Here is a 114709-nt window from a genome sequence, read left to right as displayed (position 1 = left end):
GTCGGGAATGTCGGGATTTTAACACTTTCTCTAAGTCAGAACCAGGAAATGCTGTCCCAGCACCAACCTATATTCCCTAGGCTTCCTCCCACACTACAGCTTAAGGTGACTGCTGCCTCATGGGCAGAGACCCTCGCTTTCCAATCCCTACAAGGGGCTGTGCAGGGGGGAGGATGAAGCCCCTCCTCTGACTGTCTCCTCTAAGATCCTGTTTTCTGAGGAAAGTCACTCTGGGAACTGTCGGCCTCTGCAAATGGGAGCCCGGACCTCATGGAAAGAAGATGTGAAGGTCACACCTGGAAGGGACCAGCGCTGGAGAGCAAACCTCACCTTTTAAAATTCCCAACTTGCATGTCCTCTTGCCACTGCATTGGTGCTGACTTCTAAAGGAGCAGCGGACGTGAAAAAGTTGACTTTCTTCTAGGTTAACTTCATGAAGATTGCTAAAGTGATGAAAATATTTATCCTATTCTCTATAAAGCTCCAGCGAATACAGTTTTCTGCACATGCTTATCAAGGTATCTTTCAGCCAGGAGCCCTCTGCTGAGGAACAGCAGAAGGCCCGGGAGGGGTGCTGGACCTGCTGGGGTGGGAGCAGGGGGAGAGCTGACTGTTTTGTCCCGTCCTGAGTGCAAGAGTCATCTGTAACCCTTCCACAGCCTGTGATGCGGGCCTGGAGCTCTGCACTGAGCAGCACGTTCTCTGTGCCCAGTTGGTCTCATCTGGGACGCACATGTCGCTTCTGGAAACAGTTGAACACAATCTGATCAGAGTCTTTCATGGGTCAGCGTTGCTCCAGGCCAGCCCAGCACAGTCAGGAGCCTCGGCCCAGGCACGCCCAAGAAGGGAGGGTGGCTAGTGCCCAGGTGCTGGGGACCTGCTCTTTTTGGGTGCTCTTAATTCTGTTAAGAAGCCAGTCCATGGCCCCGATGTCGTGGTGTTTGGGGCTTTACCCTGGCATCCTGAACACACCCAGGTAGCTGGGTGTGAGCACTGGAGAGAAGCCCCGGTCCCCACTCTACCTCCTGCCCTGCCCAAGCTGCTCCCCTGGACTGATAGTGTTCTAGTCTCTCCTGAGCATTCTCATTCGTGGGGCCCCTGGGGTCCAATGGTCAATTTAGGAGCCCATCTAAAGAGACTAGGGGCTGGCTTTAGGGTTCCCTTACAGATGAATTGGTAAATATGGATGGCAGTGGATGCAGTTGCATGACAGAAAGCACATCCCAACCCCACACAAAATAATGAGAAATGGAACCAAAGTCCCAGGGCTCTCCAAGCACAGAAGAAGCCACCAAATATTCTGCATCTCCATCATCTGAAGTGAGCTGACACCTCGGCAGCTGGGCACAGAGAACGTGCAGCTCAGTGCAGAGCTCCAGGCCCGCATCACAGGCTGTGGAAGGGTTACAGATTACTCTCGCACTCAGGAGGGGACAAAACAATCAGCTCTCCCCCTGCTCCCATCCCAGCAGGTCCAGCACCCCTCCCAGCTTCCAGGCCCCATCACCCTGCTGCCACTACCTATTTTCTGTCTCCAAATTTACATTACTGTAAGTTCCTTTTCACTCTGTCCATGATCCAGACATTAACAGGGATCCCCTCAGAGAAACAGACTTGGATCCCAGCTTTGGAGGTCTGAAGATCTCTAGGATTTTTTTTCTAATTCTCAGGCACTAAAACAAATTTTTTTGAAAGTATAACACACAGATGGAAAGCACAAATATCTTAAGCGTACAATGCAATGGATTCTCACAAACAGTACACTACGAGAGTTGAACTCATGCCAGAAAATGGGCTCACCCCAGGACCTGGAAGCCTCTCTAGGGCCCCTTTCAAGACGTCACCTATGCCACACCTCCCCTCCACCACGCTCTCCTGACTTATGATTTTTCCAGGCACAATTTTATAGTTTTCCTGTGTTTTCACTCAACTAACATTTACAGTAATCTTCTGAGATAAACACTGCACTATCCCCCGTTGCAGATGGGAAGCTGGAAGCACAGACGCTGGTTATCTGTCAGGTGCCCACTGCTAAGGGCGGAGCCAGGGTCCCATGCGGAAGCTCCCTGCAGAGCCACATTCTTGAACCATTGAACTGCTCTGTGAAAAGCGCTTTGGCTGCCTGGGTGCGGTGGCTCACACCTGTAATCTCAGCGCTTTGAGAGGCCAAGGTGGGATGGTTGCTTGAGTCCAAGAGCTCAAGACCATCCTGAGCAACACACCAAGACCCTGTCTGTTAAAAAATAATAATAAAAATAAATTAATTAATTAAATTAGTGGGTGTGGTGGTGCATGCCTGTGGTCCCAGCTACTGGATTAGCTGAGATGAGAGGAAAAAAAGAAAAAGCTCTTGGCAAGCAGGAAAAACAGCCCAGTTCAATACAATTGGGTATGTGGAAAAGTCACCAGCAGCCTCTGGGTAGGCTAGGCAGAGGGTTTTGCACACACTCTGGGAGTCCTGTCCTCTGCACTGTGGTTGGAACCTGAGAGGGGCTGTGAGGCTCTGAGCAGGAGAGAGACTTGCCCAAAGGCCACAGACAGGGAGGAGTAGAGTCTAACGTGAGTACAAGATAGACTAGGACCATCGTTTATCTCTTTACACAGGAACAGGAGGAACTTGAGGCAAGGAGGGGCTATATGAGATGCAGTCCTCTCCCCACAGAGGCCAGCTTGGCACTGGATGCGTGGTTGGTTTTACAGTGACTTGAACTCTGGGACTGCGGCAGGAGGGGCCAGCTCCCTGACTGTGCGGGAATAGATCTCTTCCCTGAACCAACAGACGCTGTATGAGGAGGGGAGGAGGGCTGGGAGGCCAGCCAGGCTGGAGTGGGTGGGCAGAGAGTGATGGGGTTTCTCACCTGTCCTAACAACCACAATCACCTTTCTGGCCTTAGAAATAGGCAACAGGGAGTGCATGCTCTGTAGAGTTCTTCAGGGCTGGGCAGATCCCCTGGGGAGATTTGTCGAGGGTGGGGGAACAGAATTCAGATGAAAGAGACTTGGAAAAATGAGTTTCAAGAAGTTTTACTGTGGGTTATGATTTTGAAAATGATTAGAATTTCATTTCAGGATGGGCATGGTGGCTGATGCCTGTAATCCCAAAACTTGGGGAGGCAAAGGCAGGAGGATCTCTTGAGACCAGGGGACTGAGACCAGCCTGCACAACATAGCAAGACCTCATCTCTGAAAAAAAAAAAAATTAAAAATTAGCCAGGCATGGTGACACACATCTATAGTCCCAACTAGTTGAGAGGCTGAGGCAGGAGGATCACTTAAGCTCAAGAGTTCAAGGCTGCAGTGAGCTATGATCACACCACTGCACTGCAACCTGTTTCTGAAAAAAGAGAAGAATTGCATTTCAGTATATTGAAATCATAATTTTTTAAGGTAAATGCTATAACCTTTTATTGAGAGAGGAAAAGAGTTTGACAGTTTCAAACTTGATACCGGCATAAAAATAAACAAAATAGCCCAAAGGTCCTTGCCAAATATTCATGTATGTATAGGAACTGATAACAGAACAAAGGTTGTTTTCAAAAGAAATGATGGATGGCTCACAGATTCATTGAGTATTGTTGAGGAAATAGGCTATCCATCTTTGCAAATGCTCAGATTATTCCTACCACACAATATACAGAAACTAGTTGCTGTATAAGGAAGAAGAGGGTGGCTCTGGGCAGACACCTGTGTTTCAATCCCAGTTTTGCTCTATGCAGCTCTATGGCCTAGAGAAAGTTACCCTACATCTCTAGGTATATGTTATCCAGATATTAAGTGGGTTTAAGAAAATAGCTAGGCTGGGCATGGTGGCTCACGCCTGTAATCCCAGCACTTTGGGAGGCAGAGGTGGGAGAATTGCTTGATGCTAGGAGTTCAAGACCAGTCTGAGCAACATAGTGAGTCCCTGTCTCTACAAAAATAAAAACTAAAAATTAGCTGGGCATGGTGGTGCACAACTGTAGTCCCAGTGACTTGGGAGTCTGAGGCAGGAGGATTGCTTGAGCCCGGGAGTTCAAGGCCGCAGTGAGCTATGATTGCACCACTGCACTCCAGCCTGGGCAACAGAGCAAGACCCTGTCTCAAAGGAAAAAGAAAGAAAGAAAGAAGGGTAGCTAAATCATAGAATGGTTCTGATAAACTGGGATCTAGTTATGAAGACCTTAGAACAATGCCTGGCATGTTCAGTAAATACAGTCTCCCCACATCCGTCTATTAATAGCACGCTAAACACAGGAGGAGAAGGCCACACAAGCAAGTGGGTTACAAACTTCTGGTTCTGGATAGGACTCAGGAGCAGAGAGAGATAGACAAGGGATGATGGGGGATAGCTGTGGACTCACTAACCCCTCCCTGGCTCAAATCTTGGAGGGGAAAAGGGAAAATCCCAAAGGACTTTGGCCATGGGAGTTTTGCTGCTAGAATTCCAGGGCATGTCCTGGGATTCATGCTCTCTAAGACAAATCATTTTATAGCAGTTGCTATCCCAGAAAATTCCTATTCCAGCTTCCCTGGGCCACAGGTGAGACAGAGCCTCTCTAAAGTCAACCTGCAGTTTGGCTTATTTCATTTAGCGGTGCCCTTTCTTTCAACAAGGGGCCTCCAAGGCTGCCACGACGGAGAAAAGAAATGGGGATTACACAGGAGATGGTTCTGTGAGCCAAGACCCAAAGCAGCAGCCTTAGCTTCTGCCCACATCATACTGAAAAGGACTCAGTCCTGTGGCTTCTGCTACATGCAGGGAGGTGAAGTTTACCTGATCTGCAAGAGGAACATGAATGGGTTAGGTGAGCAATGGCACTGACTGCACCAGCATGCCTTCAGGTTGGCAGATCATCATGTTTCTGTTGCCCCTTCACACAAAGAAAACAGAAACTCACTCTGTCTCCAAGGTGGCCATGCAAAGGATTCTCTAGTAATTCCATCCTGCTCCAAGCTCAGGACCATTGGCTCACACGGAGTCCTCTCCAAAGCAGCAAGATGTGGCCCTGTGCAGCCAGGAGGCAGAATGATAACTTTAAGGTTCCCATTCAGAACATGCAGAACATGGACCAAGGAGAAACACACAATAATTTGTGTAGCCTACAGGGCTGGCGATGGGAAGTTAGTAAAAATGTTTTCCTTGATTGGACATCAAGTCTGCTCTCTGGAATTAAGTCCATTTCCATTTTGTTTTCTCTTCTTGTCCCTGGCTCTCCTCTCCAAGGAATTCATCATTGTCTGTCACCATCTTGGGTGACTTCTGAAGTGGGTTTGGGGGAAAAAGTCTCCATGGGAGCTGCAAGTTTAGCAGCCTACTTCCTTACAAAGATGGTACCAAGACTTGCCTATGGGTCCGAGCATTTTAGATCCTGCTCTGCATTTAGACCAGGCTCATAGCTGTTTTGCAAGCCACCCCAAATCTTGGTTAATTCACATCCCTGTGTTTCCAGTCAGTTCCATGAGCCAATTACCACATCCCAAAGGCCTTTCTTGGACATAATTCTCAAGACTAAGCCTTGGTAGATCGGACTTCTAAAATACCCTCTTACTACTTGGGGTCCAGAAGCAGCAAGGTTTTTCCACCTCACAAAGTCTGATGTTTCAGGATTCTCTTGATTTCCTTTTTAGTTCTACTTCCATACTGGGAAAATTATTGAACTCATCTTTCTCCAATTACTTGCCAAATGCACTTATCAATATAGAACACACACTACTTACATTGTTTATCAAACTCTTCCCTTATAGTCACAAGTTCAGCAGGCGCATAATCTGCCATCTAAGTAACTGCAAGTGATGACGTTACCAAAGGCTTTGTTATCACTTAAGATGGATTCAGTTTTCATTAGAATTATTCTTCAAAATAATATAATACAAAAACCAAATAAAACATGGCTACACCATAAATTTTGGTAAATGATTAGCAAATATAAAAATTAAAAATTAAAAATTGTTGGAATGTTTCTCTTAATGAGACAGATGGACTTCTGTCCCAGCTTTGCCATGAATCTGTGAATGAACAGTTACCTGCCAGAATGTGACAGAGTTCAACATCAGTCATACACCTATTTTTTCACTTGTTCAGTTGGAAGCCTTGAGAAACCTTGCTTACATAAATAAGTAGATAGGAATGGAAAGAGTCTTTACACAATTATTTGAACTCCTTCAAAGTTATAGACCAAAAAGCACAGTTATATATAATAAAAATTATAGTAAATAACCCATCTGCTGACAACTGGATTCGTTCCACCTTCAACTTGTTTAAAAGAATTGAAAGTTACATGACTTGTAGTGGGATTTGATACCCAGGAATTAAAGACAGTCTCACCCGAAATACCTACTTCAGTATTTTAAATTATCCCCTTGTTCATCCCTGGAGATATGGATCTACGGTCTATAGTAAGATGCAAGGTTGTTGAAAAGGAACCTTTTGTGATGTGGGAGAAGGGCTATTCTAAACAGGGACTCTTTGATCTCATGCTAGTTCTTAGGAAGGTCATGTTTTGGAAACAGCCCATGTAGAAGTTAAAGATCTGAAAACTAATTTATTTAAAACCATCCATGGGAAAGTTCTGAGTTAGGAATTCCAAAGGCCTGCCTTCCACCAAAACAGTGAAACCACTGGCAAAAAATGGTCAAAATCACTCTTTATAGAGCTCTGGAAACTAATAAAAAGTTTGCAGCAACCAGTAGAGCACATATCCAAGAAAAACTGATGACACCAATAAGAAAAGCTTGCTCTGGGGTCTTTAGCTTATCCTGGTTCCATCTCCTGCTTCCCTTGAAAACTCACAGCTGCTGTTCCCAGTGCGGTACTGCAGAGATCAGAAATGAAGATATTCTCAGAGAGTTGGAACTGCTCATTTTGATCTGTCAGATTGCTTCCCAGAAGGCTGGCTCCAAAGGATTGCCATTCTCTCATCCACCTTGGAACTCACCCCAAACTGAAGCACCCACCTCAGGGCAATTGTTGACAACATGTACAGCAAATGTTCCAGGCTCAACTGCCAAACAGAATGGACGATTGCTGGGGCAAACAATAGGTTAACCAAAACCTACTGGGAGAAAAATCTGGGAATAAGATGTTTTAGGCAACAAGGGCTTTGGAAAATTGTTACAAATTCCTGGGAATCTTGAAGGCCGCACACATGCCCAGGGCTCTGTGCACCCTCAGAGAAGAGCTCAGACAGCTCTAAGCTCACCCTTGGCTGATCATGAGGTTCAACACAGGCAGGAAGTGATGGTTAAGGCCAGGTTGGAAACCACCTGGCTGAGCATTGAAGGAATGACCTCAAAATGCAAAGACTCCCTCTGCAAAGATTAGATTTTTATTTTATTTTATTTTATTTATTTATTTTTTTAGAAGAGTCTCGCTCTGTCACCGAGGCTGGAGTACAGTAACATGATTATAGCTCACTGCAGCCTCAAACTCTTGGGCTCAAGTGATTCTCCCACCTCAGCAGCTGGGAATACAGTTGTGTGCCACCATACTCAGCTAATTTTTGAATTTTTTGTAGAGACAGGGTTTCACCATGTTGCCCAGCTGGTCATGAACTCCTGACCTCAAGTGATCCACCCGCCTCAGCCTCCCAAAGTGCTGGCATTACAGACAAAAGCCACTGCGCCTGGCCAAGATTAGATTTTTTTGAATCCCAGTATTTAAGGAAATATCTGTCTAGCTGTTAGCTGACCACTAAACTAATGGAACAGAGACTTCAAAGAATATAAACTTTAAAATTAGTTCAGAAAATATACTAAACAAACAACTACAATAAGCACAACAACAAACCCCCGGGAGAGCAGAGAATTTTGAGTTTCCATGTTATAATATGCAAAATGTCCACTGTTCAACAAAAATGTAGGAGGAATGCCAAAGAAAAGAGAGAATGGCCCTCACACAGGAGAAAGAAGCGATCAATAGAAACTGCCTCTGAGAAAGCCAGACATTTGGAATCACTAAGCAAAGGTTTAAAATCAGCTTATTTTTTGAGACAGTCTCACTCTGTCACTCAGGCTGGAGTGCTGTGGCACACTCTCGGCTCACTGCAACCTCTACCTCCCAAGTTCAAGCAATTCTCATGCCTCAGCCTCCCAAGTGGCCGGAACTACAGGTGCCCACCACCATGCCCAGCTAATTTTTTTGTATTTTAGTAAAGACGGGGTTTCACCATGTTGCCCAGGATGATCTCGAACTCCTAAGCTCTGGCATTCTGCCTGCCTTGGCCTCCCAAAGTGCTAGGATTACAGGCATGAACCACCATGCCTGGCCTAAAATCAGCTCTTTTAAGTATGTCCAAAGAGCTACAAGAAACCATGTTCTAAAGAACTACGGTGAGGACAAAAACAGTATCTCACCAAATAGAGAATATTAACAAAGAGACAGGAATTATAAAAAGAAATTCAGAAGTTGAAAAGTACAATAATGCAATCAAAATTCATTGGAAGGCTCACCACTGCATTTGATCAGGCAGAAGAAAAGAATTGACACCTTGGTTTAGGTCACAGCATCCCAATTGCTGCAACTAGATTTTTCCTTTTTTAGGAACCTCAGGGTCCAAGGGTTGTAGTCCCACTGACGTTCAACAACACATGATCAATGTGTGTCCATGCAGTGCATTTAATTCTGAACCCCCATTTAGGGGGTGCTGTCGGGCTCACAGATGCCTTCATATACATACATTATGAGATGCTAGGATGTTCTTGCTGCTCCTTACTAGGACAGAGCTCCAGCTGCCCTTTCAACAAAAAATCCCAAAAAGTCAACTAAATTCAACTCCTTCATCTGCACTCAGTGAGCCTGTCTGCCCAGTGGGGATTGTGGACAGAGCAGAAGCATTATGACACATTATGTGTTGGGGTTTTTAGTGCTAAGTTTGTGTGATGAGAATCGCTGAACCCTCCTGCTGGGACCAGCTCGGTCGGGGAGACCCTAACCCAGTGGCGCTAGAGGAATTAGAGACACACACACAGAAACATAGAGGTGTGAAGTGGGAAATCAGGGGTCTCACAGCCTTCAGAGCCGAGAGCCCTGAACAGAGATTTACCCATGTATTTATTAACAGCAAACCAGTCATTAGCATTCTCTATAGACATTAAATTAACTAAAAGTATCCCTTATGAGAAATGAAGGGATGGGCCGAATTAAAGGAATAGATTGGGCTAGTTAACTGCAGCAGGAGCATGTCCTTAAGGCACAGATCGCTCAGGCTATTGTTTGTGGCTTAAGAATGCCTTTAAGCGGTTTTCCCACCCTGGTCAGGCCAGGTGTTCCTTGCCCTCATTCCCGTAAACCCACAACCTTCCAGTGTGGGCATCAGGGCCATTATGAACATGTTACAGTGCTGCAGAGATTTTGTTTATGGCCAGTTTTGGGGCCAATTTATGGCCAGATTTTGGGAGGGCTTGCTCCCAACACCTCCAATGTGGGGTGAGTCATTAAATTGTCTCCCCTGCCACTGAATAGATTCCAACATAGCGCGGCCACACGTCCAAGGGCATGGGGGACAGAGGGGGAGCTGAAGAGCTGATGCTCCCTGATCCCTCAGGTGGAGGGGTCAAGATGACTGAGGTGGGTGCATGCAGAGGGCGGGGGCAGGAAAGTGCTGGGGCGGATGTTGGAGAACCGACACTAGTGCAGCTAACCCAAAATAACTACATCGGGGATTTCAGATGGCGTCTTTTGATAGGGAGACAAGAATCCTCATGCGAGATGAGTCAGGTTCTCCTGGGAATTGCCCTCGGTGGGGGGAATTAAATGGCACTCCTGAACACTAGGGCTAATTAATAATAAAACCCTATATTTCCATTTTACTGCCGATCACATGGAGACATAAACGTCTTCCTGATGGGAGCCATAGCCAAAGCCTTTCCACTTGCAAGAGCTTGGACCTCCCTGCAGTGCATGCAGGTTGACCAGGGAGACCACAAGAGGGGGCAGGGGCAGGATTCATGGCAGGTGAGCCTGGGAGCAGAGCAGAGAGAAGCACTGTTGTCCTGTGGCTTCTTTGTCTCTGCTCCACTTTGCCTGCATCATTATGGACTATCCCAGGGGGAGAATCTGGATGAACGCAGGTGGTGGTTGAGTTCTCCACAGCCCACCTGCAGTGAGTAAGGACCTGCCTCTTCTCCTGAATGGTACCTCTTTAGCCAGCAGATGGGCACATTGTTCCTCATCCTGGATCTTCTAAATGTGTCCAAGAAGTCTTAGTGCCAGTTGTTTCTCCAGGACTCTGGGAGGCTGTGGCAGCTCAGGGGCTGATTGGGAGATCATCTCCTTTCCAACCTTTCCCTCTATGAGTTCCAACTTCCATGAAGCCTGTGTCTTCTCAGAAGAGATGGGAGAGGTTTCTTTTTCTCATCTAGCCCACAGCCCCAGCAAGGGATCGCCCATATCAGTGGCTATCATGGGCCTGAGCATGAAGTGACCACGGGAATTGGGGCTGTGTGAAACGCTCACCTTGCAGTTGGCGGCAGGTGTGTCCTCAGGGGAGTCCTGTCAGCCTGCACTCCAGATGCGTGGAGGAGGGCAGGGCAGCCTTCAGGGACAGCAGAAGAGCGGGTTGGGTGAGAGAGGGCTAGGAGGAATCACTGACGTATGCTCCCCAGTGTTAAACCTACAAAAATGTTGATAGGATAGAACTAACAGTCTGATCATTTCAAAAGGTAAATAAAACTCTCCTTACAATCCTTGCCCTTCAAACTCAATTCTTTCTTGGTAATTATCCTTTGATCAAATTTGAAAACTGAAAATGATGTATGGAGAGCTTTATTTCCTTAATTTTGACGTTTCTAGAGGAGAAGGAGTGTAGTAGATGGAGCAAAATGTAGCGTTCTGTGGCAATTTTGAAGGACTGGAGAGACCAGATTTGGTAGTGAGGCTTCTATCTCACCCATTAGCAGATACACAGGACAAAGACGCAAGAGCAGCAATGGTGACTGATGCTTCGAGGTCCCACAGGACACTGAGAACGGAGGCCCCATTGCAGGAGGGGTCTGCATGAGCCGCCCTGCAGTGCAGCCTGGGCTTCTGCTCTGAACTCTGTCCTTAGCCCCGCACACACAGGATTGTGTGGGATGAGGGAAGCTGCACCTGCCAGCCCAGGCCTGTGGAGCGCTGGGCGTTGCTTCATCGCTCTGTGTCACTCCATAAGGGACTGTTCACATGGATTTGTTCAGCTTCGCTCTCCAGCAGGCCCCTCACGCATTAGTCCATTGGATCTCTCAACTCTCCCAACAGGTTGTTGAACCATTTCACGGAGGAGGAACCTGAGGTTCTTATGAGGGAATAGTTCACCCAGAGTCACAGCTGATAGGCCACAGGTTGTGGAGATGGCTTGCCTTGGGATGAGTGTGTAGATTGACTTTAAATTGTTAAGGAGGGGAGTTTAGATATGTATTCCCAAAACTTACCATCGCCATCTGGTAGTCTGAATTACCATCTTACTGGGAACTGTCCAGGTGACCTCACACCAGAGCTCATGTGATATCCATTTATGATAAGGTGGTTGTGTGCTCAGCGTGCGCACATATCTCTGAGTGGATGTGAGGCACATGCCAGATGGGCACAGAGACATCCACCTGGAATCCCAGCATGGTTTGAGCCCCTCTACACATAGACCTTTCCTTGGTGCTGGGAAGTCAATTGTCCTCCCCTGACCCTTGGAAGGGAAGGTCCTGGCTGGCCCAGAATGTTTCAGATGTTTTAGGTATCAGTAACCTTTGAGGACATTACTGTGGATGCCACCCAGGAACAGTGGGCCCTGTGAGGCCCAGCCCAGAGATGCCATCCTGGAGAACAATGGTCCCCTGGGCCTAGTGGGTGAGTCTGTCAGCACTGATTGATTTATTCATTTATCTTTAATAATTTCAACTTTTCTTTTCGATTCAGGGGGTCCATGTGCAGGTTTGTTACATGGGCATATCGTGTGATGCTGAGGTTTGGGGTACGATTGATATAGTCATTCAAGTAACGAGTGTGCATGGTACCCAATGTTTAGTTTTTTAACCCTTCCCCGCTTCTTCTCTTCCTTCCCCCTCTTGAATTCCCCAGTGTCTATTGTTCCCATCTTTATGCCCATGTGTACTCAACATTTACCTCCCACTTGTAAGTGAGAACATGCGGTATTTGGTTTTCTGTTCCTGCGTTAATTCACTTAGGATAATGGACTGCAGCTGCATCCATGTTGCTGCAAAGCACGTGATCTCGTTCTTTTTATGACTGTATGGTATTCCATGGTGTATATGTACACATTTTCCGTAGCCAGTTCACCATTGAAGGGCAGCTAGGTTGGTTCCCTGTCTTTGTTATCGTGAATAACGATGATTTATTTTTTGAACATGTGTCCAGGACAGCCTGGCCACACCCCTCCTCTCAGCCCTCAGTCACACTGGTTCTTTCACAGCACGAAGGACTACCTGAAGGAAGCTTGTTAATGTCTCTACATCTGGCTTGTCACCGACCAGAGCATCATCTTCCCATTGCAATGTCCTGCCTTTCTGGCTGCTAGATCTCCAACACCCAGAACACTGTGGCTATCTTAAAAAAATAAATCACTAGATTAAATTTTTACCAAGCAACAACTCTGTTCTGAGCACGAAGCTAGCGTTTGAGAGCATAGCAGGAAAAATAACTGGCCCTTGCCTTTTCCATGCAAGACTGACATTGTGCTGGTAGAGCTTTCATTGATTGGATTATTATGAAAATAAAGGTCAGCCAGCTGTGGAATCTTCCTTCACTCTGCTCTGAGCCTGGCCATGCAAACCAGCAACATGAGCTCCCACTGCCTGGGGATCCGAAGCAGGACTCCCTTCTGTCCTGTGAGGGACGCTGGTGTCCTTGGGGTCAGGGCTCCCTCCTGTCCTGTGAGGGACACTGGCGTCCTCAGGGTCAGGGTGCTCTACCCCGGCAGCCCTTGGAGACCCACCTCATTCTTCCTCAGGAGCCTGCCCTGAACCTGAGGCCTATGCTTGGTTCTCAGCATAGGATTCAAATCCCTGTAGTTTCACTGCAGAGCAGGAACTCTGCCAGTCAGAGATGATTTCCCAGCAGGAGCAAGGGCCGGGCTGTGGAGGGCAGGGAAGGTCCTCCCTGGGGCCTGAGTCCAGGTGAGCGGCAGACCGGTGTGCTCCTGGGAGGACCCTGCCATGGAGGGAGCAGGGTCTTAGTGAGCGCGGTGCGGAGTTCCAGGAACGGTGTTTTCAGGTAGCATGGGGGCTGCTGGTGACCGGTTCCTTCGAGGTCATATTCCTCACACATATCAGTCTCCCTTCCTATATGTTCCTGCCCTCCTGGGCGTCAGAGTTTCCCGTTGCAGCCTCTGCCCTGACCCTTGCCCTTGGACCGTTTCCCTCCGCTTTCCTCCCTGATATCCCAGATCTACTCTATTTTTCCTCTTATTTCAACCTTGAAAATGTTGTCTGTCAGTTTCCTAAGTCGTGTTTCCACTCGCTGGTGTACGGAGTGTCAGGTTCTACCCCGTGCAGCCGGGTGGGCCCCTCCTGCTCCTTCCTGCTCCTGGAGGTTTCATCCCCCACCTCCCCCCACAGTGGCTTTTAGCTGCCTGGAGCGGGGTGAAGCGGCTGGAATCCCCAGCCGCCCGCCGGCCCCTGGGGCGAGTGCGGAACGACCCTCTCTCCACGCGGAGCCCTGAGCGGGAGGAGGCAGGGGCCCGGGCAGCGGGAACTGGGAACAAGCCGCCCGGCAGGAAATTTCGCGTGGCTGGAATTTAGGAAGAAGCTCGCGGGAGCTCAAAACCTCCTGCTAAACGGACAACTGTTAAGGCGCGCATCCGGTTCTGTTTCCCACCTGCAGGCTCGGCGTTCCTCAGTCTGGCAGGCGGGGAGGCGGGTACGCGCTCGGAGAAGTGGTGGAAGGCTGGGGTTGCGGGGTGCAGAGAGTGCTGAGCCACGAAGACTTGGGGCAGCGAGGCCGCCGAGCGATGGCAGAGCCTGGGGAGGCGTCCAGGCTGCGGGGGAGCGGGGACTTGGGAGCAGGGACCCTGGGAGACGCTGAGCGCAGGGCCAGGGCCGCGTCCAGAGGTCTCGGGTAGGCCTTGACTAAAGAGGGGGCTGGGAAGAGAGACGTGGAGAGGTCAAAGGGCCCTGGTGAGTCTGGGTGAGGAGCAGGGGATCTAGTCCCCCCAGAACTGAGTCCAACGTTTTGGGGGGTAGGGACAAGGAAACAGTGAGGGGGTGGGGGCCATGGGCCACCGTTCAAGGGACAAACCCCGTTCAGAGGAAATAAGGCACGGAAGTGAGGTGACAAGGGACATGGGCGTGACAGGGCCATGAGATAAGGGGTGTCGAGGTCGGGCCAGGAAAAGATCAACTAAACAGCTGGGGGAAGTGGGGGCCGGGGGAAGCAAGACATGGAGGCATGAGGGAGAAAAAGGGAGGAGGGGAAGCTCAGCAAATCAGTCACTGCCGGGCGCCTCTAGGAGCCTGATTTTGTGGCACCTTAGTCATGTTTTCAGAGAAGAGGTTCATAGTCTAGAGGATCCCATGGCCACATGGCCAACGCAGGGAGGAAGTGGGGTGAAGAGCTGGGGTGCCCATCTGTGGCCCCACTTCCTTGTGAGGTTCTCACAGGCCCTGTGGGCACACAGCCCAGCCCTGCCCTGAACTCGGGGCCTGCCTGGATCTTGTCTCTTCCCTCCTGTGCTTTCTGTCTCAGCTGAGCTGTTCTTACCTGCACCTTAGCACCTCAGGCTGAGTGGGAGGGAGAATCTTAAACTGGCCCTCAAGATTCTGCCCCCTGGGGAACAGCCCTGTATATAGAATCCACTTTGCCAGGGTGGCCTGGACCTCTGAATACTTTGGGATCTCACTCCCCAAGTTACATGACTTTACGTTGCAGTTAGTGGGGTTTGAAGATGTAATTACAACCCCTAATCAGTCTACTGTAAGGTCATCAAAAAGGAGATTTTCCTGGAGAGGCCTGGCCTAATCAGGTGAGCCCTTTCAAAGAAGGGCTGGAGGCTGGGTGTGGTGGCTCACGCCTGTAATCTTAGCACTTTGAGAGGCCAAGGCAGGAGGTTCACTTGTGCCCAGGATCACTTGACCCCATCTCTACAAAAAATACAAAAATTAGACGGGAGTGGTGGTTGCACGCCTATAGTCCCAGCTACATGGGAGGCTGACGTGGGAGAATCACCTGAGCTCAGGGAGGTTGAGGCTGCAGTGAGCTGTGATTGCACCACTGCACTCCAGCCCGGGCAACAGAGCAAGACCCTGTCTCAAAAAAAATAAAAGAAAAGAAAAAAGAAAAAAAAAGTGGGCTGGAGGTCAGAAGCAGAGGGGGTCAGCGTGATGCAAGGCAGACAGTCTCCTGCAGGCCCTGAAGAGGCCTCCTCCTGTGCTGTGCCGCTGTGCCGCGGTGCCGCTGTGCGGAGGGCCTCCAGGAAGGTTTCTGAAGCTGCTGCTTGTGTGGCAATTGGTTACATAGCAGCAGAAAACAAATGCAGCCATCTGTTCCTCCCTCTCTTACCCCAGCCCTGGATCTAACCAGTTCCTGATATTCTCTAACCAATGACCACCCTGCACGTTCCTGGACAGCCCTGGTGTGAACCTTCACTCACCCTGGGTGGCTGAAGATGGTTTGGGATAATAATGATAATAGTGGCTCCTGATATCTGTTGGGCACTAACTACTGTGCAAAGTGTTTTACGCCCATGAAGCCATCCCATTTTCACAACAGCTGCATAAGGAGGCATAGCTAGAAGAGGATCTAGCAGCCTTCCAGTTCAACTTCATTTAGACGTCAGGATCCCAGGCCCAGAGGCGCAGCTCATAGTTTCCAAGCCCCACACGGCGCTGTTTCCAACTGTTAGGACAATCCTGAACACCTAGAAGGCGCTCCTATGTGCTATGGGTGTAGCAAAAACATCCTTCATTCACAGACTCTCCCCAGGCTGAGCCTGCAGACCCCCTCTTGTGATAGAGTCGGAACTCAGTTTTTAAAGAGCTTAGTGTGTAGATACTATTGACGATCACTGGGAGCTGAAGTGTTCTGGAACTCCAGGCATAGTAACATGTTTTAGGTTCATTGATTTGAAGTATTATGAAAGGAAAACAAATGTTACACCTCAAAAGGAGTTTAGATTCTCTGTAGTGATAACTACAGTATAGTCACTTATGACTATTTTCTAAATTTTAAGCTAAATATTCAGTGTGATAAGATACTCATTTTTGTACATGTTACATCCACTTAACTATTGAAGCTGGTCATTTATTACCTCACATGCAGTGTTAAGATAATGAGTAAATTGTTCATAAATTTTCACTACTATTATTGGGAAGCATCATGGCATGTAATAAATCATCTTTTTTTATACATAGAATGAAATCAAGGCTAGGGAAGGTACATACTACTCCATTCGTGCTGTGTGGCTAAGCATGGATCTCATCGATTGTGTATAATGGCAAGATGAGTACTAAAAATATTTGTGGGACCAATACTTGAATGTTCATAGGCAAGATGTCAAAAATATCCCATCATTCTACAAATTAAAATAATTTTAGTATAATGTTGAGACAGCACATTTATAAACATGTGCCAAATAGAACGTAGCCACCTAGCACAGTGACTGGATTGGATGTAGTGCGTCTCTGGATTCCTCCTATGTGTTTACTGGAGATGTTTGGGAAGTCACCCAGTCCTTTCCTTGTTCATATTCTTTATCCGTGTATTGGAATTTCATAGTAACTGCTTAGCTGATGTGTTTAATGTAAGTTACAGAATTGTCTGTTAAACATGCTGTGCTCATTACCTATTATAGGATATTGATTTTTTTCTGTATCTTTGCCCTTCTTTAAAACATTCTAGTGCTTTTACTGTTTAGAACATGCATGAGAAGACATAGCAGGAGGAGAGCAAACATGACACCAACTTTTTTCATTTCTTAGCCCTTTTGATCTATGTTACAGCTGAAGATACAGATGAAAATTAAGGCTGAGCTATCTGATATCCTGGTATCTGTTGGGCACTTTTAATCTGTTGGGAATTTTAATCGTTAGATATTTTACTTCTGATTATGTGAACATATACAATTTAATGATTAAAATATTATAAATTTCATGCTTAATAATAAATGTCTTTCATATATGGCTCCATCAACTCTTTAAACTTTGCATATTTATACTGTGAAAAAAATGAATTAACTAAGCCTCCGGCTTTCTAAAATGGAAGCAGGAGAGGCACTCACATCCGCTAAAGGTCAAGCCACAGAATGTTCCAGTAGACTTGGATAAACAACTGAAGCCAGTGTCCACCAGCCTTCAGCATCTTTCAGCTGGGAGTAGCCTCGTTAACTGACGAATCAGAACGAGTTTGCAACTTAGGATTCCTGCCCAACAAATCAACTGCCTTTAAAAATAACTTTTTGTGGAAATCCTCGATTCAAAAATGTTTCCTGTGCTTGCCTTACAGGACACTCTTCAGGGCTGCCCTGACTCACTGTACCTGAGTTGCAATTCTTTGTTTCCCAGACAAATGCTATTTCCTTTGACCTCCATGCCCATCTTTTTTAGTGAACAGCACAGTATCTTAACTGTTATTGGTATCTATTATTAACACTGTTGGATCTTTCATTGCTTCATAGAATTATCTTTATCTTGGGCAAGAAAGTGAAAATTATCCATAGTTTCTTTAAAATAGTAATATTTTAAGCCACTCAAAATAAGAAAAAGTCAAAGTTCACAATAAAAAGATCCTGATATACCTGAATAAGATTTGAAAAGTGAAGAACAATTCCTTCCACCTGAAAAGGGTGTTGACCCAGAATCCACCTCTGACGACCCTCTAGAGCTGGCAAGTCAGCATCATTCCCAGTGCACCTGTGACTGATGACACATCTCACCCAGCTGCCATAGGGATGTCAAAGACACGGGATACAGTGCTGGAAAGGGAAAAAGCATCAGTGCAAAAGTAGATTTCAGGATTTGGAGCACGGAGGCAAGTGCCCTCTCCTGGCATCCCCGCATGGGGCCATGGTGAGGAGGCTCTGCAGTCTTCCAGGACGACTGGACCATGGATAGGAAATACCCAAGACATGGATTCTCTGGGGACATGGGCGATTCCAAAAGCACCGAGGAGTGTGCCCCTAGAGAAGCAGTCCATTGGGTCCATAGTAAAATCTCATAGCATAACCAACAGTGGAGACCAGAGACTAAAAATCTGTAACATCCTTGGAGTCCATGGACCTCGAAGCCAAACACAACAGCCCCACGAGCATCTGCCATCCAGGCATGGAGAGCTAGGGGTGAGCTTCTTAGAGTAAAGGAGGCTTCTTCCCTGTTCAGATGTGTGAACGGTTGGGTTTACAGATAATGGAGGTGTCTGTGTATGTTGTCATGAAAATATAAGGCAAGTGGCACCAAATGTGATTTAGCGGTCCCAGAAATTCAGTGCTGCGTGCTTTCTACATGACATTAATTTTAATTATATGTACACAGGAGAAAATTTAAAATTGAAATGTCTTATCATTGCTAGAAAAACAGAAGTTTTTTCCCTACGAGTTAGAAATCTTGATCTCTGCGTTTTTCTATGGATCGATTCTCAAAGTTTGTGCAAATACAGTCGGTGTTTCTCTCTAAGTGTCTTTGGTTATGAACTAAGGATGTAACCAACTCCTGCTTATTAGGTAAAGGGATGAGGCAAGAGAGATCCAGCAACAGGGTATGGTTATTTTTCAGTCTTTGGCAACATTTTTCTTCGTGATGTCAAAAGTAGTGAACTCCCTGACTAGGGTTTCAGACATGGGCTGTTCTAATCCACCAAACACCAAACGGCTGGGGAAGAAGAGATTTGGACATGGATAACCAGTGTCACCTACAACATGGAATGGAGGGTCGTCAAAATGGTCTGAGTCACTTTAATATGTGGCTGGAGAGATGCGAGAACAACAGAAAGAGCCCTCAGGAGGCATCCCCACCCAAGGTCAGTGAAGCTCAGTGCAGCTGCAGGGTGTGGGGTCATAGGGTGACCAGGTGACCGGGCTGATGGGGAGGAAAAATGCTCTGTTAAGGGTGTTGTCTCTGTCACCTCTTCAAGAAGCAGCACAGTCTCAGGCACATGTTCCCTCCTGCTCCCCGCCACACACACACACAGACCCACTGCAGCTCTTCCAAGATTCTTCCCTCCATTCTGGGACCTCCCCTTCCTCCTGAGCCCCTGTGGCCTCTATCTTACTCCCTTTCCCCAGTTCTTTGTACCTCCCTCCTCTCCCTCACTCATGTCCCCTCCCATGCAAAGCCCCTACTGGTTCCCCCTTCCCCACTTCACCTCCACTCACACTCCATCTTCACCCTCCATTCCAGTCCTTCCCTTCCTCTCCTCACTCTGACTCCCCTGATAAACTCACTTCCCATCCCCTCTGTCCATGTCCCTGCCTCAGTTTACCTCCCTTCCCCTCTCCTCACCTCCCTTGGATGCACCTGACCTCTCCCGCCTCCCTCCCCTTCATTCATGCCCTTCCCTTCTTCGCTCTCCAGTTCCATCTCCTCCAACATGCTCCCCTCCCCCTTTCCTTCAGCCTCTGTTGACCTCTCCACCCTCCCGCAGTCCCCTGCCCTCTCCTGCTAAGGCCATCCCTCCCAGCCATCCCCGCCCTCCCTACGTCATCTCAGTTGGCTCCATGTCCCTCAGCTCCCATCCCCTCCTTCTTCCCTGCCCTGAGAGCCATCCGGGTTTCCTTTCCAGTCTCCCTCTGCTCCTGTGCTTTCTTCCCCTTCCCTCACTTCCCCTGCTCTGTCTTCTCCTCAGTTCCCCGCCCTCCCTCTCTGCACCTGCCCAGTTTCCCCCATCTCCCCTCCATGCTCCCTTCCTCCCCAGCTCCTGAGTTGGACCACCTCAGCTCAGCGCCCTACTTCCTGTGCCTGCCCCTGCCTGCTGCCCACCATCCCTGCACACAGCTCACTCCTCCCTCTGGCCCTCCTGCTGAGCAGGCGGCTCCCCCACTGCCCTGGGCCTGCCCACCTTCCCCAGCCCCCGCAGTCAAGGCTCTCCAACTCCACACCACCGGGGTGAGGGCAGAGAGGCACCCTCTCCAGGGCTGCGCTTCCTCCAGCAGGTACCAGCTCCTCCCCCTCAACTAAGCTCCATGGCCCATCCCTGCCCTGGGGGCGACACCACAGGGACCTTCCGCTCACCTTGCCAGGCTTTTCAGAGGCCTCGGAGCTGTGGTCAGGCAGGCGAATGGGGAGCAAGCCAGGGGTTACAGATCCAGAGCCTAGGGCAGTCCAGGCAGGGGGGGCTGTGGTCCCCTGTGACCACTTCTGTGACCTTGCCACTTGAATCCTCCAGGGCCTGTGTCCTCACCTCCAACGTGAAGATCAGGCTGGGCCATTATTGCAGAGCTGTGCTGAGTGTTGAAGAAGGTGCGTGTCACGCGTTATTATAGGTAGCTGGTGTTTCCTGAGCGTTTGGAAACGACGCTTTGTAAAATACTGTGAACTAACCGCAGAGCTGGGCACAGCATGCTTCATGATCTCATTTTATACTGACGTGTTTAGTCATCGTGCTGTCAAGTATTCTCCAGCCACATCATTTGTTAGTAGTTTGACCTGCATAGGAGGGCACTGTCACCCTCCCTCCTGCTGTGCTGATTTCAGCTGGAGCCGCCAGGCCAGGCCGCCTCACGCGCCCCCTGCTGACTAACCCGGGAACTGCCCGCAGCCTGCTCTGAGCTTTCTGATGTGGGCGGGACCGGGCCGGGCAGGGCCAGGCGCCTGCGGGGAGGGGCGGGGCCCGGCGACTGAGGGGAGGGGCGGGGCCAGGCGCCTGCGGGAGGAGACCTGGTCCAGGATCAAGGAGTCGCTCAGTGCAGGACCGGCCCAGAGTTCACATCCCTGGCTTGATCTACAGGTAAATTTTTTTTGTATACTTTAAGTTCTAGGGTACAGGTGCACAACGTGCAGGTTTGTTACATAGGTATACATGTGCCATGTTGGCTTGCTGCACCCATAAACTCGTCATTTACATTAGGTATTTCTCCTAATGCTTTCCCTCCCCCACTCCCCCACCTCCCCTACTGGCCCTGGTGTGTGATGTTCCCCGCCCTGTGTCCAAGTGTTCTCATTGTTCAGTTCCCACTTATGAGTGAGAACATGCGGTGTTTGGTTTTCTGTCCTTGTGATAGTTTGCTGAGAAAGATGGTTTCCAGTTTAATCCATGTCCCTGCAATGGACATGAATTCATCTTTTTTATGGCTGCATAGTATTCCGTGGTGTATATATGCCACATTTTCTTAATCTACTCTGTTATTGATGGACATTTGGGTTGGTTCCAAGTCTTTGCTATTGTGAATAGTGCCGCAATAAACATATGGACCTACACGTAAACTAACTGGTGTGTGTCAGACATAGATACAGGCCAAGAAGAAAAGTCAAAGTAGGCAGGGGCAGCTCCAGGACAGTGATGACCTGGGTCGCTTCATTCTGTGCCTGGGGAAGAACCAAAGCCACTTGGAGATTAACGCCATGACAAAAACGAGGGACGACGTGTGTGCAGTTGTGGGTTTCATGTTTACTTTCCACGACTCTAGAGGACTTGCCCACCTGTTCATACATAAACCAGTGCCCAGGGCCCCGCTGCCCCGTGAGGGCTCCATCTCCCCCATCACCCCACCCCCTGCTTAGCTCCTGGCCCACCCCAACCATCCCTTAGTTGATGAGTTGGTGAAGCTGCCCCCTTTTTCCTCCCTATACCCTCTCTTCTCTACCCCAGGTCCTGCTGGGCCTCAGTCTTTGGTCTCTCTGCCCCACCTGCCCCAGCACCCCCCGGTCTCTTGGGTCCTCACCTGCATGCTCCCGAGCTCACCTCCAAGTTGATCTGCATTTCACAAGGCTGGCCCCCTGCAGCCCGCCCCCTCACCTGAGGCACCAGGACCATCCACTTCCTCCACTCTCCTCACACCCCCAAAGTGACTCAGGGCTCCCCTGAACAGCTGGGCTGGAGTCCTCCCACCAGCTCCCTCGGTTATACCTGCTCCCGTTCCCTCAGACCCAGCCCCCCAGGTCTCCAGACCCATTCATGGACGTGGCCTCCTAGGCCTCTCAACACTCACCTCCCAGCAACCCCTCAGCCCTGCCCTCCCCAGGCACCAACTTGGGACTCCCACAGCGGCAGAGACACCTATTCCCACTTGGGCTCATGTCACCACAGCTCCCTGGGGATGCTGAGCCTATGAGCCCAATCTTGCTCCATCCCTCCAGTTCCTTTCTCCAATCCAAGTTCTCTCAGACCTGCAGTGTCACCCCTGGAAGCCATCTGGACACCCAAGGCACTGCCTAATGGAGATGGCCATACTCTTCCCTGTAGGGATGGACAAGGGACACCTGCAGTGTGCAGGTCACAATCTGAACCTTTGGAATGGTGTGGCAGGCCGTGCCCTGCCAGGGCCCCCACCAGGGCCCCTGAATGGCTGCTCCCCATCAGTCACAAGGAAGACCCTTGATGATCATCCCCACTGCCTCTGAGATGGGCCCGGAAAGGCATGAGCTTCTCAAGCACCTGGGTCACCATCTGGGGAATGGCAGTCATGATCAAGTCAATCCCTTGTGCCCCAGAGACACTGTAACTCCCCAGTAGCATCCCAGAGGGACTGAGGCCACCCTGGGCAACAGAGCAAGGTTCCATCTCTACAAAAAATAAAAATGTAGCCGGGAGTGGTGGCGCACACCTGTAGTCACAGCTACTCATGAGGCTGAGGCGGGTGGATTACTTGAGGCCAGGAGTTCAAGGCTGCAGTGAGCTGTCATTTCGCTACTTCAGCCTGGGTGACAAATAGGAAGGGGAGGGGGAGGGGAAGAGAGGGAGAGGGGAGGGAAGGGAGAGAGAGAAGGAGAAGAGGGGAGGGGAGGGAGGGAGAAGGAGAGGAGGGGAGGGAGAAGAGGAGGAAGAAGAAGAAAGAAGGAAGAATCCCGGAGGGGAAAGAGCCACCAAGGGTATCCCCACACTCTGTGCAAGCGTCTCTCTGCCTGAAACATACATGTGTGAAACTCACTGTTGGCACAATCAAGATGGAAAATTAGACCTGAGAGCAGCTTCTGTGGTCTTTGAGAGGGACCCAGGTGATGAACAGAAGCAGGGAGGCTCCATGGAAGGGAGAAACCCAAGTAGATGGCCTTCTCTGTGGCTTCCAGCCTGGGGCAAAGGGTGGTCAGTCTCAAGATACCCAGTAGGGGAAGGGCTCATGTGGGAAAAGGGAAATGGAAAATCCTGCCGCCTGCACAGAATGGGGAAATCACCCGAGACTCCAAAGTGTCATTACTGTGATGTCTGTAGCATAACATCCACATCGCTGTAACATCCACAGGGGCCTCCTTAACACCATCAGGCTCTGGAATCGGAGAGCAGAAGAAGCTTCACAGCTGGAGCTGAAGTGGGTCTGAGTACAGACTAATCTCTATTGTGAGGCTTACTATTATCCCTCCTTTAGGGACATGGTCATTTTAAAATATTTTATTTTGAAATAATTATAGAACTTATAGAAAACTGCAACGGCAGCATAATGGGTGCCTGCTCCCTTCCCCCAGCTCCCCCAGGGCTTCTAGTTTTGCCATGTGTCCCCACCACCATGATGGACTCGGCCTCACTGACCAGCCCCAGTGGACGGCACCAAGGGCAGGCAGGATCACACACTCTTTGCTCGAAACACTCAGGGATCCTTCCTGCCCCACACACCCTCTCCATGCACCCACATTCTCTGCCCAAGGGTGGCCTGGCCCCCTATCCCCTGCATGTGGCTCCTTCCACTCAGGCTGTGGATCGATCTCATGTATTGCAAATGTGGTTTAAACTTTGAGAACAGCAATTCTGGTTTGTAGGAAAAAGTGAGGATCTAGGCCTTTGCAGTCATGCACATGTTCATATTTTAAATACAGGCCAATGAGCCGCTGCCTAGTGTGCCTACCAGAGACACACCTGTTGTTAAACTACAGCTGGATTTACTGTTCCATTCTGCAAGAATATGCCATGGCGCTGTGGAGGGTGCAGTGAGAGGCTTGGAAGAGCCTTGCCGCAGGCTGTGTGTGTGTGCCAGCTGGCCAGGGGTGGACTAACGGGAGAGGGGGCTGGCTCTGAGTTGAGCACTGTCAGGAAGCAGGAGGAGGTAGGTATACACTGGAAGCTTCATAAACCTCATCCCCCGGGAGGCCTGACAAGGGCAGGACAGGCTGTCACCAAGGCCAAAGCAGCAGTCACCATGTGGGCTGGGAGGGGACACGGCTGGCACTCCTGGCCTGAGAGATGCTCCCATCTGTCTGTATTCAGACAGGATGCTGGAGTGGCTTGTCTTTGTCTTGATCAGGACCATCTGGGGTCTTGCCTGCTGCTGCTGTCCTGAGGGATGGTTTGTGTTCTCCACGAGAGCCCCACAACCTCACTGAGGGTGCCAACCCAGCTCCTGGGACACAGCCACCCTCCTCCTTCTCAAGCTTTAATGAGAAACGGGCAGGAGGTGGCCGGAGACCATAGCCCATCTTCCGGGGTGCTAGGGGTGTCTGCTCGCAGTTCTGGTCTAGGGCAAAAAGAGAAAGGAAGGGAAAATCTCTCAGAAAATAACGGAACCACAGTGGGGCTGCCGGCGAGATGAGCAAACTGGGCTGGTGACATCCAGGGCGTTAGCAAAGAAAAAAGCACCAGTGTACAGGCAGCCAGGGAGCCCAACCGCTCTCTTAGGGCCGCCCCCTCCCAGTCCCTCCCGAAGCCACCCTTGCCCCGCCCTACCCCAAGAGCACACCCCGCGCCCCTCCCCCAGTCCTCTCCCCGCTCGGCTGCCCCCTCCCGCGGCCGCATCCCTAGTCAGTCCCTGAGACCGTCCAGAGGTCAGCCCCTGGGATCAGGCTTGCGGTGTTGGGCCGCCCTCCTTGCCAGATGCCGCCCCGGAGAGGGCAAGGGCGCAGAAAGGGCTGAGCGTCCCAGGTCCCTACGTGGCCGCATGTGAGCGCATTCCAGGAATAAGGAAACGAGAGGAGTAGGCATTTCTACCGTCTAAGGCACTTTGCATGAAATCCCGTGGCACTGGAAAAGTAGTTGAAACGAAAACAAAGTAACGCTGGCTTTTACGATGCAGATAAACGGATAAGCGGCGTAGGAAGCAAGTAGGAGGGCTCCGTGCACACCAGGCGCAGCGGAGCGGGGATTTGCCTGCGCGTCCGAGCGCACAGGGCGGTCGCCGAGTCCCAGGGAAGCCCCCTGGCCTCGCGCTGCAAACTCAGGCAGCCTCTGCTCCTGCCTTATGGCTCTGAGGGCACGTGCTCCTCCGGGGAGGCACAGCTTCCTCCTATTTCCCACTTCCTCATCCGGCCCTTAATTCACTAAAGACGAACAGGGAACGATGTTCATTACCAAAGTGGGTGCTCCCCCTAGCGTAGCACAGAACGCGGCGCTGTTCTCACTATTGAATTGGAATGATAATATTTTTAGCATCAAAAATTAATTCTAGAAATCTATTACAGTTCATTTTCCAGAGAATAAGGGTAGCAAAAATAGTATAGGTTTGTTTCTTAATTTCCTTATGACACACATCACTGGTTCATGTGATAACGTGTGGATTCTCACCTGGAAGACACACGAGGAATAAAATCACCATATTTTAAACTCTATCTCAAGTCTCTCAACATTTCAGGCTGTGTTCATTCACACACTGCAGAATGATGAATATTCAGAGGAAACTTTTGCAGAACAATTAAAATTGCAAAATCGGAGCCGGGCGCAGTGGCTCACGCCTGTATTCGCAGCAGCACTTTGGGAGACTGCGGTAGGAGTATCGCTTGAGCCTGGGAGTTCAAGACCAGCCTGGGCAATATAGTGAGCCATCATCTCTAAAAAGATAAAAATAAAAATAAAAAATTGCAAAATTACCTAAAATGAAATGCATACATTGAAATGCACACAATTATTATAAAAATTAAAGTTAATATTAATAACATATGACATGAGCCACAAGATTTACATTAAAATAGTCTAGTTGACAATAACTTGAATATTTAAATAAAGTCCTCTTTATCTCTAAGTAATATATTTACAGTCTGCCATTATATGAATCACTTAAAATTCAGATGAGGATATTAATCAATATTGACAATTTCTTCACGAATATCAAGTGAATAATAATGATTTTACTTTTTGGTTTCATTTTATTGTTGACATAAGATCTTGTTCTGTTGCCCAGGCTGGAGTGCAGCGGCAGGATCATGGCTCACTACAGCCTCTGCCTCCTGGGCTTAAGCAGTCCTCCTTCAGCCTCCTGTGTAACTGGGACCACAGACACGCACCACCAGGCCCGGGTAATTTTTTATTTTTTATTGTTTGGTAGACACAGAGTCTCATTATGTTGCCCAAGCTAGTCGTGAACTTCTGGGCTCAAGCGATCCTCTCGCCTCAGCCTCCCAAAATGCTGGGATTACAGGCATGAGTCACCATGCCCAGCATAAAGATTTTATTATGTGGAAATAAAAGGACATTAAAATATAACTTGAAATAACCCATTTCCTTGCAAATGTTTTATTTTTCCACCACTTAATCAAACAGTGCCAACACTAGACACTGTCACATTATTTGTTGAACAAACAGTATCTCAAATAACTTCATATAAATATTACTGGGAAACTTAGCATTTTATTAAAATGTTGTTTAAATTTCATATTTTATCAAAGTCTAACATATTAGTAATAATATATTCTTTTTATTCAAATTTAAAGTTCTATTTGACAATAGCAATTTATAATTTTATATTAATAAAAAGTCATTCATACAGTTTAATAATTATTTTATAACAGCATTACTGAAACCAGCACAGATGGTATAATGTTCATGATATTTTAATTTATAGGTTTAACATACACATACATAATTCAACATTAATGGCTTCCTTAATTACTCTACCATTAATATTGTAATTTTATATTATCATTTAGGGTTGCCCTTCTATTTTAATATTAGATGTTTCAGCATCCATCAGTTCTATCTAGCTCTTCTCACTGGTTCTTCTTTGAATTCCAGACATGGCCACAATCTTCTCTTCTAAAATTCTAAAATCTGAGGGCTCTCGCTGTCTGGGTGCTGCTGGAAGAAGTGTAACTTGGTTGTTACCTCAACCTTATTTTATTTTAAATGTTTTAATTGAAAGACACTTTTAAAACTGTGGAAATCCCTGAGAATATTCACTTCTTTAAATACAATGGGAATAGGTATGGATGAAGTCTGTTTCTCCTCATTTGATCCAGGGGTGCTTCTCAGAACTCTTCCAAGCGCCAGATCCTGGGCCACTGACAGCTTGGCCCTGGTGGCAGTTCAGTTACCCCATCACAGCTGGGGCACCAGGGGAGCCCCACAGGTGGGCGAAAATTACCGTAGATTAAAACCTAGGCAGTTTAACACAAGCAGCCAGCACCAACATCACGGTACTTGATCTTCCAACTTCCTGCACTACCAATTCTATGTCTCATCACATTCTCCTCTGGCCTCTCGGCCCCCAGCACGCAGGCTTCAGCCTCTGTTTCTGCTGAAGCCCTTTCTTCATACACCCTAGAACATAGAACACAGGACAGAGAGAGAGACTTTAGTAGGAATACTGACATTTAAAAACTTATCAGAGATGTGAAAAATCAACTACATGAAGTATGGCGGTATATTAAGGCTTTGTGAATAAAAACACAATAAAGGGTGGGTGTGTAAAGCTATTTTCCAATCATCCTTCCAAACCAAGGCTTTTGAGGGAACAAGGCCTCCCAGCAGGTGGCAGGATGGGCCCAGCAGTGTCTTCAGCCCATTGCTGTCCTGAGTTAGGAAAGGCTGAATTCTATTTTACATGCAAAAGAAAACACTTATTTAATTAAAGATTCAAGCTACATACAGTTCTTCATAAAACACTAAAATATTTTTATTATCGATATTTTTCTGTTGCTTTTTCTCATGAAACACGATTTGCCTTTGTGAAACCTGAAGTCTCCTATTCTATCAATGAGAAGGTATATCAAATGGATAGTCCATCCAGTGTATCCAACATCAACTACAAAATGTCTCCCTTTTTCCTAATTTTGCCTTTTTTTTCCCTTTGTCATTCTTGAGTCTCTGTTAGTGCACTGCAGAAGTGAAGATGTGTACTTAAAGAAATGCCAACATCTGCTGAAGATCAGATTAGATTCCATATTTTGTATTTTAGTTGATGTAATGATGATTTTAGTTATGATGACTTTAGTTGATGTAACGATTCTAATGAACAGGAAATATTTTGTTTCCTATTTTAAAAGATACCATTAAATCATGATGAATATTTTTCAATTTATTACAGATGTGTATTCAAGGGGTTGCCATTTCACCTGCTTCAGTCTTCCCTCTAAACCAATCCTAAGACATACCTAGGCTGAATTCATATCACATGAAAATTCATCATCTGATGTCCTACTAGGTCAAAAAGTATAAAAACTGACATTATGGAGAAAGACTTCATTGCAACCAGGACACAAAGACACTAAGGCACACAGTGCTCAGAGCGGCGTGCTGACAAGATCTCTGGTGGGAGGCCATTGTCTGGACACCTGCTGGGCTTTGTCCTGGACACCATTCATTCACTTGAGCATGTTTGGTACCCAGGGTTCCTTCAGGTACATCAGTATTCAGTGGCGTGCCCAGAAGTCAGATGATTCTGATGTCAGGGGTGCGAAGTCAGACTCAACTTGCTTTGGGAAGTCCACTGGGGTGCAGGCTGTGTCAGGAAGCTTCCTGGCAGGGAAAAATCAACAGTATCAGCTAGGATGGAAGTACATCAACTGATGATGACCCTGCACATGTGGCTTTATCAACGACGGATCTGCCAGTCTCCAAAACAGTGCAGATTCAATGCAATCCAGGAGGAAATTCACTCACGTGACCAGGCAAAATGCAACTAACAATTCACAGTGCTTTTTGGTTGTGGAGACCTTTCTCTGGGCTACTGTTTCCCAAAGGAAATCTATGTCTTCAGAAATAAATAAACTGATCAAAAGATACTTTCAAATGTTTCATGTAGAATTGTTTCTAATCTTCTAGCTATAGGATACTTCGTTACCCAGAGAATGCGCCACTCTCCTGCCTGTGCATGGGGCTCATCCGCTCCCAAGACATCCAGGGCCTCTGGGTGCTATAATTCAGAGGGTCTCTGAAAGAGCACGAGGGAGACTGTTGACATGAATGGTTTTCTCTTTTGGCTACACCTGTCTTACACGGAGTTCTATGTGTCATTCAAATACCTTCACATATTAAACTTCAGGACATTCCAAGTCTCATGAAAATCTCGCAAAGGAAATTTCCCAAGGGTTTTAGGCCCTCCTCTCCCATTTGGGAGGTTTTGTTGATTTCTAACTGCAGAATGAGGTGCTGGAACATGCCAGGTTCTGGTTCCCATGGCCATAACGGAGCTGGACGACAGGGGTGACCACAGAGGCACAGTCCTGAAAGCATTGCACAGTAAAAATGCAGAGTATCTACTCAGGGTAGAGGATGGCTACAGAAACATGCTCAGCTTGTCATGGTGGGTACAGTGGGCATGGGAAGGGGGCACAGGAAGCTCAGGGGCACCCCCAACCTCCACCATGATACCAAAAGATGTAACTGACCACTGGGAGGAGGGCCCCACATGGTCCTGCTGTGTCCTCTTCGATCTGCTTGGCACTTTTGCTGTTGCAGAGCTCCTCTGAAGCAGGGTCCCATGCAGCAGCAGCACTGAGGACTGCGTCCACAGTAACAGCCTCTCAGATGTGTGTGAGGCATCTCGTGCAAGGTCAATGGCAGGCCCAGTGCTGTTACGTGAGCAACTACTTTTTACAATTATTTTAAAACAATATATGGCAACATTGGGAAGCTGCTTTCCTTTAAAATGGTTCAATGTTTTTAGTTTGGACAAGATATGACTAAATTAATTTTCACATCATTGTGCTCAGGCACAAGCTCATGCATGAGGCATGACCAAAAATAGTTCTGGAAAGATCAGGCCAGTCTACAAGCCAAGGGCACATGTATGATGGAGGGCACCTATAGACGGTGGGGACACAGGAGGAGCATGCCGAGAAACCCTGTGAACTGACCTTCCCGCTGCCAAGGTTGCAGCCTCCACCACTGCAGCTCTGACTCACAGTTTACATTGCTGAAGTCAAATAAAATATAGAGATGACTCTCTAAACTTAACACTGATTATTTAGGAGGCAAGAATGGCAAAGTGGGGCATACTCACAGATCGGGTGGTCTTCAGTGTGTTCCAAGAACAAAGAGAAAGTTGAGAGTTTTTATTTTAAAATTCATATGGAACCAGAATAGCCCAGGGGCAATCCTAAGCAGAAAGAACAAAGCTGGAGGCATCACGCTACCTGACTTCAAACAGTATTACAGGGCTACAGTAATCAAAACAGCATGGTACCGGGACAAAAACAGGCATATAGACCAATGGAACAGAATAGAGAACCCAGAAATAAGGCCGCGTACTTACAAGTATCTGATCTTTGACAAACCTGACAAAAACAAGCACTGGGGAAAGGATTCTCTATTCAATAAATGGTGCTGGGATAGCTGGCTAGCCATATGCAGAAGATTGAAACTGGACCCCTTCCTCTCACCATATACAAAAATTAACTCAAGATGGATTAAAGCAGAGGTCCCCAACCCCTGGGCAATGGACTGGTACCATTCTGTGGCTTGTTAGGGACCAGGCCGTGCAGCAGGAGGTGAGTGGCTGGTAAGCAAGCATTACCACCTGAGCTCCACCTCCCATCAGATCAGCAGCAGCATTAGATTCTCATAAGAGTGCAAACCCTATCGTGAAATGCACATGTGAGGGATCTAGGTTGTGCACTCCTTTTGAGAATCTAACTAATACCTGATGATCTGAAGTGGAACAGTTTCATCCCGAAATCATCTCCCTGCCTACTGCTCTCTGTGGGAACATTGTCTTCCACAGAGTCAGTCCCTGGTGCCAAAAAGGTTGTGGACTGCTGGATTAAAGACTAAAATGCAAAACCCAAAACTGTAAAAACCCTGGAAGACAACCTAGGCAATACCATCCTGGACATAGAAACGGACAAAAATTTCATGATGAAGACACCAAAAGCAATTGCAACAAAAGCAAAATTTGACAGATGGAATCTAATTAAACTTAAGAGCCTCTGCAGAGCAAAAGAAGCCATCAACAAAGTAAACAGAAAACCTACAGAATAGGAGAAAATATTTGCAAACTATGCATCTGACAAAGACATAATATTCAGCATCTCTACGGAACTTAAAGAAATTTACAAGAGAAAAACAACCCCATTAAAAACTGGGCAAAGGACATGAAGAGACACTTTTCAAAAGAAGACATACATATGGCCAACAAGCATATGAAAAAAAAGCTCAATATCACTGATCATTAGAGAAACGCAAAACAAAACCACAATGAGATATCTTCTCACACAAGTCAGAATGGTTATTATTAAAAAGTCACAAAATGACAGATGCTGGAGGAAAGGGAACGCTTATACACTGTTGTTGGGAGTGCAAATTAGTTCAACCATTGAAGAAAGCAGTGTGGCAATTCCTCAAAGAGCTAAAAACAGAGCTACCATTTGACTCAGCAATCCCATTTGGAATTTATATACCCAGAGGAATATAAATCATTGTACTTTAAAAACACATGCACACAAATATTCATTGCAGCACTGTTCACAATAGCGAAGACATGGAATCAACTTAAATGACCATCAATGACAGATTAGATAAAGAACATGTGGCATATATACACCATGGAACACTATGCAGCCATAAAAAATGAGATCATCTTTTTCAGGAACATGGATGGAGTGGGAGGCCATTATCCTTAGCAAACTAGGCAGAAACAGAAAACCAGATACCACATGTTCTCACTTATAAGTGGGAGCTAAATGATCACAACACATGGACACATAGAGGGGAACAACACACAATGGGGCTTACTTGAGGGTGGAGGGTGGGAGGAGGGAGAGGAGCAGAAAAGATAACTAGTGGGTACTGGGTTTAATACCTGGGTGATGAAAAAATTCTGTACAACAAATGCCCATGACACGAGTTCACCTATGTAAACTGATAACAAACCTGAACATGCACCTTCAAACCTAAAATAAAAGTTTTTTTTTAAAAAAGGTGAGAGTTTTATTAGAGAAATGTTAGGTATTGTTTGGAAAGAAAGCACATTGGCTCTGGAGAAGCTTCTGGGAGCTGGCGAGCTCTGACTGGTGAGTGACAGCTGGAGGTAAGGTTAGTCTTCGAGTCAGGGCAGTGTGTTTGAGAAAATATGAGCTTAAACTGGTCCTCAGGTTACAACGGGCCTTTTCAGCAGCTAGGCTTGTGGAAAATTCAATTTTCAGAGCAGGTTCTCTTGGTATGACCAGTGTTCTTGTCCTGCAAGCCTGTCCCCATGCCACGATCACCCAGTAGACAGTCCCTCAGGGCCCGGGACCATGGGGCTTCTGCATCATGGGGAGCAAGGACTTCAAGCATCCTCTCCATTTCCAGGTCACCCCCAGAAGCAAGGCTGCTGTAGCTAATTTGTGTATCGGAGATGTAATCACAGCCATGGACTGGGGAAACACCAGCCATAGGGCACAGTGGGAAGCTCAGAACAAAATCAAAAACAGCGCAGATGACATGACTCTTATGGGAGCCAGATCTGAAGATAAAATCTGGTATCTGGTGACGGAGGAAGAGGAACATCATCCATACAAGATGAAATTAGCCTCTGCACCCCAGGAGGTCCTGCACGTAGGAAGGGCCCATGTCCGAAGCGCCATGCCCTTCACCACCTCACCGGCCTCCAGCACTGCCACCAGGGTTATCACGAGTCAGTGCAACCACCCAGCTGGCCTCTGCTCCATCGAAAAATCTCCGGCTTTATCCACGCCTTGCAGTCAAAGACACTGCCAGGGGCAGGGTAGCTGCAGCCCCTCAGAGCAGGCTTAGCCTCCAAGCAGTCTCTCATTGACAAAGAACCTGAAGTTTACGAGACTATTCCAGAGAAACAGGAGTTAACGCAGATATTGTGCTTTCTACAAATTGAAGGTTTGTGGTAATCATGCATCAAGCAAATCTGTCGTTGTTTTTCCAACAGCATGTGCTCACTTCCTGCCTCTGTGTCACACTCTGGTAATTTTCACAATATTTAAAACTTTTTCATTATTGTTATTTCTGTTATGGTGATCTGTGATCAGTGATCTTTCATGTTCCTATTGTAATTGAGGCATGAACCAAGTCCATATAAGATGGCAAATTTAATCAATAAATGTTGTGTGTTGACTGCTCCATCAATCGCCATTCCCCATCTCTCTCCCTCTCCTCAGGCCTCCCTATTCCCTGAGATGCAGCAATATTGAAATTAGGCCAGTTAATAACCCTACAATGGCCTCTAAGCGATCAGGGGAAAGGAAGAGTCACACAGCTCTCACTTTAAATCAAAAGCTAGGAATGATTAAGCTTAGTGAGGAAGGCATGTTGGAAGCCAAGATAGGCCAAAAGTTTGACCTCTTGTGCTAAACATTTAGCCAAGTTGTGAATGCAAAAAAAAAAGTTTTTGAAAGAAATGAGAAGTGCTACTCAGTGAACACAAGAATGATAAGAAAGCAAAGCAACCTTATTGCTGAGCTGGAGAAAGTTTTAGGGGTGTGGAACCAGCTGTGGGTCAAAGCCTCATCCAGAGCAAGACCCTAACTCTCTTCAATTCCATGAACCCTGAGAGATGAGGAAGCTGCAGAAGAGAAGTTGAAGTCTAACAGAGGTTGTTCATGAGACTGAAAGAAAGAAGCTGTCTCCATAACATAAAAGTGCCAGGTAAAGCAGCAAGTGCCAATGTAGAAGTTGCAGCAAGTTCTCCAGAAGATCTAGATAACATCATTGATAAAGGTGGCTACACTGAACAACACATTTTCAATTTAGATGAAACAGTCTTCTATTGAAACAAGATGCTACCTAGGACTTTCATAGCTAGAAAGGACAAGTCAATGCCTGGCTTCCAAGTTTCAAAGGACAAGCTGACTCTCTTGTTAGGGGCTAATGCAGCTGGTGACTTTATGTTGAAGCCAGTGCTCATTTACCATTGTGAAAATCCTAGGGCCCTTAAGAATTAAGCTAAATTAACTCTGCCTGTGCTTTATGAATGCGACAGGGCCTGGATGACAGCTCATCTGTTTACAGTATGGTTTACTGAACACTTTAAGCCTGTGATTGAGACCTATTGCTCAGAAAAAAAAGATTCTTTTCAAAATATTGCTGCTTATTGACAATGCACGTAGTCACTCAGAAGCTCTGATGGAGATATAGAAGGAGATTAATGTTGTTTTCATGCCTGCTAACACACATCCATTCTGCAGCCCGTGGATCAAGGGGTAGTTTTAGATTTTCAGGCCTTATCATTTAAGAAATATATTTCATAAGGCTATAGCTGCTATAGATAGTGATTCCTCTAATGGATCCAGGCAAAGTAAATTGAAAACCTACTGGAAAGGAGTCTCTGTTCTAGATTTTGTTAAAAACATTCATGATTCATGGAAGAAGGTCAAAATGTCAACATTAACAGGAGTTTGGAAGAAGTGGATTCCATCCCGCATGGATGACTTTGAAGGGTTCAAGACTTCAGTGGAGGTTACTTCTGATGTAGTGGAAATTGCAAGAGAACTTAGAATTAAAAGCAGAGCCTGAAGATAAGACTGAATTGCTGCAATCTCATGATTAACTGATGAAGAGTTGCTTCTGATGGATGAGCAAAGGCAGTGGTTTCTTGTGATAGAATCTGCTTCTGCTGAAGATGCTGTGAACATTTTGAAATGACAACAAAGGATTTGGAATATTACATAAACTTTGTTGATAAAGCAGCAGCAGGATTTAAGAGGATTGACTCAAATTTTGAAAGAAGTTCTTCTTTGGGTCAAATGCTATCAAACAGCATCGCATGCTACAGAGAAATCTTTAGTGAAAGGAAGGGTCGATCAATGTGGCAAATTTCATCATTGTCTTATTTTAAGAAATTGCCACAGGCTGGGCACAGTGGCTACACCTGTAATCCCAGCACTTCAGGTAATGGGAGGATCATTTGAGGCCAGGAGTTCAAGACCAGCTTGGGCAACATAGAAGGACCACATCTCTACAAAAAAAAAAAAAAAAAAAAAAAAAAAATTTTAAAAATTAGCCAGGCCTGATGGCATGTACCTGTTGTCCCAGCTACTCGGAAGGCTAAGGCAGGAGGATCGCTTGAGCCTGGGAGTTTGAGGCTGCAGTGAGCTGTCATCGCACCACTGCACTCCAGCTGGGGTGACAGAGCCAGACCCTGTCTCTAAAAAAAAAAAAAAGAAAAGAAAAAAGAAATTGCCACAGCCACCCCAACCTTCAGAACCACACTACCCTGATCAGTAAGTAGCCATCAACACTGAGGCAAGGCTCTGCAGCCAAAAGATTACAACTTGCTAATGGCTCAGAGGGTTGTTAGCATTTTTTAGCACTGAAGTATTTTTAACTAAGGTGTGTACACTGTTTTAGACATATGCTATTGCACACTTCATAGACTACCATATAATGTAAACATAATGTTATATGCACTGGGAGACCAAAAAATTTGTGTGACTCTCTTAATTGTGGTGGCCTGGAACCAAACCTGCAATATCTCCAAGATATGCCTATAGATTTTTGTTTGTTTGTTTTAGCTTTCTCATGGTGCTGAGTGTGTCTGTAGTTAAACAGCCCCTTGTCTTCATTCCCAGGAGCCAGCTGAGGAGGTGTGTCATGCAACTTGCCCCCCCAGCCCTCCCCTTCTAAGGAACCCCCACACCTGCTCTGTCTTCCTGCTACAGTCTCTGAGAAAAGCCCTTTCATCTGTCAAGAACTACAAAAGTCATTCTTTAAGGTAAGAAAATGTGAGGAAGCGATCCATATAGGAAGTTAGAAATATGTACATCAATCAATTCCTATAAGAAAAATGTATAAAATGCCATTTAGTAATGAAAATCTCTTACATTTGCTACCACAAAAGCGAGAATTGTATCTTTTTAAAATGTGGGTGAAAATAAAATAGAAGTATTCGTTAGTGAATATTTTATCCCTGTGAAATACATGCTCCTAAATATAGATAACAACTGAGGAAGAAGACCAGGCAAAGTCAAAAACAACTAAGACAAACAAAACCAGGAAAACAAGTGTCTCAACGGTTGTGACAAATGGAGGAAGGGAGCTTGTCTTGGTCTGTTTCGTGTAGCTATAAAGGAACACCTGAGAGTGGGTAATTTATAAAGAAAAGAGGTCTGTTTGGCTCACGGTCTGCAGGCTGCACTGAAAGCATGATGCTGGCATCTGCTCTGCTTCTGGTGAGACCTCAAGTGGCTTCTTCTTGTGGTGGAAGGGGAAGGGAAGCTGGCCTGTGCAGTGTTTACATGCTGAGACAGGAGGCAAGAGAGACAGGGGATGTTCAGGCTCTTTTTAACAACCAGCTCTCCCTGAGATTAATAGAGCTCAAGAGCTCATTCACCCCTGAGGGAGGGCATTAAATCCATTCACGAAGGATCTGCCCCCGTTAGGCCCCACCTCCAACACTGAGGGTAAATTTCAACATACGATTTGGAGGAAACAAATATCCAAACTATAATAGAACTACCCAGGAATGAACTTGGGCAGAAATAGGATTAAAGATTCCCCATTCTGGAAACATCTGCACAAGGTGGCCAGAAGTGAAAAAATTGAGAAAGTCCAAGCCGCCAGGGAAATGGAGTGAGGCTCTAAACGCATTAATATAAAGGGCAGGATAGGAGCTTTGCTATTGAGGAGACCTCCAGACAGATGCCTGCAAGCACCTTTGTAGTTGTAAGCACTGCTTTGCTGTGTAAACCATTCTTGGTCAACATCCTAACTTGATCTCACTCCCACCTGCCTTACCTGTGGAAAGCCCTTTTCTCCTTCAAGACTCAAAAAAATGTGCTTTCCTTGAAATGGTATTTGTAATCAATAAAGGGCAAAAATTAAATACTGCATAACTAGATTCATGAAAGCAGAATACATAGAACAAGAGCATATTAATACAGGCAAAGCATCTGTTCACAGATTTGCTACTGTGAATGGAGAAAAATGAAATATAATTTTTTAAATTGGCAGTAAAATCAAAAGTTTATTATAATTAGTACTAGTACAAAAAAAATTCTTAACCTGTGATTCTCAGAAGGAGCTTAGAGAAATAGAAAAGAACAGTAAGGGCTCATCTTTGGTGTCAAAGGGACAGCCCCAGAAAATCAAACTGCTTGGGGAGTGGACACTCTTTCCCTCCCAAAATGCCACCTTCCTCCCAGCTCACCCTCACCTACCACCAGCTGTCCCTGAAGAACACCAGTGAGGATCAATTGCTCTTCTGTGTTTGTACCAGCAGTGCTAAATAAACAATGAAACAGACACAAAGTTAAAGTTACCTGATCCAAAAAGGAGTGAAGCCTAGACCCCAGCCCACTGACTCAGTCTCTAAGACCCCTCACTCAAATCTTCAATCAACAGTGGAGATGGCTGTGAGCTCTTCTGATTCCAGATGACAATACTCCTCCCTTTAATTCCTTGATATGTTTAATTATGTAAGTAAATTTAATATAAAAATCATTGCATTAGAGTTCATTGTTTTTATACAAGATTCAGTGTGAGATCAATGTTATACTTCCAATTTGTCACACTTACAGAGAACTGAGAAGAATCACATTATTTAAAATCTTAGCAAATGTGCATAATTCCTTTGGATAATTTTAAAGTGATAGGATTGGATCACATATGATGCAATTGCCTGGGTCTGTTTTGTTTTTAGTTGTATTTGTCTCTCATATTGTGAATCTCATATTTATGTGACTAATTATCAGAAGATTTTATCTTTATTATGCATATTTAGTATAAAATGATCATACAGTGAAGAGTGTGTAAAATCAAAATAAAATGCCATTCATCACCTCTGGCTCTCATTCCAAGAGATAGTCATTGGCCATTTCTCATGCAAATTTCCTGAAGAGTTCTAAGTAAATAGAAGATCTATGTACACACACTTAACCTAAACAGGAGTTTGGTCCTCAGTCTTCGCTCATATCCTTTAATGAGATTTATAATTAGTCCCACTGTTTCCATGGAACAAACTCAACCATTATAATACCTGTGTGTCTTTCTATGGTCTTGTATGACCATCATACCAAGAATACTTCTAGGAATCCCAAGTCTTTCCTGTAAGATTCTTCTGCTCTATGTGGTCTCCACCTGGGACGCATGATGGTTTTCAGTGGTGTCTGGGCTGGTTTCAGACTTGGATGGCCGCACTCGTGCCTTGGAAGGGTTGCTTCCAGAGAACCTGCACCTGGCCTCCAGCCTGCTGGTCTCAGGTGGTTGGACTTCTTCCATGGAGGCTCAGGGATCATGAAAAGAAAGCCCCAAGAGACAGGCAGGGAAAGGTGCCAGTGTCCTCAGTCCTGGGCCAGAAACCAGCAGGTGAATCTTTCCCCGCCCTTCAGTGGGCACAGCTGTCTCAGAGCCCGCCCTGTTTCCAGTTGAGGGGACGTGATCCCCACCCACCAGCAAGAGGATTGGACACTCAACTCATTCAGCCTTGACTCATCCTGGGTCACACTAACTCAGCCAAGGCTCCTGTTTGCCCAGCCAGGGCTCCAATTTGCCACCTGCTGCTCCCCGACCGAGGCGAGGCCTCCCTGGCCTTGGTGGAATCACTGAGGGTGGTCATTTGCATCCTTGGACACAGGCCCAGGCAGAGTCATCCAAACACCCACCATGGTTTCCTCAGCCACCAAGTGCCTAGGTTGGGATCCCGGCCCTCAGGGTGGGCCACATCTGGTGGACTTGAAGGTTCTGTGGACCCTCGCTGCCCCCTCCTGCCCTCACCAGGCTTCTACACACCTGGGGTGTGGTTGGGTTTGAGTCTGAACAGGCCACGTCCAGGGAGAACTGTAGGGCTCACCCCGCAGTCCTGAGCAGTCTCATTTTCGTTTCCTCCTGCAGGTGGCCAACAGCAGGATTCCCTAGGGTCTCTGCATCTGAGCTGCAAATATTCAAAGATGCTTTAAGGACCATTTGTATTCACATTTTTCTTTTTTTCTGTCAATTTCAAGACTTTTTAAATATTAGCTAGATTAACCTTCTATCTGCTGCAAACATTGTCTCCCAATATTTTACTTGTATTTTGCTGTCATTTATGGTGTTTTTGGCCATGTAGAAAGGTTTCATTTAATATTTATGTATTAATTTGCTAGTTCATTCTGTGAGTGCATCAGATTCTTTGAAGCATAATGATAAAAGCCTTCTCTACACCCAGGTTTTCATAGAATTACTCATGTTCACTTCTGGTTCTTACATGGTTTCAGTTTCCACATTTAAATCTCCAGTCGATTGGAGTTTGATCTTGTGTGACATGTGAGATGTGTACCCAATCTCGTTGTTTTCAGGATGGCCATCTAGTTTTCCCAGCACCATTTATTTAAAAGTCCATCTTTTCCTCAGTGATTTGACATGATGCCTTTATCATATATCAAATTCCCACACATAGCTGGGATATTTCCAGACTTTGTAGTCTTCATGGGTCAGCTGGTCTATTGCTGTGCTGTATATTATGGCTTTAGTAGAGACACTTTGTAGTATATTTTAGATCTGGCAAAATGTGTGTGTGTGCGTGTGTGTGTGTGTGTGTGTGTGTGTGTGTAGATATAGATATATGTAATTGAGTCAGCTGCCTTCAACCCCAGTTCATTTTTTTCAAGGTGTTCCTAGCTCCAGTGGAAGGGAGCAACTTAGTCTTTTTGTATATACTAATTTGTTCTGGGGACCCTCACAGCCCTGTTGCTTTGTGATAGCTTTATGCCTAGCAATAGAAAGGCTTTCTTTGCACCCTCTGGAACCTTTGTACATGCTTTGCGCTTCTTTTCTTTGAATATTTGGCAAAAGGATCATTCCGATGACTGCTTTGTAGTCAGTGTGATGTTTGAAAGGTTTATGTGCTGTAGATCCAGGAAACCCTGATAGCGAGGCTGTGACAGAGTGTACTTAATTTGCATTCAACTTTCTTTTCTTTCCATTCCTTTGTGAGAAAGGGTCTAAAATGGATCTGTGATATCAAAGCCTGTGGATGGGCCATTGGGTGCAATTGCAGCATATGCGGTGGACTGTGCCCAGAGGAAATGTTTCCTAGGAACTAGCACAGTATTCCCTGTTCGATGCTCTAATTATATGCTAAATTGTGTGCCTCTGAGCAGCGGGAACCCTTGGAAGGTCAAGCACCCTCTCCGGGGCAACAGCACCTCTGCCTAGAGACCCAGAGGCAGAATCTGAGGGCAGAGGCAGCAGCAGGAGCAGGGTTGAGGCTGAGGCTGTTTACCTAACCCCATCATGAGATTAGGAAGAAAACGCCCTAGGAATCTCTCAAACCCGCTATTCATTATGACCCTCCCTCCCTCCCAAACCTGCAGTGGCTCCCTGCTGCCTGCAGAGACGAGTTATTCAGGGCCTCACCAGGAGTGGACTTGGAACCCCTGGGGTCCTGCTGAGCCAGGCCATTTAAACCACATACATTGAAACTTCCTGCTTTTCATCCTCTGCTCCCGGCTCCTCTCCATGACCCCACTTGTCCTGAGCCTCTCTCCATGGGCCACAGAGACTGGTTTACTCCCTCCCATCTATGAGTTCTCTTAGAATATTTTTGTGTAAACAAGGTCTCAGTAACTAAATCCTATTTCCATCTCCCTGCATCAGTGTTCTCTGGCTGGGTGGGCGGCGCTCCTTTGGCTCAGTCCTGCCGATGTCCTTAAAGGCCTCAGCCCGTGGAGTCAAAGCCTGGGGCCAGCGGCTGCAGGATTCTAAACACTGTGGGCGCTCAGTTTTGGGGCTGGCTGTGGGACTGTGTGAGGGCAAGAAGCATCCAGGGGTGGATGTGGCCAGGGATGGGAGGAGCCATCCGAGAGGTGGGCAGGACAGCCACCAGTTCCCCGGGAGAGGGGAGTCTTAGGAATTCAGAAATTCAGCCCCCATGACTGTGGTGAGTGAGGAGGAAGAATGTGGAATTGAGAGATGGAAGATGAGGAAGGAATTGGCCCCAGCCCTGGAAAGCCATCCCTCCTCTTGTCCTGAAAGCCCACTTCTCCCACCTGGACGCGCACCCCATCTCCCCAGGAGGCCCCGGAGCATGGCTGCACTCTGGCCTGCAACCTGCCCCATGCAGCATGTCCCTCTTGTCCTTGCCATAGTCTCTCTGTTGTTGGGCAGTGGCTTGTGATGTGTCTCATGCAATAGATGCCCATTCCATTAGGACGAGTACAGTGTCTGTAAATTCCTGCCCGGGTTCCCCTTCCTGTCATACATGCAGGAAGGAAAGTCACTCCGGGGACCCCGAAAGATTCTCTAATTCCAAGAGGGCGCCCAGGAGCCTGGGAACTTCTAGGCAGGGAGGGGAGGCCAGGAGGCTGATCATGGCCCAATCAAGTTATTGAAGAGTTTTGAGGGTTCTTTATATGTTCTGGATGTGAGACCTGGATCAGACTCCCAGTCTGTGTTTAGTCATTTCATCCTCTTAAGAGGGTCTTTCATAGAGCATGAGTTATTTTGATGACTTCCAATTTATCCACTTCTCTTTACAGATCGTGCTTTTGCGGTCAAGCCTTCAAAGATCTTTACCTAGCCCTAGATACCTAACTTTTCTCTTAGAATCCTTTTCCCTAAAGTTTTCCAGTTTTGCGTTTCACATTGAAGTGTGTGATCCACCTCGAGTGAATGTTTGTACACGGTGAGGCTTCAGAGTCTAGGTCAGGAGCTCTCTCTCTGCCTGCCTGCTTGCTGTGCCTGTGATGTGCGATTTCCCTACTTCCATGTGACAGAGCGGCCACCTTTCCCCCCATGAATTGCTTGAGCACATTTGTCAAAAATCATTTGGGCACTTTAATTTGGGTCTCCATTCTGTCCTGTTGATCGAAGTGTCTGTCCCTCTGCCTATGGGCACAGTCTTTATCCACTGTGTAATAAGTATTGAAATAGGGGCAACTTTATTCTTGTTTTCTTTCTTTTTTTTCTTTTTTTTTTTTTGGAGTCAGAGTCACGCTCTGTTGCCCAGGCTGGAGCACATAATCTTGGCTCGCTGCAATCTCTGCCTCCTGGGGTCAAGTGATGCAGCCTCCCGGGTAGCTGTGATTACAGGTGTGTGCCACCAGGCCCAGCTAATTTTTGTGTTTTTAGTAGAGACAGGGCTTCGCCATGTTGGCCAGGCCAGTCTCCAATTGCTGGCCTCAAGTGATCTGTCCACCTCACCCTTCCAAAGTGCTGGGATTACAGGCATGAGCCACCTCCCCTGGCCTTGTTTTTCAAAATTGCATTAGCTTTGCCAGGTCCTTTGCCTGTCCATATGAGCTTTTTTTTTAAGGTAAGTATGCCTACTTTCAGGCGGGGCTGTCTTGTGGTGGGGGGAAGGTGGTGGGCTGTGAGTTAATTTCCATGTCTCTAGCATGGCATCAGCTCCTTCCAGTGGCTGGAAAGCAAGCGAGTGCTACTTGAAGACCTGTGGGGCTCCCTGTGCTCTTTGCCCTGCCTGGTAACAGCTTCTCCTTCCACTGCCAGGTATGCCAGGGCTCTGCCCTTCCTGCCTGCCCCTCAGCCTCCCTCCCCACTGTCAAGACACAGGCTGGGCCAGGAGTGCTGGGTTCCCATACAGGGAGGGGCAGGGGAAGCTCGGGGTCAGCTGAGGCTAAGCTAAGAGTCAGGGAGCAGTGCTGGTGTCCCCAGCTTCCAACTGGGGTGGATGGGATCTCTGGGGACACATGAAAGCAATTCTCCTCCCAAGTATTCAGTCATGGCCATTGTTCCTCACCCTTCTGAACTTAGAGCCTCAAGACTCCCAAATCTTAGTTCCATGTTCAGGATATGTAAAGGTTCTGGTCTCTTTTTGCCCTGGAGACTGAACAATAGAACTGTGACTGTCTGGTTCCCGTGCAGCCCCGGCACCTTGGTGGCTATGCAGTTCAGTAGAACGAGGGCACGGAAGGACTGACAAGACCAGGTCCTGACGCTTGTTCTTTGATGAGTCTTCTCACTTTCTAAGTCCCTGAGTGCTTGGGTTTGTTTTTTGTTTTTTTGTTTGTTTGTTTGTTTTTTGTTTTTTGTATTGGTTTTCTAAAGGTAGTATTCACAGAAACAAGTGAAGAAACCTGGGATGACCATGGGTGTCCCACATGGCTTCAAACCTCCTGCCAGGTGCTGGTCAGTTTCCAGAAGTCCAAGCCGGCTCTCTGAAAGAGCTGAAGCCAACCTTTTCCCTCAGCTCCAGTTCCTGGGATATTCTAAACTTCCCCCAAACTCAGCACAGAGAGGAAAAAACACTGTCCTTCCTTGGTAAATAAATGTATCCATTCAGGAAGATTCAGCGTGGCTGGTAGTGAGAAGTAAGGCCATCATGTTGCTGGGATTGAGGATGGAGGAGGACTTTCTGGGTGACTCAAGGAAACTGCCATGTGTGAGCATGGCCCATGGCCCTGCTGCTCTGTTACGGGCTGTCAGGATCTGGCTGGGAAAACATTCCCTAGAAGCCTGGGAGTGGGTGACTGCAAGGTTGCTTGGTTTCTCAGACGCCACCTGTGACCTTCTTATTGTGTGGAGCTCTCTGACACTCAGGCGCACAGAGCTGCAGCCCTCCGCCCTCTGCTGTGCTCGCAGAGGTGGGTGCCCTGCAATCACAGGGTGGCTCTGCCTGGGCCTTGATCACCCCCTTGGGTGGACTTCTTTTCCTTGTGTTGGCTCCAGGCATGAGCCTGCCATCCTCTGGAGGCTCCAGGCAATGGCTCACTTGTCTCTTGGTGTCCATATGCCCTTTACCCAAGAGATGGCTCTGCTGCTCAGTAGGCCTGGGCTCTGCCCAAGGCTTCATGCCATGGCTAGGTTTACCCTTCCCTCTCTTCAGAAGAAGAAATCACTGACACTAAGTTCCTCTTATTGGACCCCATGGCAGGAACTGGGGTGCAGGACCTGCTCATCTTCCTGGGCAAGGGGTCTTGAGTCCCATACACCTATTTCTCCCTCCACTGCTAAGGGTCTCTGGCTGCTCTTGAGTCGAAGACAGATTCTTGTCCTGTTTGCTGCCCTCTGTAGCCTGTGAGCAGAACCAGAAGGGACACTCTCACAGCCTGTTCGCCACGGAATCCAGGAGGCAGGTCCATTTTGGTGAGTTTGAGATCCTGAGAGAGCATGATTAAGAATCATGTGATCAATAATCTTACATGGGTTTCATTGAGATCTGTCTCGTTTCCGTGTTATTCATTTTTAAAATTGATTGATCCTGTGTATAGTGTAGGTGCAAAACTAAGTAAAAAATAAATACATACTACATATATATACATTGATTTTAAAAATATGGTCTTCTGATCCTTCTCCACCAATCTCAAATAAAGAATTCTTTTCTACATGGATTTCTAAATTGTGGGGCATGGAATCTCAGCTGTTCAGGCACATGCAGGCTGCATTCTGCAGGGTCCAGCCCCTGAGACAGCTCCTGTGGGTCCCACCAGTCTGCCAGAGGCTAGCAGCACTATCCAGCCCAGCTCACCAAAAGGGAATGGCATGGCCCAGAGACTCCTGCATTGGGCAGGTGGCAGGGGGCAGGGAAACTGGTCCACAGCCTGCACTGCAGTGTGGGGCTTAGCCCTGGAAGCCTGCCCCATGCCTAGCAGGGGGTCGGTCCCTGCTCAACCTATTCTAGACTACTGCCCTGCTCAGCCTCTGCCCTGCCCAACCTATTCTAGACTACTGATGTTTAAATCTCCCAAGAGTCCCCATCCCTAGGTCTTTCCATCCCAATAATAGATTTAGAAAAATGGGAGTTGGGAAGGGAAGATGAAAGTCTACTGCTTCAGTGGGCAGCCCTTGGGTTTCATTACCTGATTTGGGTACATGTTTTTTCCAAACTGGCAAATGTGGACACCACAGAATGCAGTCAGATGGCAGAAAGATGATCCCAACTCCATACAAATGAAAAAATGGAACCAAAGTTCCAGGGCTCACTAAAATGCAGAAGAAACCAAACAAAATTCTTCATCATCTGAAGCTCACAGCCACCTCAGGCACCTGAGCAAAGAATGTGCTCTCCTGACTAGAGTTTAGGCCCACATCACAAAGCATCCTGAGCTCTGGGAGGGCACGAAGGAGGCAGGTGAACCCTTCCCACCATCCAGCCCAGTGAATCTCCAAGCCCACTGGGCCACCAGATTCTCACATCATTTGTCACTGGGGAAATGAAACTCAAAACCATAATGAGATAGCACTTCACACCTACTAGGATGCCTGTAATGTTTTTAATGGAAAATAACAAGTGTTGGCAAGGATGTGGAGAAATTGGAACTCTTGTATATTGCTGGTGGGAATGGAAAATGGTGCAGCCGCTGTGGCAAACGGCATGGAGTTTCCTCAAAAAGTTAAACATAGAATTACCATATGGCCCTGCATTTCCATGCCTAGGTATAATCCCGAAAGCATTGAAAATAGGGACTCAAACAGATACTTGCATGCCAGTGTTAATAGCAGTATTATTCATAACAGCCAAAAGGGGTAAACAACCCAAGTGTCCAGCAACAGATGAAGGAGTGGGGAGTGCATCAAATGTGGTGTATACATACAATGGATTGTTATTCAGCCATAAAAAGAATGAAGTCCTGATACACACAACCACATGGATGAATGCTGAAAAAATGATGCTAAGTGAAACAAGCTAGTCACAAAAGGCCACATGTTGTGTGATTCCATTTATACAAAACAGCAAATGCCTTAGTCTGTTATGTGTTGCTATAAAGGAATCCCTGAGGCTAGGTAATTTATAAAGAAAAGAGATTTGCTTGGCTCACAGTTCTGCAGCCTGTATAGGAAGCATGGCACCAACATCTGCTTCTGGTGAGGCCTCAAGGAGCTTCCACTCGTGGCAGAAGGGGAAGGGAAGCCAGTGTGCACAGAGGTCACAGGGCAAGACTGGAGGCAAGAGAGAGAGGGAGGAGGTGCCAGGCTCTTTTTAACAACCAGCTCTCCCAGGAACTAGTAGAACAAGAGCTCACTCACCCTGAGGGAAAGCACTAATCTATTCATGAGGAATCCACCCCCATAACCCAGATACCTCCCATTAGGCCCCATCGCCAACACTGGGGATAAATCTCAACGTGAGATTTTTAAGGGGTCAAACATGCAAACTACAGCATTCTCCCCTATTGAATGCTACCAAACATTTAAAGAAGGATTAAAGCCTATCCATTCCCCACCAGGTGGCTGTCTCCACAACATGGCTTTTTCCCCTTGAAGACCATCAGAAGAGCCTGTATCTCCGCATCTGCGGAAATCGTCTTTGCCATGTAATGTGCCATAACCATGGGAGTGACATCGCATCACATCCCAGGGCCACCGCTGAGGAGGAGGGTGAGGATCTTGACCCTTATCTTAGAATTCTGCCCTGCCTGGCTTCCACTTGTCCTCTTCTAAATCTATCTTAACTCATTCCTTTGGTGCCTGTTTTTACTGCCTTAATTTTGGCAATAAAGGGAGGAATAAAAACACATCTTTTTTTTCTTTTTTTGAATTCTCATTACATCCACACACAAGAAATGTGTCACATGAAGGAAGTGTATTTAGAATACCAGTTTTCCTATTTGGTTCATGATATTTTTCCAGGGTAAAATTGCCAACAGAATTTGGAAGCCCAAAGCAGGACATGATATAAATTAATGCTGGTGATCTGTAAATTATATTTTATTTCATAAAATGGTAAATTTTCCCCTTTAGTCTGGTCAATTTTATGCAATTTGGCATCACATTTTATAAACGTATTACCCTTTTGAACATTTACTGAACTGAATGCACAAAGAGAATTATAAAAGAAAATCTGGAAGCACTTGTTGGTTTTATTTTAAGGTTGGAAAAGAATATAAAATGGAATGCATGTATTAATTTTGGCATGGATATATTCATTTCCTGTGGCTGCTGTAACAAATTAGCACAAACTTGGTGGCTGAAGACAACAAATATTTATTCTGTCACAGTTCAGAGGCCAGGAGTCCTAAACCTGCCTCACTGGGCCGGAATCAAGGTGTCAGCAGGGCCGCGCTCCCTCTGCAGGCTCCGGGAGACCCCAATCCTCGCCTCCTCCAGTTTCTAGTGGCTGCTGGCCACCTCCACCCTCTGCCTCCGTGGTCACATGGCCACCTCCTCTTCTGTCTGTAGTAAAATCTCCCTCTGCCTCCCTCTGATAAAGACACATGTGATTGCATTTAGGACCACCTGGGTCATCTATCATAATCCCCCACTTCTCAAGACCTTAATTTAAATCACATCTGCAAAGATCCTTTCTCTGTGTCAGGGAACTGTCCTAGGTTCCAGGGGTGAGGGCCTGGATAATTCAGGGGCCGTGATTCCACCCACTGCAATGTGTCTTCTCTGACCCTGCTTGAGTGTGCTGGCAAGGACTGCTGCCTTGTCATCCATTCGTATTAGTGTCTGCAGCATTTGGCAATATGGTGTTTCTATTGAGAGAAAGTCATAATCAAGTAAAATTCTTTTTTTTTTCCTTTGCCTGAGAGAGAAAAATCTCCATTCCACTATTCTCCCAGATCAGCTGCTTTTGGAAGGCAGGGAACAAGGCAGCATCAGTGAATTCCACAAGCACTGACCCGTTGCCACATTCCTTTGATATAAAGTAGCTTCCTGAGTCAGAGCAATTCTGAGTGGGACACCATGATGGTGAAAAGGTCTGTGGTTAACAGATCATACTTCCATGGAAGGATTGCGGGCAGAGAAGATAAGCCCATATTCAGAGTAAGTGCCTCTTCCAGGGAGAACATCTTGCTGCCCTCTTCATCCTGGAAGTGATCAAATGCAATCAGTCTGCCACGGGGATCCTGGGAAAAGGTGTCACCTCAGGCTTTTCCTTGGCTTGTAGACAGCCATCTTCTCCCTGTGTCCTCACATGGTTGACCCTCTGTGCACACCTTCATTCTAATCTCTTCTTATAAGGACATCAGTCCGATTGAATTAGGACCACCCTCATCACCTCACTCAACTTTAATTACCTGTTTAAAGATCCCATCTTCAAATGCAGTCACATTCTGAGGCACCAGGGTTAGGGCTTCAACATATGAATTGCGGGGACACAGCCCATAGCATGAGGAAAACAGCTCCCTTGCATTTGGTGGGCGAGCACAGGAGGAGCCAGGGGTGGAAAAGTCCTTTGATAGGTGAGGGATGATTCGGATGAAAGGGACAGAAAATGCAATTTAGAAAGTGGAGTTTGGGTACAGCCTCATCACGGGAGCTGCTCTGCGTTCTCGGGTCATGCAGGCTGGCATCTAATGCCAACTTTCCCCTGTCCATCAGCGCCTGTAGCCTCCACGTCCTCCTCACCCATGGTGGCCTCCACGGACCCCACTCAGCCCCTTCCATCAGCACCACCTGCTCCCCATCTATCACTTCTTCCTGGGAGAGCCCCACTCTTGGTCTTTTCTAAGCCTGCTTCATAGTAAGTGGCTGAAACCTGTGGGATAAGCTCCCATTAGCTTGTAGATTCTGCTGCCATAAATGTATGGTCTGACCATTGGTCAACTCCAACACTGTGTGGGAACTGTCCATCCATCCGTGCGTCCATCCGCCCATCTGTCTGTCCATTCATCCATTACAGATAATTTGAAAAGTGCCTTCCTTATGAGCTAGAATGTCTGTGCACAAAACAGACAAAGTTGGCTGCTTCTTGGAGCTTACATCAGAGATCTCCAAACTTTTTCTATAAATGGTGAGATATTAAATATTTTAGGCTTTGTAGGCCATATGGTCTCTGTCACAACTACTCAATTCTGCCATGGTTTTGTAAAAGCAGCCATCAACAATTCATGAACAATTCATGAAATGAGTGTGGTTCTGTGCCAAAGGACATTGGGATTTCATTCCACGTTCATGCATCATGAATACTATGCTTCATTAATAGAGCACAAAGGAAGCCTTCCTTTGACCCTAAAGAACCATGTTATCTGCACAGTACAATTGCTTTGATTCCTCCTGTTTTTGTCTTCATGCTGCCATCGTGGGTACCTAGCACACTGTCAAATAAGGCTTTATTGCCTCTTAGCTCACGTAACAAAAATACTTCTGTTTTGTAAGTTCCCTCGTTTAAAGGGAAACATGCTTCATCTGATTTAGATATATCAGTCTATTCCAACTTAATTTGGAGTCTTAAAAATTAAGGATGGCCAGGCGTGGTGGCTCACGCCTATAATCCCAGCACTTTGGGAGGCCTAGGTGGGAGAATTGCTTGAGGTCAGGAGTTCAAGACCTGCCTGGGCAACACAGCGAGACCCTGTCTCTAAAAAAAAATTAAGGATGCATTGTTTGAACATATACCTTACTATTTTAGAGATGAATGTTTTATTTTTGTGTCGTAGATACTGATGAATAGATGTTTAATTGTTGCCAGAGTTCAATAAACAGCCCATGTTACTGGTGGTGGTGTCAGTTGTTGCAACTAGTTTAGACACTATTTAATCACTTATCTTCCAAATGTCATTCTCTTTGCTTAGCAAATGTATTTCTGTGAATGTACAATGAGTAAATAATGAAACACAAAGGAAAAAAGACAAGCTTAAAATTGGAATATCATTAAAATATTCATTCTGTATTGTTATTTACTACCTAACCTGACCCCACTGGGACTTTCGATAAACATGATTTTAAGTGAATTTTGGTGATTTTTCCACCCTAATTTGAATAACTTCACTGTGTCCTCTGATATCTCATTGCTGGAAAGGATATTTGGCCAACTGAGTGCTGGTAAAAACAAGACTTCACTGTATTCATCAAGGATGTGTGGGCCTGCTACAGATCCTGGAGTCATGTCAATTTAGCAAACGCACAAGAGCCAGACACCAGTGCCTGGAGTTGAGTCCCTTACGGTGTTCCCCAGATGAAGCAATACATCCTGATGACTAGTGTTTTCCTGGCCTCCACGGGTTCCAGTTGGAATCCCTTGCCTAGACACATTCCAGGAAAATGGCTTCAGGGTACAATTATCATGAAAGTTTCCCCTTAAACCCAAAACAAGCAAGAATAAAATAAATAAAAATATGGAAAGGTTGATGTATGTGCTTAGTCAAACAGTCAAAGAGCAGGAAGTATTCTATTCCCATATTAGTTTTGAGATTCACATTGTTTGGCCCTTTATATCACTTGAACATCATGAAAATGACAGTATTGAGCCCAGAATCTAAGACTTACAATTAATAGTGGGATTCACTAATGGCTCCTTTTGGGGGCATGACTTCCTGCCGCCATTTTCTGAGCAGAATGCCTTCATTGCAAGCCCTCGCAGAAAATCCCTTTTCAAAGGCAGACGATGCAACATGTGCCACATCCCAACATAGGTCAGCTGACTTAGGACTCGAAATGCTTTCATGGATTCTGTCCATGTCAGCACCAGGATTTTCACCGCTGAAACCAGTTCAGGCAAACACACACACACAGAGGCCACACAGGGAAAAACACATAGTGGAACACACATACACACATGACACAGGATGGCTTCGGGGCCAGTTAACCCAAACTCTCCCGGGACTCACTTGTGGCTCCAAGTTTTCTGTTACCCCAGGAAACAATAAAAGTGGCTCTAGCTCCCTTTTTCCAGTCACCCGCCCCATGTTCTCCAATGCGGACCCTGTTCCTCCCTTAGCATGAATGTTCTGGAAACAGATGTGACTCCACGCCCCAGCTCGCCTGCATGTCCCTGCACCTTCATTTCCCAGGCATGGCCATGGGAAAAAGTGCGGGCCACAGCTGGTTCAGAGCAAGGGGGATGGGACGCTGATGGGAGCTGCCCAGGCCTGGGACTGGGCTCTGATTTTTGTCCTTTTTAAATGGACAGTCCTGCTTCTTGTCCATAGCTCTTTGCTGGTCAATCTCCCCAACGCCCATTAGCAGAAAGGCAGGGGCTTTTGATTTGGGTCATTTCAGCCAAGGGCCAGCCAGTGTCTTCCAGGGGCTGGCGAGGGCGTGGGGTGCAGAATCACTACGGATGCGCCTGCTATGTAACTCAGGGTAAAGTGTAACTTGGAAATGAAAATATTCTGTAAGTCAGGAGTTATTTCCGGTCAGTAAAAAAATTCAGTAAATAGTTTTGCACATTTGAATGAAAATACAGTCAATATGAGCCATCCTTCATAATCCATGTGGATGGTCTTCCTCAGGCAAGCTCAAAGTTTCCTATTTTCTCTGTCCTCCTCCTCCCCGTTCCCCAGCACACACCCTACTCCAGATGATATGCACTGACAGGCCTTTTGAAACCCTTTACTGCCTTTACACGGCCCACACCACCTGGACAGCACCCTTTTCCCAACTCAGAAAATGGCCCGGGGTGCACAGCAGCCCAGCCTGCCTGCCTTAGTCCCTGCCAGGAGGGATTTCTGCAGCCACTTGTGCAGCAGTGGCCGGCCCAGCAGCAGGGAAGTGTGGAGCAGGGCACTGAGCGAGAGGAGTCGTCTCTGACTCCAAAGAGGGCGTAAGTCAATGCCAGCACCATAGATCCAAGATCTAGAAGAATGCCCCAGAAAATCAGGGCAGGCTGTTCATGTACTCGCAAGCCAAGACATCTGTCTGCATTTCTGTCTGTGTCCACCTGAGAGCTACCCTGAGCTCCATCCATCCACTTACACAACTTTCTATCTTTACAGCATCTTTCTGTCTACCTGTTGCTGTTAGTGGATATTTGTCTCTGTCTCCACTTTCTGCCTGTCTGTTAGTCCACGTCTGTCTCTCTGCCTGTCTTTCTGCCTCATCCAACCATCTCTTTTTATCTGTGTGTCAATCTTCCTACCAATTTGCCTCTGTCATTCCCAATGCCTTCCACCCCCGTGCCCTCTCCCAACCTCGCCTTGCCACATCCTCAGTGTCTAGGTGTCTGGTGTCTTTAATCTCTCAGTCACTTGACTCCATCCACAGCTGGTGACTCGCCAGTCTCAACCCACAGACCCAACCTCTCCTCCAATGTGTCTGAAATCCAGACAGGCTGGTGGCTCAACATACAAGGTTTTTGTGGCAACTTCTTTTTCTTTCCCCACTTTAAGAAAAATTTAAGGTGTAATGTACCTATACTCATCCTTTGCTGTGCACCGTCCTGTGAGTTTTGACAAAGTGCACATATCCGTGTAGCCATGATCAAGACACCAAGCCCCAAAACTGCCTCCTGTCCCTCGTGGTAACCACGCCTCCACCCTCAGCCCCTGGCAGCTACAGATGTGTTCTCCATCCCCTACTCTATTCACAGCTTCCATGGACACACGTGGGACCCACAGCAGGAAGTGGCGGGGCCTGGCTCCTTCCACTCAGCCGCTTCCTTTGGGACACATTTGTGGTGCCAGGTGTCAATATCCTCCTTTCTCCCTGCTCGGGACGCTTCCATCTCGGGGTGGGCCATGGCTTGCTTGTCCCCTCATCAGGTGAGGCACATGTAGGCCACTTCCTTGTTTGGGTGATTACTAGTAACACTGCTATAAACATCCACTTACAAGTTTTTGTGTGAACATGAGTCTCATTTCTCTTGAGTAGTACCTAGTTGACAAAAGGTGGGATCGTCTGACAAGTGTACGTTTAACTTTATCAAGAAACTGCAAACCAACCTCCAAAGTGGCTGTGCCTTTGTTTGCATTTTAAAGCATCCAGAGAGGCCATCACTCTCCGCAAGCTTCTCCTCCTTAGTCCTCCCCATCTGCCTGGCTGCTCCCACCCAAGTCCACAGACCAGCCTGGATGCCGCGATGTTTCCTCGGGCCCCTTTTTGGGCTGCACACTCAGCCCAGTCCCAGGGCCCTCCTCCCTGGCCTGCTTCCTACATGGCAACAGGAATGATCCTGAAAAGTCAAACATGTCAGGGGTCTTTCTTGCTTCTATCACACTTGGAGTCAGCAGATCCCAGCCCCAGCCCCAGCCTATTCCTCCTCCCCGGCTCTAACTGGCCCAGCCCCACTGGCCTTCCCTTTCTCCTCCAGCCACAGAGCACCAGTCCAGGGTTGCCCCACCTGGGATGCTTGTACCCCAGATCATGGCAGCTAGAGAGGAAAGCTGGTGCTCAGGCAGTGCCCATGTGCCAGGTGAAGCCACAGGCGTTTGCCTACTTCTTACCCGCGGCTTTATGATCATCAGCCCCATTTTACAGAGGAGAGAACAGGCACAGAGAAGTTAGTGCAGCCAAGGTCTTCAGAGTCCTCAGATGTCCTCTCTGGGTGGCTCCAGGACTGGCATAGGGTCATGCCTAAGAGGACCCCTAGCTTTCATTCCCTGCTATTCACTTGTCCATGGCATTCATAGTGTTTACGGCTTCTGGGCTAAGCGCAAAGGGAGTGCCCTCTAACAGCCATGAAGTGAAAGCCACGACCCACCATTGCAGCCTCCAAACAAGTGCAGGGCGAAGACCCTTGAACTGTCCTGGTGTTCCGTAGGGAGCACCCCATCCTCCCTCAGGTCGAGCAGACTTGGGGGCTGGGGGTTGGGGCGGGCAAGAGTGCTCTGACTCTGAGATTCAGCACTGGGTTCAAGAAATTACTCTGGCCCAGCCCAGCCCCTGTGGCCTGAACTCCCTCAGGGTCTGGGAATAAGCCTCAGGGCACGTGCACTGGGAAATGAGAAGCATTCAATCTCAACTTCATCTCACTCTCAGAGAAGTTTTGCGATTTCTTCCTTGACAGACAAGGGTGAGCAGTGCCCAGTGCCTACTATCCTGTCGCCCACAGATCAGGAGGCATTCCCATGCCCTGTGACATTGCTGGCCCCCTTGGGAGGGGCTGTGCTCACCAGCCAGGGAGGCAGAGGCCATTAGCAGGTCCGTGAGGAAATAGAGCCATTGGTATACCACCAATGTATCTGTTCATATTTTGATAACTGCATTTCCATAAAACAGATTTCCTTTGAAACTCAATGTGTTTTATTTTTTGCCTTTCGAAATGTTATTCTGACAGCACAGTGGATCCTGGTCGGTGGGTCCCTAATTTGAGGCTGGGGTTGCTTGTGTGGCCCACCCCCCAGCACCTCTGGCATTAGCTGTGCAGAGGAGCCCCTGGGACCCCTTGTGGACCCTATCCCTTCCTGCTCCTGGTCACTGGTGGTTACCACCCTACCCTGCCCTGCAGCAGGGTCCCAGGCACCCCAGGGACAGGCCCACACTGCACCAACTCTGGCTTGAAGGTCCTTTTACATCTTGAAGCAGCTAAGGATTTACTGAGTGCCTACTGGGTGCCAGTGCTTGCAGTTCTTGGGGCTGGGACCCAGCTATGAACAAAGCAGAACAAAAAGTCCTGCTCCCAAGGGCTGACATTCTGGGTTGGGCAATGCAGCCACGCTGTGGCTATGGTGGAGGCCGGGGAGGAGCTGGGAACAAGACTGAAGCTGGGCCCTGCACAGAGTCCTTGGGCTCTCGGTGACCCGCCTACCCCAGCCAAGCATCTTCCTTCTGCTGTCTCCCACTGCAAGGCCTTTGGTTGTGCCTGTCCCTCTCCCTGGGAAGCACTTCCCTGTGTGCCTGGCAAACACCCACTCATCCCGCAGATCCCAGAGGAGGTGTCACTTCCTGTGGGAGGTCCCCGGTCCCTCCAGCCAGGCCTCCGTGCCTCCGGACGCAGCCCCTGCATGTGTCCCGCTGGATCCCGGGACCACGCTGCTCTGTAGCTCCTTGCTGCAGTGGACATGGTTGGGGCCACCCAGATCCGGTTCCTGGGAGGAGTGCCCATCTCCCTGCCACCCTCCTCTGGAGAATAGTCCTGGATCCATAGGAGCCACCTCCTCTCCCAGGGTGGCTGCAGGCAAGGAGTGACTGATGAGCGCAACAGCCGCCACCGCAGCCCCACCCCCCTCACCTAAGGAGGACAACGCCTTGCCCCTCTTCACACTCCTAGGAGTGCCAGACAGTGATGGGCTCCAGTGGCACCCACATCCCTCCTCAGCTCCTTCCTGCTTGGGCTGCTCCCCTCTCCCCTATCCTTCCCTGCACCAGAATCCCCACTTGTAGAGGACTCAGGCCCAGACTCTTGTTCACCATCTGCTGGGCCTGGCTTCCTTCCCACCTGGCCCCTGATGCTCACAGTGGCAGCTCATAAACACTTGTTTGAAGGAATGAATGGAGCTCTTGTTCCATAGAAGGCAACTGAGGCCCAGAGTTGGCCAGTCATAAACACTTAAGGGCAGAGTCCAGAAGCCAGGCCATCCAGGTCCCAGTCCAGCTGTGGGTGAAAGGGGAGCCGCCTTCTATGTTTTCTTGGCAGCACCGAGGAGGAAAGCGGGTGGAGTACCCAGAGCCTTCCTTGGGCTCAAATCGCCTTCAGCACAAAAGCCCTTGTCCGCTCTGTTCCTGGTTCCCAGTTCCAGTTACCCCAGGCTGGGCTGCTCTCCCCTGGGTGTGGCCGGTGGCTGGGCCCCATCCTGTCTGGCTCAGCAAAAAGGGGGCCTCAGGTGGCAAGACCTGTAGAGCCCTCTGTGTGGGAGAGACGCCTGCAGGGCCCACACCCCCCATCCAAGCACACATGGAGCTCCTCCATGCCCTGCTCCTGGCGCTGGGCACCAGCGGGGACCGAGACGGCAGTCCCTGCCCCGCAGAGCTCGCAGCCTGGTGAGGACAGCAGACTGCAAGCCTGGGGGTGACCGCTGCCTCCAGAGGGAGCATCTGCCATCCCTCGCACTGGGTCCGGAAAGGCCTAGACTCGAAAATTGAGGAGCTGGGTCTGCTAAGACCTGAGGGGAAAGTGTCAGGCAGAGGGAAGGCACGCACAAAGGTCCTGGGGTGGGGGGACATGTGGAATGTCAGGGAAACCAAGGGACAGGGTGCCTGCAGCAGAGGGGCAGGAGCAGGAGTGAGAGCAGGGAAGGTTGGGCTGCACGGGGCGGGCTTGCAGAGGTGAAGCGGGCAAGGAGCAGCTGGGGTTTTATTGCCAGTGTTAAGGAGAAGCCAGGGAGGGTTTCAGGCAGGGAACTGCAAGGCCTGATTCTGGTTGTAAGAAGACCACTCTGGTGCCGGGTGGAGAGTGGGCTGAAGGGGGTCCGATGTGTCCTTGGGGCCCCCACTGCTGTTGGGGAGCACACAGGCAGCTCTGATCTGGGCTGTGATTCCTCCCAAGTTGTGGGGGTCCTCCCTGCAGACCGGTTTTAGGAAGGGAAAAGTGGAGATGAGTCCAGGGCAGGCCCCAGCTGGGGCACCCCTCCACTGGCAGAGACCGCAGCCCAGCCCTGGTCACCAGCAGGCAGAGGCCCTGAGGTGTCCAGTGCCCAGCAGGGTGGCAGCATCTGGGTCAACTGACTGAAGGGCCCAGGGCCTGGCTTAGATCCCAGCTTGAGGAACTACCCTGTGGGGGCCTCGAGCAAGTCCCTTAGCTTCCCTCGACCAACCTCCTCTAAAATAGGTTAGCAGTGCCTCTGAGGCCTGCTGACACGGGCCAGCCCAAGATCAAGGGTGGGGCCTGACAGACCTCAAACATCAAGCTCGCAGGCGCTCAGTGAACGCTCACAAGCTCTCCACCCCCATCCCAGCTCTACCTGTTTTAAAGCAGATTCTGGATTGGGCTCACATCATCCCTGGAGAGGCAGGGAAGTGCATGGAAGTCACGCAGACCTGGGGTTAGGCCTGGGCTATGTGTTCCTTGCTGTGACCTTGAGCCAGAGCAGCACCTCCGGGTGCCCCTCAGGAGGGCGGGCAGTGCCAGTGCAATCTGACTTAGCAGAAGGCAGGCACTGAGGAGCACTCACTATGTCAGGGTTCTTTCTCCTCCTTTCCAACAAACCTGTGAGCTGGCCATTCTTATGAACACCCCCTTTTTGCAGATCAGGAGACCGAGGCTGGAGGGGGAAAGGAATTCACAGGAGGTCCCCCAGCAAATGAGTGGCCTGCATTCTGACCCAGGGCCCTTTGCGGCATTAGTACAGCCAGGACAGCGCACCTGGAGACTCTACGATAAGCATTTGTTGAGCACCAACTGGGGCCAGGGCCTCATGCCTACCAGTCAGCGCCATGGGAATGGCCCGGAGGGCTTGAGTGAAGACAGATGCTACCGTGTTTTGGCCCCAGTTGGCCTTGATCCTGCTACTGGGGTCCCAGGAGGGCCCCAGAGTCAGAAAGGAGGTCCCCACCAAACCAAGCCACCTCCAGGGTCCCCGGGTCACCCCAAGTCCAACCCAAGGGAGCTCCCACTGGGAAGCCTTCATGACCCCCTAGGCCCTGGCACCCAAGCCCCTGCTCCACATTCTGCCATGCACGGCACCATCACCCAGGAATGACTCAGGCAGGGGATTCTTATCCGGGGTTGTCTGGAATCATCATCGAAATCCTGCAGAAAGAGGGTGCCCTGAGTCCTTTGCTGATGCAGAGGAGTGGAGAACTCTCCACTCACATAGTTTGGGAAGGGAAGGAATTCTCTCCCCACAAGTCCCTGCTGAAGACCTTGGAGATCTGGGGCTGAGCCTCAAGGTACAGATGAAAGTCTAGTTTCCCAAAACTGGGCCGTGTGTGTTCCCTCACCCCACTCCAGGCTTGTCTCGTCACCTCAGTGGAGACATTGGCACGCTCTGAAACTCCTCCTCAGCCCCTGCCTGCTACAAGCTGGAGCAGGGCTTCCCCTCCTGGGAAAGGAGTTGCCTGTCTCAGGTCAGCCTCCCCCAGCTGGGGAGGGCGCTGCTGCAACAGCAGGCACCCAGCACATCCTTGCAGAAGGAAGGGAAGGCAGGAGGCTCGGCCCTGCCGCCTGGGATGGGTGACATCATGGGACAAGCCCTGTGTGCTTGCTGGAGACCACTGGGAGCTGCAAGGAGGCTGAGTTCTGTTCCATCTCCCAACAGCTGCCACCATGCCCCACCCTCACCCATGAGGAAGCCCCAGGAAACCCCCACCCAAGGCGGAGGCTGAGGAAGCCGGGCGGACGCCCAGCACGCTGTGGAGCCATGCAGGGGAACTTCAGAAAACACATCTCAACACAGGGGACCTCAAAGAGATCAAAATGCATTTAATGTGGTCTAGTCTCATCGCCTACGTCTTTAGATACTGCTATGTATTGAAAATAACATGAAAACTCTCCAGTTTCACCATTTAAAATAATTTGACATTCTATGCCCTCACGCAGGGCAGACACCCCGTACAGGGGCCTCCCAACGGTGGCTCCTCCCCGCCCCCCAGGACCCTCTGGGTGGGGACCACGCAGCACAGCACCAGCAGAGGCTCAGGGGGTGGCCACCGTGCTCTGAGCAGCAGGCATAGGCTGCACACAGACACACACTCAAGTACACGGTTTCACATGGGCACACACACAGCCTCCTACACACGAGCCGGACGCACACGCTCACCTCCAGATGTCTCATCCTGGAACACAAGCTCCACTCAGGAGCAGACGTGCATAATCAGGGCAGAGGGTCGGGGACTGTGGGGTTCACCTGTGCCAGTGCCCAACCTGATGGGTGGGTGCCCTCCCTCACAGGAAACTTGTACACGGAAACACCTGGGGGTAGACAGACACATAACCGCCTGCATACACACACACACACACACACACACACACACACACGTATAGATCACGTATCTGTATTACTAACCCAGTCATACACATGAAGAGCCGAGTGTGCATGTGTGCACCACACATGTATGCATGCAGGCTCACACAGGCACACGCCTCCACACACACACTCCCCAGGGGCCAAGTCTTCCTCGCTCCTGGCTCATCCCATCCGCCCTCCCGCTTCAAGTGCACTAAAGAGGGAGACTATTTTGGTCTTTAGCACAAGCAATAAATAAATAAATAAATACGAGGGAAGGAAGAAAGAGGGCAGGAGAATCAAGCATCTGCCGCCTTTGGGGAGATGAGGCGCTGGGGCTGCTCTCCCGCAGGGTGGGGGCTGGGAGGTAAGAGCACAGACCTCCAAGAGGGCCAGGAGGTGGGCCTGGGGTCCTCGGACTCAGCTCTGGGTCGGGGGAGTAGAAGGCTGTCTCACTGGCCCTGGAAGGGCACAGGCCCCTACACCAGCACCAAGTGACCAGGGTCACCACTGTCCCTCAGCATGGCCATCAGGGAGGCGAAGTGTCAAGCTCTCCCCTGCCAACTTCACCCCAGTACCCAGGGCTAAGGCTGAGAAGGCCCCTAAGGCTTCGGGGCTAGGCCTGGGAGCAGGAACCAGCTGAGGCACCCCTGGCAGACCCCGAGAGGAAAGAGCTGCCTCGGCGGAATCTTCTATGCCAGAAATGAGTGTGGGGCTGAAGCTGGGACAGGATGCTGAGTCGGGCCTACCCCAGGATGTAGGGGTCGGGTGTCTTGACTTCCATTGCCCCAGACCTCAGGGCTGAGTCTTCAGCTGCTAAGGAGGGGAGGAGGTGGAGGGAAGAGGCAGACACCCCCACCCCACGCCCCCAGCCCCTCTCTGTCTCCTGCACCCCACCCACTCACTGCATGACCCCCTCTGCTCTCTGCCTCAGCTTCCCCACTTGGGCCAGAGTCCTCGGTGCCTTCTGGCTCTGAGCTGTCTCGGGGTGCCTTCTGGCTCTGAGCTGTCTCGGGGTGCCTTCTGGCTCTGAGCTGTCTCGGGGGCAGAGTTGGAGCAGGAGACACATCCTTTCTGATTACTGGCTTCTGGAGAAGCCCGACTAGAAGAGAGCAGGTTTTCTCCGCAGCCCTGGGAAGGGCCTGGCTCTACCATGGACCTGACCCAACCAGCTGCCATGAACAAGATGGGGTGGCAGAGCCAGCAGTGACAACAAGGGGACCCCAAACCTCTTCCTGATGAGGGTGCCATAGTGCCTCAACCTGGGGGAGGGTGGTGGAGGAGCGGCCCTGGAAGACTCGGCAGGAATTCTGTTCCACGGCTGGTTTCTGATTCAGCTTTGAATGAGCGTGGCCCTCCCCAGTCATCCCAGTTGGCAGGAGGGGGTGGCGATTCCTCTCCTTTCCTAAGATCTTTCCTCTGCCATTCAGCGCTGACCAGGGCCTGGCTGTGCCCTGCCTGAACTCTGCTGTGCTGCTCCAGGTGAGGGAGGGACAGGATGTGGTCCTATGTCAGGCAGACCTGGCCCCTGCCACCTTCACAAGGCAGACAGAGGGGCTGGAGGAACTTCAGCAGTGGAGGTATGGGAGGGGTGGGGTGGGACAGGGTTGGGGGGAGATGAGCAAGCCCAGAAAGAACAGGACAACCCGGAGTCTCTAAGGCACGACTCACACTGTGGGCCCAGTGGGGACGGGGCTGCCAGCTTCCTCCTAGCCTGGGATCCCGACTTCCCTTCCCAAGGAGCCATCCCGGCCTATAGCTCCTAACCACCCCTCACTGTGGAATTGGGCGGAGGCCTGGACAGAAATGGAGAGAGAAGCAAAACAGGAAAATCGAGGGTGCGGGGAGGAACCCTCGATGGCAGGTCCCATGCCTGGCCCTGAGACACATCTCTAAGGTACAAAGGCAAACTCTAAAAGCTCAAACCAGTTTCTTCCCAGCCCCACCCACCACCCCAACGACAGTAGAAAGCTTTTATTACGATCATTAACATGGTCTTGATTTTTCTATCACAAACAGAGCCTAGCTGGCTCGTGAGCTCGATGAAGTGCGGTCCCAGAGCACCCTGCTTGCCCAGGGACTGTGGTGCCCACACACACGGGGAGAGGCCAGTCCCACCTCGGGGAACCCTCTGGAGCCTTCAGCCAGCTGCTGCATCCTGGCAGACCCATGGAATTCTAATTGTTCTTTTTGCCCCCTGTGAATTAAAAAAAAATTTTTTCAATTGCATGGTAATTTTTTTTTTTTGTAAACAGTCTCACCCAAGCTAAGGTCAAGAAAGCTGAAACCCGGTGTTTCTCCCCAAGTTAAAAACCAGCAAGGAGCACCGCAGCTAGCCAGCCTTGGACAGCAGAGGCTGGGCCCACCATCGAGCTGAGCTGCTTCCCCGCAGGCTGCAGCTCCATCTTCAGGCAGAAGCCCTGGCCCTCGTGGCCTGGCCCCCCAGGAGGCCACTTCTTTGCCCTGAGCCTGTGATAGCCTCTGAGGCCGGGGGCTGCCGCTCTGGCTGCCCCCTCTCCGGCCAAACTTCTGAGGCCGTTGCAAAGAAACATAAAACGACTAAAACGCTACTGAGTCTGCAACCCAGGGCACTGGGCCCGTTCTGCTCAAACCCGGGGCCCCTGAGCGACCGCGGGGCCTCTCCCCAGCCGGGGGTGGATGCTGCATGTCGGCCAAGGTTGGCTCAGATCTCTGACTCCCGTCTGTAGGGCCGCTGCTCCAGGACCCCGCCGCCAGCCTGGAGTCTGTCAAAGTCATGCCTGGCCTGGGGGCTGAGGCCGTCCCGGCTTCGGCCGTCCTGGTCTCCGTCCGCCTCATCCTCCTCGTCACGGCTCAGGAAGGCCAGCTCGTTCTCGTAGCAGAAGGAGTTGGCGCTGGGCAGCAGGAACTTGTTCTCTACCAGATCCTTCGCACTGCAGCGGGGCGTAGAGGGCACCTCATAGGTCTTGTGGAAGTGCGAGTAGTCAATCTTGTACTGGTTCTTCTCCTCGAAGAGCACGGGCTCAAAGCGGTGACCCCACAGGATCTCATTGGCCAGGTAGGAGCTGCGGGCCTGGGTGGTCATGGCTGTGGCCTCCACCATGCCTTCCAGGATGACCACGATCTCAAAGTCGTCCGTCTCCAGGTCCTGCCGGCTGATGCCGAAGAGCGGGCTGGCCTCGTCAATCTCATGCAAGATGGTGATGGGCGACACCAGAAAGATGCGGTCCAGGCCCTTGTCGAAGCCCACATCGATGTCGATCTGGTCCAGCGGGATGTACTCGCCCTCCTCGGTGACCCGCGGCTTGATGAGCTGCGCGCGCACATGGGCCTCCACAATGTGGCTCTTGCGCAGGTTACCCACACGCCACATGAGGCAGAGCTTGCCGTCACGCAGGGCCACCACGGCGTTGTGGCTGAACAGCAGCGTCTGTGCCCGCTTCTTGGGCCTTGCCATCTTGGCCATGATGGCACCAATCATGAAGGAGTCGATGATGCAGCCCACGATGGACTGGGCCACCACCATGAAGACGGCCACCGGGCACTCCTCCGTCACACAGCGCAGCCCGTAGCCGATGGTGGTCTGCGTCTCGATGGAGAAGAGGAAGGCCGCCATGAAGCCGTGCACCTGCATCACACAGGGTGTGCGGCCCCGGCCCTCAGCCGGCTCCAGGTCACCGTGTGCCACCGCGATGACCCAGAAGATGATGCCGAACAGCAGCCAGGAGGCAAGGAAGGCCAGCGAGAAGATGAGCAGCATGTACCGCCAGCGGATGTCCACACAGGTGGTGAACATGTCAGCCAGGTAGCGCTGTGACTTCTCGTCCATGTTGGCGAACTCAATGTTGCACTGGCCATTCTTCTTGACGAAGCGGTTGCGGCACCTGCGCCGCGTGTGCACCTTGCCGTTGCCGAAGCCGTTGGCGCCCGACATGGTGACCAGGTGCAGCCCGTCCTCCTCCGATGACACGATGCTGTAGGGGTTGGCCCGGCTGGCCGCGGTCATCCCGGGGGTTGGGGGACCCTGGCTCGCCCCCAGGCTAGCTCCAGGCAGGGCGGCTCCTGCAACAGAGACGACAGCATGTCTGGCTGGGCTGGTGGCTCCGGGCTCCTCTACCCCCATCCCAGGGCCCCCAGACGTGACTGGAGGACGCTTCCACCCTGATTGACCCACGATCGTGCTCTGGTCTTGCCCAAGCCAGCTCCCCACTCCGCCTTCCCAGTGCGAATGGCCACCCCCTTCGGGCCCCCAGCAGCTCCAGCCAAAAACCTCAGCTCCACACCTCACTCCCACACTGAGGGCTCTGAAGAGTCTATTTAGGATCCGACCCCTTCTCCCACCCTCAAGGCCTGAATCTAACAGTGCCTGCCCAGCCAGTTCGGGGCACAACTTGCCAGCCTCTCTGCCTCTGCCCATGGCCCCCCAGTCTCCATGGCAGCCACAGAGGGCCTGTGGAAGCTGAGTCGGTGCCTATCCCTCCCCTGCTCAATGCCAGAGGCCCCCCAGGACATGCAGGACCTGCACAGGGAAGCTCCTGACCCCTCGGACCTCACCTCCCAGCCTCCTCCAGCGGACTCCCCTTCCGGCCACAGCCCCTGGCCCCAGGCTGTCCCTCAAACCCACCCTGGACACCCTCCCGCAAGACATCCTGCCACTGCCTCGCCACCTTGGCACCAGAGGCCTCCTTGTGCCCCAGGAAGACCCATGTCCCATCCCTGCTATATCCACAGCACTGCCCCTTCTAAGGGCACAATGGCGGCAGCAATAACAATAACGTAGCCAGGGGCACTCAACCATCAACCCCACCCTGAGACCACCACTCCCTAAGGGTAGCACATTTTCTTTTTTTCTTTTCTTTCTTTTTTTCTTTTTTAGACAGAATCTTCCTCTCGTCACCTAGGCTGGAATGCAATGGTGCGATTTCAGCTCACTGCCATCTCCGCCTCCTGGGTTCAAGCGATTCTCCTGCCTCAGCTTCCTGAGCAGCTGGGATTATAGGTGCCCGCCACCACATCCAGCTAACTTTTGTATTTTAAGTAGAGACGGGGTTTCACCATGTTGGCCAGGCTGGTCTCAAACTCTTGACCTCAGGTGATCCACCTGCCTCGGCCTCCTGAAGTGCTGGGATTACAGGCGTGAGACGTTTTCTCTTTTGCTTCTTGTTGTCCTTCCCAGGGCCTAGAATGCGGCCTGCCACCCCTGTCGCCACCCACTTTGAACACCCCAAGCTGGGTCCCACCACCCTCCTGACACCCACATGCCCCACTCTACAGTGTCCACCCACATGCCATGCTTGCAGCTTCTTGGTCACCAGCAGTGCCAAAGAGGGTAAGATCTGGCACCCAGACATGGGCTGCTCCCTGGCTGACCTCAGCCGAGGGCCCTCCCCAGCCCCTGCTTCCCGCATCTCTAAGGAAGATTGCAAGGCTGCTACCCTAGCACCTGGGCAGTGCTCAGGGGTGTCACCTGTTCCCAGCACCACCCTCAGCTCACTGCAGGCAGCACCTGGCTCCAGGCCAGCCTACTGCACATTCAGGCACCCCAGGACAGGCCCCGCAGCAGGGCATCCATGCCAGCCAGAACAAAGCCTGCTCTCAGCCACTGACGTGCCCACCCCCGGGACACACAGGCTGTGCTGCCCCCACTAAAGGCCCCACACTGGCCTGTCAGTGACAGGCTAGGGCATCTGCAAGCTAGGGGCTATGGCACCGCCTGGCCCACAGCCACATCTGGATGGCAGCCTGCCTTGGCTGGGCTAGGCTGGAAGCAGGGAGACCTGGGCCTTCCAGCATTAGCCCCGACGGAGGAGCTGGACAGGCCCACCCCTCCCCGCCCACAGGGACCCAGCACCCCCAGTCCCAGTCCAGTCACACCATAACCTCAGAGCTAGACAAAGCCTTCTCCCTTAGCACACCTGCAGCCACATTACTCAGTTACGAAGACACTGAGGCCCCAAGAGAACATCCTGGGGGGATGGCACCACTGTGAACCAGGCGCTGCACACAGCCTTCTGCAGGCCTCTCAAGCCCTCCAGGGAGGGGTGGGCCACCCTGCTTTACAAACAAGGACCTGGAGGCCCAGAAGCCAGAATGGACTTGTCCCAGTCCCATAGGCAGGAGGCAGCAATGCCAGGACTCAGCCCCGGTCTGTGTGACCCAGCTTCTGGCCACGTCCACACTAGTCTGGGCCTCGGAGCGGGTGCGGCCTCTGAGCTCTGCTCCAAACACCTGAGCAACAGGTGATGGTGGAGCCGCCTGCCCGGCCAGGCTGTGGAACACTCCCAGGGGCTGCCTGGTTGCTTAGCCCCGAGCCCGCTGGTCCGAGCAGCACACAGCAACTGCCGCCTGAGAGAGACACAGGGAGAGCAGGCGGGGTCCTGGGCGCCTTGGGGGACAGATCCATCAACAGCTGCCCTCAGATCGTCCTCTCAACAACCCGGGGGTGCAGCCACCATCCAGGTTCAGAGAAGTTAAGTGACTTCCCCCAGGCCACACAGCCATTAAGCAGGAGAGTTGAGTTTTAAACCACCTCTAGCGCCGTCCCCCACCATGGGCCCCCAAGCTCTGCAGGGATGCCTTTCCTTACTCTGCCGTCCTCCCCCAACACCGCTGTGGCTGACCACCTCACCATGACGCTGAGGAGCTGGGACGCAGGGCCGGAATGGTGGACACTGCTTCTGCCTGGGCCTGGAAGTAGGGAGCCGGCAGCAGGGGGGACCCCTGAGGCTGTGCTGGGAAGGGGGCTCAGCCCCAGATTCCTGGACCCTCCAGAAAGAGGCAGCCAGGGCCGGGGCACTCAGACGCCGGCGTGAGGCCACCAGCTGACAGGGGCTGGATTTGTGTGGCCCAGGGGCCTTGAGGGACTTCCAGCGGGTCATGGCTGCTCCAGCCCCTGCTCCGAGCAGCTCAAAGCCTGCAAGGAACAGAATCACAAGAATTAAAGGCCAGAGAGCCCGGTCTGCATGTGCTCCCAGCAGCTGGCGGCCTCGAAACTGGCCAACTACCAGACTGGTGAGGGTGCTGCCACAGCTCCTGGCATCTCTGCCAGGGCTGGGCACCGCAGACCTGCCCAGATGGTGTCATACAGGCTTGGAAACCCCCACTTCTGTCGACGTTCCTCTCTGCGTGGTTTTACCACACAGAGAGCATCAACAAGGTCAAGTTCATGCCCCACTCCCTCATTTCTCAGAGCCAAAAACTGACAAAGACACCTGTCCCAGGACCCCTGGAAACTGAGCAGAAGAGAGAGTTGGAGCCCAGAATGTCAGTCCTCAGCCTCACACAGCCCTGCTCTGCCGTGTGTGCGTGTGTGTGTGTGTGAGAGAGAGAGAGAGAGAAACCCTCCCCAGGGGTGCTGGGAGCCCCCTCACTGGGCACTTGGTGAATACAGCACCACAAAGACAGACCCAGAAGGGGACCCTGGCATAGAAACCCTAGCACCACAAGCTAGACAATGTCTCAAGAACACTCCTGCGTAAACACAGGTGTGGCAAGATGTTACACAACCATGCGGCCTTCAAGGTCGCAATATAAGAAATATAGGACAATATCCTCCACCAGGGACACACAGGCCTTTTTGGCTCTTGCTCAATGGGGTGCATACAGTGAAATCAGACAAGACATGAAATCAGAGAAACTGTTTTGCTGGAAGAGGCCTTAGCAAGCAAGAAGGCTGGCTCCCCATTTCACAGATGGGAGAACCAAGTCCAAAAAGAAAAAGAGACTTGTCCCAGGTCACAAAGCAATTCAAGGGCCAAGACAAGGTGCTCACTACTAAAGGTAGGACCGTTTTCCGCAGACACCCAGGTTGGCCTGCCAGGGTCCCAGGGTCGCCGGGAGGGGAATGGGAGAGGGGCGCTGGGGTACACTACCTGAGCTAGACAAGGCGGTTTCAACACCAAGGGGCAGTGAAGCAAACCCAGGAGGGAGAGAGCAGGCAGTGGGGAGAGAGCACGGGCCCGGCAGACCCCCGGAGATCCCTGCTTTCCTGCTGGCCACAGTGCCTACAGACGCAGCCTCCCAGCGACCAGTCCACTTGAAGAACAGACCAGGACCTGGGCTGGGAGCTTTTAGAGAGGATGCCAGACGGCAGCTGCCACGTGACCTAAGGGTGGGGTCCAGGAGTCACCGGGAGGTGCTTCCGGATGGAACTGGATGCCCCATGCCCACTGCCCTGAGGCCCTGGGCTTCTCAGGTTTCGGTGACATCCGGGAGGAGCTCAGGGCAAGGCCTGGACCCACATTCCCAGACACCAAGAAAGCACTGACCGGAAGGGAGAGTGCAGGCGCCTGCATCACCCAGGGTAAGACATAGGGACTCGGAGGGGGAGGCGCCAACAGCCCCCATCCCCCATGCAGAGACTGTTCAGCTAGCTGGGGCGCCTCACGAGGCACGAACACAGCACTCAGTATCTATCAAGTGCTTACTACCTGCCACGTGCTCTTCTAAGAGCTTTAATAAACTGATTCATTTAATCCCTTCCATCACACTGTGATTATTATCCCCATTTTCCAGATGAGCAGACGGAAGCCTAGGAAGATTGAGTCACTGTGATGGTTACACAGCCTTTCAGGAGTGAAGCTTCCAGGCTGGGCTGTAGGGGTGAAACCAGTGCCCCACAACACCAAGACCTGAGGCCTGACTGTGTGCGTGGCACTGCAATCCTTTTGGTCCCAAGCCCCTGCAGTCCCAGGTGGTGATGAGATGTAGACTGCTGCAAATCGGCACTCAAAAGCACAGGTTCAAGGGCCCTCACCAGCACTCCAACCCACGGCCACTCACCCTCATTCGGAGATGGGGCACTCTACCTCATGATCAAGCCTCACCGTTGGAAGACCCCTCAGAGATCACTCAATGCAGGGAAGGCTGGCGCACGCCTCCCCGCCCAAGGTGCCTGCTCCAGCCTCGCCCAGGCAAGCACCATTCCTCAGCCACAGAGCTTCATCCACTGCATCCAGAGCAGCTCAGAATCTTTCCTAATCCAGGCACCATTCATCAGATGCAGCACTGGGGCCTGGAAAGCCCAGCCCTTCCTTTGCAGATGGGGAGACTGAGGCTCTGAGCCGGTGCCCTTGCTCCGTCACATAGGGTGTGAGAGGCAGGGCTGGCTGCAGGGTTAGGGGCTCTCCCTCATGGCAGGCCCTGCCCAGGGTATAGGACCACATCAAGGCTAGGCTGGGCACAGGCAGCCAGGAGGGGCACTCCTGGGGGACACTGCCAGAGCCAGGAGTGGGAGGCAAAGACGTGTTGGGCACCCTGGGGGCAGTGAGGAAGCTTGGCTGGATGGGGGAGAACCCAGGCTGGTGTGGAGGGGAGAGGGAGAGTGGTGGGTGGCATTCCTATGTCTCATAATCTGGGAAGAAGATGATGACCTCTTACACCCAATCCCCTTTCCAGGCCAAACCTCCCCACCAGAGACTCAGCTGACCTCTGTCCACGAAGCTAACCCATGGCCCTCAAACATTTGGGTCCAATGCCATGACGGCTTCCTATGCCAAATGCAGGCTAGGCCTGAGGAGAGAGGCAGCAGCAACACATCACTGTGTGCAGGGCATGGGGTGGTGGGTGCCCCACTGATATCCTAGGCCCTTACCACCTCAGGCCCACCTGTCTCAATTCCTACACCAACCACAGTGTCTCTCTGCCCAAAAGCTCTCTCTAGCCATGGGCACGCTCTGCCATTCAGAGGGCAGGCTGAGGAGCTGATGCTGCCAGGACAGCTTTCAGTCAGTGACTGATGGGAGCAGGTGGCTGGGCCCCAGCAAGCTGCCCCTGGGAGGGGCACTGCTTCCCTGGCCTCCCCAGCGGGAGTCGGCTCCAGTGCCCCAGCAGTAACTGTATCAATGACATGCCCTTTATCACTTCCTTCTCTTTCTCACCTCATTTCCTTATTTCCTGGGATCACCTCCCAGGAAACTACTTGCGCTGGAACCTTTGTCTCCTGGGCCTTCCTCATAGGGTCTCCAGTAGCCTCTCCACAGCAAAGGCTCTTGAACCCTGGCCTCCCCTCCTGGATGCCCCACACCAAGTCTCCTCCTGCTCTTCCTCCTCCTCCTTCTGCCCCACAATACTGAGCCGCCTTCTCCTCTGCCTCCTCCACCTCCTCCTCCTCCCCTGGCCCCCTTTAGGATCCTCTAGCACTGGGCTTTTCCCGTTCAGGCCAGAAGCTACTTCCCACCTTGTGTGAGAGTTGATCTTGCCCAGGCCCCATCTCTGACCAAGCTCAGAGGCCTAGAGAGGCTGATGCAGGTATAGCAAAGAGGGGCACCCAGGAAATGCGCTCCAGCCAGATGAAGGGTGAAGGACTAAGCAGCTGAATGGGATGGATGAGGAGATGGGTGGAACAGTGATTGAATCAACAGGTGGGTGGTCAGGCAGATGGGTGGATAAATCGGGTTGACAGATGGGTGGGTGGACGATAGGGGTGACCAGATAGATGGACTGGCTAGGTGGGTGGAAGGATGGGTGGATGGATGGTTGAGCAGATGAATGGGTGGGGGAATGGGTGAGGAACGGATGGCATGGGCGAGGGGATGGATGGAGGGGTGGAGGCATGGGTGGGTGGATGGAAGGCTGAGCAGATAAATGGGTGGGGGAATGGGTGATGAAAGGATGGCATGGTGGGTGGAGGGGTGAAGGATGTACAGATGAGAGTCTGGTGGAAGGAATGCCTAGATGCACAAGAGCATGTCAATGACTTCACTCTTACCTCTTGAGTTCTATCTTCTATGTAATGGTGCTGAGTGGGCACGGTACTGTCTTCAAGGCTGAATTAGTAGTGGCTGCCATTTCCCAGGCACCAACTGGAAAGGATCCAGTCACTAGAACATCCTAAAGTTAAAAGAGTAAAGCCAAGTTACTGCAGGCGGTGCTGCTCTTCTCAGAGGGGCTCACAAGTAAGACATAACCACATGAAACCACATTTCTGCTCACTTCCCCAGGGCCCCACAGGAGGTGGAAGGGCCTCTGGCCTGCACCTTTGATGCCCCACACCTTCACAGCATAGCAACCATCCAGAACCAGAGAAGAGCAGAACAAGATGGGGTGTCAGAGAAAAATGACCGCTGACAATTATTGAGTGCCTATTGCATGCCAGACACTATAGTAGGCATTTTACATACATCATCTCACATAATCCTCACAATTACACAAGGTTGGAACTATTGTTGTTACTATTCCAGAGAAGTAGTTAATGTGGTAATTCTCCCACTGTCACAAAGGAATTCAGGCCCTCAGCCTGTACTCCCAGCCACCACCTGCAGAGCCTTCCCAACGCCAACCTTGGAGCCAGTTGTGAATAGCTGGGTGGGTGGATGAATGAATGGGTGGATGGATGGATGGATGGATGGATGGATGATGGATGGGTGGGTGGATAAATGAATGCAGGGATGAATGGGTAGGTGGATGGATAAATGGATGAGTGGGTAGATGGATGAATGAATACATGGGTGGGTGGATGGATGGATGGGTGAATGAGTGGTTGGGTGTGAGGGTGGATGGCTGTATGGAGGAAGGATGGATGAGTGGATGAATGGGTGAATGGATGAGTGGATGAATGGATAATAGGATGGATGGATGGATGGATGGATGGATGAATGGATGGATGGATGGATGGTTGGATAGATGGATGGATAAGTGTGAAAGTAGATGATTGGATGGATGGATGAACAGAAGGGTAGATGGGTGGGTGACTGAGTGGATGGGTAGATGAATGAATGGAGGGATAGGTGGGTGAATGGGTGGATGGATGGATGGATGGGTGGATGGATGGATGGGTAATGGGTGGGTGGATGGATGGATAGACGAATGGGATGGATGGATGGGCAGATGATTGGGTGGATGGATGGGTGAGTGAATGAGTGGATGGGTGAGTGAAGAAGTGAATGGATAGAGGGATGGCTGGGTGGATGGGTGGGTATATGGTTGAGTGGGTGGATGAACAGATTAATGGATGAATGGGTGATGGGTGCATGGATGGATGGATGGATGGAATGTTGGGTGATGGATGGGTGGAGTGAATGAGTGGATGAGTGGATGGGTGGATAGATGGACAGGTGGATGAGTGTATGGGTGGGTAGAGAAATGAATGGATAGAGGGATGGAAGGGTGGATGGATGGATAGATGGGTGAATGGATGGGTGGGTGGATGGGTGGGTAGATGGATAGATGGATGGGTGGATGGGTGTGAGGGTGGGTGATGAGTGGGTAGATGGATGGATAGGGTGTTTGGGCGAGTAGGATAGATGACTAGATGGATGAGCAGGTGGGCACATGGCTAACTACGTGGATGGGCACACATCAGTAATTTGCCAGAGATTTGCCTTGGGTACACATACATCCTACATGGTCCCTGCAATCCCAAAGATGCAATTTCCCCACCTGTCAAAGGGATCCCCCTGCCTTCCTATCCAGTGTGCCGTGAGAATCAGAGAAGAGGTTGGTGGGAAGGGGCTCTGAGGATCTCCACGGTGAGCCACCTGACATGCTTCTCACCTCCGCACCTCCCAGCCAGGGAGTTCATGGGGCCTGCCCTTTCCAAGGTTACAGCCAAGGCTGGTTTGTCACACTGGTTTTTCTGGCTGGAATTAAGGCAAATGTTGGTAAGTCACCCCCACCTCATTAGCCTCCTGGGACAGGTGACAGTGGTTTAGAGGCACACAGACCTAGATTCAAATCCCAGCTCTGCCCCTCATAAGCTGTGTGACCTTGAGTGAGTCACTTCCCCTCTCTCAGCTTGTTCTGAAATGGGATGGCCTGCCTGGTCTCTAGTGGCCCTTCAGTCCCTCTTCACCCTCCAAGTCCCCCAATCCCCAGCCCCTTCTTCCCCATCCCTCATCATTCTGGGAGCAGAAGCCACAGGCCTACACTTTGCCTCTCTCAGCCATTCCATCCTCAAAACTGATGGGGACACAGAGGTTCAGAGATGGATGGGTGGATGGATGGACAGGTGGATGAGCTGCAGAGGTTCAGAGAGGTTCTGTCACAAGCCAACATCACACAGCTGGGGACCTCCACGGCAGGGACTTGGGTCCACCCCCTTCCCCGAGTGGGCCAACACTGTGCAAGCCCTGCATGCTTGGCAGCTGGCTGCAGTCATCCCGATGCTCACAGCCCTGCCTTGGAGGAGGGACAATTCTCCCCTCTGGACAGATAGGAAAACTGAGGCTGAGAGAAGCTAAGTCACCTGCCCAGTCACCTGGAGCTGGAACTCTGAGCAGCGAAGGTCGGATATTGCCACAGGGCCATGGGAAGCCAAGCAGGGGTGGGGGCCAGAAGTGTGGGCAGCAGCCCCTATCCACGTCCTGCTGGTCACCTGGCTTGCAGCAGGCTCTCCCAACCTCGTCCCTCACTCCCTACTACCTGGAAGGGGCATTCCCCAGACCACAAATCCAGCTGGATTTGTTCTTATCTAGGAGGAAGGCAAAATTAGCTCTATTCTACACAGGGGTACTGAGACGTAGAGCAGAGAAGAGACTTTCCTGAAGTCACAGTGCAGGGCAGGACCCTGCAAACAGGAGCCAGCCTTCCACATGCCCTGGCCAGAGCTCCCGCCACCTGCAGGGGCCACAGCAGCCGCCATGTGAGCTCACCCCGCCAAGTCCCACAAATGCTTCCCGGGGTTATGGTCACAATCCTGGATGGGGAGGTGGGCTGCAGGGGCAGTGCTTCCCCATGACCACGACTGAGGGCCAACAGGCCGGGCTGGCCCACAGCGTCCCGCAGGGGAGGGCAGGGCCTGGGCTGAGGCTGGGGCTGAAATCCCCCACGGAACAGGGCAAGGCACTTCCCCTTCCTGAGGCTCAGCTTCCTCTGAAAAACGAGGCTGGTGTCGCCTGCCAGGCCTCTCAGAGGGTGTGCCATGAAATTGAAGGTGGTGACGAAGCTGCAGTCCGGGCACTGGGCCTCGCCCCAGCGGGTCTCTGGGAGGTGGCAGCTGTCACCCTCCCTGGAGAGGCCTGGCAGCCCCCCAGCTCACTGGGGCCTGAAACTCCCCATCTGCAAAATGAGGAGACCCCACACACCTCGGGAGACTGTCACAAGGGTAAGCCAAGCCCTGGCTTCAGTATCTGTCCCACAGAGACGATGCAGCAGTGTGGGTCCTGCAGGCGTTCACTGTGACCGGCGTTCCTGACACCACGTGGGCACTGAAAGCAGAAACAGGCTTCCCAACAGGACGGAAAGCTGGCTGTGCCCAAGCCTCCCTGTGGCCTGCTGGATGTCCTCAGAAGCCCCCCTGGCCCGCAAGGAGCCACAAAACGCACAAGGGCAGGATCTGCCTCGCTGTTCCATGCTCGGGATGCGCCCGGCCCACAGAGGATGCTCAGAAAGTGGAAGCTGCAGGAACCTTGAGTGACACTGACCCCTCACATTCCGTGGCGTAAAGATGGGGGCTGGACATATGGACCCCAGAAAGAGGCTGCACCAAGCGGCCAGAAAAGGCAAACGTCCACCCTTAAGCCCTGAGGTGAGGCCAGGTCAGAAGGTTCTGGCCCCACAGAGTGGACGACAGTCACACCAAACACCAGGGAATGTTTCTGACGGTATTTCTATCTTGAGAACATCCTTCTTCACAGAGGGTGGGGGCAGGAGGGAGAGAGGGTGTCCTTGGCCCCAGGCCCCTGGGAGAAGCAGAGAACAGAGGCCCTACAGTAGTGCCCTCTGCTGGGGTGGCCATCGCAGACACTGCCCCATCCCTGGGCTCCGTTAAGTCCTAGGAACAGGGGAGACCTGGAGGGTCTTGGGGCCCTTCTAGGACTCCTGGCTCTGCCCCAACTTGCTGTGTGACCTGGAGCAGGGCTCTGTCCCTCTCTGGGTCTCCCTCTTCAAGTCCTCACTGGGCACCGAGGACTTGAAGAGGAAGCATTGGGCGCCTGCCTTCATGGGGCACCCTGCCTCACAGGGCAGACGGTGAGAAGTCAGCAGTCACAACTCGCTGGGCCCTCGGGAGCCCAGGCGAGGTGTCTAACCCAGTGGCAGGAGGGGTGCTTCCTAGAGGAGTATCTGCCAGTGGGGAGGCAGCAGCGAGCAGCAGGGGAGAGAACCCCGCCTGAGACCAACCATAGCACAGTGACACAGCTAGGAGCACCAGAGTCCTGCAGTCTTGGTGCAGATTCCAGCTTCACTCTCCAGGCACTAGGCCTTGGGCAAGACCCACCCTGACTGTGTGCAAACCAGGGGGCTGGCCCAGCTACTCCACAGAAGCCCTGCCAGCCCTCCATTCCAGGATCTAAACTATTCGGGGTTTGTGGGGAAGGTGTGAAGAGATGGGCACAGCCTTGCCACCATCATATCAGGGAAGCTCAGCGTGTGCAGGCACAGAGGCCGAGGCATCACCCCAGGAGGCCTCGGATGTCATATTAATGAGCCTAGACTTGATCCCAAAGGCAATGGGGAGCCCAAGGGCCATAAGAGAGCTTGAAACTATAAGAGTTCTGGGGCAACAAGGCATGAATTCAAATCCTGTCTCCATCCCTTCCTGTGTGGCCTTGGGCAAGCCACATAACCTCTCTGAACCGCAGTTTTCTCACCTATAAAATGGAACTAATCATAGCACCTATCTCATGTGGTTGCAATGGGGTTTCCATGAGTGAATACATGGAGACTGGCCAGCTGGGAACTCCCTGTCCTCCCACCCTCTCCCTTCATCACAGCTATGAGCCTCTGCCTCACCCTGCAGAGAGTCACAGGCCCCTTTAGGGCCTCAGCTGGACCCCACTCCAAGCAAGAAGGAATGATGGGCAGGAACCCCAGCGGGAGGCACAGGTCAGCAAAGGCACCCTGGCTTCTGATTTTCATACAGCTGTAAATTTTCCAGCTTCAACTTAATTTGAGTCTCAGACATGTCCTGAGCAGCCAGCATGTGCACAGGAGAGCAAGGACACAAGGTAAGGACACAAGAAGCATCCTGGGACCAGAAAGACCACCAAAGGAAAGGCTGGGAAATTTGCCAACATAAAAATATGTATGATGTTGTCAAAACCAATCGTAAGTAAAATAAAAGAAAAATAATGTGTTTGTTTAAATCGGACCCATGTGCTTAATATATAAAGAGTTCTTATGAATCAATAAGAAAAAAGGACACAGTAGGAATGAGCAGAGAGCTAGGGTTGGGCTTCCAATGTCTCTGGAATGTCCCACACCTCAGAGCCTCAGCCAGAGCTCGCCCCTCACCATGAAATGCCTTTCTCTGCCTCTCAGAATGCAATGCATCCTCCAAGCTCAAAGGATGCCTCCTCCATGAAGTCTTCCATGATTTCCCCAAGTCCCTTGCTCCTCCGTGAGTACTCCTAGCATGTTTCTTGAGCCCCTAGGACCCAGTACTTGGCTTCTGCTCACTGCATCACAGAAGTCCCAGGTGGGGTGGCCCAAGCTTCTTTGAGAGGAGGAAATGAGGCACAGAGAGGAGCCATGCCCAAGGTCACCAGTCTGAGCCAGAGCTGGGCCTAGCACCCAGGTGTCCTGCCTCAGTCCCTCTGTAATCCAGCCACCAACCCCTCAGTGAGCCCTCCAGGCCTGCCTTGCTCCCAGCAAGGAAGTCCCCAGCTTGAGGGGTGCATTTATTTCTTCACAAAGGGCCAGCCAGGATTAGGGCCTCAGCCCCCCATAACCTGTCTGCTCTCTGTAGGGGAGCACGTTACAGTTGCTTTCTTAGCTTCCTTCTTTTATTTTGTAAATCTGGCCTTATTTCAGGTACAGAAGATTCCCTGGGAGGGCCTGACAGACTCTCAGGGCTCTGGGGTTCACCCTACCATGGGCAGGAGGCTGACCTCAGAGATGTAGAGTCCAGGAAAATAGGGTAGGCCTTCCAGAAAGCCTATCGCTCTGCCCCAGGCCCCATTTACAGTTCAGATCTGTGAGCGCGCCACGGCCTGGCACTGCTGCCAGAATCACACTCAGCATTGACTCACACGCTCAGCGGCGTCTGCCCAGCCTCTACTATGTGCTGACATCATGCCTGGGGGCCCACATGCTGCTGGGGCAAGACAGACCAAAAAAAAACAGGCTGAGGAAAAAAAAAGAACTTGAGTAAATCCAGAGACGGGTGGAGACTATTCCAGAGGTCAGGGAAGACTGCCTGAGTAGGTGACATCTGGAGAGCTAGTGAGAAGAGAATGAGGGAAGAGGGTACTCCTTCAAGTGGGAACTGTAGCCACAAAGGCCTTGAGGCTGAGGCCAGGGGAGGGCAGCGGGGCTGAAGTGAGTGTGCCAGGGAGGTGGGGGAAAGGGAGGCAGGGACAGCAGATGGATGGCGAGACAGAAGCACACAGCTCAGAAAGGGAGGGGACTTGGCCGAGGACGCGCAGCACGCTGGGCAGATGGGAGCACCTCTTCGTCGATGGCGCTCAGAGGAAGCTGCATGCCAGACACTACCCAAGGCCCTCTCTTCCCCATTCTCCCTCAAACTCCTATGCATCCTTCAACACCCCTTTCCAAGCCCCACCCCTTGTGCTTCCCTCTGTCCTGGACCAGACCATGCTGGGTGCAGCCGGTCTTTCTGAGTCCACCAGGCCAAGGGTCTCCTGAGGGTAGAACCTGGGTCTGACTGCGTTGAGGGGCCTCAGCACAGAACCAGGTCCCTGGGGGAAGTTAAGGGATTGGGAACTAGGATTCTGTCCCTGTGCCCCAAGAGTGCTCTAGAGTCCTTAAAGTCTGAATCACAAGACGGCAGGCAGCACTGCAGCCCACCCAAGGCCACTCCAGCTTCAGCTCACCATGGGACCACCCCTTCCCTGTCCCCTCTGGGCCTCAGTTTCCCCATTTGTCAAATGAGAGGCCCCATAGCTTGGGAACAGGGCGTCTCCACCTTCCTCCCTTATGAACTGCTCACAGCAGGGTGGCCCCTGCAGGAAGAAAGCATGGCTGTCACTCTCTGACCCCTGCTGAGCTCTGAGCTCGGCCCACAGGGCAGGAAATGTCAGCTTTCTGCCAGGCCAGCAGGAGGGTTCCAGCCGAGCCTGGGGGTGATGGGAAATCCTCTCTGCTCTATGGCCTTGCTTGGGGACTCACAATGCCTGGCCTGGGCATTTCACACACAACAGCCAGGTGTGAGGGCCTGGGGATGCAGCCAACCCCGACCACTTCTCCCCTACCATGGCTGGGAAACTAAAGCTCAGGTCACAGTCGGGATGCCCTTCCTTGGTCCCCAGACCCCCAGGAGGGCTGCCCAAGGACCCTGGGGGCAAGGCAAGGGGGCCGGGCAAAGCAGGGGCAGGCTTTGCAGTCCCCGAGACAGTGGAGCAGGTTCCCGGAGGTCCTGCCGCAGAGCCCAAGGACAGAAGCCAGGGCTTTGTGAACTTGATGGGGGAAAAATCATCAACTTCCCCGCCTTCAACCTCTCTGTGAAATGTATGCTGGACACACCGAGCCTGGGCTCACCCCAGGCCCTATAGCAATGCAGACCGCTGGAGCTGCACAGCTCTCCTCCCTGCTCCCATGGAGTCAGTAGGACGGCTGCCACCGGGTCTTGCTAGTTAGGGCGCTCATAAGCAACAGCATGCTAATTACTAGATCACACATTTTAAAAGAATGTTTTGATAAGTACTGCAACACTTATTTCTGGTTTCCTCTGTGGCCCTATATGGGTTCTCTCTTGCACTCAAAAGTGTTATTCTGAGAAGGAGGATGTCAAAGGCATCCCTAGCACACGAACAGCTCAGCACGCTGGATCAGAGGGAGAAGGGCTGAGCACCTGCCAGCTCAGGGCCAGGGCCTTGTCGGGAAAGGACAGGGCAGCCTGGCCCCTCGCCCACCCATCCAGCCACTTGTTCATTCCCCGTTCATTCCATAAACAAGTCTTTCCTGAGCACCAAACCCGTTTGAGGCTCTGTGCGGGGTGTAGCATGAAAAGGGTGGTCAGCCCTGTGCCCGGCTCCTCACAGATCGGGGGAGACAGACATTCCAGGAGAAACCGGAGAAACACAGGAGATTCCGGCTACAGGAGGGACTGTGTGACCACCCGGGAGGAGGGAGTCGAGGCCAGCTGAGGGTCAACAGGGCTGGAAACAAGAGCAGAGTCCCCAGCCCAGGACACAAGGCAGGGTGTGAGGAGACAGGAGGGAGGGGCAGGGAAATGAGCTCTGAAGGGGACAGGGTGGGGCAGGCCGCTCAGAGGCCAGGAGCTTGCTCCCCACCCCCAGGTGGCCTTTGCATGTGCAGCCCACCCAGGTGGGGTGGGGAGCCCTTCAGGCCACAGGGAAGGGTCTGGAAGCACTGGCTGCACTTTTTCCTGCACTCCCTCTAGTACTAGGTAGCAGGTGGCTCTGCATGGCCTGATTTCACAGTGAGGAGACTCAGGCACCCCACAGCTAGACGGTAGCGAGCGGGGCCCCACAGAGGCTGTTCTGACCCCATACCGCTTTGCACGGACCTCTTACTGCCACACACGCTTTCCAACCCCAGTAAACTGGGACTGCGCAACTGCTGTGCGTCAGGAACACTCGTCACTGTGACACATGCCACTTCCATTCACACCAGTTTCTTTTGATAGAGGCAAGAAACTGGGGCTCGGATAGGATGAGTGCTGTGCCTAGGGACACGCAGCCAGTCCATGGCAAAGCTGGGATAGAAATTCAGGACTTCCAGGGCTGTGGAAATAGAGACCTAGGATTTGACCACGCACGTTGGCCCTGGTGTCTCTAGGAGACACCACAGTCACTCCAAGTCTGGCTTGGACCACCTCCTCCAGGAAGCCTTCCCTGACTATGTGGCTCTTGCCTGCCTCTCTCCCATTCCTTTGGTGGCAGCTAATTGGTGCTGTGAGGAGGCAGGGGCTATGGGACCCAGGAGTGGTGGGGTAGGGCCCTGGTGTCTGGCCCCTGTTTGGCCCCTGCTGTGCTGTACTGACCTGGAGCTATGGTCTTTCTCTGAGCTGGGATCTAGCAGGACATTTGTCCCAGAGCAGAGGTGTGACCAGCAATGTCTGCTCAGAAAGCAGGTGGGTGGCCACTGAGATGGCCAGGAAATGCTTTCTCATGCCTGGAGCAGGAAGAAAGGACCTATTTTGTGCATCTCTTGACAACCCCAGGAGACACGCTGGGGACTATCCTTGCCCCAAGACGAAGAAATAAGCTCAGAGAGGGAATCCAGAGCCCAAAGGCCACATGATCGGCCAGCATCTGGGGGCCAGGCATCCTGGGAAGGGCGCATGCACACAGTCGCTGGGGTGCAAGGCCAGAAGCAGGCATGGGGGACGGCAGCTTCGCTCCATGGGGTCTGAAGATGAATGCAGCCGCTTCCACCTCCAGCCTCCTGCCAGCATCTGCAGGGCTTGGGGTGGGTAGTGCAGCAATGCTGAGGGGGTGCACAAATTCTCACCTCCTAGGGTGGGTCCCAGCTCCTGCCAGGGCTCCACCCCTAAGGCACACATTTATGGATTCATCCTTGCCTCAGTTTCCACATCTGTGGAATGGGCCTAATCATTCTGCCTCCCTGGTCCAGCAGATGTTAGTCTATGCACAGTACCCAGAACAGGTCCAGCATACAGTGCTATGTGCTATGCACACCACACACATGATACATGCTAGCACATGCCTGCTCTCACACCACAGCTCTGTAAACGCATCTTTGCTGGCAACATGTCACATGTGTACACCGATACACGACCTAGGATAAGGGTGTGTTCTATTCTAGTCCTTTCCCCAGAAACAGATCTTGAGTCAAGGATTTGGGAGTAGGGAGTTTACTTTGCAGGTGACAGCGGGAAGCACCAGGAAGGGAGTGGGGACATGAGATGGGGACAGGACGGCAGCCAAAAATGACTGCATAGATGAGCAGGTCACCGCTGAGGATACCTGGGCTCCAGCCTCCTGGGCATAGAACACGCCTCAGAGTTATCCCCAGCAAGGAAGCCCATTGGAGGGATGGCCCAGCATGCTGTGGGCAGTGGGGGCCGTAGAGGTCTGGCCTGGCCTCGGGATGCTGCTGGCCACGGGGGCTGCCAGGCAGGGGAGGACGCATTCATTCCCTCGGCTGCACATGCAGAAGGCTCCAGTGGCCAGAGGAGGCACTGGGCAGGGCCTCGGGTACCAGAGAAGTGTGGGGTATGACCAGGGAGCTCCTGCATGGGCACACATGGGTGTGTGCAGTCCACCTGCGTGTGCCTCCAGCATGCACACAGACTCGGGCCTGCGTTCTTCCTCAAACGATGAATCCATGCCCACATTTGTGTGGGGCTATCGACCTGGGGATCTCTGTGTGTCTGCTCTTGTACACATATGTACACAGGCATGGACACACACACACACACACACACACACACATACACACACGTCCAGGGCTATGTCCCTCACCCAGCCCTGGCAGTGGCTGCAGGGTGGCAGGGATGGTCTGGTCACCTTGGCAACGGGGCAAGAGAAGCTAAGTCTGGGACAGCCTTGGTTCAAAGGCAAAAAACAAAACCAAACCACTGAGCACAAAGAGGCTGAAAGAAGAAAAGGAGAAGGGAGGGGTGAGAGGGGGCAAGTCTCGGCCCCCAGGCTCTGCTCCTGGTCCACTTGCTAATCCCTGCTGTGCGCTGTCAGCCCCAGCTGAGGGCTGCCAGGGGAGCTGGAGGCCGCAGGGCAGAGTATGAGGCCCTGAGTCAGGCCGCACTGGCTGATTCTCCGGCTTGGGGTCCTTTCCCAGAGTCGTGGGGGCAGGCATCCCAGACATCAGGCACTCTGCAAACCAGTGGACTCTGGGCCACACCCTCACAAAGTCATCCTCTCTGGACAATTAACACACTAATTGCACACGCTGCCCGTGGCCAGTGCATTAGCCCAGCTCCCACGATGATTTATTCAGGAGCTCCCATCTCCTTCCCGTCCCCAGGCCAGCTCATCAGCCTCTGCCGGGCGGGAGGACGACCCACAGACGCTTCCCTAGCCTTGCTCGAAAACATCGCGTGCTATTTATATTTCATCAGACAAGAGTGCACGGGGATGAAACCGCCGGTGATCCGCTCCCCACAGGCAGCCGGGCGCTGAAGCCCCACACGGCAGCGATCTCAGGCAAGAGAAGCTGAGGCCTCCTGCGTTCTTTGGGGTGGCCCTTGCTCGAGAGCCTGCAGCAGGAGCTGTGATCGCAGCTACAGGGATGTTACCTTGACTGCCTCACTGCGCCCTGAGAAAGCTCTGCAGGGAAGAGTCTGCTATTATCCCCATTGGACGGATGAGGAAACTAAGCTCCAGAGAAATGAAGTTTCTTACCCAAGGCCAAACAGCCTATAAGAGGCAGAGCTGGGGAACAAGCCCATGCCTTTACTGCCAAGCATCTGCCCTCCCAAATTCAGTCCCCAAGCATCCCTATGAGGATCTCTGTTTCACATATGAGGAAACTGAGGCCCAGAGAGCTAAACACACTTGCCCAGGGTCACACAGCTAGGAATGGAGGCCAGGCAGATGACCTTGATGGACAGTGTGCTCCAATCTGTGCCCTGGGAGACCCCCTTGAACGATGACCCCCGGCCAGAGCCTCCCAAACACCTGCGTGCATCCAGGAAGCCTCCCTGGGAGGCTCTGCACAGTCCGTCCCCACGGCTACCTGAGGCCATAGCCACGGTGGGCCCCAAACCTGATGCCTTAGCCCCACCCCTGGATGCTGGGTGGAGGCCCAGCTTGGCCGGCTCTGGTGACTCCAGGGGTCCAGTGGTTAGGACAGTGACCACTGTGAAGAGCCCTTGAATCACATCCTCTTGTCGTCATCCTCACAGAGGAGGGGCCCCTCACCCCAACCAAGACGGCCCTCCCCATCAACACGGGGCTGATACCCACACCGGGCATCCCATAACCACTGGCTCCTGAGACCGGTGCGAACCAAGCTGGCTAGAACCCCGGCCAGGCACGGGGATGTCTCTCTGAGCCTCGGTGTCCTCATTTGTCAGATGGGCACTGACAGCCCCTTGGAGGACTGGGATGGGCATGCCAGGGCTTGCTGCCTGGCAGGACCTGTGCACAGCAAAGCACCAGGCAAGTAGAAGCTGTGGTGGTCATCAACGTCGTCTGCAAAGTGGGAAGCAGGGCTTTGCGGCGAGCTGGCTCGGTGACTTCCTGGCTGTGTCATCTCAGATTCCCGGCTGCCCTTCTCTGAGCCTCAGTTTCCCTGCCTGTTAGCTGAGGATTTCTCAAGGTTGTAGGAAAAGCAAGGAGTCCAGGTGCATGTAGCACTCAGCTCTAGCCTCAGCAAGTTCTCGAGAGCCCAGCCAGCCCCTCACCCCCATGCCAACCCCAAGGCCAGGGCAGCTGGCACCTTGGAATGACCCCTGGCCCCTGCCTGCGCCCGGGGGCCCAGGGCAGCCACCATAACAAGCCTGGCAGGGACCCAGGTACAGCAGGGCTGTGGCCCAGCCGAGAAGCCCGAGGACATCCTGGGCTGGCTGCAGAGGCTCAGAGCCCAGAGAGGGCAGGCCATGCCTGAGCCACACAGCAGGGCAGGCAGGGCACAGCAGGACATGCTCTGGAAATGGCCCTGCCCACCAAGTAGAGGGGCTCCAGCCACTCCTCTGCCTCAGCTGAACCCCAAATACTCTTCCCCTCTCCCCAGGCCAGTGCACAACCTCTACCTGACCTCTGCCACTCAGTCGTGGTAAGACCTTGGGCAGGTCATTTCACCTCTCTGGCATCAGTTTCCCTATCTGTAACATGGGGGCAATATGATGTGATTGTCATGAGGATTAATGACTTCATAAAGAGCTTAGAGCCATGCTTGGCATAGAGAAATATTATATCACTATCCCTGTTATCATCACGTCCATTATTTCCTTTTTTTCTTTTTTCTTTCTTTTTTTTTTTTTTTTTTTTTTTTTTGAGAAGAAGTCTCGCTCTGGAGTGTAGTGGTGCGATCTCGGCTCACTGCAACGTCCGCATCCCGGGTGCAAGCAACTCTCCTGCCTCAGCCTCCCAGAGGTGGGTTTCACTATGCCCGGCTAATTTTTGTATTTTTAGTAGAGACGAGGTTTTGCCATGTCAGCCAGGTTGCTCTCGAACTCCTGGCCTCGAGTGATCCACCTGCTTTGGCCTCCCAAAATGCTGGGATTACAGGCATGAGTCACTGTGCGCCGTTTTTTTTTTTTTTTTTTTTTCTTTAGGATCTTGCTGTGTCGCCTAGGCTGGAGTGCAGTGGCTTGATCAGAGCTCACTGTAGCCTTGAACTCCTGGGCTCAGGTGATCCTCCCTCCTCAGCCTCCCGGGTAGCTAGGACTACAGGCATGCTCCAGCAAACCCAGCTAATGTTTCATTTTTGTAGAGATGGGTCTCACTATATTGCCCCGGCTGGTCTTGAACTTCCGGCCTCAAGTAATCCTCCTGCCTCAGCCTCCCAAAGTGCTGGGATTACAGGTGTGAGCCACCTTGCCCAGGCATCATCAACACTTCTGTGCTAGGCACTGGGTTAAAGAAGGAAGCAGCCCATGGATCCCATGTGGTCATGGTCTGTGTCCAGGCCTGCCACCCTCAGGGGTCCCTCAGCACTTCCAGGGACCCGTTTGCTGTGGCCCCAGCAGGGCCTGGAAAGAATTTCTGGAACTAAGATGAACAATTTCTAATGGTTTACCCCTGGCAACACTGAACTCCCAGCAGCTCCCACCTCCAACGCCTTACGCCAGGCCGGTCCCCTCCCAGGGTGCCTATGCCAGGGTTTCTCTCTGCCACAGCCCTGACCACACCAGGCAGTCTCTGTCTTCACCTTCCCCACCCTCAGCCTCGAGTTGAGCCTCCAGTCCTAATTCCTCTCCAGAATCAGTGCATCACCCAGCACAGGGCAGGCACAGAGCAGGGGCCCTGTGTCTGTTTCCAGGACAGCAACAGTAATCTATAATGAGAGCTTAGGTTTATTGAGCACTTACTATGTGTCAGACTTAGCCCCTGAGTACCATACAGTCATGCCTCGATTAACGATGGAATACATGCTGAGAAATGTGTCATCAGGCAGTTTCATCACTGAGCAAACATCATAGAGAGACTTACACAAAGCTAGATGGTACAGCCTACTGCACACCCAGGTTGTGTGATGGAGCCTGTTGCTCCTAGGCAGCAAACCTGTACAGCAAGTACTGTACTGAACACTGTAGGCAGCTGAAACACAATGGTAAGCATTTGTGTATCTATACATAGTTAAACATTGAAAAAGTACAGCAAAAATACAGTATAAAAGATAAAAAGTGGTACACCTGTATAGGGCAGCCCCTTGATGATCTTATGGGATCACTCTCATACACACCCTCCATCACTGACTGAAATGTCATTGACACGTGACGAGATCCCCACGAGATAGATATTATAATTTTACAGATGAGTACACTGAGGCCAAGGGAGGTAGCCTTCACTGGAGACTTCAGGTAGACCACAGCCTAGACCAAACCCCTTATTACTCCAACCTGTCCTCCTTTGCCTGGGTCCTATGGGTGGGGCATAAGAGGCCAGCACTAGAGACCAGCAGTGCCCTCAGTGGCACCCTTGGCCCCAAACTTAGACAGGCCACACACTCCATGGGCTCAAATGAGTGGCCCTGGGAGGATGCACTCAGCCTCAGGCCACTGGCCAGGTGTTTGCCCTACTGCTCAGGGTGGAGGCGGGCGGTGAAGGCCTGGGGGCACGGGGCTGGTGTCAAACACATGGGATTGAATGGTGCCTTCCAGGCCCCTGTGGTTTCATCTGTAAAGCGGGCCATGAGGGGACTAAGTGAGACAATTCCAGCGCCTGGCATGGAACAGATGCTCAGCAACTGTGGAACCATGAGGTGGAGCCCCAGGACTCAGGGCCTGCCAGGTGTGCTGCCCTCCGGCCTCCACCATCTGCTGGCAGCTCAACCCGCACGGGGGGGTCTGAGGCTCCCAGAGGGGCATTACAGGGTTAGCTGGATAAATGGCCAGCAGGCAGTGCTGGCTTCGTAAGCAAGAGTGGAGACATACCAGAGGCAGAGGGGAGGGCGCACGCAGAAGCCAGGGGCTGTAGAGGCTCTAGCAGTGGGGCAGGGTGTGCAGGTCAGCCCCAGGGTGCAACCAGCCTCAGGGACAAACTCAGACTGTTTGAGGGCCTGAAGCAGGGCCTCTGAGGGCTGCCCCATCCGCCAGAGCCAGACCCCTCTACTGTGGCTCAAAAAAGCACCATGGGTCCCAGAAAATTCCCTCCACCTCTGAGCCTCAGCGTCCCCATCTGTAAAATGGGGACAAGCACAGAAAGCGATGAGGCAGCACCCAAAACTCCTAAGCAGCACAAGCTTCTGACAAACGTCCTTTCCAGTAGGGGAGGGCAGGGGAGGGCAAGGGAGAGCCGGTACGGCCGTGCAGGGAGGCACATGGACTTAAAATTCCAGCGCTGGCCTGGGAACAGCCTCGGCCCCTCCCCAGAGAGTAGGGGACTCGGAAAGAAGGGGCAGAAGTTAGGGGCCCATCCTGTTCCCAGACCCAGGGACACTATCCACATCTTCCTGCCCTAGCCTCCCTAACCCTCACCATCTGTGCATCTCCACACACACCCCACCTGCCCTGCCTATGAAATTCAGACACAGCTATATGGCCTATGCCTGCAGGCACACCATCAAGGTTGCCCCGACCGTGCTGCCCACACCCACCTTCAGGCCTTCCACCTGTCTCCACCATCCACCTCCCTGTCTATACTGCCCAAATGCTGTGGCCACCATCATGGACCACAAATGTCTGCCATTTAGACAACCCATCTACACAGCCAGTCTCAGGCCTCATTCTCTGAACCCACTCGAGGAGGATGGGGGTCCATGAAATCCCCCCACTACAGAACCAACACTCCCAGGCCAAGGGAGCCAGGTGGCTTGGAGCCCCTCCAAGGCCAGTGCCGGGTGCAGCCCTGGTGGGGCTCCTGCTGGTCCTAAGTGCCAACAAGATGATTAAGTAGTGGGGACCAGCTGGGCCCCTGCCCCCTGCCTTGAGCAGCTGCAGCCTCATGGGGCCAGAGGCAGAGGGCCCCTGTTGGGGGGCGTGTCCTTGTCTGCCTTTGCTCCTTGCTGCGGTGGCCAGACTCGTCCTTCCCTCGGGGCCCAGCCCACTGAACTGGGTTCTCTGAGCAAACACAGCCAGCTTCCATGACCCACAAGTGAGCACACACTGAGCGCCTACTATGTGCCTGGACCTCTGGAAGCCCTTCACACAGCACCTCCGGTAGGTCCAGTGGTCCAGTGGTCCAGTGGTGCTGTGTGCAGAGGGTAGGGCAGCTTCTTATTCCCACTCACACCTGGGGACACGAAGGCTCAGGAAGGCTCTGCCTATGTGACCACCTCCCTCGAAGTCACTGCAGCTCAGGAGAGAGGGAAGGAAGTTGTCCAGGAGCCCAAAGTCCCCACCACCACACTCAGCATAAGTCAGCCGGTTCTACCTCAACCACAGCCCTAGGAGGCAAGACGGATTCCTGTAGCCACTTTCAGATGAGGAGCCCCAGCCTGTAGCCTGGAGCCATGCAACGCCCCACAGCTGGGAGACCACCTTGCCAGACATGACCCCACACTTGGCCCTCCCACCCACTGGCCAAGGTAGGCCTGGTGGCAGGGGAGGTCCTCAGCCTGTCCCCCTTCTAGTGACGAGGAGACTGGGGTGGGGGGACCACAGGCTCGAGGTAGATGGGAGCCCAGTTCTGACCATGTAGGATCCAGGTGCCCACAGACCCCAAGGGAGATGTCACCTGGGCAGACCGGGGAAGAAAGGCCTGGGCTAGACATGAACCTGGGGCTGCAGGAGGCCAGATGTGCAGGGGAGCGAGTGTGCAGGGGAAGATGCCTGCCCTCCAAAGAAGAAGTGGAGGAGGAGGAGGAGGAAGAGGGCTGGGCGGAGCGCCGCAAGGCAGTTGTTCCCAGAGAGCACAGGTTCAGACAAACCAGGTGACTGGTAACCCTGTCCTAAACGTTTCCAAAGCATCACAGGGGATGGCCATGAGGAGAAGCTGGGGAGCAGCAGGACAGTCTTGTGAGGAGGTCTGTGGTCCGGGGGTACAGCAAGAACGCAGGCTGGAGGGGTACAGGAAGGGTGCCCTGGAGTCAGAGCCTCTTCCAAAGGTAACAGCCCCTCCAGAGTTTGGCGGGGCTGCCGCAGGCCCAGCCATTTCACCTCTAGGTACATGGAGAGATCTGGAAACCGGCATCCAAGGGAACCTGTGTTCCATGTCCACGGCAGCACCGTTCACAGGTGCCAAAGGCTGAGCAGCCATGACAAACGGGCAGGCAGAGTGTGTCCATCCATACCCAGGCATCCCTCAGCCCTGGCAAGGAAGGCGGTGCTGATGCACAGCACACCAGGGCCGAGCCTGGAGGACATGATGGAGATGGGGAAGCCAGCCACAGAAGGCTACCCGTGCAGGGCCCCACGCACACACGACATCCAGATTAGGAAGATCCACAGCTACAGCAAGCGGTTTAGTGGCTGCCAGGGGATGGTGCAGGGACTGGCAGTGACTACCAATGGGACAGGGCTTCCTTTCTGCATGGTGGAAGGCTTTGGAACTAGACAGAGGTGATGGCTGCACGACAGTGTGAATGCACTAAATACCACTGAATTGTTCACTTTTAAATGGTTAATTTCATCTTATGTGAATTTCACCTTCAAGAAAAAAGAACTGTATTTCACCTCCAAGAAAAAAACATTGGGAGGAGACACACAAAGGAGATTTGAAACCAACCACAGCCTGACAGATCCAACCCCAACTCCTCCCAGCAGCTCAGAGCCACAACCAAACTCTGGACCAGGGAGCTGGAAGAAATGCTTATTGTTACAAGAAAGGAGGGAAGGAAAGAAAGAAAACCAGAAATGCTGCTGCAGCCTCCAGACCCTGCAATTGCTCCCCCTCCCCATCCCTGTGCCCCCGCCCCTTGGTCAGGCTCCGTCCACCTCTGGCCACCGGCCCCGCTTCCCTTGGACATCCTCCCAGCTCCTGCCCTGACTCCACGCAGGTCTGGGCCCCTTCTCCAGAAGCGAGTCCCTCTCCCATGGAGTCTATGGTCAGTGGTCCACTGGCACAGAAGCTCCGTGGGGCAGGACTTTGTTTTGTGCCTTGGAGCGTCCTGGGGCCTGGGGAGCAGTGCCCATCCCAGTGGGCCCTCCATCGCCACCTTTGGAAGGATTCACTCCCAACCAGGGTGTAGTGCAGGGTCCAGCGGAGGGAGGGAGCCTTGAGACAGCGATAGCCTTGGGTGGGCAAGAGGGGTGGGCCCTGTGGGTGAGGGGTGACAGTCCATCATGGGGAGGGAAGCTGTGAGGGGCAGGAGTTGAAATTCTCTTCGATTTTCTCAGTGAAAGAGGTGGTTACCCTGCTGGTGGGGAGTCAGGGACCCTTGAGGGAGAAAGCCAAGAATGGGGCAGGAGTGGGGGCCTGGGAGCTGGGCCCGAGAAAGAGAGAGAAGGTTCTGGAATGAGGCAGGAGGAGGAGGGTCTGGGACCAGCACCCCAGCTCAGAAGCAGGACGTGCAGTGAGAGGCAGGGCAAGGCTGATGGGCAGCCCTGAGCAGCAAGGCCACAGCTGGACTCAGGGTTCATGCCCTTTAAGTCTTGCTCCCTGCATGTCACAGGGAGGGCTAGGAAGCAGGTGGCTGGGGACCTCCCTGCCTGGGGCCCAGGGATGGTTTTGAAAGGCTCTGTAAGAGCTCCCCTGAGCTGAACACTGGTGCTGGGGGACACAGGTGCCACAGCAGCCCCCAACCCCCACGTGGGGCCAGGATCCAGGGCCTCTTCCCCAGGAAACCGTCCCTGCCCCACCACACCCCCACCCTCTGCAGAGACCTCCACTCAGCCATGGGGCTCTGAGGGCACAGCTGCTTCCCCCTCAGGACTGGGGATCCCCAAAGTTAAGTGAATGAGTGAGTGGGTAAGTAAGTCATTGACTTACTCCCCAAGCAGCGAAGCTGCCGCCACCACAAACTGCGGTATCACACAGGGCCCACAGATTCGTGGGAAGCCTGAGCTCAGCCAGGGGGCCAGGGCTCCGGGATGTGGTACACATGGAGAGAGGCCATTTCACCTCTAGGGAACGGGTGAAGGGGCAGGCCTCACCCTGAGAGCAGGGTCTCTCCCTGCCCATGCCCCCAGCACACGACAGTGCTCAGGCAATGGCTTGTCCTCTTAGCTTGGTCTAGGGGCAAGAAAGAGGTGCCTGGACCAGCCATGCTCTGTGGCTGAGGTCACAGGTGGGAGGCAAGACTCTGGGCAGTCCCTCCCCTTCTCCCGGCCTCCATTTCTCCACCTGTGAATAGCAGGACTCAGACCCCGTCCTCTGGAATTCTGAAACAGCCTAACACCTGGCCAGGCAAGCTCCCCGCACAACTGCAGTTTAAATGGGGTAAATTTGGCTCCATTTCTCACAGTAGGGAAATGAGGTTCAGAGAGGTGATGCAGCTTACCTCAAGTCACACAGCAGATGGGGGTGGGAGAGCAGCCCGTGTCAATCCAGGCCCCAAGTTCATGCCCAGCGCTGCCATTCCAAGCCAGAGACATCTCAGTGGCAAAACGCCTCCTGGATCCCAGGCCCAGGATGTCTCTACCTTCCCTCGGGGGGGGCCCAGCGGGGCCTTCTTTAGAGAACCGAGGCTTCCCGATTGGGGTTCAAATCTGGCTTGGCCACCGCCTCCCCCAGTGGCCCCATCTCTCAAGCCCCACTCCTTGCCTGGCTGGGACATTTTGAGAATTCAGTGAGATAATGTTCGGGAAAGCACTGAGCACAGCGCCTGGCACCAGCCGCCGCTGGGTAAGCAGTCGTTTTCATTATTGTTTTGGGGTGCCAAGCCTCAGCACGACGTCACACTACTTCCTGAGAAATAAAGGCACCCGGTGACACCACAGGCTGCTGGATTCACCACCGGGCCATTTGTATTGCTGGGGATCCCAAATTTCCTGGCGGCAGTTGGGAGCCACAGGAGGGGGCCAAGGACACCCAAGCTCCCTTGGCCAAGGGGCATTATAGCAATCCCACCTACACCCACCTCCAGAGGGACTAGGGTGTGGCAAGGGGGTCACAGGTATGAGCCCAACCCCTCCCTCTGGGCAGTGAGGAGCCACACTCTCGGGCTCCACGCGCAGGCAAGAACGCTGGCACGGGATGGGGTATGGCAGGTCCTCCCAACGCCCCGCTCAGGCGTCTGAAGCGAGGCCGCTGCTCCCCATCCCTGGGTGAGCCATAGAGACCCAGGAGGATGACAGAGGGCTGGCATGTGGCCAGGGCATCCCACCCACTCCCTGAGGGCTTCTCTGCCGGGAAGGATAAGGTCAGGAAAACACCCTCCCTGCAGGAGCCGGCAGCTGCCAGAAATGGAACTACAACAAGAGGTTTTAACTTGAAAAGCCACTACACCTCTAAAACAAAGGAGACGCCAAGCAGAACGATGACAGCGGGGCTGCCATCTTCACGGCCAGAACTGGTGGCCTCAGCAGTGGGGGAGGAGTGGAAGGAAGGGACCCAGTGCACACAGACTCTGTCAAGGGGGCTACCAACCAGCACGACCCTCGGGGGGCACAGCAGTGACACCTCAAAACCACAAAGACACAGCCCCTCAAGCAAACAGGCCATTTCCAGAACTTTCTCTTGGACAGGTGGGGCAGGAGGACCTCCGTGTCCAGGAATTACAGCAGCATTACATCACTGACAGCTGAGGGTTGGAGGGAAACCTAAAAGTGAGCGCTTCAGTGAGGCCAGTTAACTAAACAGAAATACAGCCTCCTGTGGGAAATACCAGTTAGATGTTCACACCAGTTGCTGACAGACATAATAATAAAAGGTGTCATCTCCCACACCCTCCGACAGGGGAAGGACCATTCATAGCTCCACTTCCCAGGTGAGGAAACTGAGACACAGGGCAGCTGGGAAACCCACCCGAGGATGCACTGCTGGTAGCTGATGCCAAAACACCTCACCCCAGCGCTCGATGTCTCCAAAGTATGGTTCTAAAAAAGAGAACGTTTCTTTTTTTTTTTTTTTTTTTTTTTTTGAGATAGAGTCTCGCTCTGTCGCCAGGCTGGAGTGCTATGGCGCGATCTCGGCTCACTGCAAGCTCCGCCTCCCAGGTTCACGCCATTCTCCTGCCTCAGCCTCCCGAGTAGCTGGGACTACAGGCGCCTGCCACCACGCCCGGCTAATTTTTTGTATTTTCAGTAGAGATGGGGTTTCACCGTGTTAGCCAGGATGGTCTCGATCTCCTGACCTCGTGATCTGCCCACCTCGGCCTCCCAAAATGGAGAGCACGTTTCTTGTTTTTGTTTTTGTTTTTGTTTTTGAGACGGAGTCTCGCTCTGTCACCCAGGCTGGAATGCAGTGGCGCGATCTCCGCTCACTGCAGGCTCCGCCCCCCGGGTTCACGCCATTCTCCTGCCTCAGCCTCCTGAGTAGCTGGGACTACAGGGAGAGCACGTTTCTTAAAAGAGAAAAAGGATGCAGGGTGGCATATCTGGGTTGGCCATGAGTAGTGGCTGAATGGTGCCCTCCCCAAAGAGATGTCCACACAGAACCTGTGAATATGACTTTATTCAGATGAAAAGAGCCTTTGCAAATATAGAGTTTGGATATGAGATCATCCTGTATTAGGGTGGGCCCTGAATCCAATGACAAGCATCCTTAGAAGTAGAGGTCCTGGCGCGGTGATTCACACCTGTAATCCTAGCACTTTGGGAGGCCAAGGTAGACGGATCACAAGGTCAAGAGATCGAGACTATCCTGGCCAGCATGGTGAAACCCCATCTCTACTAAAAATATAAATATTAGCTGGGCGTGGTGGCGCATGCCTGTAGTCCTAGCAACTCAGGAGACTGAGGCAGGAGAATCTCTTGAACCTGGCAGGTGGAGGTTGCAGTGAGCCGAGATCACGCCACTGCACTCCAGCCTGGTGACAGAGCGAGACTCCATATCAAAAAAACATATAGTTAAAAAAAATAAATACAATAAAATTAAAAATTTGCCAGGCATAGTGGTGCACATCTGTAGTCCCAGCTACTTGGGAGATTAAGGCAGGAGGATCACTTGAGCCTGTGAGTTCCAGGTTGCAGTGAGCCATGGTTGACAGAGTGAGACTGTCTCATAACAGAAAGAGTGAGAGAGAGGAGAGGGAGAGGCAGCACAGGGAGAGGAGACCATGTGAAGACAAGAGGCAGAGACTGGAGATGCCCACAAGCCAAGGAATGCCAGGACCGCCAGAAGCCCCAGAAGTTGGGGGAAAGCCCCAGAATGGCTTCTCCCTCAGAGGCTCCGCGAGGAACCAGCCCTGCAGACACCGGTTTCAGACGTCTGGCCTCCAGAACGGATGCTGCATTTGTACTGTTTTAGGCCACCCAGTCTGTTATGGTGGCAGCAGCAGGAAACCAACACAGGGTCTCACTGGCTTGCCGCCCTCTGATCCCTGCCTCGGCTTTCTTTACTGGACCTGGTTGGTGGTGCTGCCAGACTCCTGCCCCAGTGCTCCTTCCACACCCCAGATGCAATGGTAGGCGTGTGGGTTTGCCCAACCCACTTTCTCTAGTGTTCCCATTTCACAGGGGAGGACACTGAGGCTCCCAGGGTTCCTGCTCCCCACCCACTGTCCTCCCAGTCTCCTCTCTATTACCTGCCTTTGATCTGGGGCATCCCCACCCAGCGGCAGCTGGTCCTAAGGCCACCAAGAGCCTGGTCATGAGCCCTGGTGCTGCAGAGTCAGGGCATCTACCGTGGGATGGAGGCCAGGACCCATGAGTGGCCTGGAGGCTGTGCTGGCAGGGCCCAGGCCAGCCTCCACCCTGCAGAGGAAAAGAGGAGGGCAGCGGGGTCTCCTCTGTTACACAACCCCCAGGGAGGGCCGGGGCCACTCCACGGCTACCTCCTGGGGCACTGCCTCCAGTGGTCTTCAAGGCTCCCAGGGCCTGGGGAGGGACCTGGCCGCTCTGACTGGGCAGGTGCTGCTGACAGCTTGCAGCCCAGCAGGCCGGGGTGATGGCAGGGCCGAGCCTCCGGCCACACAGCAGAATAGGGATCAAGGAGGCCAGGAAGCTGCCCTGTCTTGCCTGCAGTGCCCAAGCCCAGAGGGAAGGAGAGAACAGATGCCCAGACACGAGAATGGACTGCCTCCCCATTTCACAAACATGGAAAGTGAGGCTCATAAAAGAAGGGCACCAGGTATATCTGATCCCCACAGACACTGAGACAGATACTGAGAGTGACCACAGACTAGTCACTCTCCCAATCAGTGTAGCAGATCCTTTCTAATAAGGGGCCCTGGTGGAGTAAGGTGGGACCACCCTGATGCATCTCAGGCCAGGTTCCAAGGAATGACAAGGATGGGACAGGCACTGAGATGCGGAAGCTTGGAGACAGGTCAAAGTGACATTCCTGGGTCGGGCACGGTGGCTCACGCCTGTAATCCCAGCACTTTGGGAGGCTGAGGCGGGCGGATCACGAGGTCAGGAGATCGAGACCATCCTGGCTAACACGGTGAAACCCCGTCTCTACTAAAAATACAAAAAAAAATTAGCCGGGCGCGGTGGTGGGTGCCTATAGTCCCAGCTACTCGGGAGGCTGAGGCAGGAGAATGGCGTGAACCCGGGAGGCGGAGATTGCAGTGAGCTGAGATCGCGCCATTGCACTCCAGCCTGGGCGACAGAGTGAGACTCCGTCTCAAAACAAAAAAAAAAAAAAACAAACAAACAACAACAAAAAAAAAAACAAAGTGACATTCCCCACACAGAGGCCTGCCCCAGCCTGAAGACAGTGAGGGAACAAGTGATCCTGTTTCTAGGAGGTCAGGGCTAAGGGAAGAAGAGAGGCTAAAGGAAGAAGGACCCCAGTGGGAGCAGCAATGAGCGCCTCCCCTCCGAGCTCCAGCGTGTCTACTCTGCCCTGAGTGGGAGCCAGGTTCACCCAGAGGTCCCAAAGCCCCAGGCTGCGACTCTGAAGCCCCCCAGACCCTCTGAGCTCTGGGGATGGAGGCAGGGGATCTGGATTATCCCAACTCCCAGAGGGATGTGACGAAGGAGGCACCCAGGCGAGGACTCGGTACCTCTCCTGGTACTTAAACCAAATCCTGCAATCCAGGATCTCTGTCTCAACGCAGCTAAAATGACAACGAAAAGAACCCATGACTCACGGACTTCGGTGGCTCTGTGCATTCAGATGCCACAAAGATCCTACAGTCCCAAGACTCAGCCCTCAATCCATGCCCAGGACGACAGGATGAGACCCCCTGGGTCCAGTGGGCACGGGCACCACACAGCAGTGCGCATAGTGCAGGGGACGCCATGACATGTATGCAATGGTCCCATACGAATTTAAAAAAAGGCAACTTAGATATTAGCACGTTTCTATGCCTCCATTTACTTATTCACGTCTGCATAAGCACTGAGAAACCCAGAAGCCTCTCTAATGATGGTCACCCCAAGGACAAGAAACTCTGGGGGTGGGGGAGGCAGGGGGTGAGGAGGAGAAATTCACTTTTCCCCTTACAACTGTTTATCACTTTACTGTGAGCACATAACACTCTTATAATTAAAAACTGTTATATTCAACAAAATATGACAATGCCCGTGATGGCTCATGTGTTTTTTGTCTATTTCATCCTGCCCCACCCACTGAGATGTCAGCCCCCCAGGGCAGGGGTCTTGTGCAGGCCACATCCCCAGCCACCTGCTGAGCTCAGGAATGAGGCCAAAATCCTGCATCCTCAAAGCTCACCACGCAAATACCTGACCTCTAGGACCTCTAGGATTCTCTGAGAAGGGAAAGGAGGGGATGGAAAGAAAGGGACATCCAGGGGACAGGCTGGGGGTGGCTTGTGATTGGGGATCCCCAGGGCCAAACAGGTGGCTGTGACCCCTGAGTTTGCCCCTCCCAGGCCCTATTTCCACAAGACCCAAGACTGTCAGAAGCCCCACTTTTGAGCATCCCCAACCTGCCCCAGATCCCAGCACCCCTGGAAGCCCCAGGTCTCCATCTGCCTCTGCCCTCCCTGTGATCATGCCAGGACCCGCCCCCTCCGGCCACGCCAAGCTCCCCTGGACCCTCTCTGGCCTCGGCGCCCCCCAGCCCTGAATGGAAGCCTGGCTTGGCCCGGAACCAGGAGCCCCGAGGCAGAGGGTCGGGGCGGGGTTGGCTCGGCTGCTGCCACACAGAACGCCAGCTGCTGGCAGCGATTTATTTTTGCTTTAAGTGCTGGAGAATTGCAGGCCTGGAGCCGCCAGCTCGGGCCCGGCTGCAGCTGGAGCAAGCGGGGCGGGCAGGGGCAAGGGCACACCTCCGGCCACCAGGCCACTCCATCCCCCTTGACCTCTCCTGCCCCCGGCCTTTCATCCTCTCTATCATACACATCTCAGTCTCCACATGCTCCCTTCTCCCCGGCCCCTCCCCTGCCAAGTCCCCAAAAGCTGCCTGGAAGCATCAGGGACAGAGGGTCTGTGGCCTCAAGGCTGCGCCCCAGCCTTCCTCCGGGAACTGTGTGACCTCCGGCTGTGGGGACCCTCTCTGGCCTCAGGCTGCCCGCTCCCACAGTGGAGGTGTCACGTCGCACCCTCCTGTACACCCTTGGGGTGGAGGCAGGGAGGGCTGAGAAGTATCCCTGCTGCCAGTCCTCATGTTACCTGGTTTCCTTTTCTGCCCCCACTCCCCAGGTGAGCCCCAGGAGACAATCTCCCATCCTGGCACACCTGGCTGCACACCTGGCCAACCGGGCACACCTGGCTGAGGCCCAGGACCAGAACCTATCTGCTCCCCACAAAAGGGGCCACCAGCCCTGTCTTTTCTGAGGCAACATGGACATCCAGGGGAGGAGGGACGGGCAGTGCTCAGGCAAGCAGAAAGCATGCCAGTCTCTATAGTTGCAGAGGTGATCACTGCTGGCCACTAAAGCCGCTGGAGTTGATCATTGCAAATCATAAACATTTTTAAACATTTTATAACGTGGGTGTCATGTTCCAAAAAAAAGACTGGAAAGGAGAGGTGAAATGCATTGACATGAAACTCAATGACCGTGGGGAGTCTGGAATGCTTAACTGGGCAAGAAACAGAGACACTGTCCCCTCCCTGCCAGCCCCATCCCCTCAGCCGCCCTCCAAACATGTATGCTGAAGGCAGGAGAAAGGATTCAGCCATCAGCTGAGATATGAGAGGCCCCACGCCCCAGGCCTCAGTTTGCTGGGATCTGCAATGGGAACGGCTTGTGATCCTCAGAAGGAATCAGATGGGGACATCCTGAGCTGAAGCAGGCCAAGTGCTAGAGGACACAACAGGGCTTGGAGCTTGAAGCAGTGAGGGTACAGATATAAAGCACTCCACCCAGAGTAGGGGCCTGAAGGAAGCCCCAACTCCCTCCCACTCAGCCAGACAGACAGATGGCAGGCCAAAGGCTCAGAGAAAAGGTCAGAATCCAGCTCTGTCCACCAACAAGCGCCACAGTTCTTGGACAGTGACCTCTCTGAGGCTCAGTTTTCTCATCTGCAGAATGGGCTGACAATGCTGGCTACCATTGCTACCAAGCACTCACTGCATGTCAGGCACCAGGCCTGGCTGAAGCAGCCCATTCACTCTCTGTGTTTACTGGGCGCCTGCCATCTCCTGCCTACCGCTTAGGCACTGGGGACACAGCTGTGGTAGAATAGGTCCAAAAAGAGGAGATCCTATTCCAAGGGAAAGATAGACAGTAAACAAGATCAGCAAATAAAATATATTGTGGCAGATAGCATTAAGTTCTACAGAGAAAAATAAAGCAGGAAAAGGAACATGGGGGAAAGGGAGGCTGCAGTGTCCCACAGGGGAATCAGGGGAGGTCCTGGAGAGAGGGTGGCATCTGGGCAAGACATGAAAGCGGTAAGGGAGGGGCCGTGCAGAGATCTGGGAAAGAACATTCCAGGCAGAGATAGCAGCATGTGCAAAGGCCCTGAGGTAGGAGTGGGCCTGATCTGTTGGAAGCACAGCAAGGCAAGCAGGAGCGTGGCCCCGGGGAGGGAGCAAGAGTCCTGGAAGTGAGGCCAGACTGTGCAGGGCCCTGAGGGTCCCAGGGAGGAGTGTGGTGGGAATCGACAGAGGGCCCTGACACCCAGAGTGCACCAGGCACATAGAAAGTGCTCAAGGAACAATGGCCCAGAGTGGCTCTGGTAGAAGCCTCCACTCCATAAGCTTTATTGTTTGTTCCCTGGCCCCTCTCCAAGCCTGAGTCCTTCAAAGAGGCCTGGGCTGCAGGTGAGGGCAGGAGAGGGAGGCTTTGGCTGCCCAAGCAGGAGGGAGGGCTCAGTCCAGGTGGGCAGGGGGAGTCAGGCAGGATCCAGGAGGCTGTGCCCACTGACCCTAGGACAGCATTAATGCACAGCCAAGGCGGAACTGCTCCCTGGGGCAGCTGAGAAAGGGGTTCCCACTCCTATCTGGCCAAGCAAATGGAACCATGTCCAATGATGCATGGCTGAAGGCTAATTAGAGGGCTGGGCGGGGGTCCCCAAGGTCTCCACAGCCTCATGCTGCCACTTCAGCAGCCAGGCAGGAAGGAGTGAGCTGTGGAGCACCAGTGGTGGTGATTGGGGTTAGGGGACACTGAGGACACACCAGGAAACAGGAGGCCTGCACTGGGGCCCACTGCCATCTGGGGCCCACTGCCATCTGGGGCCCACTGCCATCTGGGGCCCACTGCCATCTGGGGCCCACTGCTACAGCAACTCGCTGCCCTGCCCTGGGCCTGCTTCCCTACATGTCCAAGGGAAGGTTGGATGGGGAAATGACGAGTTCCCCAGGCTCTGGCTCCACAAATGCTCACACCCCCTCCTTCCCAGATCCCCCTCTCCACACGTCCATTTCTACTGAGACCAGCCCCTCCCCACCCCCAACTCCCAGAGGCACGCTCCAAGTCTCACATTCCTACTGCCCCATCCTGAGCACTCTCCGGAGCCAGTCCCACTTCACAGATGATGAACTGAGGCCAGGAAGAGTGACCCCATCTTGGTGGCAACATCTGCCTCTCTTGCCCCCCTGAGTCTGTCCAAGAGTCTCCTCTGAGATAGTGAGATCCCTGAGGGCAGGGGCTGGGTCTCCCCGTATGCAATGCCCATTGATTAAGCACTTCTGTATGGCTACCCAGCACAGGGGCCACAGCTAGGCAACAGGGCCTGGGGTCTCCAGCCCCAGAACTCAGCCCCCACAGCTCTCACCAGCACAGCAAGGCCTCTGTGGCTGGAAGAAGCAGTCCAGACATGGAATCATCGAGCATTTACTGGGCACCTACTCTGTGCCAGGGCTTAACTAGGTCCTAGGAATACAGCTCCCGGGAGCTGGGATGGCATGCAGGCCTCAGGCCCTGTGTGGGACCTGCCTGGTGGTAAGGCAGGGAGAAAGCTAGCCTGGCAGTCAAATGCCCCTGAGGGGTGTGTCTGTGGAATGGGGGAAGGTGCAGTTCTGTCCCTGGGAAAGCACCAGGGCTCTGGGTCTGAGCCCCACAGGCTGGTGCCTCCAGTGCCTCCCTGGGCCTCCAATCCCTGTCTGCACAATAGAGCTAATGCCACCCTCTGCACTGGCAGGCCATTAGGAAATTAAGTCAGCTGACCCAGGGCTGGGTCCTTGGCCAGTGCCCAGCGGGGGCTCTGGTCCTGCCCCGAGCCCAGCACCTCAGAAAACCCACCTGCCTCTGCCAGGCCCCCCCCCACCCCCAACCCCATGGTGCCTCTGAAGCTCTGGCCAACCTGCACACGGCCCAGTTTCAGGCCAGCTCTCTTTCATCTTCAGCCTTTCCCTGCTGCCGTGTCCCCATCACGCTGCCAGTTCCCGGCACAGCCATCCCGTGGGGCTGAGCCCCCACCCACCGCACCTTCCATGTGGCCAGCCAAGCCTCCACCCCTCCTGCTGCCCGCAAGCTGCCCCCTCCCTGACTCTCCTCCACGCTAGCCGGTGGCAGGGCTCCAAGGGCAGGCCCGGGGAGGGGCAGGTGTACCCATGTGTCGCTCACAGTAAAGCCCTGGCCAGGGCCCAGCCACAGGCACCAGCTGCACCTGTTGGAGGAAGGGCCCAGCCCAGAGCTGGGCCTGGGAGCAGGGGGGGTGAGGGTGGCCACTGGGTGGGCACCGTGTGTACCAGTAGCCTTCTGCCTGGGGACCTGGCGAGGGCCACAGAGGTTGATGACAGTAATGATGCACTCACTTCCGCCCCAGCCATATGCCAAGGCCTCCGGGTGCCACGCTTGGTACTGCCAACTGTGGCCCAGGGTACCGGAGGCCTGGCTAGGCAGAGAAAACTGCCCATAGGCAGAACCGGCCCCAGTGCTGCAGAGCTGCAGGTGCTGCTGCTGCTGTTACTCCTGTTATCACTGCTGTCATTATTATTTTGCTGTTGCAGGGCCACTCAGTGTTACTTTGTCCTGCTTCAAGGAGACCCAGGGATGGGGACACCATGGCCCTGGGGCAGGAAGGCTGGTGGGGTAAGCGCCTGGCCTGGAAAGAGCTAGGTGAAGGCATCTGTCCAAACCCAACCCACTGCATGGTTTTAGGCAATACCCCTCCACCACTTCCCAGGCACCTCTTCCTTCCAGCACAGTTGAGGCACATTCCTGGAGGGGTCCCCTCCGGGGCAGCCTGGAAACCTTATGGGGTTTTGACGGGGTAGCTGCAGGGGGAGTGTCCAGAGATGGACTGACAGCTCAGGTCCTGCCCCTCCCAGAGAAGGCTCCACCCCCTTCAGTGCTGGGGATGAGGGGTGTCAGCCATGCCCTCCCCTGGGAGGGGAAAAAGGAGGTGATAGAGGACTTGGAGCCCCTACCTGCCAGCTCTGGGTCAACAGCCAGCATTTACAGACTGCCTACTGTATGCCTACAGCGGCCCTCCAGTGGAGAAGAGGGGTGTCCCTGTGGCCCAGCACACTGGAGCCACCCTCCTCGTCTCCAGGGTGCTCGAGTGAGTGCCCTCCGCCCTCACTCCCTGCTCTCTCTCAGGCGGCTTGGCCCCACCAAATGGCAGGCCCCCAGGGTCCCCCTCCTAGAGCTGCCAACCTCGGGTCCCCTGTCTGGTTGGAGGTGCCACCAGAGAACTGAGGGGCAGACTTCGCTGTGAAGTCTTTTGTTGGGGGGGGCGGTCCCAGCAGACACTGAGGGGCTCTTCTCAGAATACAGAAGGGAGTACCCCTCAAAAAGAGCGAAAGCCTCTGGTGGCGCCCAGGGCTGAGATGGACCTCCCCTCTCTGACCCTCGCCCGCCACAGGGCGGCGGTCCAGGGCGGAGCTGCGCGAGGAGGGGCCGCGGAGGTGCAGCGCAGCGCGAGGGAGGCTGGGGTCCAGCCGCGCGGCCAGGGACCGGCTCTCCTTTGGCATCTCAGAGGGGGCGAAGGCTAGGCCCAAGGCTAACGCCTTCCGGGTTCGCACCTTCCAAAGGCGGCTGCCGATTTCAGTGGCGTGTGGGCGCCTCGGCGCTCTCGGAGACGGAGCCTGTGAACCTGGGTTTGGGGCGCAGATGTGGGAGCCAGGAGGTCCCCAGCGCTTTATTGCAGGGCTCGAACCTGGGTATAGGGGAGCAAAAAAGAAACTAGAAATGGCCACAGGCAGCGCGGTACTCTAAGATGGGAACGCCCCCTGGGAAATGGGGAGGGGGAGGTCCCAGGTGCGGGCGAGTCCAGGCTGTGAGGAGGCAGGAAAACCTCCCAGAACAAGACCGTCCCCAAAGAAACACTTTGACCCCCATTCTGATCACAGGTTTTAAAATATTCACATGACATGGGCACGCTGGATCAAAACCGAGGCACAGACACTCGCTTGGGCCTCAACTCCCATCTGAACCCCCCAAGGAGCGCCCCACCCCAGCTGTCTCTGCCCATGAGCCCCTGATTCCCGCCCCGCTCCCCCAGGGCACCCGGAGAGGCCGTGCGCGCGCAGGGTGGACCCTGGCCCTGAAACCCTGGGAGCTTCTCAGCCAGCGGCCATCCCCTCGGAGATCAAGGCCGACTTCTAAAAGCAAAAGGGAGCCTCTGGACTTGGCTGACTTGCTGGCATGGAATCATTTCCAGAATATTTTTACTCCATTACAGCACGGGAGGTGAGAAAGAGACACGACTCCAAGAACCCGCAGGTCTCTGACGGGAGGCATTCTCGGGGCGGCTCATATAGCCCGGGCGCCCACCTCCGAACCCCACCTCGATCGCGGGGTCTCCGGGAAGGTCACGCGTAGGACCCGTGCCGCGCGCCAGAGTGCTTCCGCACGCTCCCTCCCGAGCCCCCTAGTGCAAACCAGTCAGAGGGGGGCCGAGGGCTCCTCAAAGTTTCCCGGAGCGCCCCCCAGGACGAAGGTTAGCCAGGAGCAAAGTTCCTTGTGGTGGTAGCCGGAGACATGGCAGGAAAAGAAAAGCTCGCAGTCAGCATTTCCTCCGATGTCTCACCAAGGGAGGGAAAAAAATAAAACGAGAGGAAGAAAACACCCTCCCGCTCCACCTTCCCTGTTGCTGCACAACCTCGTGCTAGCTCCGGGCCGGGCTAGTGGCGAGGCGCGGCCTGCGGGGAACTGGGGCCGGGCCCGGGAGGGACCATGCGCCCGCGGCCGCGCACTTACCTCGGTCAGTGGCCCGGGCGCGGCGCGCTCGGCGTCCTCCAAGCTCCGGGCGGCCGTTCCTGGCCCCGGCAGCTGCCGCGCTGGCTGCATCGCCGCCGCTGCCGCCACCGCCTCAGGGCAGCTCCCGGGGGCGCTCCATGCCGAGGGGCGCGTCTTCTCTGCAAAGCGGATCGCCCTGGTCCAGCCACGGGTCGGGGGCGCGCGCCTGGACGGCGCCCCCGGCCGCTGGGCGCTCGCTTGGGCCGGGGCGGCTGGCGTCGGTCCCTCGGTCCGGCTGTGAGCACGGCCGGCCCACCCCCTCCCCCGCCGGCTGTTATCTGATCTCGGGCAGGGCCCGGCGCGCTCCCCTACGCCCCGGCGCCCCGCACCTCCTCGCAGGCTCTGACCGCGCCAGTCCCCCTCCCCCGGCTACTGTTCCCAGGGAGGCGGCAGCAGTGGCGGTGTGGCCGGGAGAAGACGGGGAGCGAGGAATGGAGGGCGAGGAGGCGGCGGGAGGCAGAGGCTCGGCGCGCACCCAGCTCCGCGCCTCGCTCCACCGGAGCTCAGCTCGGCAACTCCTCTAACTCTCCGCGGAGAGCACGCCCGCCCCGCGCCGCGCCGCGCCGCGCAGCCGCTGCACCAGCCTACCACGGCTCCGGCCTGGCCCCGAGCCCCTCCTAGTCCCGGGCCGCCCCCTACACACACACCGCCAGCCACTTGCGCACTGGGACGCGCGCGCGCACACACACATATATATATACACACACACACACACACACACACACACACACACAGGCACGACTTCCCGGGGACATGCGCGCACACACACATACACACACATGCAGGCACGTCCGCCGGGGACACGCGCGCACGCACAGGTGCATGGCGAGCACACACACAGGCATAAACATGCAGGATACATGCCCCCACATGCATGATGTTCGCAGGGGCACATGTGCACACTCGCTCATATGTGCACATGCAGGATGGCATCTGCACGTGTGCATACGCACACACAGGTCTAAGCTTGTGCATTCCCACAGAGCCCTTTTCCCCTGCACACCAGGCACGCACCCTCTACACACACCATCCCACCCTAATAGCATTTTTCTCCTCTCCATCTTGAGCTGCTTGGCTTCTCCCATCTCCTGCCTTCTCTGTGCTCCTCCCTGGACCTCTCTCTGCCGACCGGATCCCCATGTGACCCCCTTCTCTTTCGAGCCCCTGTCTCTGGAGGCTCAGGCTTTCTTCCCAACCTGTCCCCAAATGCCCTGCCCTCCCAGCTTTCTGAGGCCTATTGTCTGGGCCTCATATCTCTGAGCCTCCCGCAGGGGCCAAGTCTTTCATCCTGGCAGACAGACCTGCTCGCCTGGACACTGACCCAGGGGAACTCCATTTTGTCACCAGTCTGACCCCCAGCTCGGCCCTAGGGCCTCAGAATTGGGCCGAGGAGGCCAGTCTGTGCCCAGAGCATGAGCCTCAAAGGGCTCCTTGGCCCCCTTGGCCTCCAGCTTCCCCTTTAATGTGAAATATAATTATGTGTCTGCACAGCAGGGAGACTGGCTGCAGGATTCTAACCGAGGAGGACGGCTCTCTGGCCCGCACCCAGATTGCTGGCGGCTCAGAGCAGAGTGATCTGCAGGCCCCACCAGCCCTAGGATCCTGGCCCCAGGCAGCTGGTGGGTGAAATCCAGCCCAGCACTCACCGACATCAGTCTGCCCTGGGTTTGAATCCCACCTCAACTGACTAGCTGTGGGACAGGTCACTTCACCACTCAGTGCCTCTGTTTCCCTGTTGTCAGTAGAAATCACTACACTCATGGGGCTGTAGCAAGGATTAAATGAGATGAGTCTACCTAAAGTGCTTAGCACTTGACTTGGCTGGTAAAACAGCCAGGCGGAGCACTCAATATGTTCTGAGCTCTGTGCTATGGACCCAGCTAGAATTATTTCATTACCACTGCGGCCATCTGTGGTGGATAAGCTCATTGGCTCCATTTTACAGATGAAGGAACTGAGGCACAGAGGGGTGGTCACTTGCTTAATTACAGAACTACCAGATGGTGGAGCCAGTACGCAGAATCAGGTGTGTCCTCAACTTAGGGCTGCAGTGGAGAAAGAAGGGGCATCGCAGAAGTCTGCAGCCCCCACCCTGCCCTGCCTGGCACACTGTGTCCTGGTTTCCTCCTCCTCCTGGGAGAAACAGCCTCCCAGGGGACCAAAAGCTCTCAGGAAACTTCCTTCTTCTCCCTCCGAGTGACCAAGGAGGGAAATGACTCAGCTCCCCACCTGCCCCTGCTCCATTTCCCAGATGGGGAAGCCCAAGCCAGCTGCGGAAGAAGCCTCAAACCAGCTCCCACCCTCAGAGACCACTCAGCTGTCCCAAGAGGAATGGGGCCTGAGACATCCCTCCCTCGAGGCCTTACTCTGGTGGCCTAGAAAGGGGCAAGGGAATGGACGGGAACACCTCAGGGCTCCTCTGGGTCTAAGATTCTGACAGCTCCTGGGACAAGTGGCTGTGCCCAGGGCATCCTCACGCCTGGAACACCACCCCCCCCTTCCCACACACACACACACAGGGCCCCTGCCCAGGGGCTCGACACCCAAGATGACTACTGTGAGTCAGGCCAGGTCTCCGCCCCTCCCTATCCCCACTCCCAGAGCCATTATCAGACCCATTTCACAAAGAGGGCAAGCGTCTTGCCCAAGGTCACCCAGCAGAGACGCAAGCCTGACTCCCTGGGCCACTCCCTTGGGCTCCACGTCCCACCCTCCCAACCCACGTGCAGGGTCAGAGTTCAATTCTTAATTGTAATTGCAACCCATGAGCAGCCATTAAGGGCCCCTCAAAGCAAATCCCCTCTGCCACGCCACTGGGCACCAGCCTCCCTCCAGGAGGGGCTGGGACACAAAGAGGCAGGGATGTGGGCAGATCTCTCCCTAAGCAGCTCACACATCTGCCCCAGGGATCCCCACGTGGGCAGAGGGGCTCACGGCCCTCCCGGGGTGCTGCGTGAAGCCTGAGCAGAGGACATCCTGCCCCTACAGTGTGGAGGGGGCAGTGTCGAGAGTGGCTGGGTGAGGCCAAATGGACTGAGCCCAGTACCAACGCTGCCCAGCAGGAGACCTGGGACACGTCCCCTGCTAAGGCCCCACTTCCCTCTCTGTAAAATGGGGGTGATCGTGACAGCCGAGGCCATGAGAGTAGTAACTTTCCTGGCACAGCCATGGGAGAAGCCAGGGAGATGAACAGCAGTCAGCTGTCCCACCACGCACACACCTTCCCAACACCCTGAATTTTGTGCCCTGCACCTGGCTTTCCCTTGATCCCAGATTCTTTCTTCCCCTCCAGGATGGGAGCTTCTCCAAGACAGGGGTGAGACTGAGGCTTGTTTGCAGCCCAGTCTCTCCCAGCTTTGGGTGGGCGTGTTGGCTGTTCAAGACGCCTTTGCATATCTGAGTGTCCCTGGAGCCACAGGCCCAGGAGACAGAAGAGCTCCTCGGCTCATTTGGAATCATGGCTTTGTTTTGAGGAAAGCAAGGCCCAGAGAGGGAAGGTTGCTACGATGACCACTGAGCTGTCCAGGGCAGGTGTCCCGAAGGCTGGTTTCGCTGCCCTGTGTGTAGGAGCCCCAGAGCTGCAGCCTCTCGACAGCAGCTGCCAGCTCTTGTGGTAATCACATCTTGATGCCACAATGCCGATGCGCTTGTGGGAGGCATAAGTCCATCACCGAGTGAGATGTGAAACCAGACGGCCCTTCCCCAGCGGCTTTGCTCGCCCTGCAGGCAGCTGCAACCAGTGCTCCCCAGAGTCCCAGCATCTCCTCCCCTCCAAGATGCCTCCTCCCAAGAGCCCACTGAGACTTCCCCTGCCCACCCTAGACCTTGGCCCGGCTTTGGCCCTCACGTCTTCCCACCATCAAAATGTAAAATGAGCTCTCAGCATGCCCAGTTTAACCTTTCTAGGAGTGATAGCCAAAGTCCCTGAGGCCCCAGACACCCTCCCCCTCTCAGCCACTCTTTTCTGAACACACTGGCCATTCAGGCCCTTGGGCACCAGTAGCCTGATTCTGTCACTGGACCTTGGGGCCTGCCTCCCCCTCAGTCAGGAACGCTGTCTCTCTGAACTGCCTCACGTGCAAGGGTAGCTGTGACGGCACATCCGTGAGGGGCCTGCCGACCACCAGGACGCACCTGCTGTGCTCAGCTTGCTTTCTTCCCTAGCTGGCCACTCTCTGAGGTGTCTGGCTCACTGTGGTCCCCCCACCAGCATGGCACCTCCATGAGGGCAGAAGCATGTCCTTCAGGCGTGTCTGCAGCCCAGGACCTCACATGCTGAGGGCATGCAGTGAGTGCAAAACGAGTGCTCACAGACCCGACTCAGGAACGTCTCATCCATGAGGGATTCTCTCACCCTGCTCTGCGCAGCTTGGCTCTCACAGCCACTCCCAACTCCACCTGCACCATCACCGAGCCGCGCTGGCCCCTGCAATCACAGGCTGTCTGTCAGCACAAGCCTTGCCCCCTCCTCCAGGCAGGCGGCCAGGGTCTGGGTCTCACCTGGCCTCCCACCCCCACCCACCATAAGGCCAGCAGGAGGACCTGTGCTGGTCGGTTCCAGGATATGCTCTTCTGGTGGGGTTGCTTTCCACCTGAGCCAGATCCACACCCTGGCTGGACAAGGTGGAAAGAGGCTCTGTCCCTCAGGCAGTGAGCCACAGAGCAGAGACCAGTTCTAGCAGCCCTGCCCTCAGCCCAGTCTCTTCCCTAAACACCTTTTGTCACTAGACACTTTGATGATACTAACAACAGCAAAAGTGACAAGGGCCAATGCCCACCACGCACTTGCCATGCATTAGGCTCCAGGCTAAATGCCAACCTGCGCCACAGGCCACAGGCAGATGGACGGAGAAATGACGCCCAGGTGGGTAGAAGCACTTGCCCAAGAGGACGTGGCTGCCCCCAGGAGCATTGTGGGGACATGGCCCAGACCCAGGACACAGTCACACCCACACGCGCACGTGCATGCACACACGCCCCTCCCCCTGCCCAGGTGCCCTTGGGCCCCTGGCTGACCCTGCAGCATTGATCTGAGGCACACAGAACTTCAGGAACGGTTGGCGGCCCTGGAAACAGGACACTGAGTCCCTCCTGCCCCATCAGGAGGCAGGCATTGATCAGCTGGGCCTGGAGCTGACCGGTTGACTTATTTCCCGTGTGCAGGCTCCGGCACTCCCGTGGCCCCGCCCTCTGCGGGAGGAGCAGCTGGGAGGAGGATGCACTAACTGTGGCCAGGAGGGCAGCCACCAGGGCCAAGGTTGAGGCCAGGACGTTTAGCCATGCTCCATCTGGCATCTCCTGGGCAGACCTAGGTGTCAGGGTTTCTGTCTGGCTGAGAGACTTAGAGGCATGCTGGACACTGGTCCAAGTCCTCCCATGTCCAAGCTGCTCTTCTGAGAGCCTTGTTCTTGGGGTCTCCCTACTCCTATACCATACCCTCCACCATATGTTTCCTGTGGGCCTGGGGCACCCCCAGGGCCCAGGGGTGGGTGAGCGACCCAGGTCTGGCTGTGAGCATCACAGCAATGGTACAGAGATGGACACATGATTGAAGCCAGCCAATGAGAATCAGCCCTAGGACTTTTGCTGGGTCTGCAGGAAAGCAGGAGCTGTATTTCCCAGGGCTTTGGGGCTGGCCAGGGGCCCCGGGGACACCTTTGCCCCCAGGTAGGGTGAGCCTGCATGAAATGAGACCCACCCAGAGAAAGCAAAGCTGAGATATTGAGAGAAACAAGGTTCTGGGCTGGTCTTTTGAGCCCCTTAGATCCACCCATGGGCTTTTTATTGTAAGCCAAAACCACCCCTTTGTTAATTTAGGAAATTTCTAACAGCCTCAAGGGGCTGCCGGGAAGGCAATAGACGTAAAAAGACCAGCAAGTCCTCCAAAATGCCCCTCAAGCTTTCTGAAGCTCTCTCTCCTTCTCTAAAAAGGGGCGCATGAGAACCCTGCCAGAACCATGTGGGGACCACACTCTATGGTATGTGAGGGGAGCGTTTCATCCCTCCCTGCCTCTAAAGGGACAGAGCTTCCAGGAAGGCGGGCAAAGCCTGCAGGCCCCAGGAATAAAGGGCAATAAAGAGAGGGAGGGAAGTGGCTGCAGCATCTCTCAGAGTTAAAAATAGCTTCCCCAAGGAGGCCTCCCCGCCGGGATAATCCAGCCAATTATCAGCCCCTCTCTACCCTGGTGGGCACTGCCTGCCTCCTCCCTGTCCCCACGTGGGGCCATCACTCCACAGATAGGGCCTCTGCCCCAGCACCAGCCCCATGACCCTCCTTCCTCATGGGGGCAGGGCTCCAGTCCTTGGCCCGGGGCCCCTCTGAGTTGGGCCTGACTGAAATAGAAAGGTCGATCTGCCAGTTCTGACAGCAGTGTGAACTGTCCAAAACACACTGTCCCCCCAACACACACAGAGAAAAAAAGAATCAAAAGGCAGCGTGGGGCCTGTTGCACGACTCTGTTTATGTTAAGAAAAACGACAGATATATTTGCATTAGCAAAGAGAAAAATCTGGAAGTTTGGAGGCAAATTGTTGGTGGTTGTGTCCTCCTGGGACCTTTTCCTCATTCACTGTGGCACGGAGGAAAGTGTCTAAACCTGTTTCCCCAGGGCTCTGGGCTCGGACCCACCTGGTGGGATCCCAGGCCACCCATTGCAGGCGGGAGACGTGGGCAAGCACTCAGCCCAGCCTCACTGGGCCCTGAGGAAGGAGAGTCGCTTGCACTCTGGGTACGTGGGCACATTGTACGCTTTCAGGGCTGTTTGTTTGCATTTTGTATAGCAAGCATTTATTGTTTCAGCAATTTTTTTTTAAGTCAAGTTATTTGTAAATGGAATAAAGCCTGATGACCGGGCATTGGGGCCGGGAAAGGCTTCCGAGAGCTGGGAAGGCTAGAAGCCAGCCTCGAGGACCTGCCCCACAGCAAAGCCCCTGGCTCTGGGGTCTCTCGAGGCCTCCATTTCCCCACTGTCCCCTACCCTTGTGGTCAGGCTGAACTCAGAGAGCCTGAGCCCCTTCTAGCTGCACCCCCGGTGTGTCTGGTCTAGGCTTCCCGAGAAGTTTGCTGTTCTGTGCCTGGAACTGAGCAGACCCCGGGAGTGACCCTCTCGGGGCCTCTGTCTGTGAAACAGGCTTGCACTTCTGAGGGCTCAAGCCAGTCCTGTGCCCTGGACCTCAGTGTGCCAGGGTCTGGTCTTCCAAGCGGGTGGCGCCGGGGGCCCAGTGTGGGCTGGGGATGAGCCAGGGCCAAACTGGAGCAACCACCCAGGTCACCTTGGTCCTAGGAGGCCAGAGTCACAGGAGCAGGGTTCAAAGGCTTGTCAGGCCAGGGCAGCTTCCATGGGTGTCTGGCAGCTGGCCTCTGGCCCTCTGGGGCAGGGCTAGAGGGCTGGCTTGGCCTGGCCACCTGGGGTTCATTCTCAGGAACCAGCTGGGGCCAGAACTGCTCTTTATAGGAGAACCCACAGTCTAAGCAGCTCTCAGGGACAAGGACCAGGAAGGAAGGACTGCTCTTTATAGGAGAACCCACAGTCTAAGCAGCTCTCAGGGACAAGGACCAGGAAGGAAGGAGATGATTCATAGGACCCAAGCGTTTGCCTTCTCCCTCAAAGCCTCAGTCTCCTCAGCTGTAGGATGGGCGTGATGTCCCGCTGAGAGGCTCCTGCTTCACACCCAGTGCTATTTACAGTGCCCAGCGCCAGGTAGGCACTCAGATTATCCACTGGAGGAGTGAATCAGTGATGCAACCCTCCCAGGAAATGACACATGGGAGGCGACCCAGCACAGGGCTGGCGCACACTGGGTGCTCCGTGGAGAGGCCTCCTCCCAGCCTCCCCGGATGCCCCACCCTCCCAAGCCAGCCACTCGCCTCCCCTGGGCACCCACAGCCTCCTGGGCTTCCCCACCACAGCTCCCTGGGGACGCTCTTCCTCTCCGCTTCTGCTCCTTCCTCACAATGGGGGCTCCTCAAGGGCAGAGGGAGGCTCTTCCCAGCCACATGCCACCTCTGGCCCCTGCACCTTCTTTTCCACCCATGCCAGCACCATCTTCAGCCTCCGTACCAGCCTGGGGGAACCTCCCTGCCCACAACCTAAACCCTGACGTTTCAACCGCAATCTGGGAACAGCTGGTCAAGCTAAGAAGAGTCATCGCCTTTTTTTTAATCCTAGGAGTTCCACATCTAGGAATTTATCCCACGACACCTGGGGACTCATCTTTGAAACAGCAGCCACCTGCCCAGCATCCCCAAGAAGGCAACCATGACAGGGCACATGGGTGCATGGGAGCAGCCCCCAGCTGTGAAGGAGCCATGCCTAGGCTCCATGGGCCAGGGCAGCTGCCTCTGGCCTCGAGAAAGCAGCACCCAGCCCTTGGTAGGTGCTCAAGAAATATTTGTTGAGTGACTCTAATAGGAAAAGTGCTCTAAGACAAAGTAAAAGGCGCAGTACAGAAGAGAGAGTATAGTTCACTGAATGCTTAAAAGGTGGCATATGTATACACACACGCACGCGCACACACACACACACGTGTGTGTTGGTAGAATATTCTGGAAAGAGATGCCAGAAACTGGCCACCAGGAGGGCAACTGGGAGGTTAGAGGGAGGACGAGGGGCCAAGCTGTTCTCTGTAGGGCCACTGTATCTCTAGACCATCTTCAAGGATTTCATGTCCCCTCAAATTAATTAAAAAGCTGAGAGAAGAGGGAGGCTCCCCCTCCTGTGGGAGGCTGGACCGGACATCCCACCCTTCACACCTGTCCTGAACTCCTTTCTCGCAGGGTTCCTTCCCACTCCCAACTCCCCTTGGAGCTGCTGAGCAGGCCCAACCCCATCCTGTCTGTGGTGATTAATAAACACGCCATGATGGCCTGAATCTTGCAGAAGCTCCAGGGAGCCGGGTGCCTCTCCTGGGACAGCCTAGCCCTGTGTCCCTAGACCAGGAGGACTTGCTGCTGGTATGAGGGACACGTGCAAGGCTCCTCAGCAGGTCCCTAGGACCCACCTCCACACTCTTGCCCGTGCTGTCCCCTGGGTCCCGAGTGCCCATGCTACTCCCGTCTTGGCCCATTCAAATCCTCACCCTGGGTTTGGTGCAGGTCCGTGCTAAGGAATTCAGTCCCAGGGCTGGAGCAAGCCCTCTCCCAGGCTGGCCCATCCACAGTACAGGGGCAATTAGTATCTACTCCATTTAAAATCCATTAACCTACCTAGAAATGGGGATGATAAATATAGAACCCATTGTAAATCTGCAGAGCCCAGCTCAGCCCCAGGGAATGTCCCTCTGTGAACACAGAAATTGAGCAATGACCCTTTAAATGGGTCAAACATCCATTAAACCCCACTTGTGGGCCAGGCATTCTAAGGGGAACAGCACAGCCTCTGGAGTCAGACCAGCTTGGGTTCAAACCCTGACACCATCGCTCACGAGCTGTGTCACTTTGGGCAAGTCACTTAGCCTCTCTGTGCCTCAGCTTCTTCCTCTGCAAAATGAGGACCACAACAGTGGCTGCCTTGCAGGGCTGGGTGAAGGTTGCATGAGGGATGCCCTCAGCCCAGTGTCCGGTGGCTGTTGCTCATCGCTGTCATTTACTGTGTGTGGCGCTGCTGAGGCTGCTGCTGCCACTGTTCCCGGCAGAAAGCTCTAGAGCTGGGGAACACCAGGACGGAATCAGGGGTCCGTGCGTGGGAACGGGGAAGAAGTGTGGGTCAGCATCCAGCTGAAATGTGGCCTTTTCTTCCACTGTGGACTGAGATGGCAAACCCCAGCAGCATCAGCACACCTGAGGCTGTCACCAGCAGAGGCCACAGATATGTCCGCATCCCACTCTGGACTGGCAGACGCCTCCAGAGGTCTTTCACATTTGTCTCTGGGTCAAAGTTACAGGTGGGCTTAAACCTGCCATGCAATCCTATCATCAGCGCATCCGTAAGGGAAGGGAGCACACAGTTCACCCTATCGCAATCGTGCTATTTAACCATTCTAATAACTGGCTTCCTTTGGAATCTTGGGTGTTGTTGGATGCATTAAGACTCGGATTCTGCAGAGGGGTCAGGAAAGGGCCAGACCCCTCAGAAGGATGGCAGCAGGCGGCGCTGGCCACTGACCCTCTGCTCGCTCCAGCCAGTCCTGACCCTGTCACCATGGGCAGTGGGGCTTCCTCTCTCACAGCCTTGCACATCCTTCTGCACAAACTCCAGCATCTCTACCACCCTTCTAGGAGGTCAGACCAAGAAGAGGATGTCTGAGCCCTAAGCCGGGAGCCAAGTCATGGTTGGGGGTACCTCTGTCCACCTCATGTCCTTGGGAGGCCTCATGCTTTCACCACCAGAACCTCGATTTCCAAGTCTACCTTAAGAGCCCTCCCACCCCCGGCTGCAGGGGTCACTCCCTGCCCAGCCTCCTGGCTGGGTCTTGGAAGCCCTTGGCCACCCCAAAATCTCCTCCAAGCCCACCATCTCCAGCCCCCTGGAGCTGGTGTTCAGAAGTTGAGGAAGGCAAGAAGTGAAAACAAGAGCTGGGGTGGGGCCAGCCCCTCCCAGCCAGGCTCCCCAGGCCTAAGTAGAGGGAGGCAAGAGGGTAAAGAGGGTAGGGGTTGTCCACAGCAAGGGGGTCTCGAATGCCGGAGGTGGGGGGCATGGAGAAAGCAACTCCTCCTCCCATCCCCAAATTTGGCAGCTCAGCTGAATGCAGGTTCCAACACCCCCTGCCTCTTAGGGAGGCCCCCAAATCTTAGGTGTTTCAGCTCATCCCTGGGACCAGCATGCTCCATTCTCCAGGCAGCCTTTCCACCCAGATCCCCATTCCCCCAATTAGAGCACTTTTTGTCAATTTACAAATGAGGGAAACCAAGGCACGGAGCCATTAAGTCCAAGGTCACATAACTGTGAAGTGGCCAGCTACAGAGAAGATGCCCAGAGTGCCTCACTGCATTCCCTGCTGGAGGAAAGCACTGCAGGGTCCAAGTTCCCCGGCTCTCTCGTGTCTAAAAGGCCCAGCAGCACAGCCAGAATGGGAACACAGAGTCCTGGGGAGGAGAGAACAGCAAGAACAGAGAGACAGTGGCAGGAGCCAGGGAGCTGTGCTCAGTGGAACCAAGGCCTCTTGGAGGCCAAAGCTCAGCCTCTTTTCAGCACTGGTGCAGAAGAAAGAAAAATCGTCCTACAATCCCAGCAGGTCAGAGTGAGACACACTGCAGAAGAGGCCTGGCCCACGTGTGCTCCTGGGCTTCTAATGCCAACTCTTGTCTAGATCTGGCGGAGGCAGCCATCAGCTCCCTGAAGCCTCCACAGGGGAATCCAGGGGTGGATGGAAGTGGGGAGGCAGGGCTGAGTCCCCAAAGCACCCAGGAGAGGGGCTGCTATTTCCTTGCACATGGCAGCCTTGGGGAGCCAGTTAAAACTGGATCCCACAAAACGAGGAAGGTAGTGAGCACTCCATCACAGGAGGTGTACAAGTAGCCAGGACCCTCTGTCCCTGAGCAGCAGCCTTGGGTGTCTGGGTGGGGTGCTCTGGTCAGCTTGTCCTGTGTGGGCTGGGGTAGGGCGTTGGACAGCAGAGATCAGGCCCATCTAGGCGGGGCCACGAGGTCAGTCCCAGAGTTGGGCGCCATTGTCCTGGGATCTCTCCTGGGCCTTCGGCCGAGCCAGGGCTTAGACAGAAAATGGGTGCAGTGAGGGAAGCAAGATGGGGAATTTGGGGCTTTGTGTCAGCACATAGCTCCCACTGGGAGAGGCAGGCTCCCCCTCCCCCAGGCCCCCATTCCTAGGCAGGGCCCTTGCAGCCTCCCCAGTCATAGCCCCCACCCCCAGCATTGTCTGGGGAGGGCATTGGCAGCTTGAGAAAAGATTTCTATCGTTTTGCTTTTGAAACAATTTCAGTTTCCACCTGGTTGTGCCATGCAAACCCTAGGGATTCCTGCCTAGAGAAAAACTTGGATCAACAAACTGTTTCCAAATGGAAAGACAAAGTTTCAAAAGGCAGCCTGGACAGTGGCACAAGCTGGGCGGAGCCTCTGAGTGCAGCCCCTTCCTGGCTCATGCCTCTGTGTCCATCCTAGTCTCCTTGCATTTTGGAGCCTGAAGCTCAAGTCTGGGTGCTCAGGGCCCAAACGGGCCCTATCTTGTCTGCCTGGGCCGTATGTGCTCCTGGGCACCTAATGCCAGCCTTTGTCTAGATCTGATTGAGGCAGCCACCAGCTCCCTGAAGCCTCCACAGGGGGAAACCAGGGATGGATGGAAGTGGGAAGGCAGGGCTGAGTCCCCAAAGCACCCAGGAGAGGGGCTGCTGCTTGCTTGCACATGACACCCTTGGGGAGCCAGTTAAAACCCTCTGCGCTAACCCTCCCATGACCCCAGCTCAGCCGCAGTCTCCAGGCTGCCATTACCTTGAGATCTTATCTCCTGTCCGTCTTCCTCTCATACCTCCTTGTTATTCCTGAACACATCAAGTCCTGCCTACCCCAGGGCCTTTGCACTTGCTGCTCCCTCGCCTTTGCACTTGCTGCTCCCTCTGCCAAATACTCTGCCCCCAGATCTCTGCATGGCTCACTCTTCCACCACCCTCAGGTCTCTGTTCAAATGTCTCTTCTCAGGGAGATGCCTTTTCTGGAAATCTTATTTAAAATTTGCCCTCCCCACCCTCTCATCCTTTCCCCAGCACCTACCCTGTGGCTAGCACTTTCCATCCACTATCTCACCATGCGGCCCCAGCTTCCTGTGAGCCAGTTCAGATTAGGTCACCAGTTTTACCTGCAGGCCCCAGGCTGAGGCAGCAAGGCCTGCATCTGCAGGGCTGGCCTCTGCGCCACTGCCCTTGTCTGGAGCACAGGCCCTGGGAACCATGGGGCCAGCTGGAAAGGGCTCCCCTCGTCTCTGGTGAATCATGCCAGCTGCCCTCCTGCCCACATTGTCTTCCCTGTGGATGGTGCCACCAGCTGCCAGTGTAGTATGAAGGACTGTGGGCGCGTGGCTCCCCCATCTCATTCCTCTGGGGCCAAATGTAGCTGTAAACATTATATTGAAGCCCAGAGATCTTCCCAGAGGCCTCCTCCCCAAAAGGCAAGCCAGTGGGTGCTTCACAGATGCCCACACAGGGTGCCTGTCCTCAGGATATGCCTATCTATGTGGGGGAGACCCCATACTGAACAGCAAGACAGCTAAGGGCTAAGCTCACCTGAGTACAAATCTAGCCTCAACCTCTCATAAGCTATGAAACCTTGTTAAGCCATTCCATCACATTAAGACTCAGTTTTTCCATCTGTAAAATGAGAAAAGAAATATCTCCCTCAAAATGTTGTAATGAGAATTTTAAATGAGATTGATTACATAAAGCACAGACAAGGACCACAGAAAGTACTCAATAAATGATTTATTAGTATTATTATCATAATAATCCTAACCATCTGTACACCCATCCAATCATTGATTGATCCTTCCATCCATTCTTTCACCCATACACACATCCACTCATCTAGCAACACATTTGTCCATCCATCCGCTCATCCAATCATTCATTCACTCATTCATCCATCTGCACATCCATCTATCTACTTATCCATTCATTCATCCAATCATCCATCCATCCACCCATCTATTTATTCATCCATTCATCCAACCATCTGTCCACCCATCCATCTATCCATCCACTCATCCTTTCATCTATCCATCCATTGAACCACTCCTCCATCTGTTCACTCATCTATCAACCCATTCACTCATCCGTCCATCTGTCCACTCATCCATCCATCCACTCGTCCATTCATCCA

At 52.8% G+C, this 114709-nt stretch overlaps 1 protein-coding gene, 2 long non-coding RNA genes and 1 pseudogene across 6 annotated transcripts, besides 17 other annotated features; 2 read left to right on the top strand and 2 right to left on the bottom strand.

The window, feature by feature from the left end:
- Positions 12522 to 13075: an enhancer, noted in NCBI's record as "H3K4me1 hESC enhancer chr17:21368059-21368612 (GRCh37/hg19 assembly coordinates)". NCBI's record gives its function as "activates a minimal SCP1, AML or CMV promoter by ChIP-STARR-seq in primed H9 embryonic stem cells {active_cell/tissue: H9 hESC(primed)}" and the evidence as "EXISTENCE:reporter gene assay evidence [ECO:0000049][PMID:30033119]".
- Positions 13076 to 13629: an enhancer, noted in NCBI's record as "H3K27ac-H3K4me1 hESC enhancer chr17:21367505-21368058 (GRCh37/hg19 assembly coordinates)". NCBI's record gives its function as "activates a minimal SCP1, AML or CMV promoter by ChIP-STARR-seq in primed H9 embryonic stem cells {active_cell/tissue: H9 hESC(primed)}" and the evidence as "EXISTENCE:reporter gene assay evidence [ECO:0000049][PMID:30033119]".
- Positions 13630 to 14183: an enhancer, noted in NCBI's record as "H3K27ac-H3K4me1 hESC enhancer chr17:21366951-21367504 (GRCh37/hg19 assembly coordinates)". NCBI's record gives its function as "activates a minimal SCP1, AML or CMV promoter by ChIP-STARR-seq in naive H9 embryonic stem cells {active_cell/tissue: H9 hESC(naive)}" and the evidence as "EXISTENCE:reporter gene assay evidence [ECO:0000049][PMID:30033119]".
- LOC124903951 (uncharacterized) lies at positions 18830 to 20627 on the bottom strand. The gene is made up of 2 exons (XR_007065664.1): positions 20122 to 20627; positions 18830 to 18969 (listed from the first exon to the last, which is right to left on the bottom strand). It is a non-coding gene; the product is annotated as an uncharacterized LOC124903951 (long non-coding RNA).
- Positions 20708 to 20787: a silencer, noted in NCBI's record as "silent region_8320". NCBI's record gives its function as "represses an Ori minimal core promoter by ATAC-STARR-seq in GM12878 lymphoblastoid cells {active_cell/tissue: GM12878}" and the evidence as "EXISTENCE:reporter gene assay evidence [ECO:0000049][PMID:35858748]".
- Positions 32387 to 32991, top strand: PDLIM1P2 (PDZ and LIM domain 1 pseudogene 2; annotated as a pseudogene).
- On the top strand, positions 35634 to 37912 carry LOC124903950 (uncharacterized). 2 transcript variants are annotated; one of them, XR_007065662.1, is made up of 2 exons: positions 35634 to 35846; positions 37353 to 37912. It is a non-coding gene; the product is annotated as an uncharacterized LOC124903950 (long non-coding RNA). The 2 variants fall into 2 exon arrangements; XR_007065663.1 differs by having other exon boundaries at positions 37350 to 37912.
- Positions 52416 to 52915: an enhancer, noted in NCBI's record as "H3K4me1 hESC enhancer chr17:21328219-21328718 (GRCh37/hg19 assembly coordinates)". NCBI's record gives its function as "activates a minimal SCP1, AML or CMV promoter by ChIP-STARR-seq in naive H9 embryonic stem cells {active_cell/tissue: H9 hESC(naive)}" and the evidence as "EXISTENCE:reporter gene assay evidence [ECO:0000049][PMID:30033119]".
- Positions 57952 to 101465, bottom strand: KCNJ12 (potassium inwardly rectifying channel subfamily J member 12). 3 transcript variants are annotated; one of them, NM_021012.5, is made up of 3 exons: positions 100909 to 101465; positions 69182 to 69303; positions 57952 to 62535 (listed from the first exon to the last, which is right to left on the bottom strand). In NM_021012.5, the coding sequence occupies exon 3, from the start codon at positions 62477 to 62479 to the stop codon at positions 61178 to 61180; it is 1302 nt and encodes a 433-aa protein (NP_066292.2). In that variant the 5' UTR covers positions 62480 to 62535; positions 69182 to 69303; positions 100909 to 101465; the 3' UTR covers positions 57952 to 61177. The 3 variants fall into 3 exon arrangements, with proteins under 3 accessions (NP_066292.2, XP_005256682.1, XP_011522133.1); XM_005256625.6 differs by lacking the exon at positions 100909 to 101465 and adding an exon at positions 100496 to 100902; XM_011523831.3 differs by lacking the exon at positions 100909 to 101465 and adding an exon at positions 70966 to 71257.
- Positions 66117 to 67076: an enhancer, noted in NCBI's record as "H3K4me1 hESC enhancer chr17:21314058-21315017 (GRCh37/hg19 assembly coordinates)". NCBI's record gives its function as "activates a minimal SCP1, AML or CMV promoter by ChIP-STARR-seq in naive H9 embryonic stem cells {active_cell/tissue: H9 hESC(naive)}" and the evidence as "EXISTENCE:reporter gene assay evidence [ECO:0000049][PMID:30033119]".
- Positions 67077 to 68037: an enhancer, noted in NCBI's record as "H3K4me1 hESC enhancer chr17:21313097-21314057 (GRCh37/hg19 assembly coordinates)". NCBI's record gives its function as "activates a minimal SCP1, AML or CMV promoter by ChIP-STARR-seq in naive H9 embryonic stem cells {active_cell/tissue: H9 hESC(naive)}" and the evidence as "EXISTENCE:reporter gene assay evidence [ECO:0000049][PMID:30033119]".
- Positions 72176 to 72676: an enhancer, noted in NCBI's record as "H3K4me1 hESC enhancer chr17:21308458-21308958 (GRCh37/hg19 assembly coordinates)". NCBI's record gives its function as "activates a minimal SCP1, AML or CMV promoter by ChIP-STARR-seq in naive H9 embryonic stem cells {active_cell/tissue: H9 hESC(naive)}" and the evidence as "EXISTENCE:reporter gene assay evidence [ECO:0000049][PMID:30033119]".
- Positions 73084 to 73583: an enhancer, noted in NCBI's record as "H3K4me1 hESC enhancer chr17:21307551-21308050 (GRCh37/hg19 assembly coordinates)". NCBI's record gives its function as "activates a minimal SCP1, AML or CMV promoter by ChIP-STARR-seq in naive H9 embryonic stem cells {active_cell/tissue: H9 hESC(naive)}" and the evidence as "EXISTENCE:reporter gene assay evidence [ECO:0000049][PMID:30033119]".
- Positions 76192 to 77169: an enhancer, noted in NCBI's record as "H3K4me1 hESC enhancer chr17:21303965-21304942 (GRCh37/hg19 assembly coordinates)". NCBI's record gives its function as "activates a minimal SCP1, AML or CMV promoter by ChIP-STARR-seq in naive H9 embryonic stem cells {active_cell/tissue: H9 hESC(naive)}" and the evidence as "EXISTENCE:reporter gene assay evidence [ECO:0000049][PMID:30033119]".
- Positions 77170 to 78147: an enhancer, noted in NCBI's record as "H3K4me1 hESC enhancer chr17:21302987-21303964 (GRCh37/hg19 assembly coordinates)". NCBI's record gives its function as "activates a minimal SCP1, AML or CMV promoter by ChIP-STARR-seq in primed H9 embryonic stem cells {active_cell/tissue: H9 hESC(primed)}" and the evidence as "EXISTENCE:reporter gene assay evidence [ECO:0000049][PMID:30033119]".
- Positions 79896 to 80495: an enhancer, noted in NCBI's record as "H3K4me1 hESC enhancer chr17:21300639-21301238 (GRCh37/hg19 assembly coordinates)". NCBI's record gives its function as "activates a minimal SCP1, AML or CMV promoter by ChIP-STARR-seq in primed H9 embryonic stem cells {active_cell/tissue: H9 hESC(primed)}" and the evidence as "EXISTENCE:reporter gene assay evidence [ECO:0000049][PMID:30033119]".
- Positions 103742 to 104477: an enhancer, noted in NCBI's record as "H3K4me1 hESC enhancer chr17:21276657-21277392 (GRCh37/hg19 assembly coordinates)". NCBI's record gives its function as "activates a minimal SCP1, AML or CMV promoter by ChIP-STARR-seq in naive H9 embryonic stem cells {active_cell/tissue: H9 hESC(naive)}" and the evidence as "EXISTENCE:reporter gene assay evidence [ECO:0000049][PMID:30033119]".
- Positions 104478 to 105213: an enhancer, noted in NCBI's record as "H3K4me1 hESC enhancer chr17:21275921-21276656 (GRCh37/hg19 assembly coordinates)". NCBI's record gives its function as "activates a minimal SCP1, AML or CMV promoter by ChIP-STARR-seq in naive and primed H9 embryonic stem cells {active_cell/tissue: H9 hESC(naive and primed)}" and the evidence as "EXISTENCE:reporter gene assay evidence [ECO:0000049][PMID:30033119]".
- Positions 105214 to 105949: an enhancer, noted in NCBI's record as "H3K4me1 hESC enhancer chr17:21275185-21275920 (GRCh37/hg19 assembly coordinates)". NCBI's record gives its function as "activates a minimal SCP1, AML or CMV promoter by ChIP-STARR-seq in naive and primed H9 embryonic stem cells {active_cell/tissue: H9 hESC(naive and primed)}" and the evidence as "EXISTENCE:reporter gene assay evidence [ECO:0000049][PMID:30033119]".
- Positions 105950 to 106686: an enhancer, noted in NCBI's record as "H3K4me1 hESC enhancer chr17:21274448-21275184 (GRCh37/hg19 assembly coordinates)". NCBI's record gives its function as "activates a minimal SCP1, AML or CMV promoter by ChIP-STARR-seq in naive H9 embryonic stem cells {active_cell/tissue: H9 hESC(naive)}" and the evidence as "EXISTENCE:reporter gene assay evidence [ECO:0000049][PMID:30033119]".
- Positions 106886 to 107651: an enhancer, noted in NCBI's record as "H3K4me1 hESC enhancer chr17:21273483-21274248 (GRCh37/hg19 assembly coordinates)". NCBI's record gives its function as "activates a minimal SCP1, AML or CMV promoter by ChIP-STARR-seq in naive H9 embryonic stem cells {active_cell/tissue: H9 hESC(naive)}" and the evidence as "EXISTENCE:reporter gene assay evidence [ECO:0000049][PMID:30033119]".

This window comes from Homo sapiens, chromosome 17 (genome assembly GCF_000001405.40).
Source record: "Homo sapiens chromosome 17, GRCh38.p14 Primary Assembly".
Classification (NCBI taxonomy): domain Eukaryota; kingdom Metazoa; phylum Chordata; class Mammalia; order Primates; family Hominidae; genus Homo; species Homo sapiens.
Note: the sequence above shows the minus strand (reverse complement) of the source record. Positions and strands in the feature narration are given on the sequence as shown.

Excerpts from the sequence above, each read along its gene's own strand:
- KCNJ12 (NM_021012.5), bottom strand. The coding sequence starts at position 62,479 with ATGACCGCGGCCAGCCGGGCCAACCCCTACAGCATCGTGTCATCGGAG.